At 42.4% G+C, this 121896-nt stretch overlaps 5 protein-coding genes across 6 annotated transcripts; 3 read left to right on the plus strand and 2 right to left on the minus strand.

Moving 5' to 3' along the window:
* The first annotated feature begins 10636 nt into the window (after positions 1–10636).
* Positions 10637–21614, plus strand: PDZK1IP1 (PDZK1 interacting protein 1). The gene is made up of 4 exons (XM_033152201.1): positions 10637–10813; positions 18043–18151; positions 18977–19087; positions 21124–21614. The coding sequence occupies exons 1-4, from the start codon at positions 10747–10749 to the stop codon at positions 21230–21232; spliced, it is 396 nt and encodes a 131-aa protein (XP_033008092.1). The 5' UTR covers positions 10637–10746; the 3' UTR covers positions 21233–21614.
* A 17115-nt stretch (positions 21615–38729) lies between these two features.
* LOC117048415 (cytochrome P450 4A2-like) lies at positions 38730–50724 on the plus strand. Its single transcript, XM_033152211.1, has 12 exons — positions 38730–38936; positions 39544–39688; positions 40923–40967; positions 41082–41209; positions 41691–41821; positions 41900–42054; positions 44696–44802; positions 45374–45564; positions 46244–46377; positions 47249–47313; positions 49923–50005; positions 50364–50724. The coding sequence occupies exons 1-12, from the start codon at positions 38751–38753 to the stop codon at positions 50530–50532; spliced, it is 1539 nt and encodes a 512-aa protein (XP_033008102.1). The 5' UTR covers positions 38730–38750; the 3' UTR covers positions 50533–50724.
* A 6454-nt stretch (positions 50725–57178) lies between these two features.
* On the plus strand, positions 57179–72569 carry LOC117048416 (cytochrome P450 4A4-like). Its single transcript, XM_033152212.1, has 12 exons — positions 57179–57508; positions 58670–58811; positions 60448–60492; positions 61778–61905; positions 62614–62744; positions 62896–63050; positions 63738–63844; positions 65714–65904; positions 66923–67056; positions 68575–68639; positions 70581–70663; positions 72305–72569. Exons 1-12 carry the CDS (start codon positions 57323–57325, stop codon positions 72471–72473), a joined length of 1536 nt encoding a protein of 511 aa, XP_033008103.1. The 5' UTR covers positions 57179–57322; the 3' UTR covers positions 72474–72569.
* A 2050-nt stretch (positions 72570–74619) lies between these two features.
* Positions 74620–92196, minus strand: LOC117048414 (cytochrome P450 4B1-like). Its single transcript, XM_033152210.1, is given in 16 exon segments — positions 74620–74658; positions 74661–74729; positions 74732–74796; positions 74917–74999; positions 79633–79697; positions 80313–80446; positions 81055–81245; positions 85386–85408; positions 85411–85491; positions 85920–86071; positions 88136–88266; positions 89178–89258; positions 89260–89306; positions 89864–89908; positions 90561–90702; positions 91959–92196. Coding segments are annotated over 16 exon segments (1536 nt in total). The 5' UTR covers positions 92157–92196; the 3' UTR covers positions 74620–74629.
* Positions 92197–95112: 2916 nt separating this feature from the next.
* On the minus strand, positions 95113–121497 carry LOC117048413 (cytochrome P450 4B1-like). Of its 2 annotated transcripts, XM_033152209.1 has the most exons (13): positions 121187–121497; positions 119353–119363; positions 116757–116850; positions 116028–116072; positions 107671–107798; positions 106169–106299; positions 100674–100825; positions 100252–100358; positions 99603–99793; positions 97729–97862; positions 97483–97547; positions 96044–96126; positions 95113–95352 (listed from the first exon to the last, which is right to left on the minus strand). In XM_033152209.1, the coding sequence occupies exons 1-13, from the start codon at positions 121413–121415 to the stop codon at positions 95184–95186; spliced, it is 1539 nt and encodes a 512-aa protein (XP_033008100.1). In that variant the 5' UTR covers positions 121416–121497; the 3' UTR covers positions 95113–95183. The 2 variants fall into 2 exon arrangements, with proteins under 2 accessions (XP_033008100.1, XP_033008099.1); XM_033152208.1 differs by lacking the exon at positions 119353–119363 and having other exon boundaries at positions 116757–116898; positions 121218–121497.
* Positions 121498–121896: the final 399 nt, after the last annotated feature.

Raw genomic sequence — 121896 nt, forward strand, 5'->3', positions numbered from 1 at the left:
GACCAAGTCCCCTCCCCACCCCTGGATGTGGGCAGGTGGCTTTTTATATGCTATCACACCAAAGCTTCTGATAGGTAGCCCTTTATGGCATCTGAAGGCAGCCCTGTTTAGGGAAGCTTTTAATGTTTGATGGATTACTGTATTTTAATATTTTGTTGGATGCCACCCAGAGTGGCTAGGGAAGCCCAGTCAGATGGGCGGGGTATGAATAATGAATAATGAATTATTATTATTATTATTATTATTATTATTATTATTATTATTATACAAGTTTACTCTGCATTGAAAAATTGGAAGTTGTCACAGTGCCCCATCTGACCAAACTGCGGGAGGCAGTGAAAGACAGGCGTGCCTGGCGTGCTCTGGTCCATGGGGTCACAAAGAGTCGGACACGACTGAACAACTGAACAACAATCAACAGTGCCCCACCTCTTTGCACACTCATCAACAATGTCTGAGCCCATGTTTCTGCCCATTCCCCAGCTTGAGGCTTGTTTGAGGCAGTACTGACCACGGGTTTTCTCTGCTGCTGTTTTCACAACAGTGCCAACGCAGTGTCACAGGCAGCAGATTGTCTTTGTTGCTCCCTCCCATTAGCAAATGATAAAACCAATATCAATATAAGAAGCCAACATTTCTCTCCTTTTTCTCCTCCTGTGTGCTCTCTCTTTCTTTGCAGTTCTTCCTCAATGCTTTAGCCCCTCATCTGCCACATAAGCTCAAGGTCTTCTGGAGCTTCCTCTGTTAGGAGAAGATTATAGACACCAAGATGGAGAAATTGGGCACTCAGTTGTATCCAACTGTTTGCTTTCTGCAATATTTATTACAGTTAACCCCCCCCCCAAAAAAAACATTTGAAATAATAATAATAAAAAATTGTCCTGTAGCACTTTAGAGACCAACTACGTTTGTTCTTGGTATAAGCTTTTGTGTGCATGCACACTTCTTCAGATACACTGAAGCAGAAGTCACCAGACCTTTATACAGTGGTACTTCGGGTTAAGAACTTAATTTGTTCTGGAGGTCCGTTCTTAACCTGAAACTGTTCTTAACCTGAGGTACCACTTTAGCTAATGGGGCCTCCAGCTGCCGCTGCCCCCCCCCCAATTTTCTGTTCTCATCCTGAAGCAAAGTTCTCAACCCGAGGTACTATTTCTGGATTAGTGGAGTCTGTAACCTGAAGCGTCTGTAACCCGAGGTACCACTGTATATAGTGGGAGGGTGGGTGGGGTTTTTCTCAGGAGGGTAGTAGGAGGTGGGTAACATTTGTTTACACATATTTCCTTGGGAGCTTCATAGTGTGTGTGTGTGTGTGTGTGTGTGTGTGTGTGTGTCTATCTGTCTGTCTGTCTGTCTTAAAATGGCATTCCTGTTCATTTGAACTTTGCTTTATTTTATATTGCGTTAATGCATTAAAAAAAGGCAGTAAGGCCCAATGGAGTGAATGATACGCTGATTACATGCTAAAACAAGGTGGAAAATCCCTGCAAATACATGTTTAAATAAAAATAAAGAAAGAGCTTTTACATTTCAGTGTATCCTCTGAGTGTGATCCATGGTCCCCCAGCTATCAAAAGTACTATGCAACGTCTCATGGTGACTGTCATGTGATGCTGTCAACCATGTGACAGCTGAGGCTGGAGGTCAGCACATGTGCAATGGAGAACAATGCAGGGCCAGAGAGACCCTTAGGCTCATGTCCGAAGTAGTCTCACACTGCCATTTTATAAGACCCTTTTCTCCCCTGCTTTGTCTCAAAGATGTCCCCACATGCAGGTTTTTGAAAGGCGAAAAGGCTACCGGTAATTGCAGATGGCCAGCTCTGCTGCCCAGTGGACACCAAGCAGAATGAATAATTGACTATTTCATTGTCCCTAATCTTCATGCTGCATCGAACTGGCAGTGAGATGGGAGCATATTTCTGGCTGAAAGCTGCACTCGCTGATAAGTTGCCAGGCTGATAGCACTGGAAGTCACATGAAAGTGATAATCTGTCACGGAAGCTGACCCACGGGAGAATTTTCTGCCCTCCCTCCACCATCTAGAAGTGACCTCAGATGAAATGGGCGATCTGCTTTTAATTGTAACAAGATGCTTGGTAGGTTTCCCCCGCTTCTATCTCTGTGGCATTTCTGCTCATAAAAATCGCTTGCAGATCTGCCAAAAAATGGCTAAGCCCAATTTCACAGAGAAAACTGTTTAACCACAGGTCACGTCCTGAAGTGACTATAATTTGATTCCTTTTGAGCTGCCTGAGCCTCAAAGGTTTGGAAACCAAAAAACGCACCATCTCGGTGCTCAAGATGATCCCCACCATGCTGGTTTAGTTTGAAACTGGAATGTCATAGGAAGCTGTTTCTACTGAGTCAGACCTATTGGCCCATCTACCTCAGTATTGCCTACACTGACTGGCAGTAGCTCTTCATAATTTCAGAGAAGGTTCTTTTCTAGCCCTACCTGGCGATGCTAGGGATTGAACCTGGGACCTTCTGCATGCAAGGCAGATGCCCTACAACCTTTCTCAACCATTGACACTCTCAATGTCAGGAATGTGCCCCCCCCCCCCGGAGCGCAGCAGAAGAGTCAGCCTCAGAAATTGAGCTAAGTGAGCAAGGGCCGAGACTGCTGATTAGAGCTGTCTGAGTTTACAGAGGACAGCCTGCCCCACCCTCTTCCCAGGGAGCACGCTGCTAGCTCCCAAGGAGGGGAAGAGCTGAAAGTTGGCCAGAGCATTGCCAGGCATCCAGCAGATAAGCCAGACTCTGAGGCTGTCTCTTCTGGGAGTGGGGAGGAGACAGGCCAGCTCCCTCCAGGAGACTGGAGAAGCTCAGAGAACAATGGAAGGGAAGGAGAAGAAAGGCAGGATTTCGGCGTTCTTTCTGTTGGGTGAGGGACAATGACTCAGACTGATCAACTACTGTTAATGCGAGCAGGTGGGAAGCCATGCTCTGGATATGTTTTTCTTGTAAATAAACTTACATAAAACTGATAGAGAGTCATTGCTGCTTATCAGGCTGCTTGTCTGCCAGAGATCGTTATACTCAATATCCATTGACACGCTGCCAGGTTAACAGTCTAGGGGGTGACATGATTGTATACAGTATCTGTGCACATGCTGATGTGGGCTGGCTATTAATATTTTTCTTTTACTTATTTATTATCTCACCCTTCCCACTCATGTTATCCTCACAACAACCTTGTGAAGTAGGTAAGACTGAAAGGTAATGAGTGGACCCAGTGAACACCATGGCTGGGAGCGGATTTCAACCTGGGCATCCCCAGTCTTAGCTCAACATCCTAAGGATCACCATTTCCTGCTTTTTATTTGCTCCAGTTTTGGATTTACAATTTGAATGGTACACTGAGCTGTATGAAGTTGCACACTTTAAAAAGTCAGGCACTGTAGCTCAAACAGGCCATGTGGTCACATTTTCTGCCTTCAAATTCCAGATGTATATGGTCTGATTGTGATTACCCAGGATCCAAAACAGGCCCACATTTCAAACAAAGCAGTCACTAGTGCTGGGGGAGATGCCTTACTCTCCCCTCCATGCCATTTATCTGATATATACCCCTTCCAAAGCACTGGCCTGTGCTGTTTCGTCAATGGAGCTGATACATCCTTCAGGAAAGGGGAATTTAGATGAGGAACACTCAGGAGACTGAGAGGAAATACAATAGCCATCTTCAGATATTCCAAGGGCTGCCACAAGGAAGATGCAGCAACCTTGTTTTTTTCCTGCTCTGGAGGGTAGAACTCGAACCAATGGATTCAAGTTACAAGAAAGGAGATTCTGACTAAACATCAGGAAAAACTTCCTGACATTAAGAGCTGTCCAACAGTGGAATGGTTTTCCTTGGGAGATTGTGTACTCTCCTTCATTGGCGGTTTTTAAGCAGAGGTTGAATGGCCACCTGTCATGCATGCTTTAGTTGAATTTTTTTTTGTACTGCAGGGGGTTGGACTAGATGATCCCTTCCAACTCTGCAGTTCTATTATCATGAACCTCTTGTGAAACCCATTTCTATCATTATTCTACACACCAGAACTGATCCTTGTCACCAAAAGCAGGTTCCACGGCCCAGCTGACTTGATGCACGAAAACACCCTTTGATCTTTTTATTTAGCAACAGTTTTGAATGCAAATGTGAGCTGAACTAAGTGACTTGGCTCCAATACAATTAAAGATGCACGTGATTAAACCCTCTTTGAAAATGCTTTACTCAGAAAGTAAGTCTCACTGAGTCCAATAGGCGTTGCCCCCAGTTAAGTAAGCATAATCTTCTGCATGTTTACCCGGAAGAAAGTCTGACAGAGATCAATCAGGGTTGTCACCCAAGTAAACATGTATGCAGGCACCCACAGGAAATATTGGGGGGGGGGAGTTGTTCAAGGGGAGTGCAAAATAAAATACTGAATGGGGTAGCAGGCTAATTTCTCTCAAAAAATTATAAGAATAGTGTCTGTACATATCACAGGCTCTACAAAAGCTGGAAACTTACTCTTTTTATGAAATGAAACCTGGGAATCTGGGGATCATGATATCGGGGGGGGGGGCAACTTCCCTCTTCCATTAGTCACACAACTAACTTTAGCTCGAATGGTGCCAACATGTTTAAATCCCAACATTAGTTCTGAGACTTCTTTTGTTTTAAATCCCCACCGGCAACAGGCAAATCCTTGAGCTGCTGGAACCACACCTATTACTGTAAATGCCAGGCAATTTTTAAAGGTTTAAACTAAACCTAAATATAATCATGGTCCCCCCCCCCCCAGCAGAATGTAATGAAGCTTCCAGTGAAGCTCTGTGACATATTCTTGATCCCTTGTACATTCACGTTTCCAGAGGAGTAAGATGCAGTTCCCATGCAAACCCAACAGCCTTGTTTTCATTTGAGAAATGGATGAGATGGATCCTGACACAGAGAGGAAGACATTCCTTTAAGGTGGAAGAGAATTCTCTAAAGTAGGGGTTCCCCAAATCTGGTCCAAGCATGTCAGTGAATAACACTAACAATTTGAATTTTACACAGTTCTGTGGAATTCAAACTGTAATACAATAAAACACAATATAACACAATATAAAAAATAAATAAAAGAAGCAATAGAAATACAATTACAAGTCTTGCAGTATCTAGCACAACACACTGCAATAGGAAAAAACAAAAACAAACAAACAAACCCTATTAAGTGGTCCACCAAGACCTGCAATAAGTGGTTTAGGGTGGAGAGAAAAGTTTGGGAACCCCTGCTCTAAAACTCTGAATTGTAATTCGTGAGGACCTGCTTCATTTTTCAAAAATACTTATTACTATGGAAAGAACTGTGAAATCATAAATCAGATGAAGGGGTGAGATTTAATCTTAGGAGATAGCACTTCCTGGCATTATAGCTGCTCACCACTTACTTCCTCTTCACAACTTGAAAGATTAAATAAAATAATCACATGTTTTACTGGACTAGTTTGTGTCAGTCATTGTAGCTTAAATAAAACTTCCTTTAAGTACTTTTCCTCCATCACCTGCTGGATCATGAAACCAGAAAAAAATGTTGGTACAGTTCAGATGACTCAGTTCAGGGCTCAATGGATACATTTTTTAATTTGCTTTAACATCACAGTTATTAGCGAGCAACAATGTGTATGCAATCTCAGCCATCTAGAGCCACAAACCCGTGAAACCAAGACAGTTGTGTTTAAGCAGATGAAAACTAAAGATTGTTGCTGTTTAGAGTCAAGAGTCAATTCACATGAAGATTCAGCTCATAGGTGGACTGTGTCATATCAATGCTTGGCTGTAGCAATGCACAGTGGACTCCTGACATTTCACATTTGTGACTGATCGGGTCTGATTTTGAGATGCACAAGATTATTAACAGATCAATCAGTTAGACGCAGGTGGCACTGCAGTCTAAACCACTGAGCCTTTTGAGCTTGCCAATTGGAAGGTCAGTGGTTCAAATCCCCATGACGGGGTGAGCTCCCGTTGCTCTGTCCCAGCTTCTGCCAACCTAGCAGTTTGAAAGCACACCAGTGCAAGTAGATAAACAGGTACCGCTGTGGCGGGAAAGTAAACACCGTTTCCATGTGCTCTGGCACTCATCACAGTGTTTTGTGCACCAGAAGCAGTTTAGTCATGCTGGCCACATGACCTGGAAAAGTTGTCTGTGGACAAACGCTGGCTCCCTCGGCCTAAAAGCAGAGATAAGCGCCATACCCCATAGTTGAATTTGACTGGACGTAACCATCCAGGGGTTCTTTACCTTATTAATAGATCAATCAATTAGAGAATTATGTGATATCTCTTTAGCCAAAGCTCTTGCCTTTAGGTTAGTTTAGAATTATCCAATAAAGAATCAAGTTGCACAGCCATTGCGACCTAGGTGGTTTTTCCATTAATAAACTATCACCTGTACCAAACGGAGAGGCAATTACAACTCATTTATAAGGCAAGATTGGTAAAAGGAACCCTAATACAGTGGTACCTCAACTTACGAAATATTCAACATACGAATTTTTCGACTTACGAATGGACATCCATTGGCAGTTTTAGATGGGGTTTACTCGACTTACAAATTTTAGATGCTGTTTACTCGACTTATGAATTTTTCATTTCCAATGCATTCCTATGGGAAAATCACTTTTTCCAACTTACAAATTTTTTGACCTACGAATGTGCATTCGGAACAGATTAAATTAGTAAGTCGAGGTACCACTGTACCTGATACTTAAGAGCTATACTGGTAAATCCGTTATACTCAAAGCACATATAGTAACAACCTTTTCTGAAATAGCTCCTCAAAGATAAAGAGCAGAGTAGACTAGAGTCTTAGAGATAGTAAATAAACCATTCATGCTTGACCAGAGCAAATAAGACAAATTCCCATCCCACTTACTCCAGGTAGTTCAAATTAAGCAGCTTAACTTCACTGTGAAGTGGGTTGCTACCTTACAGCACAACTCTATGCATTTCTACTCAGAAGTGCTCCATTTAATTTCTTAGGAGTAACTTCCATGCAAGTATGTGCCTGATAGCAGTGTAAAGGAAACAGCGAGGTGGCAATCCTACACACAGTTGTGTGGAAGTGAGTCACAGCTAAGTCCATTGCTGTCTCCTGTGAATCGATGTGGCCTTTGAGTCAGCACAGAAGTCCCATTTCCCAGAAAGGACCCTTCCCCATTCCAGGGCTTTGGCTGTTATCTCAAGATAATAAATAGTGGTTGTGGGCATCAAGGAACAGGAAAATAGCACTGCTTTGTGAATGTTCCTAACATAGATCTGTGCAATGTCATAGCTGAGGCATGCAATATATGACCAGTTTTCCTTGTGTTTATCTGTGACAATCTGCATTGTTTTATAATGCAATTTGCTTAATTGAAAAGAACACTTACTTCTTACAAATTTAAAAACGAAACAACCCCCCACCTCATTATTTCTAGGTAGACATTTCTATGCATGCATTCTGGTTGTTTACCAAAAACTCTCTTTTAAATTTAGCTTCTGTTTGATCATAAGAAGCAATAAAGTAGTACAAGGTGTCTTTTGAGTTTCTTTTAAAAAAATCCTAAACATACAAAGGTAGCTAGATAGAGAGTGAGAACAAGAGTAAAAAGTATGTAATTTTATTTATGTATTAAAGCCACAAATACCCCCCACTCCCATTTTCCTGAGTGAAAACACGAATGAGTCCTGCTAGTGGCACCTTGTGCTATGCCTTCCACCAGCACAGTGGCACTTGCCCCTCTCCTCCCCCCAAGTGTCCCCATGCCCCCACATTGGCTCAGGAAGTTGTGTTAGGATAACCCCCATAAGAGGGGGTGCATGGAGGGGGGAGCAGATGGGGGGATTACTTTGTCTGGCAAGCAGAATTTCCAGTCCTCAGAGGGGTTGATCAATCAGGTAGATGAATCTGAGCAAATTGTTAAAACCAGGGAACATCTAGACATCAATACTTTATCATGTGTAGCCTGTTAAAGCATCTCAAATGTAGGGACTTCTGCAGCTAGTCATTGGGTCTCCCTCCCAGTCCCTCTGATGCAGTGCCAGACTCCTCTGCACAAGGCAGTTATTATCACAGCATGTTCTGCTTTGAGATAATCTGCCAAGCTGATCAATAATAAACCAGCACCAACAAAAAGAGGCCAAATGCTGTTGCTGAGAACCAGAATGAGCAACTGCGGAATTCAGAGCTGACCTTCAATGCTCGAAGGCAGCTTCCTATATCCCCTCCCACAACTATCATTCAGGGGCTCCACAGCTGAGCACAGCTTCAAAATTCTCTCTGCTCCAAGGCCAAACAGGTTACCTTGTTGCCTGCTTATTTATTGCATTTATTTCACACTTCTTTCTCCAAGGAGCTCAAGGTGGTATACATGGTTCTCCCCACTCTTATTTAACCCCCACAACAACCCTGTGAGGTAGGTTAGACTGAGAGGAAGTGACTGGCCCAACCAACATGCCCAAGTGGGGATTTGAACCGTGGTCTCCCAGGGCCTAGTCCAGCACTCTGACCACTACACCAGACAGGCTATTAAAGCCATTGTGTTGACCAAAGAGTTGACCACTGATTTGGATGCTCTGAGTCTGGAGGGATCATCATGTGTGGCCTGAAACACAAATGACCGGAGAAGCTCTTCTTCAAGGGTGCCTCTGATTCAAACTTTGCAGGGTGAGAGATTGGACAGCTACTTAAGTCACTTGGTTTTGTTGCCCTGTTGCTCTCATGGTTAGTAAGCTTTCCCTAATGCTTAACCTGAGTATCGTTTTTTAACTTAAGTCTTGTAAGTCCATCATCTGCTCTCCCAGTCTGGAAGCAGAGAACAATGTTCACTTGTCTTCTTCCAGCAGCTTTTTAAATATTTGGAGATGGTTACCAAATCTATCTATCTTTCCTCATCTCAGTACACACAATAGCTGGTTTCCTCCTCCTTCAGCAAAGGATGATTTATCAGCACAAAGTGAAATACATGAAACAGTTTCCTAAGCAAGAGTAGGGTAATATCTTTGGTAGAGTTGATGGAAGTGGCAGAGGGCTTCCCCCAATTTTTATTTAGGCTGCAATTTATTATTTTATTTCTAAAAAGTGCCGGGGGGGGGGGGAGGGAGAGAGAAAGACAACAACTTGAGAAGAATGTGCTGGATCAGGCCAATGATGCATCTAGTGTCCAGCATCGTGTTCTCACAGTGGCGTACCAGATGTGTGTGGGGAAATCTGCAAGCAGGACTTGACTTGCGGGTTCCAGAAACAGGTGTTCAGAAACATAACTGTGCACTGCATGAAGTACTTTCTTATCTGTCCTGAATTTTAGCAATATAAGCAGCAGCAGAATAACTTTTCTATGTTTCCACTTTACTCCATCATGCATCAGGTTGCTATTTTTTTAGGCCACAGTTTGTGTGGTGGGAAAATGGTGACACACTAGTTTGCAGCTTGGACTGGTAGAATAGAGGAGAGATTCGGTTTAATCATAAGCCTGCTTGCTGAGGAACAAGTCCCACTGTATCCAGTGCAAGTGATGTGAGAGTAGCTCGAGCTAAACCAAGCATGCTATCTCTGGCAAATGGGGCCAGATTCAGACCCCGCCAAAGGAAACCCTGACCTGCTTTTTGCAGAAAGGCATGTGCAAAGTGATGTTCACCTTCTTCATTCTGTAGAGGCTGCAGAGCTACTAGAATGCCAAATGGCAAGACCATTGTACTAGTGGAGGAATTTTGCTCCTGATAATCACTGAAACCGTGTACTGTACACTTAAAATGTAGCTATATTATTTTTCTCCATTTGGATCCAAGAAAATGGATCAAAATACACTATTTCATAAGAAAGCTGATAGGCTATGGATTGTGGCTGACGTCACATGTATGCTGCTTCCCATACCAGTGGTGGCAGCACACTGGATGCAGAGTAAATGGGATGGTGTACACAGCCTCATTCAATGATAGGGTACAGAATAGCAGGGGAGACTGGAGTATGAGATGGTTACTTTAACATCCCCTCTTCTTTGAAAATGTGTCTTAGGATATGGTTTGAAGGCACACAAGGACACCACCTTACTGAGGCTTAGCAGAGTTCCAGTTATAGGTAGGTAGCCATGCTGGTCTGCCATAGTCAAAACAAAAGAAAAAATAAATAAATTCATTCCAGTAGCACCTTAGAGACCAACTAAGTTTGTTCTTGGTATGAGCTTTCATGAAGAAGTATGCATGCACATGAAAGCTCACACCAAGAACAAACTTAGTTGGTCTCTAAGGTGCTACTGGAAGGATTTTTTATTTCATTTTTTGCTTAGCAGAGTTGTGTCTGATCTGTACTTGGGCAGCACCAGAAGGGGGCCATGGGGCATGGGCCAAAGAAAGAGCCCCCTTTCTTTTTTCTGGACTCTTTCCAAACCATTAACGAGGTGCTGGAAAGTCAAGATGCAGTTCTGGGAGCTGCATAACAACCTGATGCACGATGTAGCAAAGAGGTGGCAAGTAAAAACAATCCTGTCCCTCCTTAAGTTGCTAAAATGTGCTGGAATTGCTCTATTTGCATAGCTGCTGGTGCATGGCAACCCTCCAATTAATGGGCTTGATCATCTACCAGGCTTATTACCCAGGAGGGAGGCGTGCCCAAATACACCTTGGATCTTCGGATTTCACATTTTGCCTTCCTGCATTCCTCAGAGAAGGAACCAGTCCACGGAGCCTCCGCTTACAGCAAACAAATCAAGGCGCTGATCAGCAAAGTCACTTCCCCGCACCACCGAAATGAATGCTGCTCTGGCTGTGACCTTTTGTCTCTTGGTCGCTTTGGAACCTGTGAACTGCCAAAGAGGTAACAGATTTTTCTTTTTTGGCTGATGCTGATTCGACACAATTTGTGCCAGCTGATATTATACCCCTTTTGTTTTGACATTTATTCTGCTTCTGCAGTGCTGTATATACTTGAATTTATGCCCTAAGTTTGTTTGCTTTCTATTATAACAATTATGACACCATGAAACCAACACCAGCATTGCATAATGCTAGTTGTGGTTATTTGGACAAAAATTTCCATTGCTACATTCACTGGCCTGCTTTATTTCCTCCTTCATCATAGGCTTTTAATTTTTTTAAAAAAATCTGAATGTGCATAGCTGTCTATTACGAGACCGCCTCTCCTGGTATGCCCCATAGAGGTCCTTAAGGTCCACAAAAAACAATAGTTTAAGGGTCCCGTGCCCAAAAGAAGCCAGATTATCCTCCACAAGGGCCAGGACTTTTTCAGTGTTGGCTCCGACCTGGTGGAATACTCTGTCCCACAAGACTAGGGCCCTGCGGGACCTGACCTCCTTCCGCAGAGCCTGTAAGACAGAGTTATTCCGCCTGGCCTTTAATCTAGCCTGATCCCCTATTCCTTTTCCCCTTCCCTTTTTTTCTGAAGAAACCCTTCTGGGTCCCTACATTAAAATTCCTCCCTGGTCTCCCTACTGGCCTAGGATGACTAACCTGGCCAGTTAGCCCTGCAGATTCCACTGATGTTTGTTTTTATGCTGTTTTTTTTAGCTTTTTTAAGTTGTTTTAATCATTGTCTTATATTTGTTGTTAGCCGCCCTGAGCCCGGTCTCTGGATTGGGAAGGGTGGGGTAGAAACAAAAATTTATTACTCCTCCTCTTCTTCTTCTTCTTCTTCTTCTTCTTCTTCTTCTTCTTCTTCTTCTTCTTCTTCTTCTTCTTCTTCTTCTTCTTCTTCTCCAATACTGTATTCCCCTCATTTCATCTCTTTCCATCTCTTTCATCCAGCCTTCTCCTTGACTGTAGAAAAATAGAATTTGCAGAGTTCCCTTCCCTTCCTTTAGTTTACCACTGAATTCCCACAGCCAGCCTCCACTCCACTGGAGTTTGGGGAAACTGCTGGGGTACAACAGACCATGACTTCTGGGCAGGCATGAGCTAAGATGTCTCTGTTGAGTAAACCCTGAGGAGCCGTGGTTGTCCAGCATGAACTAATGAAGTAACGCTGGAGCATTCAGAAAGCCTTATGTCCCTGGGCATGATCTGAGGAGGGCAGATGATGTGGCCACCTGCTGAACATACGCAGCAGTTGCGACCAGTGTCATGGGGGGCAGAGCTGCAAAGCCACCCTCCCAACCCTGGGCTCACAATAGTTGGGCTGGGGTGGAGCAGGGTGATGGTAAGGTCAGAGCTGCTGCAGCAGGCCTGCAGCACAGCATTGGGAGCGCCGGATTAGCTCCACTGCCATGGTTGTTTGGTCACTTGCTCCGTGCATTTGTCAAGCAAGCTGAATCTCCAGGGGTGAGGCTGCTTTGCGACACAGGTGAACAATACACCACCAATGCCTGTCCTCTTCACCCATGCCTGACCTCCCTGACACCTCTGAATGGCAGCACCCTTCATATTAAGTGCAAAATTAAGATGGGAGGAATTAAAAAAAACAACCAAAAACCTGCAGGAAGAGTATTCCCAACATCAACGCAGGCAGACTTCTGTCCACTGCTATTTTGTACTGCTGAGTGGAATGTTGTTGTTGTTGTTGTTCAGTCGTTCAGTCGTGTCCGACTCTTCGTGACCCCATGGACCAGAGCACGCCAGGCACGCCTATCATTCACTGCCTCCCGCAGTTTGGCCAAACTCATGTTAGTAGCTTCGAGAATACTGTCCAACCATCTCATCCTTTGTCGTCCCCTTCTCCTTGTGCCCTCCATCTTTCCCAACATCAGGGTCTTTTCCAGGGAGTCTTCTCTTCTCATGAGGTGGCCAAAGTACTGGAGCCTCAACTGCAGGATCTGTCCTTCTAGTGAGCACTCAGGGCCGATTTCCTTGAGAATGGATAGGTTTGATCTTCTTGCAGTCCATGGGACTCTCAAGAGTCTCCTCCAGTGGAATGTAAGGATCCCTAAAAAAAAAAAAATCTGCAGATATGTTCCACCTGACCATGAAAGCTCTCTTCTTTCCAGCTCTGATGCATGTGTGGGCTCCTTTGGGAGGAAAGGTGGGGTACAGAATTAATCAACAAATAAATGCATGAAATATCCATATGCAAATCAAGAAGGATGCCACACACTATAAAAGATGTAAGCCAGAAACATCAACAGCAATTATGTATGAAAACTTCTTGCAGACGCCATGTCCTGTCCAATGAAACAGCTAGGATGAAGCTGTGGAGTAAGACAGCTTGCACTGAACACAGCCAGGCTGCAGTCTTTGTGTCCAAGCAGCAGTTTCCGATGCAGCTTGCTGGCTGTGTGGTTGGGCTCCAAACTGGAAAGACAGGGCGTTTTCCTGCTACAAAGAATTGCAAGATTGCACAGGTTGTGGCTCATTAGTACTTCTACAATCTAATAGTCTGTCTATGTCGCCCATGCTGGCCTTGGCAGGGCTTCAAAAGTCCTCTTTGGCCGGGAGGAATTCGGCACAGATTCAGGCCGGTCATGCTAAAGCAGCACATCACATAGCTTTGTTTATTGCACTCTTTCACCTACCTTCATCATGAAGGAGGGCTTTGCATTCTTTGCCTTGTAAATGCTGTTTCATTGAGTAGGTGGGCTGACAGGGCTGAAAGTGCCAACCCTTAAAAGGTCTATTTACCTGTGTGCACTAATTAAGTAGAAGGCAGGTAGCTGCAGAGCCCATGCTGCAGGGCACATGGTAGAGCTGTCATTCTCTGGTTTGCATCTCAAGAAGTTTTACAGCTGTATTTTTGCTAGAGTTGTGCTAAATTTACAAAAGGTTATTTTTTAAAATAAATAAACGAGACAGTCTATCACAAATGGCATTTCATCAGTTTCACCCTCCCTTCCCACACCCCATTGCCTGCTCCAATGTGCTGCTGCTTTTTCATCATGGCATTTCTGTGGCTTTTTTTATTGTATGATCCATTCCTGTTAGGGATCACACTGTGACATGATGACACCATGGTGCCACATAGCCAATGAGCTTTAGCTACAGGACGGTGTCACTGAGAGCAAATGGATCCCTTTCATTGTCCTCACTCAGAAGGGGGCAGGGGATGTTTTCCTGTTGCACAGATGGCTAGGGAACACCCCCTGTCCTGCTCCACCATGGTGTCAGTTTCATTCATAGCATCACCAGGAAAGCACACAGCAAATTTTCACTTTCTAATCAGACCCAGTTGCACATAACTAGTTGGGGGAAAATGAGGGTGGGCAGGCCCATGTAAATGCCTATGCAGATGCACATCTAAATGCATTCTCCACCAGCATTCTGGTCTGTTGCACATGTCTGGGCGAGAGAAAGGAATTCTGGATTTCCTTTGCCAATGGCGATATGTTCCTCATCTTTCTAGGCAGCCACCCCTCGCAGATAGTTTGCCACCCATTCCCAAAGATACGTGGGAAATGGCCAAAAAGTGGACTTGATTCACAATAAACTTTCATAAAGCACCCCTCATTTCTGTTCTATATTCCCGCCCTGCGCCCAAGAAGTCTTTTGCTATTGTAAACCATGAGACCTAATTCTCTCCCTGTTTTCTGTTTTCCTCATGTTTGTCTGCTGCTACCTTGGCACATTGTGGGGAAAGTAAATGGTGGGTGGGGGCAGGGGCAGGTTATCCAGGACTGGCATCAGTAGTGAGTCCTGCAAGGAAACAGCTGCCCAAGGATACCAGGTGCTGACACTAACTTGATACCTTCTGCCAGTCACATAGCTGTTAAACATATATGGGCTCTGCTAGAAGCTGGCAATCCTGCCACTGCTTCCATTTACTCAAAACCCAGCTGTTGTCCTACAAGCACCTCTGACACAGTGCACTTTTTCCTTTCCTGTTGAACATTATCTGGACATCAATGGATGATCTGCTAGAATTATTGGGACACAAAACAAGAGGGTAGGATGGTGGTGAGTGACGAATGCCTCCAATGCCCTTTGATTTAATTCCAATTCTATAATTCTGCATAAGGTTTGCCAGATGCCAAGGAGAAGAGCTTTCTTTATTGCAGTGCATGTGTCAGTCAGAGGGCAGAATGATGTTCTTCTACTTTCTAAAGGAAGGCAAGATGTAAAATGGCAGGAGAGACCTTTGGACTGTCTTTCATCAGCTGCTGTAGTCCAGCATTAACCAAGGGAGAACACCAGTCCTCACGTAGCCCTGTTTGGAGCTTTGAACCTCCTCCCACGGAGAATTCCACAGATGTTTGAGGACTGCTGAGAAACTAGACTCCTGAAATCTGATTTCAAACATTGGAGGGGAGGCCTTTGCCACTTTAGAAGGTATTGACTTAATTGAGCATTCAAAGCCCAGCGGTTCCAAATTGAGGAGAGTCAAGTGAGTTCTGTAAGGAGATGTTTGCAAATTTTAGTTTCAATTGAACATTCCAGTCTGGGAACATTGGCCCCACTTTTGACAGGTCTATTGTGTACCAAGTCACCATCTTCCTCTTTGGAACGACCTAACAATTAGTGACAGATTACAGCAGGAGGAGAACACAGTCTGATTTCTATTCAGGGTGAGGCAAAGGTTGGACATTTTCTGTTCCAGGAAAGTGGTTTTGAGAGGGCAGCAAAACATGAATGGGCTGGGACAGTTAGTCATAAGAAGCTTGCGAAAGGGCCACCTGCCTTCTTAGAGAAGAAAGTGTTTGTCAACACTGGCAGGGCCGCTTTTACCGTAACACGGAATGCAAAGCACTTCCTTTTGGCAGAAAATTCTAGAGGAGGGATTACTTCCCTGCCTCTGATCTTTTTATTTTCCTTCTGTGGCTGGATGGCTGCTTACCTGGGATATTGTAGTTGTATCCTACAACACTGGCCCCATCTGCACGAACAATCATGGGGTGGAAATCAACTTTGAGCTATGATGAATGTTCCAAGTGTGCAAACATTACAGCTTGCCAGGCTGAATGATCTGCCCTCTCTTTCCCCTGTGTGCTATTCTGGGAGATTCTCCCAACACCCTTTAGCCAATTTGGGGGCACACATAGAGAAGAGGGGACAAGCCTGTTGCTCAAGCAGGGCTTCTGATGATGGGGATCATTAGGTGAATCTCACCCACAGCTTCCTCCAAAGACTGCTGGGAACTGTATTTGTTAAGGGTGCTGAGAGTTGTTAGGAGGCACCTAGTCACAGAGCTACAGTTCCCAGAATTGGCTACTAAACCACTCTGAGAACCGTAGCTCTGTGAGCGGAATAGGGACATCCTAACAACTCTTTAAGAACTTTAAGAAACTGCAGTGCTCAGGATTGGGAATTGGTATGGTGTTGTTTTAAATGCACAGATCAGATGGGGCCATGGGAGCTGCATTGCTCAAAACGCTAGATTAGATGGCCTTTAAGGTAACTTCTATGATTTATTTATGTGAAATAATTTCTATGGCCAACACTGAAGGACAGCCAGGATTTTATTTTATTTTATTTTTTAAAAAGTAGATCTTGCTACTGCACAAATTCCCCCACAAGGCACTTCACACTGAAAGTGAAGAAAAGCCAAATGAACACAAAGTGTGCTGGTGTCCTTGTTTGCACTCTGCGTTGGTGCTGCTCCACCCTCGGGCAGAAAGCATTCAACTGCCCATCAACTGTTTCTGTGCATGGAGTTGATGGGAGTGACCTTGTCCTTCATCTTAATCAACAAAATACCTTGGGTCAGCCTGACTCTTACATACTTAAATCAGGGGAATGTAAATTTGGCTTTCCCCATGAAAGTTTGACCCAAGAGAATTTATTTACCCCCCCCCATTAATGCTTTTTAATATCAGAACTATTGGGGGAAGGCAGGGAGGGGGAGGGGAGAACAAACACCTCACAGGTTGATTCAGAATTAATAACTGGGTTTCTTGATGAGCATGATATCTGGTGGGAGATGAGACATGCCTGCTTTCTGAGAGATCTCTGCCAGCTTAGAATATGGAGTCATGTTGGCACTGCATTCACCATATTCAATTGCCTGGGGACTTGTCTAGGGTGTGAAAACATAACAAGGGGAAGAAATGTGTCTATGGCAGATGAAGCATAGATTGTAGTGCAGGTGGCACTGTGGTCTAAACCACAGAGCCTAGGGCTTGCTGATCGGAAGCTCGGTGGTTCGAATCCCCGCAATGGGGTGAGCTCCAGTTGCTCGGTCCCTGCTCCTGCCCACCTAGCAGTTCAAATGCATATCAAAGTGCAAGTAGATAAATAGGTACCACTCCAGCGGGAAGCTAAACGGCGTTTCTGTACGCTGCTCTGGTTCGCCAGAAGTTGCTTAGTCTTGCTGGCCACATGACCCGGAAGCTGTACGCCGGCTCCCTTGGCCAGTAAAGTGAGATGAGTGCCGCAACCCAAGAGTTGTCTGTGACTGGACCTAATGGTCAGGGGTCCCTTTACCTTTACCGCTATTTAGATACTGCTACTTCTATTTAATTTGATTAGGCAGCAGCAATAAGTTTGTCACTAAACAGAAACGGACCCTGCCCAGACAAATTACACTTGGGAACACAAGAAGCTGCATTACAGCAAGCCAGGCTAATGGTCTGTCTAGCTCAGTATTGCCTAAACTGGAAATGGGGAGTCTTTTCAACCCAGGGGGCAAATTTCTTTCTGGCCAACCTTGCAGGGCCCACATGGTGAGTGAGGCTTTAAAAGTGGCTTGGACAAATTCATGCAGGACAAGGCTAGCAATGCCTCCTAGCCATAATGTCTATGCTCTGCCTTCCTGGTTGGAAGCTGTAGTGCTTCTGAAGACCACTTGCTGGAAGCCACGGGAGAGGAGAGTGACGTTGTGCTCAAAGATTTCACACAGGAGGCTGGAACACAGGGCTGGTGAGGGAAGATGGCTTGGGGAGAGTCCTGAAGGCCAGAGAAAGAGGTCCAGAGGGCCACCTTGGTCCCTAGGTTTCCAACCCACTACTCTACACTGGCCGGCAGGGACTCTGCACAGTTTCAGATCCTGCTAGAGGTGACAGTAATTGTACTAAGGATCTTCTGCATGCAGAACAGATGCTCCTTCAGTCAACTATGAACCTTTCCCACCAAGTTGGTGAGCATAGTGTTGCATGCCTAATACAGGACTAGCTAGACTACCAGTACTGGGAGCCACAATAAACTTGTTTTAATTCATTTTCTTGACAGTTCAGCGAAGCCTTCAGCCATGGGTGCAGGGCACCATTGCAGTTACTGTCTTCTTGGTTTTGGCAATGGTTGCCTTTGTTGTCAATCGGTTATGGTGCCAGGAAAACGAGTAAGTACCACCACCACCACCACCACCATTATTCCAGCCAAGGAGGGTTGTATGGCTTCTGTGTTGATGCAACCATTCTGTATCAGGCTGCTTTGGGACCAAACGAGATGCAATATCAGTAGATACCTGACTGGATTGCACCCTTTTAAAAATATGTAAAAGCAGGTGCATTTACCCCCCTCCCCAAATTGGGGTGGAACGGCAGTGCCGGTGGAGTAGGGTTGAAATCTTCCCTCTACTGCCCCCTCTATGTTTAAACCACACCAACATTTATATTGGCTCCTTTGGGAGGAAGGATGGGATGAAAAGTTAATAAATAAATAATAGTCAAAGGTTTCCTTCCTTAAGTACCCCTTACCAGTCTGTCTGTATGAGATCTTCCTCTGATACTTTTCTTCAGTAGCCCATGCCATCCAAGTTGAGGTGGGCAGTTACGTGGGAGAAAGACTTTCAACTGATGGCCCCTGGCCTGTGAAATGCCCTCCCCAGAGAAGGAAAAACCCTTTTCTACTTTGCAAGCCTTTTTAACATTGATAAGCCTGATGTGTTCTTATATTGATGATAGTGTGTTTTCATTGCTGTGCATTATTTTGATAGCTGCTAGACTTTTATTGTTGTTTATCATTATTTTATTATAAGGGGGATGTTTTTGGGTCCTGAAGGTACAGGTTATAAATCTGAGAGAGAGAGAGAAGGGAAGAAAGAAAGAAAGAAAGAAAGAAAGAAAGAAAGAAAGAGGCATTCAAGTGTAGGAACCGTGTGTTTGAATTGTACACAAGACCTACCCTTCTGTTCTCCTAGTGCTCCTTCTGATTATTTCCACAGTGATTCCTTTGAGGAGAAAAACAATGCATTCTCCATGAGCAGCAACAAAGAAGAGATGCCTATTTCAAATGGGTCAGAAGGGAGGTATTCAACAACTGCAGCAGACTTCAGGTTATTTTCATATTTATATATATCAAAAAAGCATATCTAACTAAAAGCGGGATTCAGATTACTCCTTCCCCACATTTACAGATTGCATGAGGAGAGGCCACAGGGTCACGAGAGCTAACTCCTCCTCCACCAATGCATGCAGCAGCCACACCCTCTCTCTCCACCTGTACATTTTGACAGCATGTGAAAGGGGGTCTATGCACATGCTCATCACCTTCCATTTGCATGCAGCCTTTCCATAGCTCATGGCAGTTCACAGCATCAGTAAGCTTGCATAATTCACTCACAGCTGCAAGATGTAACGTCTTGCTAACAGACATGTAAAACTGGCCTCTAAAAATGCTCCCCACCTTTCCCAGTCTCATCATGCTACTGAAATCTCTCCACTGATCCTAATTACGGCCCTCTTGGCTCACTTCTGAGCACCTCTTTGGTGTTAACAGCTTTCCTTTCCCTTAGCTCCTGGTCTCAATGGAGGTTTCTGTGTGAGGCCACCTTTGTTCCCTTGCACCTAGTGTGGTGCCATAGTATGCATCCCAGACACAAGGAGTCCTGGGGTCTCTGGTGTCTGGGATACTAAGGGACCGCCTTCCCCCACACAGACCCAGTAATCATTAAGCTCATCAGAGGAAACCTTGCTAATATAACACTGTGTCTTACTGAGTGCTGTGTGGCAAGTGGAAGTGGCCCTCCCCATGTTGGTGTCTGCCTCTGAACATCCTCCCCACTATTATTCACAAGACACAGGCTTCCACTGTTTAATAAAAGCTTATTTGTTGTTCAGGCTTTCTTGGAACTCTAGCACTGTCCCCTTCTGCCCTATTATCTCTGTGTTGGTTTAATATGTATTTTACTTCTGCAAACCACTGAGAGTTCTTTTAATATAAGAACATTATGTTTTAAAAAATCCCCATGTGTCACTGCTTTGTCTTTCAAAACTGTGGTCTCCTCCACCCTTCAAATCCAAAACAACTTTGTAATCCATGTTGCCTTTCTCAATAACAAATCACCACACCTTTCCTCATTCTCTTGTTTCCTTGACACGTGCCCTGCCAGTTTCAAGAACATAGAAGGAAAGCACATAGTACAGGCTTCCCCAAACTAAGGTCTGCGGGCCGTATGCGGCCCGCACGAGCCAATTATCCAGCCCCCGCCTCCTCCCACCGCCTGCTCTTACTGGCGCAGAGCGGCGTGGCTGCCCATCTCTGTGTTGGCGCGGCACTGGAAATAGCTTGGGCGCATGCGCAAGTGTCATTTCCGGTGCACTTCTGGCGTGGCTCGGCACCGGAAATAGCTTTTGTGCATGAACAAAGCATAATTTCCGGTGCACTCTTGGGGCTGTGGAGGCCTGTGTGCATGTGCACAAGCTATTTCCGGTGCCGCACCACACCGGAAAAAGCGAGTGCGCACGTGTATGGGCGCGTGCTCCCCCACCTCTGGCCCGCCGCGCAATCGGCACCAGAGGAACCGGCCCAAGGCCAGGTAAGTTTGGGGACCCCTGACATAGTATCAGCCACTGCTGACTCATTTTCTCTCTCTTTGTAACCTGACTCCATTGGTTGACTCTGGGCATCTGAAAAGAGTTTGAATAGCTAGCGGTGCAATAGGGGTGCCGTAGGCCACACTGGAAGTGGAATCCCAAAATGTATTGCTTGGCCTTTGAGCCTCTTGTCTGACAGCCCTGCATTAGCACCATTGCTTCTGAAAAAGGATGAGTGTGCATAGCCATCCTTATTGCATCTGTGCATCAGATTTCAATTTCATGAAACAGATGCTTCAAACATCATGAAAACCACTTTTACTTGGCTCTGACTTGAGATGTAACAGTTACTTCAAGGGTTCAGATCCCTGCTCTGCTAGAAAATTTAGCTGTGTGAACTTGGGTCAGCTGGGATCTTTCAGCCTGACTGACTGCACAAAATTAGGATAAAAATAAGGAAGAAGAACCACGCGTACTCTGCCATCCTCCTTGGAAGCTGGGTATGATGCAATGAAGTATATAAATAATATGTATTTTCTTTCCCTTAATATTTCAGGAGTGAAGAAGGCCCCCATGTTTATGAAAACAAAGTCGAGTTTGAGTGCAGAAACACAACTGAATGTCATAGTGAAAACAATATTCAAGTTCATACCACTTGCATGTAGCATCTTCATCACCATCATCCTCACTTCTTGGTCTTTTCTTATCCTGCCCATATTATAGACTCCATACAAGAGACCAGTTCTGCACATGAGTTATTGTGCATTGATTTAATCACTTTACTACAAGGCATTGGCTGCTGGCTGAGTGAAGCCCATGTTTCATTTCTTTTTATGTTAAAACTTTTCCACACCAGATTTCATGTTGCTGTTATGGTCCTGTGTTCAGTTTTGAGGTCATCTGTGCACCTCTCTTGGGGGGAATAAACTGGCACACCATGTCGAGTCCAACATCAGAATCTTTACCAAACCTGATTGTTAGTGTCATTCCATAATCACCAGGGACATTCAGGGGGCCTGAAACCAAGTATCTTTGCCCCTCTCCCTTTTGAGCCCCCCCAATCCACTTAGCTTAAAGGTAAAGGTAAAGGGACCCCTGACCATTAGGTCCAGTCGCGGACGACTCTGGGGTTGCGGCACTCATCTCGCTTTATTGGCTGAGGGAGCTGGCGTAGAGCTTCCGGGTCATGTGGCCAGCATGACTAAGCCGCTTCTGGTGAACCAGAGCAGCATACGGAAACGCCGTTTACCTTCCTGCTGGAGCGGTACCTATTTATCTACTTTAACTTTGACGTGCTTTCGAACTGCTAGGTTGGCAGGAGCAGGGACCAAGCAATGGGAGCTCACCCCGTCGCGGGGATTCGAACTGCCGAGCTTCTGATTGGCAAGCCCTAGGCTCTGTGGTTTAACCCACAGCGCCACCCGCGTCCCTCCACTTAGTTTACAGGGCACCTAGTTGTGCTGCACAGTGCAGTGTCAGTCACTCACCATCTTAATCTGTGAAGACCTACAGGGTCCTCAGCCCAGAAGATCCTGCCTGGAAACACTCACCGCAAAGTAAGGGGCTATGAAAACCAGTCTGAATTTGCATCTAACATATGCAAACTCCATAGAGATTTTTGCTCCAAGTCTTCTAAGTACCCAGCAATGCCCCTAATGGCCATTATTATTTCTTCTTAGCAACTATTGCTGGATTGCCATAGACAGCAAACACAGGCCTCCTTGAAAGTCCTCTGTAGCCCACTGCTATGTCCCACCTGGAAATTTCTTGGTGAGAAACTACTCTTTCTTCACAATAAAGCATCTACATGGGAACAGTAAATAGGTATTATCAACTCAAGCGTGTAATCCTCCACCAGATTGCTTCTTTTGATTCTTGCTCTGCTATGGAATTGCCACAAGGACACACCATGAATAAAGCCTTAGATGCAAGCCTTAGATGTGAATCACCTGCTTTTCTTTCCATGTACTGTATGTATCAAATGAGCTGGAGGATTTGTTACCTGTAAGTGAGTGTTGGCTGATACTTATTGAATGATTTTTTTAAAGTCAACAGTTTTATTGTGGGAACAAAATCCCAGGTATAATTTTCCAATGTAAAATAGATTACTGTGTGAATTTTTAATTGTTTAAATAATCAATAAAGATATTTTTAAATTACAGTATGGGTGTTCAGCTAGTCATACCAGCTAGCCTGCAAAATTTTGTGTTTCAAAAGTTTGCAGAATTTCTTTCACCATTTCTTCCCCAGTGATTCAAACCCAAACCTAATAACTATTCCTTCCTCAAAATGACCACAGTGCTGGCAACCCTACCAGATCATTGCTCTTTGGGTTGTCACCAGGTTATCCCATAGTATGGGTGATTCTCTCTGCCTTAAGATCCGAGACACTGTTGGTGCTGGCCACTGCTTCTATCCTTGTGTGAAGCTGGAAGAGAGGGCATAGATGGAGATGATGGACAAGGCTGCTGCCCATTCATACTGGGGGATAGAAGTGTCCTTAAAGCCTCTTTCATTCAAATTTTGTGCAGCTCAAAATGCAGTCAATGCATGCTAGAATATGGGAAAGAACTATTTCTAAATCAAAATCACATTGCATTTGAATTAATGATGTGGAATCTATTTAAAATGTGTTGGGGGGGCGACTTAAAATAGCTCAGGAACTACAGTCCTGCTCTATCCACTCCTACACCATAGCCTTTTGAAGACACAGTATGTCGCATTTTATGGGAATGCCTGAGTAAGATACATCCTCCACTCATAGCCTGCAATTCAGCAAATTCTTCTTAAAAGTGTGTGCTTAGCTGCACTCTATCAGAATAGCACTTCTGACTTCCCGGCCTCCCTTTTGTTACAAAAGTAACACAGGATGATAGGTGAGAGTCAGAGTCAATTACTGCAAACAATTGATTTCTGCTTTGGCAATTGACACTTTTATGTAAGAAAAAATGTTTCCAATTGTCCTGGGTTCAAAGTTACACTTGGAAATGTTTCAGTGGTGCAATGGTGCATGCCAAAGCCTCAAAAACACAACAAGGGGTAGATGGAGGAAAACTAGTTGCTCTAGACACACAGTAGCCTACTCAGTTGTTGATTTTGATGGGATGGTAAACGAAGTCACATTCTCTTACATTCTATGTATTCTTGGTGGTGAACAGGGGTGGAGGGATCACCCTATTTTCATTCAATGTCAGTTTTACACATACCAAATCATGGGTCCATTTGATTCAATTTTTGTGGACTTTTAAAACAAACGCATTTAAATTGCATCTGATAAATCTGATTAAAAAATATACTTTTGTATTCTTTACAGTGCATTCCCCCCCATGTGCATTTTGTGCACACTTTAAACACGAAACACATGCTTTTGGGCATATTTTTAGAGGGATCCAAAACTGCATCACACAATACAATGAAGTGCACAAGCAAACTGATAGCTGCATCCCAGTCTACATAATAAGTTTGCAACCAGGACATCTGTTTGGCTTGCTGCAAAAAGTGGGCAAAACAAATTTCTCCATCCCTAGCAGCATGACTGACCTTTTCTCAGTCTCTGGAGTTTCTAACAGGCACTTTCTACTAGGCTGTTTATTAACCAGTTCTATGTGAGAAGCATTATTGAACGTATTATGCTCAAGGGCATACTAGACATGACGCAGTCCTGAGACTAGAATTCCCAATCTTTTTTCTTGTCCAAAAATCAGCTCTAGGGGCCCAAGATTTGCAAAGGAGATTGGGAACCCAGGGGCATAGCTAGCTGCTCCACCACCTGGAGTGGCGGGGACAGGGTGAGCCGCCCACGGGGGCACAGTGGAAATCTGTGTGTGGTGTGTGTGTGCCATGGCGATCCACCCAGGGAGGCAGTGCGGCAAGCTGCGCCTGGAGTCCGCCTGGCAGACGCAAGCCCCACGCTGCCTTTTTGAGCAGCACAGGGCCCCGAGCCACCGCATCACTCCCAAGAGACGCTCCCCGTGGTGTGCCATTTTGTCACCCCCTCAGGGATGACACCTGGGGCGGACCGCACCCCCTGCACCCCCTTCCTACACCCCATGGGATAACCTTTAGCTCCTATGGAAATTAGTCCCCAAATCTGCAAAGGGGAAAACATAAAGGCACATCCTGTGTCTCTGTGTGATCTATACTGTATATCTGTTTCTTCATTGTGAAATTGGAAAAGAAAAAAAAGGTTATCCCCCCAACATGCTCTTCACTTAATTCAAAACAGTGAATTATGTGCTATTTCATAAGCAACTTCAAAAAATCCACAAACTTTTTGCACATCCCTGCCAGTCAATATTGATGGCCTTATTCTCCATGAGTCTGTTCCTCTGGCATTCCACAGGTATGTTAAGATTTTTCAGCATTTTTCTGATGCTACTTTTAGTTTATTGATTTGATTTTTATTGTTCTAAACTGCTTTAATTGCCTTGGTGCTGTTTTGCCAAAAGGGGCATATAAGTCTGTTAAACAAGCAAAATAATACTCTTCTCCAGCCCATGAAGTAGTTGGTTCTACTCTAGAGAAAGGAGCTGGGTAGACGAGGAGGATGCAAGTACCAAGGTGAGGTGGGATTTGCATCACTAATCACCAACTTCCATATATTTAGTCAGTTATATACAGAGAAAGAATTGTCATGTGAAGCTATGAAAAGAGCACATCTCTAAAGTTTTCTTTGTTTTTTGTAATCCTACGAGACAGAGTGGGAGGAAGTCCAAAGTTCATGGATGAAAAAATATAAATATAAAGAATATTGGGCAGCCCCAGTGACAACACCCAGAATCTTAAAAAGAGTGGGAGTGCTGCCCTCTAGAGGCTAGAATGGTGACTGAAATATCAAGGGTCTTGATGGATAACATAGCTTATAAAAGTCACAGGACTGAACTAAAAACGTAAAGGGACCCCTGACCGTTAGGTCCAGTTGCAGACGACTTTGGGGTTGTGGCGCTCAACTCGCTTTACTGGCAGAGGGAGCCGACGTTTGTCCGCAGACTATTTTTCCGGGTCATGTGGCCAGCATGACTAAGCCGCATCTGGCGAAACCAGAGCAGCATACGGAAACGCCGTTTACCTTCCCGCTGGAGTGGTACCTGTTTATCTACTTGCACTTTGATGTGGTTTTGAACTGCTAAGTTGACAGGAGCAGGGACCGAGCAATGGGAGCTCACCCCGTCGCGGGGAATCGAACCGCTGACCTTCTGATCGGCAAGCCCTAGGCTCTGTGGTTTAGACCCACAGCACGGTAACCTGAAATGACGATCATATGCATAGGTCAATGAGAAGGCAAACTGTGGGCTGGGAATCCAAGTAAGTGTGAAGCGGGAGTTCATTGTCTGAAAACCACATCCATGAATTTTAACTAACCAGCCAAGGTATTTGGCTTCTCTCTATCACTGCTCTCTCCCCACAACATGTCTTTTGAGTGGGGGTGACTCCATGCCATTCCCTCATGTGACTCCATTCCCAAGCATTTCAGAAATTGGAACCCAATGCTGCAATACAGGTTAAGAATGACCAGAGTGGATCACACAACATAGATATAATTACTTGGGGAGTTGGGGGAACTTGGCACATAACTGATTTTAGGCTCCTGAAGTCATTTGATGGCATTGGTTATGAACTACATATTGCTTTTCTTTTTCTTACTTTTAGATAAAGAAGCCATTTAAATAAAGAGGTCACACACAGACCTGCCTGTATGTTATATCGCAACTACAAATGCCACTTGAGGACTGTAGTTGGAAGCAGTGAAAGACAGCAGAACTACATGGCATGGCTTTACCACACGCCTCTCATCCCAAGGCTGTGTACCAGTTACTGAGAAGAGAAAAGGAAGGCATGTGAAGTTGCAGCCTTGGAGCCAATCCAGTGTTCCTGATGCTGTGCTCATGGAAAGCCCACGCTCCTCCAGTTTCTTAACTCCCTTGCCCTTCCCCTCTTGGTAACAGGCAGTGGTCCTTGGAGGGCAGGAGTGCCAGGCAGACCTATCCATGCAGCCCTGCCTGCTGCTACTGGTTGGAAGTAGGGATGAGGGAGTAATTTGCATTCTCAAGTGAACCCTCCTTATCCACACTGCAGGAAACAATGCATGGACCAAAATGCAACAATCCTTTGAAATGCATACTTCTCCAAATTTTTCAAAGCAGTTCTCCAACCAGATAGCATGCCTACAACAATGCTAGCTTTTTTTTTTTTTTTTTACTTTGCTTAATAGGAGAGAAATTGGTTTTCAGGGATAATTGGTGGTACAATATTGGGGCATTTTCTTTTTCTTTTCTCGAAGATGTCTTCTGCCATGGCTTGGATTTTACATGCTGCTATACTTTAAAGTATTCGAATCCCCACGACGGGGTGAGCTCCCGTTGCTCGGTCCCTGCTCCTGCCCACCTAGCAGTTCGAAAGCACATCAAAGTGCAAGTAGATAAATAGGTACCGCTCCGGTGGGAAGGTAAACGGCATTTCCGTGCGCTGCTCTGGTTCGCCAGAAGCAGCTTTGTCATGCTGGCCACATGACCCGGAAGCTGTCTGCAGACAAACGCCGGCTCCCTTGGCCTATAGAGCGAGATGAGCGCCGCAACCCCAGAGTCGGACACACTGGACCTAATGGTCAGGGGTCCCTTTACCTTTACCTTTATACTTTAAAGCAGCTGCTGTTTAGAATGTCCCTCTTTTGTCCTCCACTGCAGTATTTGTAGACACAACAACATGTGGATTCTGAACACACGGGGGACATATTCAAGAGGTGGGGGGGGGGGAAGCCCTAATATTGTACCACAGATTTCCCATGGAACCCACAAACCCAACCAATCATTCATTCACTAGTTTTGAAAGTCGTGAGCTTTCCCACATTTTAAAAACAGTTAACTTAATATTTTAATGGAAAACATTCAGGTGGCAACTGCTTTATCGCCAGAATGTCATGTTTGCCTACCTAGTCCCAGCATTGTGTTACCTTGCAAGCATGGAAGATCCAATTGTCTCTGGCAAGGGTACATGAAATAGGAAAATCAGTTTGAACGTTTGCGTCTTCATAAACAAAAAGTGCACAGTTTTGCAGCTGTGTGTGGTCGCCACTTTGTCAGAAAGCCTCTGCTGCTGGAGACACATGAATCGCTCCCCCCGCCCCCCAATGCCATGGAAATGGGCAAGCCAGTTGGTGGCCCAGGTGGTCTCTGGGCATGAACTTGGCCAGCAGCAGTGTGTGTTTACAGACACAGAGTGGGCATGAAAGTTTTCCTAGTTTCTGCTTGTGCCAAGGAAAGACAGAAATAAAATGCTATCCTTTGTAGTTTGTACACCCAAAAGCAGTCAAACAAACATCCCCTGAGCCTCTCCTTATCACTTTATTACACCTGCTAGAATGAATAGATTAAAAGGCAGTGGAGGGAGTGGAGGCATAAGAATCCTGCAGAAAGACTGGCTTTTGGGATTGTTAATTATTCTCTGGGGTCTCTAATCTTTAACTAGCAAACAGCATCACTAACTATCTTAAACCTTCTCCTGGAAGAGACTGATAATAAACCATCTGCATGAAGGCACCCAATTATCTAGCCCTCTGCAGCCGCCTCTGACATGGCTGCAGCAAGAGATAATAAATGCACAGTATGTAATAATGACACGTCGCTGACGATTATCTCACTGATACACGACCTTTTAGCTCTATTGTTTGCACTTCTAAAAAAAACGAGAGAGAGAGAGAGAGAAAGAGAAAATTTGGAGCTAAGCACTCACATGCGCACATCCATCTTCCTCAATCCTGTGATGTAACCTTGTCATGAATGCAACTGGAGCCTAGCGGGCTTGTTTAGCTGGATTTATGGCCCATCCCCTCAGACCTCTGTGAAAAATGGCTGCTTGAGTTGCAGCCATCGTTACCATGGTGACGCAGGGAGAAGGCGAAGAAGGTACAGAAATAGCACCAACCATGCTAAAAGGAGCCGTTCTATCTCCCATTCTGACCACCTCAATCTCTCACCCATTCCTTCCCCACAATAACCACAAACTTTTCACTCATTCTGTGAGAGGGAAGGAGGGAAGCCTTTCATGCCGCTTCTGGGACCAGAGGCTGACAATTGCCTCGCTATCATAAACGTTAGACTTTCAGCAAGGTAAAGTTTGCTTGTGAGAATTTTTTCAGGACCTGGATTCAAAAGAACCTTTCCAGAAAGCCATATTGCAGCCTTCAGAGAATGTTCCCCCCTTTGAGGTAAAAATTATCTTTACTAATATTGGTCAGCAATTCATGCCTCACATGAAATCTGAGGAAAACCCGAAAAAGATAGTCTTCAAAGTTACTGGTTTTGTTGATGGGATTTGAAAGGAAGAACAGTACATTGATAATAATAATAATAATAATAATAATAATAATAATAATAATAATAATAATAATGTATTTATTATTTATACCCCGCCCATTTGGATGAGTTTCCCCAGCCACTCTGGGCAGCTCCCAATCGAGTGTTAAAAACAATACAGCATTAAATATTAAAAACTTCCCTAAACAGATGTCTTTTAAAAATAGGATAGTTGCTTATTTCCTTGACATACTGAGGAACATTCTCGTGCAGTACAATCCTATGCATCTTTATTTAGAAGTAAGTCCTATTGAGCTCAACAGGACTTATTCCTAATAAGCATTTTTAGGATTGCAGCCTCAGCTGAACAGTGTATTCTAGTGCGTTGAATCCAGAGATCCAGTGAGCAGGGAGAAAGAGAGATTTTGGCCAACCCCGTTTCCCCGACAGTCACTCGGTGGCTGCCCTAGGAAGCTGAAAGGGCAGCAAGTTATAATTTAATCTGTTGGGAGAGGTGCTTGTGGAATTTCCTGCCTCGGGTGCCGAAGCAAATAAGCCAACCTTGCACTGTTATTCGTGGGGTGGGCTGCGATTCTCTGCTCTGCCTCAGGGAGCAAAATATCTTGGGACAGCTCTGTTTGATTGACTAGAAATGAAAATGTAATAAACCCAGTTCCTCATTTGCATAGGTTTGCTTGGATTTGTCACTTATTAAGAGATCCAAACGACTGTCAGATTATAATATTAATGCTACAAAGAAGCAGCTGAGTTTCCTCTGACTGCATTTTGAATGTACATCACAGGATTGTGCATTTTTATTTTAAGATGGCTGTATGTATCGTATGCCTTCTGATCAGATTTTTAAGGGTGCTGAGAGTTGCTGGGAGACCCCTATTCCCCTCACAGAACTGCAGTTCCCAGAGTTGACTGGGATGAATGATTGGCTGTTAAACCACTCTGAGAGTTGTAGTTCTGTGTGTGTGTGGTGCAGAAGGGGTCTCCTAACAACTCTCACCACCCATAACAACTACAGGCCCCAGGATATTTTTGAGCTTGCCAAGCCATGGAAGTGTAGAACATTTAGACCTCATTTTATGCATGCATGCATGCAGGTATGTATTTATTTAGAGCATTTGTGCCTTGTTCTTCAGCCAAAATGGCTCCCAAAGCGGCTTACATACAATAAAAAACGTAGTAATTTGGTTAGTGGAATATATGCTAACTAGTAGTATATGTGTAGTATAGTATATACTAACAAATAGCATATATGTTAGTAAATAAATACAGAACAGATACAGGCAAGTTAGAAAAGAAAGCTAAACCTCAGCACTGGAGAGAGAGCCACACAGCCTGACAATGAAGGCTGAGAAATGAAAATGGTTAGCCTCATGGTTAAGGATCATTGCAGGAAGGAAGCAGCAGGGCTGTCTTAAGTAAATCCGGCGCCCTGGAGCAAAGATCCCTCCGGCGCCCCTCGCGCTCCGCTGGGCAGGGCCAGGCGCAGCGGGCAGCCAGAGGGCGCGGTGCAGCGGGCGGGGACACCGTACTCACGCTCCGCCGGGCAGGCCCGGTGCAGCAGGCAGCTGGAGGGCATGGAGGGGTGGGTGGGGATGCTGCCAGTTGTGCTCCACCTCTGCCTCCGTCTCCACTTGCTCAGCCGAAGCGGCGGCATGGCACTGCCGTCCAGGGAGCCCTGGCTGCAGCGCCGACGGGAGACTCGCCAACGGCCTCCCCACGTCTGCAGCCCGAGAAGAGGTGGGCGAGAGCAGCGCTGCCAGCGGGGCTGGAGGGCACAGGCACCCTCCTCAGGCCGTGGCGCCTTGCACCAGTAGCCTCAATGGCTAAGATGTCCCTGGGAAGCAGACATATTTAGGTGTTTACTTAAAATATTTCACAGTCCAAATTTAAAAGATTATACAGGCAACTGCATTCCTGATGGGATTTTGAGGTTAGATAGGAGCAGCAGTCCTAACTATTCGGGCGAGGAGTGGAGTCTCCTTCCTTGGAGGTTTTAAAGCAGAGGTTGGATGGCCATCTGTCATGGATGATCTAGTTGAGATTCCTACATTGCAGGGGGTTGGAATGGATGACTCTTGGTATCCCTTCCAACTCTACAATACCATGATTAGACTGGCTATTAAAAAGTCACATTATTTAGCACTATCTGTATCTGAAAACAGGTCTGAGTTTTCTGAGATTAACATATCAAAGCATATTATATAAAACTTAACTTTTAACAAAATTGTACTGCCAGCTGGTGTGTGTGTGTGTGTGTGTTGATAATGAGTGTAAATAAAAGCCATGCAATTTACAATCATCTTTGTTTATGGGGTTTAACTGGATTTTATATAACACTTATTATAAAATCTAGCCCAGAATTCTTTAAGGGGGAGAGAAAGGTGATGTGTGTGCTCATTGTATGGATCAGTCCAAATAATTTGCACAAAGAGCAGGAGAGATATCTTCGTGTATATACACAGAGAGTGGATGTAACAGAACCAGATGTCTCTTTATAAAAGAACTATATGTCAGACCTCTTGGGCTACATTTCTGCTTCAAAGCAGCTCAGCACGAATATATCTTCAATAGCCTGCAGTAACGGAAATCACTTGCCCATGCCATGGCCTCTGACTACGAAGCTCTTTCAAACACCTATCAGCCCCATTCCCCCTTGCTGCAGGAGTTGGGTACCATGAAAACGAACCAGGAAGGGAGGAGGAAGAAAAGGAGCGGCAAAGCCTGCAATTGGTCATTCTGTCACCAGGGAAACTACCCTGTTATTTGCTGAGTTCAGTGTGTTGGAGAGTTAACACACTCATGTGGCCATTCTAAAAACAGGGAAGTTGGTAGGAAAGGGTGTGTGTGTGTGTGGAGGGGGGAATAAGTATGCAGTGCTGATATGAAAACTCTTCTCAGTCTGAATAAGCTAAGAGCATCTAGACTAGATACCAAGAGGCAATGAGAGGTGATAATCAATTCTTAACTGGCAAGATGAGTGACGTGTCAAGCCACCGCACAGGAAAGCTGAAGTGATAACCTTGATTCCGACCTCAAGCTCTGTCTCCTGACTAAGCCTGAGCTGCAACCAAGGTCTTGGTTTACAGCTCCTGGTTAATCTGGGAGAGCTAAATCACAAGCCCACATTCAGATGAGAAGCCATGGATTGACTCAGCTGTGCAGCAGAACAACTGGGAAGGAGCAAAACGGCCATGAGCCCCCACACCCCGGGAACCCGACATATTTTAGCAAGGCGTGGACCAGGCAGCTATCTGATTGCTTCTTTAGTTTGTATCTAGCTCAGGAGCAGGGAACTTCTGGTCCTCCAGGCGGGGCCCAAACATAATTTTGTGTGAATACCCCTGTTTGAGAGCTACTACTGTACCAGTCTGAACAGACAATACTGTAAGAACCTGGTTATTGGGCAGCTTGCTATGTTCCACCATCTCTTCCTCTCCCACCCATCTACATGGTGATCATAATTAGGAATGGCCTAACATGCCATGTTTTTGTCGTGTGACTCAACTTGCTAAGATAAGGCTTTGCATGGGGCTAAAACACACAGAGGAGATGTCCATCTTTCTAGACTGTCTTTGTTCTTTGATCTGTACTTTTGACCCTCTTTCCTTTGAAGTAGAATGGTACTCCCAGCTTGCATCTCTCTTCACTGCCAAACCCCTCCTCACTTCTTCAGATCTCGAGATGAGAGGTTGCATTGGGGACAAAAGAGCAAGAATGGCTTCCTTGGATTCTGGCTTAACAGGTTAGTTTAGAAGCAGACAACTCTTTCATATCCAAGTTATGCATTAAACATCTTTGTTACCTTCCCTACTTTTCCAGATTCACAAGCTGATGGTCTCCTGTTTCAATGGCAGTGCAGTTTTCTTATAATATTCTAACTCCGACATTGTATTGGGAATGACAATGGGATGTTGTTACAGGAAAAGCATCTTACTCTGCCAAAGGTTCTGGGGTTAAAGAATAAATGAAAGCTAGAATGCAAACCCCAGATATATTTTAGAATAGGGCACAGAGCATTTCATCGCCTGGCTTTACTAATAAACCTGGTATATTTTCTAAATCCCTTTGCTGCCACCTTGTGATTTGATTGAACATAACCACAATTCTACCAGCTGCTGGAAAATTAGCTATGAAACCGAAAATTTGGGATCTCTACTGCCCCTCCTTCCTTCTCCCTCTCTTTTTGACAGGAGGGAATAAAGAAAGCTGCTTTATACTGAGTCAGATCATTGGTCCAGCTAGTTGAGTATGGCACACAGACTAGAATCTATTTTTCAGGGTTTCGGACAGGCGACATTCCCATATTTATGTGGAGATGTTGGGGATTGAATTGGGAATCCCCTGATGCTCTGCCCCTGAGCTACATCCCTTCCCTTCATTGACCTGGAGCACATTCACACATAACTTTGGAAATTCATTGTTCTGAGCACTCTCTGAATTATTGAATTGCTTTAAGCTATTACAGAGCGTGAAAATGCAACCTTTACATGCTTTCAGACTGAACTGAATAAAAGTAAAATTTATTGTGGGAGAGAAACAAAGCAAAGAAGTTGTCCCATGTGAGCTGACCCTTAAGTTTTCAGAAGCAGGCATAAATTCCATAGTGACCTAGGATCCTATGAACAAACATGGGGGTTTCAAATGTGTGTGGCTGCCAACCTCTTTGCCCAACCCACTTCTTTGACACCTGATCAACCCCTCCTCTCGTTCCACATGACTACCATTTATTTACTCATTGTTATATTTACACCCCACCCTTCCTCTAAGGAGCTCAAGGTGGCATACATGTTTCTCCTGCTCTCTGTTTTATCTTCTCAGCAACCCTGTGAGGTAGGTTAGGCTGAGAGATGGGAAGTGGCCCAAGGTCACCCAGTGAATTTCATGGCTGAGTGGGGACTTAAACCCTGGGCTCCCACATCCTAGTCCAGCACTCCAACCATTACACTCCACTGGCTGAAGTGCATATGCTGGATGTACAGAAAGCTTCTTCCTCCCCTGGTTTAATCATTCATTAAATGACCTTTGCCCATATTGCCTTCTAAGGAGCTATATTCTTCTGTGGCCTTCGATGAACAGACTTTTTAATAATGTGCCAAACAGGTGTGCCAACTATTTCAATAAACTGGATGAGTAATGCATCCAGGACAGATCCTGAAGTTGAGGCTCCAGTACTTTGGCCACCTCATGAGAAGAGAAGACTCCCTGGAAAAGACCCTGATGTTGGGAAAGATGGAGGGCACAAGGAGAAGGGGACGACAGAGGATGAGATGGTTGGACAGTGTTCTCGAAGCGACTGGCATGAGTTTGGCCAAACTGCAGGAGGCAGTGAAAGACAGGAGTGCCTGGCGTGCTCTGGTCCATGGGGTCACGAAGAGTCGGATACGACTAAATGACTAAACAAACAACAACAACAATGCATACAGGGGTGGAGGCTTGCTTGGAACAAAGCCACACTGACAAAATGAGGACATCAACTTTCACCTAGAAGAACATGAAAGATACATTGATGTATGACTATAGCAGCTTCGTCACAATATCAGGGACAGCCTAAGACATGGACTAACCATGCACTGGCCATATTGGCTTAGTTGGCTTAAACTGGGAATTAGACAAATTCATGGAGGATAAATCTATCATGGTTAGGTGTCATGATGGGGTTTCCAACTTCAGGTATGTCACTAAATATGAATTGCTAGGGAGCAACAGAAGAAGTAGGCTGGTGCTGTCTGTCATCTCCTGCTGGTGGGCTTCCCAGCGGCATCTGGTTGACCACTGTGGAGAAATAGGATACTAGACGAAATGAACCGTTGGTCTAATCCCACAGTGCTTTTCTTATATTTTTATGTACTCGTTCTTACAGCCGCATCGTAATGACTGTTTTTGCACTGGTAGATTAAAATGCGTTTCAAATCTAATTAAGTGCACCAGTTCCAGAATCAATACTGTACCCTCAACAATATGCAAACTAATTGTGGGTCAAGAAAGACACTGAAAAAACTGGCATGGGAAGGAATGTATATAAATTCCTGCTCTGTTTTTGCAGGACTGTGCTGATTTCAAACAACATCTGATCTTCAGAATCTGCACTACAAACAATAAGCCCTCATAGTACCATCAGCTCTGTAGCATGAAGGAACCACAGCTGATGCAATGCTACATTCTGTCAAGTTACAAATAAAGTAGGGCTGTGTACTAGATTGGGTAGGGTAAGGTAGATTGGGTAAGGACGCAGGTCGCGCTGTGTTCTAAACCATTGAGCCTCTTGGGCTTGCCGATTGGAAGGCTGAGAGTTTGAATCCATGCGATGGGGTAAGCTCCCATTTCTCTATCCCAGATTCTGCCAACCTAGCAGTCTGAAAGCATACCAGTGCAAGAAGATAAATAGGTACCAATGTGGTGGGACGGCATTTCTGTGCACTCGTCATGGTCCTCCATTGTGCCAGTAGTGGTTTAGTCATGCTGGCCACATGACCTGGAAAGCTGTCTGTGGACAAGCACCGCCTTCCTTGGCCTGAAAAGTGAGACGAGAGCGGCACTCCATAGTCACCTTTGAATGGAGTTTACCATCCAGAGTTCCTTTACCTTTTACTCAACTGGGACAAAGCTGTAATCCAAACTCAGTTGGGGGATGCAGGCTTGACCCAAGTTGGGAAGGTGCTGGTGAAGGAGCAGGATCAAATCCTCCTCATACCAGCTGGCGATTGGACGATTTGATCCTGCAGGCTGCAGCTCCTTGGCTAGGGTCTTCTCCACTCACCAGTCTTCCTTCTGTGAGAAAGAGAGAAAAAGGCACGAAGAAGCTTCTCCCCATCCACACCCCAGGTAGCAGCTCTCTTTTGCACCAGGACAAAGGGGGAATCATGGCAGCACTTTCCTCACCACAGAAGCTCTTTTTGATTAGGTTGTTGCTCACCTCAGAGTCACTGCTGTCTTCCTAACAGAGCCAGGGGTAGGAGTGGCCTGATCATGCAGGGTGCTGCTACTCCACATGGAAGGTGCTTGTGAAGGAGCAACCTACAGGATTAATCTCTCCTGCTCTTAGACAGGGAGGACAAAGGACACAGAGCATCTCCTCCTTCCCCTGCCACGTCCTGACCACATGTTTAATTAGGGTTTTTAAGAACCCAACTTAAACAATTAGCCTTGTTCCCAAATTGATTCAGGACTGTTCCATGTGTCAGCTGGGGGACAGCGACACCCAGGAATGAGCATGTTTTGCACTCCAAGGAATGACCATGCTTTTACCTTCCCTTTGCAATGCATGCAAATGCACAAAGAAACTCTGTATGTGACTCAGGGTGATTCAGCTTAACAGATTAATTCAAGCCGTACTATACACGTGCCGTACTTGTGGATCTAGGAAAACAAGCAAGCCAAAGGTCAAATGCCGCAATTTCCCTTTAAAATCCTGACTCAGGTGGAATACTTACTGGAAAACTTTATTGCAGTTGTTTATGAGCTGCTTTCCCACAGTTATAATTTAAATCCTATGCAATGGAATGAAAGTTACACAAGGTAATTGTAATAATATTATTATTATTCAAGCCAGCACAAGATGCAGGGTTGATCATTGGGTTGATCTCTCTCTCACACACTTGCACACATATTAATTTCATACATACCTCTTCAAATGCTCTTGAGCCTTTCCCCTCAGTTGGCATGCAGATGTGAAAGACATAATGATCCTGTTCAGTTTTTTAAATTCAGTTTCTTTTTTAACTGAAAATGGCCGTAAAGAATGTTGGCCCCATAACCCAGTTGCAGCCCTCCTGTATCTTTTGTGTCACCCACGAAGCACATTTTAGTCTTCCAGCCATCAGTTTTTCATTTCTTAACATTGTCTTCCTTTGTAGAAATATATTTAATTACCACTGCTAACAGACAAATCTACTTTACCCAATTTCTCCTTCTCGCCTTTGAGCATAGCTGCCAGGGCTGGTTCCTTCACCACCACCAACTTCCCCTTTTTATGGTCTCCTGTGCAATTGACAAGGTTGGGAGAAATGCCTGTCGATTTCACTGACAATATTTTATTATGTTTTTATATATGTTGGAAGCCACCCAGGCAACCCAGACATATGGGTGGGATATAAATAATAACATTATTATTCTTATTTTTATTCTTCTTCTTATTATTATTGAATAGGGCATCCCTGTTTTCATCAGAGAAATGTTGGAGGGTATGGGTTCTGGCAAGCAGAATTGAAAGCAAAACACATTCCCCCCCCCAATCAAAATATCTCTCAAAGCAGCACTCTTTACTGTCCTCAAAACACTCACACCCTTCTATCTGAAGTTAGAGAGACTCCTGGAGATATCTGAGACAATTTCTTCTGACTAATCAGCTTTCTGTACCACTCAAAAGATCCCAATCCAAAAGTATACTGCTATGGCCAAGTGGTCCATCCTATCTATCTCCAGACATAAAAAACCAAACATTTCCAAAATCTTGGAAATCAACACCTGTTTAGGACTGCAGTCTATCAATGCTATGGTCCTATATACTCTTATCTGTGTGTAATTCCAGTTGAACTCAGTGGGACTTTCTTTTGAGTAGACATTAGTATGGGGCTGCACTGTAAAACTATCACCCTTAACACACTTATTGTGCAGCCCATATCATGTCTATTCAGCTTTGTTGAATTCAAAGCGGTTTACTTCCAAAGAAGTGGATTTCAGCCTTACTAAGGAATATATCTAATGGAAAACAGTGGGAGTTGCTTCCTTTAAATGAACAGATAGGGGATTATGCTGCAAGGCTGAAATCCTATGCACAATTACCTGGAAGTAAGTCCTATTGAAGTTACTCAGTTAGACATCTCAAGCCACAGATGGAGATGCTAAAATATTCCAGTTCAATTGATTTGCAGATTGCACCCTTTCAGTATTTCTCTAGGGTTAAATAACCACCTACTTATTTCATGCAAGTTGGATGTTGGAAAAGTAGCTTTCAAGATTCAGGACATGGGTTTATATTACAGTGCCAGTGAAACACATTCATAGAAATGAAGCAAACACATCAAAGGATTGGGAGACCTAATGTAAAAATCCTCCTCTGTCACTGCCTTATTGTGTGGTGTTGGACTCATTATTCTAGTACCCTTTCAGTCCAAACTACCTAAGAGGCTTGAGGTTGCCCACCAGTGATTTAGATGTCAGACAACAGGAGGTAGGGGACGATCCTTGAGCTGACACCAACCCTCAAGGAAGGATCAGAAATACTGTGAAATGGTTTATCCTCTGCCCGTTCCCAGCATGAGAAAGATAACCTTGATTATCAAGTATTAAACACAGCTGAAAGGTCCAGCAAAACCAAGAAGGAAGTACTCTCCATGTTCAGATATCTTGGTGTGGATTGTCCAACAAGGTGACCAAAGTTTATGTGAGTCTCCAAACCAAATCTGAATCCAGATTGAAATGGATCTATATACTCAGCTTTCACCTGAGATTAAAATCTGTGACCTGTAAGAAGCCAAGGGAAGCTCAGTATTCCAACTGGGTGAAGGAGCTCCTTGTGAATCCTAGAATGATTCATAACCATGGAATGTATACATAATTTTCTGTAATTGATATCAGACATACAGTGAAGATTCACCCTTACTCTATTTAATAAACTCTCTTAATTGAAGCAGGACAAAGGCTAGATGAGATGATAAACTGAAAATTTTCCCTCAGGGCATCTTCAAGTCAAGTATTATGAATGGGTTATTAGTATGGGAGGAACAGCAAACAACGTTGCAACAGGAGGCTTATGCAATAGCAAGTGTGAGCTTGTCATCTCCCTGACTATTGGCTACAGCAACTATTCTTGGAAGAATAAGAGGAGAAGGTGACACAAGAATGTGCTCTTTTCAGCTCTAGAGACACTACCATCATGGTATTCATAACAGAGAAAACAGCAAGTCTCACTTTCCAGATCGTGCAACTATGTGCTGGCTTCTGTCTGATTTATGTGCTGATTAAATCCACCCAGTTGTATTTCAAGAGACAAGGATTGCTCAAAACTTTGGAGAGTTTCCCAGGTCCTCCTAGCCACTGGCTCTATGGTAATGTTCACCAGGTAAGCAAAAAGATAAAGTCTACAGGTATGTGTGTGGATAATGGAGCTTGGAAGAGATGCTAGATTAGGGTGAATTTTGGGTATAATGGGGGCATGGTTTGACTTGTGTTTTAAAGACTTTTAAATTGTTGTCTTTTTAAATATATTTTTTTATTAAATATTTCTTGGTTTACAAAAGTATGTGCAATGTCTCTTTTTCAAGTTGCATTTTCTACAGGTCTGTTTCATTTGTTGAGACATTAGTGTTACATTAGGAAGAAAAGGGGGGAAGAGGTGGAGGGGGCCATGGTGGGTGGGGATGGGGTCAGGTGGTGATGTTTCTATTTTAAATTGGTCTCTTATGGAAATGTTGTTTATGAGTGGTTGTGGCTTCCCTGAATCTTTCAAACGGACAAGTTTGAAGCATTTATGAAAACAACACCTGTATATGGAGAGACTGTGCAAGGAAATGGGCAGACCTCTTTGAAATGTGCTTGGTACCCCATTCATTTCCTATGGAAGAGAATGAGGTACATGAAAGGTCTCAAATCATTTCCCCATCTTAGGTCATGCATCACACTCGAAAGAGACGGGAGTGCAACTAAAAATGGAAATCCTATCATTGCAGATCACCAGTCATGCAGAGGAAATGAACATAATGCAGAACTGGGCTGAAAAATTCCCTTACGCTTTCCCCAGGTGGTTTGGGGGTTTTATTCCTGCTGTAGTTATCACTCACCCTGATTACGCCAAAACTTTATTTAGCAGAAACGGTAAGTGTGTTTCATTGAGGATAATTCATTTTTTTATATGTAGGGTGGCCATTTGTGCATCAACAAAAATGAGGAGATGCATAAAACTTGCACGTGCAACTTTAGAAATGATTACTATAATTTAAATAGAAATACATTTTACCATTGTGGGGGTGGGGGTGGGGGTGGACTGTGACCAGGTGAATTATGTGTCTGCTATCTGGGTGCCAAGTAACTACTAACTTCCTGCTCTTCCTTCTCAAGATTCTTTGTCCTTAAACCACATTTGGACCAGAGAGGTGCTTAAACAGAGCTTGCTTCCAAATAGACAACTATCCTCTGTAAAGGTCCACATGGCCACGTTATTAATAAGTTTTTAATGTTGGTTGTTTTTTATTATTATGCTTTTAGTATTTTGTTGGAAGCTGCCCAGAGTGGCTGGGGCAACCCAGTCAGTTGGGTGGGGTAGAAATAATAAAATTATGATGTTGTTGTTGATGATGATGCCCCTATAGATATAGAATGCTATTTTCTAGAGAACATGCTGCAGACTCTGCTTCATGTCTATAATACTAATACTAATAATTAATTTATACAGCAACCCCCCAATGTGCATTCAATATGTGTGCAACCATGGACATGCACACTGTGCTGAACCCAGAAGTAACCTGAGAATGTCACAAAAAGGTCACAAAAATGGGTGGTGTGGATCGGGGTGTTTGATGTTTCAAATGTACACGATTTCACTTAATCGCACAATGCCTTGGAATGTAACCTCCATGTAAATGTGGTGTTTGTGGGTGTTTTGCCTGTACCCTACCTTTCCCCCTGATCAGAAAGTTCAAGGGGACTTACTGATAAAAACAAAAACCTTTATGAATCTTAATCACAGATAAAAGATTTCCAAAACCTTTATGTGGTTAAATTAATGGATGTGGGGCTGCCATGATAAGGAAATGTCTCACAAGGGAAAGAATGAAAGGTCTATAGCTTTTGTGGTACCACAGAGGAGGAATACCACAGACCTTAGACCTGGCTTGCCATAGTTCATACATACATCTAAATAATACTGATTGCCATGCATAACATGTGTAAATTTTTGTGGCTGAAATTTACTGTGTCTCTTATTTTCCCATTAAAAAACAAAACAAAAAAACTTAACAGATTTCCAACACAAGTGCTGAAAATGTTAACTCTTGCTGTAAATTTAAATTTGTAACACTGATTGGTATGTTTGACTTTTCTAATTTTCTAGATCCTAAAGCTAAAGAGATGTATGAGCGCTTGGTTCCTTGGATTGGTATGTGTACGAGTTACTTGTCTATGCGTCATTGTCATTTACAGAATACAAGGGAATTGCAATCTTAACTGCTGCGACCTGTCACCCAAGCCTTAACTTGATTTGTACTCATAGGGAGAGGACTGCTTATCTTAAATGGACCCAAGTGGCACCAGCACAGGCGATTGCTAACACCAGCTTTCCACTATGACATTTTGAAACCCTATGTGGCACAAATTGCAGATTCAGTCAAAGTTATGCTGGTAATTAACCTATTCTCACATTGCAAAAGAAATGATATTATAAATCTCGATTCTGTATCAGTTATTACTGGGAAGAATTACCCCAGTCCAGTTTGTGTGTGCATTCAGCCAAATGGTAGCATGTCATTCAAAATACTCAGCTCTGTCAATGAACTAATGGAGACTATGCCTTATCAGTTCCCTCAGTTCTGTGCCCAGGCACCTTAGACATGACCCACATTCCCCCACATGATTGCCAGCAGAGAAGTCTGTCTTTCTTTGAATTTCCAATGACTCATCTGTACTATGTGTATTGCATGATTGCCCCCTGCCCTACATTTCATATACAGTACAGTAGCAGTTTGTGCACAAGTAGCCCCATGGTCATCCTGAAACATAGTAGTGCAAAAGAACCCAGAAATCTGTTGCACACATATATAATGAGAATTCAACATATTGCATTTTTAAAGCATTAAGCTTCCTCATCTGTTTCTCACATCAGGATAAATGGGAGAAGCTGATTGCAGAGGACCCCACAAAGTCTCTGGAGATGTTTGACCATGTCAGTTTAATGACTCTTGACAGCATCATGAAATGTGCATTCAGTTACAAGAGTAGCTGCCAGACGGAAAGGTAGTACTGTCAAATTAATACTATTGAAGGTTCTTGGTATCTGTATGTCTGAAATATTCCATTTTTCTTTTCCTCCAGAGAGCTGGATTATTATGTCAGTGCTGTGCATGATATGACCCTCCTAGTGTTTCAGAGAGTCACCTCAGCATTGCTTCAGAATCAGCTCATCTATTCATGCACCCCATCAGGATGGCGCTTTAAGGAAGCCTGCAGCTTGGCACATCATCATACAGGTATCTTACAAACATTGGCAGATTCTTCTCTTCTTCCTATATGAGCTTTATCGAAATGGATTACTATAAGCAAGTCCTTTGGTTCAACAGGACATCTAACTAATAACGAGTGGCATAGGACCCAACTGCTAGGGGCTTCCAATGAAATCTCTGAGGGGGCTCCCCCGCCACATAGATAGGCATCACCATTCAAGTGGTGTGCATGAGCCGCATCATATGACTGATTATGTGCAGTGGGGCTTACCTGTCCCCCCCCATATTATATTCAAGTTGGCACCTGTGGTGGTCCCACCTGTGAAAAGCTAATAGTTCTGGCCTGTATCCATTGCTTGATGTTGAAAATCAGTAGTGTTGGGATTCAAGCAAACCTGCCTGAGAGCATCTAAGCTGGAAGTTCTGGAATCTCTTGCTCAAATACTCTTTTGTACGGGGTCACTGGGTGCAGGAAAAGGGTCTCTGCTGGTGTTCAAGAGCACCTCTTCGTTGTTGCTTTACAAGTTCTCCTCCAAAATTATGCAGAAAGACAACTCAACCTTTGTAAGCAGTATAAATTATGCAATTTAAGGACATTGCCATATTTTACTTCTTTTGCATAATTTACACTGCAATGCGGTACATGTCTACTCAGAAATAAAACCCATGGCATTCAATGGGATGCTCTCAGGTAAATGAATATAAGACTGCAGTCTTATTTTCCTTCTGGTACTCATGGGAACAAGCCTTGCTACTCCTCGATACACACCATGAGCATCAAGCATCCTCTGTCCATCCCTAATAAGGCTTCAGTGTCCAGGGAGATTATCTGCAATCAGATGGCACCTGCTAAATTATGGTTGGACCTAATGCAACATTTTAAGGTGCAATCCATACCCTCATGCTAGGAGAGCTGGATGGGACAGAGGTCTCCCTCCACCCTTGGAGCATAGCTGTCAACTTTCCCCCTTTTTTAAAAGGGAAATTCCCTTATTCCGAATAGGATTCCTCGCAAGAATCCCACATGCCTTGGAGGTGTGTAAGTATCACTCCACGGGTGTGAGGCTCCCTGTTCTGTCCACTGAAGGTCCTTCTGCCAGTGGTAGCCTGTGGAGGGGTTGAGCTGGCATAGAATTCACAGGATCCCGGACTTCCGCTTTGGGTGGGAGGAAGATGGCCGAAAATTCCAACTCTCCCGAGTCTCACGGGGTAATTAGGGGCTGAGATGGGAGTAAATCAGCCTCCCGAAATCTTCCCAGGATCGGTGGGAAGAGCTGCCTCGTCCGCGATGCCCATTAACCCTGTCCCGACCTCTGAGGAGGGAGGGAAAGGGGGGTTTGGACGCATAGCCCCCGAGAGAACTTCGGCTCTCCCTGACGCCACTCTTCCTGCCCTGGGTTCCAGGACTTAAGTGAATAATTCGGTAATGTTTTGGACTTGCTTCAGACAAGAAGGAGAAGCGATATTTTGCTTAAAAATCCAGCCACCGAGAAGATAAGAAGAAAAGAGGACTGTAACATTCTATCGGTATGTGGGAATTGAATGAAGGGGGGGGGGAGCCTTGCTTCATGCTATGGAGTTTGGATATTTCTATGGGCAAAACCCCCCTTGAAGAAACGCTCTTAGTATTTACAAGTGAGATTGGAGATAAACTGTGTGGAAAGGAATTTACGACATAATTACACCCCTGGCTGTTTGGTTGCCTCTTTACCTCTGTTAGAGACTTAGCCGACTTCTTGGAGTGTCTGGAGTGATTTATGACGCAGATTAATTAGAGGTCGACTGCAGCAGATCGGGCTGTGAAAGTCATAGAGAGTGGAAATGCCATAAACTTTTTTAAAATGTACGGACTTATATATGGAAAGGCTCCCACTCTTGGAAAGACTTTGAAGCAGCCAGAATGATTTAAGCAAGCGCAAAATATGGAATTCATCGAAGTTAAGTTAAGATGGCGACCGTTGAGATGGGACTTTTGGATAAGAATGAGAGGCGCCGCGCCAGGGGGGTGGAAAAGAGTATGGACATAAAATCCACACAGTCAGGATGGATTTTGGTTGTTTTATCTCACTTGTGAAAGCACTCAGTGGCATGAAAAAAAAAATGAAAAGAAGGACAACATCAGAAAAGAGATGGAAGACACCGGACTACGGAAGGCAATGAAATTAAGAGGATGATCGAGATCCTGATTGTCTGAAGCAAGGGAAGTCTTAAAAGAAAAATCTAATAATTCGGCAATTTATTTGGACTTATTTGGACTAATTGGGTTATATGGATTAATTGATATTTATAAATATATGATGTGATTTTTATGATTGGAAAAGTTAATAAAAATGATATGGAAAAAAAAAAAGAATTCACAGGATCCCATGCCAGTCCCACTTGATAGCCTCAGGCCTAGTCACTATGTCAACTGCATACCCAAATCAGGCTTCTGCCTTGTGTTTGAAGGACGGGGCTGGGGATACCATGGTGGCTACATGACTCTCTCATGCCCTTCCATTGCCTGATTGCGCTGCCAGTTGTATATTAGCTGCATTTTAAAGTAACCTTCATTTTGTATATTTTAAAATATTTGCCACCTGCCCTGAACTCAAGGGATAATATGGGGTTAAAGTAATAATGAGAAAGAAATGTGATATGTTGATGTAACTTTATTTTGTAATGGTAGAAAAAGTAATTGCAGAGAGGAAGAAATCGCTTAAGAATGAAAGGGAACTTGAAAAGATCCAGAAGAAGCGACACTTGGATTTTTTGGACATTCTTCTTTGTGCCAAGGTAAGAATTTATATGAAGCAGTTTAGCATCCTCTTTTACAACAGGCTCACAAAGCAAACAGCTGGCCAAATATTTAATTAAATATAGTTCACCTTGATCTTCTCTTTAACAATTGCACAGAAAGGACATTTTTACCAGGTCCATTACTGTAGTACTAATGATGGGAAAGGGTGACAGCTCTGGCCCTACTTTTCAGGGGACTACAGAAGTGTCAGCTTCCCCTTTGTCATCTTTTTGTATCATTTTATGGGCTTTTCGAGTCCACAAGAGTTACAGATTGGGGGGAAATGGACAGTGAGGTTGAACTGCAAAATTGTTAATCATGCCAAAACCAGATGGCTGTGGTTACTTCCTGCTCAAGACACGGAGGAATAATCCACTATGCGGGCCACTGAAGCAGAAGCCAATCTGTAGAACAAATATAAAAATTCCATTGCTGTGACACTTTTTGGTCTGGTCTGGTGTTTTCATTTACATTTCGTCTTCATGTCTATTGATATAAAACACAACCACACTATTTTTCTTTCAATTCTCAAGTTAGCTGCTGATTACCTATCCCCTACTTTGTCAGGATGAAAACGGAGTTGGGTTGTCTGATGAAGACCTGCGCGCTGAAGTGGACACTTTCATGTTTGCAGGCCATGATACTACGGCCAGCGGAATCTCCTGGATCCTACATTCTATGGCTCAGCACCCAGAGCACCAGCAGAAATGCAGAGAAGAAATCAAAGACATTCTTGGGGATCGAGAGGACATCCATTGGTGAGATCAATATTGTTTGCCTTTGATGCCCCACCCCTGAGGGACTTAAACTGAGGGCCAAACTTGATGACCTTGAGAAGAATGTTATGGAAAGTCTTCCTACTCTTTTTGAAAACAACAGCAGCAGCAGCAGCAACAACAACAACTGAAAAGCAGCTGAGGGAGGCTGTTTCAGAGAGTTGGGTGGGAGGCATTTCTTAATCCATGGGTGGGGAATTTCTCATCCATGGGCTTTCCAATTTGGCCTTTGAAGCCATTCTGCCTAGGCCAGATCAACCTGTTACTCACCTGACATCATCCCCCAAATCCCCAAGAACCCAACTAAGATTTGTGATATGATCTCTCTCCAGTGACCACTTGAGTTAGTGGTTTTTATTCCCATCGTACAAGGTGGTAGACATAGGTGCCAACTCCTTGGGGCCCTGGGTGCCTGAGCAACCAGAATATCCCCCCTGATGGTGCCAGGCACCCACAAATTTCAGTGCTAGGGCCATGCATTCATGGCCCTTGGCACCTATGGTCATGGGGCCAAGCTGCCACTCCTGGTGGTAGAAGGGAAAAGAAAACCCATGCCTGGATATTTGATAAGGTTAACAGAATGCTTTCCAGATGTTGCACTGCTATCAACACTCAGTGTTTTGCCAGCAGAAAGTTGAATTGCTTTTTTTGCAACTTTCAGGGATGATCTTGGCAAGATGACCTATATCACAATGTGCATAAAGGAGAGTCTCCGACTAAATTCTCCAGTTCCGGTAGTGTCCCGACAGCTGAGCAAACCCATTACTTTTTTTGATGGACGCACTTTACCTGAAGGTTTGCATATTTTCTTTAAGAGCTAAATTCTGTTTTTCATTCCCTTCTGCTCACTGTAGAAACCCTAACCCTGAAATTAGATTGCAGCTCAGAACTTCAGTATAAATCCAGGGTGACTAGACTGTGAGCCTTCAGATGTTGCTAGACTGCCAACTTCCACGAGCTGCATTGATTATGGCCAGGCATGATAGGGGTTGAAAACCAACCAGAACTGGAGGACCGCAAGAAGCACCAAAAGAGGAAGTACAAATAAATATAGATCATTTCTCCAGTCACCACTTGGTTGGTAACAGCAATTTACAACATGTCTAAGTCCCTATCAGGGACTGGACAGAGGCGGTTCAGGTAGGTAGCTGTGTTGATCTGACGCAGATGTAATAAATTAAAACATTGTCCAGTAACACCTGACAGTCCCTTGCAGGGGGATATGTGCACATACCAACGCAAGGGCAGAAGAAAGGTGGCAGAAGCAGGGAGCTTCCTTCCTCTGGAAGTGGCTGGGGTGCCTGCAGCTACACCAACATCCTCCTTGTGAAGAACCATATACAGTATGTGAAGCACAATAAAATGAGGTTTACCTGTATTTGTTAGTTTGGACTTTGATTGCAGGTTTTCTAATTAACTGCTAATCCATGTAGTTTGCATGAGAAATCCATTGTTGAAACCACTGTATGCACATAAAATCATCAACAACAGAAACATAAGCAAGAATCTGAAGAGCTATTTTAATCAAGCCCCTTGATGATATGAGGTCCAAAACTCCTTGGGTTCATTGAATTAGTTGTTAGTCTGTGATCTTTTGGTGAGTTCCAGTTCACTCACAATTCTAAAATGTTGTAATCATTGTATTCTCCTGTTCTTTCTTTTACAGGATTTAGAGTTTCAGTTGCCATCCATTGTATTCATAAAAACCCCAGTGTATGGCAAGACCCTGAGGTAAATAATTCCTTTTAAATAAGGGAAAAGAATAACCACAAAACCTGCAAGTGTCCTGGAAAAAAGGGACATCTCGTTTTTCCCTGCAAGAGCATGGCGGCCATTTTGGGTGGTATGATCTTGCACCATTTCACACTGAGATCTGGCTCCAAAAAAGCACTTTTGTGGGGCTTTTGGGGGAGCTGTGAGAACACAGATCCCCCAAAAAGCACATCTTTTGGGGCTCCATGGTCTTGTGAGGGTCACATGACATGCATTGGAGCATGTCCTGGTTTGGGGACTCAACATCTGGGAGGGTATATAACTGTACATTTATGTTCAAGCATCCAACTATGTTCTGAAGTTCTACAAGGCTCTAGGATGTACATGGGCCTCTGTGTGATGGGGCAAATGTGCATTCACATAAATCTTCTTGTATAGTTTAATTGTGGTTGGTTTGATTTTAGTGTTTATATAACTGGCTTTTAGTCTCTGTGAACCATATGGAAGCCTATATTGCCATTAAATGGTGGGCATGTATTTGGTATCTATTTGCATCTCAAACTGCACTCCCCACAGATTTGCTCTTGATTCCTTTTAGGGTTCAGTTAATCACTAAAACAATAAGTATGCTACTGTGATTAATGAAACAGATTTATGTGGCAAAACATTTTGGCTTCCACCTTAGCAGTTGACAAGGGCGGAAGCTGAAGCATTTTGCCACATAAATAAACCTGTTGTGTTAACCAAAGTAAGATATATCTAGATGTGGATATAGATCATCATGATGATGGGGAAGCTCTGCATGCTCACTAGCTTTTCAGATCAATAGATCTTACTCTTATTTTAGGAAGCTCCAACAGCTGCCTACAAGAGTGCAACGGAAACCTAGAGGATGCAAATTTAATAATAATAATAATGATAATAATAATAATAATAATAATATTTTATTTATACCCCGCCCAACCGGGCTCAGGGCGGCTAACACCAATAAAATCACAACAAAAACATAAAACAATTCATTAAAATACAGATTAAAATACAATTTAAAATTAAATCTAAACTGCAGCCTCATTTTTAAGTAGCCCACCAATCACACCAAAAGAACGAAACATCAGGGTTAAACTGAAACCAACCCAAAGGCTAGGTGGAACAGCTCCGTCTTGCAGGCCCTGCGGAAAGATGCCAAATCCCGCAGGGGCCTGGTCTCTTGTGCCAGACTGTTCCACCAAGTCGGGGCCAGTACTGAGAAGGCCTTGGCCCTAGTTGAAGCCAACCTAGCATCCTTGTGGCTCGGGACCTCCAACAAATTATTATTTGAGGACCTTAAGGTCCTACCCGGGACATACCAGGAGAGGCGGTTCCTTAGGTATGAGGGTCCTAAGCCGCATAGGGCTTTAAAGGTCAAAACCAGCACCTTAAACCTGACCCTGTACTCCACCGGGAGCCAGTGCAGCTGGTAAAGCACTGGATAAATGTGGTCCCGTGGCAAAGACCCCGTGAGGAGCCTGGCTGCGGCATTCTGCACCTGCTGGAGTTTCTGGGTCAGCTTCAGGGGCAGCCCCGCGTAGAGCAAGTTACAATAATCAAGTCTGGAGGTGACCGTCGCATGGATCACTGTGGCCAGATCAGGGTGAGAGAGGCAGGGGGCCAACTGCCTAACACGGCGGAGATGGCAAAATGCCACCTTTGCTGTGGCTGTAACCTGCACCTCCATAGAAAGTGACACCCAAACTCCTGACAGAAGGCGCTGGCACTAATTGCACCCCCGCAAGAGATGGGAGTTGGCCCCCCGACCCAATGTCATCTCGACCCAGCCAGAGGACCTCTGTCTTCGAAGGATTTAACTTCAACCGGCTCCCACGCATCCATATAGCCACAGCCTCCAAGCACCTGGTCAGTGTGTCCGGGACCGAGTCAGGGCGGCCTTCCATCAATAGATAAATCTAGGTGTCATCAGCATATTGATGACAACCCAGCCCGAATCTGGGCGAGAGGGCCCATAAAGATATTAAAAAGCATCGGGGAAAGAATTGCGCCCTGCGGAACTCCACACACCAAGGAGTGTCGCAGCGACAACTCCCTCCCGAGCGCCACTCTCTGTCCCAGGCCTGAGATAAATATACACTTCCCCATCACACTTGAAACAACAGTGTTTCTTTTTTATACATCCCTGAACAATATGCGTTATTTAAAAGGTAAAGGGACTCCTGACCGTTAGGTCCAGTCGCAGATGACTCTGGGGTTGCGGTGCTCATCTTGCTTTACTGGCTGAGGGAGCCGGCGTACAGCTTCCAGGTCAGGTGGCCAGCATGACTAAGCTGCTTCTGGCAAACCAGAGCAGCGCACAGAAACGCTGTTTACCTTCCTGCCAGAGCGGTACCTATTTATCCACTTGCGATTTGTGCTTTCGAACTGCTAGGTTGGCAGGAGCAGAGACCAAGCAACGGGAGCTCACCCCGTCGTGGGGATTCAAACTGCCGACCTTCTGATTGGCAAGCCCTAGGCTCTGTGGTTTAACCCACAGCACCACCTGCTCTCCTATAAACCCTTCTCTGGTTTCAGAAGTAATGCTGCAGTTTACCAAGCAAGAACCATTAATAAAGTACCCAAAACCTTGCTTACTTTAGGTATTTGATCCTACGAGATTCTCAGCGGACAACCCATCTCAAAGACATCCTCATTCATTCATCCCTTTTGCAGCTGGATCAAGGTGAGTCTGAAACACACCCTTTTTAATAGCATTGACTTTTTTAAAAAAAGGAGAAGAAAAGTTTGTGTTTTGTCCACAGGCAAGGTCTACTGAGCATGGCTTTAAGAATTATAGGAAGAAAATGTGTGCAACAAATATAGAGAAAGTTTTGTCTTTCAGAAGGCTGTGCAATTTATGCAGCTCTTTTCTCAGGTTAAGTGTGGGATTCCCAAATTAGGCAGAAAGTAGGTATCACCCATACTCAGTGTGCAAAAGATCACGGACTACTACTTTGACCTCATTTAATATAGACAGAGATGCATTTGAATTTGATCACTTGATGATATTCATAGCCACTTTCCTTTCCCACTCTGATTAGGAACTGTATCGGGCAACAGTTTGCTATGAATGAGATGAAAGTAGCTCTTGCTCTGACACTGCTTCGCTTTGAAATCCTGCCAGACCCATCAAAGCTGCCCATTCCTATCCCTCAGATTGTCCTGAAGTCTGAGAATGGGATACATCTCTTCTTGAAGAAACTTGACTGATATATCAGAGAATTCTATCAGAAGGTGCTTCTTCCTAAGTTGGTTCCAAGATGGCGGCTGTATGCAAAAAACTTGCCTTCGCCCAGACTCAGAAGATTTTTTTGCCACTTATTTGCCAGAGGATTTTTCTAGCAAGGGTGCTTTTGAGAAATATATTTTGTATACTTTTATGTTGGATTTTAAAGCTGATTGTAGGTCTTGTAAAACACCTAGATAATTTTTTTTGAGGTGTCTCCTAACTAAAAATAAAAATGCTCAATGCACGTAAACGATAGTCATGTGATGCTTCTGCTACTGACAGGATATACCTTTTAATGAGAAAGGTATAGTTCTAAACATCCTTTGAAATAAAAAGGGAAAAAGAAGTGATCCACTAATATAGCTACTGGAAGCTCAGAGCTGCCTACCAAATAGTAAAGTCAAATACCAGATTGCAGTTCAAAATATGTAACATATTGTTGCACAAAACCCAATCTCTGAGCAGTGTGAGATTCCAGGTGCTTACCCAGGGTCCATGTTTCCTTTTGGAAATGAGGCACAGGGAATAATGTGGTTACTTTTTGATATATGGTTTATTTACCTGAGCCGATGATGGAGGTATTCGCAGCATAAACACCCAAAGAAGGCTGTGTTTTTCCCACAGGTGCAACTTGATTCAACAGAAATCAACCACAAGGCTCTGGCTCACATCCCAGCCAACTCAACTGGCATTGTGTTCCAACTAACTCAGAACTGGTGGAGGGACCCCACCCAATTGCTGTTCCCTCTCCTTGACTTTCTTCCGTTACCTTTCCTTTGTTTTCTTAATGGCTCATCTCTCAGGTGATTAGCTTATCAGGAAACTGACCTGGCTTATATTTTAACATTTGCTGAATCCATGCGTTCAGTGTTTGGCCCCCAGTTTAACACTCCAAGCTTTGATAAAATTCTAACACTTTCTGGGTCCAGGAATTATAGGTGTCTGGCACCCACAAACTCATAATAATATAGTAACACACACACACACACACACACACACACACACACACACACAGCATGAATACATCATGGATGTAAACATTTATAAATCAACCTTCATTTGATATTGACATTTGTAGCAGAAAATTTGTGAGGAAACTGTTGCTGCAGGTTCCCCATTGGTATTCTAAAGAAAATACTTTGAAGTAAATCCAGCTACCTTTAGCTCTCATAAGCCACTGTTTTATAAAAGGACATTGCCCACCCCGTAACACGACTTAATAACTAACTACAAGCAAATGTGAGTGTTTACATTTATGTCTAAAAATTATAGCTATCCTGTTGTCAGGGCCCCCCAAAGTTCCAAGATTACTGGGTTCCTTAGTCAACCTTCAATTATTCAATGCCAAAGAGTTATAAACAGGTTGCTTACACTTCTGTCCACATACTGTACTTTATGGGAAAAGGGAATACAGTTTTACTGTTGCAAGGTGTAGAAGAAGCTACCTAACAAGGTTCCAAAAAATCTTCAGAGCGGAAAGTATGCTGAAGTATGGCCAAGTCTATACAAGACAGGGAAATATATCAATTTACATGTTTACATAAATGCTTTCAGAAGGAACCCCACTGAGTTCAATGGGACCTAAATAAGTGTACGTAGGATTGAAAACATAGTAGTTTTTCAGACACCTCTAAATGTCCAATCTGACAGCGTAGCAAATAATTCAATCTATGGATGCTGCTACTTTTGCAAGTCCCACCTGCCATATATTTGAAGGGACCTGCCAGTCCTTAGGAGGTAGTCACACTTCTGTTTACTACACAGTAGAATTGAGAGCAGAGTCTTCTCCTTTATTTATTTGACTTCTGTTCTGTCTTTCTAAAAAAAAAAAAAATCTGTTAACATGATTTACAAGCGTTTTAACCCACAAAATAACACGACTCAAGGTAGATCAGTTATGAAAACAGCGCTTTTCCAAACCCATGTGAAAATGCCTACTTTCCAAGTGGTATAGTTTGCTTTTTAAGAAATGTATTGCAAGGATACCAGATTTTTTTTTCAATGAATCCGGGGACACTTTTCAACTTCAATGGATTTTGTATGGGGACTGATTTGTAAATCTGGGGACTGTCCCTGGGAAACGGGGACGTCTGGTAACCTTAATGTATTGGGTATGGCTGAATTGTGATTTGCTTTTCAGTTGCTTGTAGCATGCAGTGCATTCACCAAATCCTGAGAGGGCTAAGGTTGTCTAGTTTCACATTTTTAGTTGATGGAGTCGGGGAGGATTTTGCAGCACTGTGGCCTAGGACCAATCCCTAGAGCAATGTGACTACTGTAGTTAGATCTTGCTGGGAGAATGTGGTTGAAACTAAGACAGTGAGGATAAGTGTGTAAGTGTGTGTGTGAGGGGGGGGGGGAATACGGAGGAGCCTTGAAACTAGAGGCAGTTGTGAAACATGTTTTGAATACAACAAACAAACCTCTCAATGGGTTAATCTTATCTGGGAAAATTATAGGGATGTCTCAAATATCCTGCTTCTGGGCAAGGTAAAAAAACACACACAGAGCTCTGGTATATCAGATTTCTCTTGGAGAAAGCTGGCTTAATTTTCTTTTTTTATTGCACTTTTATTGATATATAGCAGAAAACCAGATATAGATTTTAAAAATGTATAAGATGACTAGCAAAGTGTTCAAACAATTCAGAGAAAAAAATCATTTGTGCTTAGTTAGGCATAAGGCAAGGAGACAAAGGAACAGTAAAAGAATTTTTCAACCAAAGGGGCAATATGGCAATTTCCCCAGACATGAGATGAACAGTTGATAAAAAAACCCCTCAAATAATCAAAAACAGCACCAGATGATATCATATTTGGATGGGATTTGCCACCTGTGTGACTGTGGTGTTAAATAAGCTGTAAAAAAAACCCCCACCAGACAGCTACAAAGTCTGCTTCCCCACTGAGAGCCTGGAGTTGGTAGGTTTATTTTTCTGATGTGGTTATGAATAAGGCTTTTAAAAAACCAGTTCATAGCAGAATAAGAACCCTTGCAGCCTTGAGTCATGACTAAATATTGGTCAAAATTAGCAAATGTCTTGCTATGTAAATTGAATTTATCTCCAGAAAGCATGGAAAGTAATCACAGCCTGGGACCCATATACTGTAGATTTTTTGTTTGGTAATGGTGCGGAGTTCAAAAACCATTGAATCCCAAAGTTTGTTTACATACACCCCATTCCACCACAGGTAGTAAGAGCCTTACATGTTGCAATCCCGCCAACCAAAGGGGGGACATCCTTTTGGCATGCGGGGTTAAAAACCATTTATGTATTGTTTTAATGAATTTTCCCTAAGCAGGGCTGAAACAGAAATAAACAGTTTAGAGCAGGGGTCAGCAAACTTTTTCAGCAGGGGGCTGGTCCACAGTCCCTCAGATCTTGTGGGGGGCCGGACTATATTTTGGAAAAAAATATGAACGAATTCCTATGCCCCACAAATAACCCAGAGATGCATTTTAAATAAAAGCACACATTCTACTCATATAAAAACAAGCTGATTCCCAGACCGTCCGCGGGCCATATTTAGAAGGCAATTGGGCTGCATCTGGCCCCCAGGCCTTAGTTTGGGGACCCCCTTTTTAGAAGATTAGATTCTAGACCACTGAAGGATTGATCCCCAAGGCTCGATTAGCCTCCCATGCTATCTGAAGGAGAAAAAACCTGCAAATCTAGAAATAGAGCATAAAATGCCCCTCCTGAGAAGCCTTGGGCACCAGAGGTTCAAACCCATAGATTCTGAAATATGGCTTGGTCACCCTAAAATTGTTTCAAGATGTCTGTCCAGAGACCCTCTCTTGATGGAAATCATTACTTATATATTGCTGCTCTAAAACAGAGGGGGTTCCCTTTTAATTTGCTGGTTCTAATAAATGGCAAATACCAGTCAGTTTTGATGAGCAACAAGTGGAGAGCATATTCAGAGATCTGAATATCCCAATTCCAGAAGCAACACTCAGAGATGGTGCTGTCCCCACTTCCTGTTGTTTGGCAAACCCAAAGAAGCAAAGGCAAGATAAATGCTTCCACACTTCAGGTCTCTAATAAAAGCTCACAAGACCAAGCAAGATAAATAAATTAAATACATCAGTAGTCATAATTTTCCACAAGACTTTAGGCTATCTTAATACACCCCTGGGGGTAGGGAGGAGGTGGAGTATGGGAACAAACCCCACCTTTGCTCCCAATTTTGTTTCTGGTGCACCAGGGAGACAGCTCTGAGGTGTCTTGGGGCTATGCATTTCAGACTTTTTGTTTTGTTAAAGTTGTTACATCCTTTTAGTTTTGTAGTATCCTCTTCAAAGCAGTATAACATAATGCATCTCCCCAGATTCAGCAATGAAGTATGCAAAAAGCCAAAGGACTCATGTCTGAAATGCCAGTTTTGTTCTTCTGAATCAAGGCAATATTGAAACGTTCCCTTTTCAGTAAAGCTTCAATTCTTGCTCTCTTAACTGGTGATCCTAAACTTCTGGCATTAAGTGACACATTTTTTTTTACACTCATCGGCATTATGTTATATTGCTTTGAAAAGTTGTACACTCATTCAATTAATGCTCTTTTTAAACATCCTTCTAGCATGCCTCACTAGGGACATGGGTGGCACTGTGGTCTAAACCACTGAGCCTCATGGGCTTGCCGATCAGAAGGTTGGTGGTTCGAATCCCCGCGACGGGGTGAGCTCCCGTTGCTCGGTCCCAGCTACTGCCAACCTAGCAGTTTGAAAGCACGCCAAAAAGTGCAAGTAGATAAATAGGTACTGCTCCGGCGGGAAGGTAAATGGTGTTTCTGTGTGCTGCTCTGGTTACGATGTTCTGTTGTGCCAAAAGCGGCTTAGTCATGCTGGCCACATGACATGGAAAAACTGTCTGTGGACAAATGCTGGTTCCCTTGGCCTGTAATGCGAGATGAGCGCCACAACCCCAGAGTCGTCTGCAACTGGACTTAACTCTCAGGGGTCCTTTACCTTTACCTTTTTACCAGTGTGCCTTGGATTCTGATGATAAAAGATGCATTGCATGAATTAATGTAGGGTATGATCTTCCCATTCCTCCTATCCATATCCTCTCTCCCCCTTTTGTATCAGTATGTTTGATGATGTTTGTATTTTGTCTTTATTTTAAAAAATTAATAAAGTTTTTTTTTTAAAAAAAGAAAAAAGATCTTTGTTGCTACCCTCTAAGTGCTGCAGAAGGGAAAAGGGTGTTCAAGAAGCTGCCTTTCAGAAATAATTACAACTGGTCAACTATGACTGAAGGTAACAGCTTGACACTGTGATCCATTCATTGAACATAAACTTACTCAAGTTGTTGATTTCTCAGAGGTCATCAGATCTTTGGTACTGAAAAACATGTGTAAGTAATTTAGTCATATGTTGATGACATTTGATCTACTTGGATACTGCTCTTTTTCAGAATGATATGGGTATTGCTGAATATTGCTTTATTCATAAAGACTCTTTATTTCCCTATATGAACCCAATTTGAAAAGTTTGTTTAGCTGCTGCTATCACTTTTAAATGCTACTTTAATATATAAATGTTATTAACAACGAGCTGTTATATGCTCCTGGTTTTTTGAAGTATTTACACGAAAGGAAGGTTAAAAATCTGTTCAACAAATACATCTTGAATTAAGACTGCAGTTTCAAAATAACTGTCCATATTGATAATATATGAGTACAAATAGCAGTTTAGAGCCAGGGTGGTATTCACATTTCCCTAAACAAAATGCAAACCAGCAAACAGGCACTTCATCAAATTTTACGATGCAGTTCTTCAATTTAAAAAGATGTGCAGAAAATGCATATGGGTGCACAAAAGTGTATTAGCAACATGGTAAAACTACCTGCAAAAATGTGTATATTACACAAAATTGCATACATAAAAAAATATGTGGACTAAAATGCTGATGAATTTTTGTGAAGCCTTTTAAAAAATAATAATAATCACAAACTGATGCAGAAATGTGGTGAAGTGGAAGTGATATTGGGAAAAAGAGAAAGTGACCGTCAACTTGGAAGTGAGGCCCATTGAACTCAATGGGGACTACATTTTTGAATGGACATGTCTAGGATTGTACTGCAGGATTTAAAACCTTTGCACACTGACCTGCCCATTTCTCCCACTGAAATCAGTGGGGACTTACTTTTCAATAAACATGCACAGCACTGGTATCAGTTGCACCAAATAGAGGGGGCGGAGGGGTCACCAGCCCTTTCAATATTCCTTAGCAGGGGGCTTAGCCCCCTCATATTGAGGTGGCAGAGGAGTCTGAACCACCGAGCCAAGTGCGATGGAGCATCAAAGGCAGGCTTCTCCTGAGCACGAGATAGGACAAGCATGTGATCTGCATCATGTGTGTGCACATTGCACATGTAACCTCATGCACGCACCATGACATTGCCCCCCCCATCTTCAGCTCGAAGCAGTCAGGTATCACCTTACCAACATAGGCCACAGTATGTAAATATTTGAAGTGCAGTACCAATGCTATTCCAACTCAGGATGTTTTCTGGATTAACTAGGTGAAATGTTGTGGAATCACCTTTGTCCCTCCAAACTATGGAAGATATTTTGCTGCCTTGCGCAATTCTCTCTCAAACACTGGAGGGAAGCACTGGAGCGTTCTGGCCCACAGTTGTTACCCAAGAAGTGTCTCTGTGTGCATGTTAAACAGGAGGTTTCTGGTTACTTAAAGACAGTCTCTATTCATAGACATAACAAGGCAACACAAAGGCTGCTTGAAAAGGGCAGAGCCTGCTTAAGCATTATGCTTTCTCTGCTGGGAAAAGTGGAGAACCACTTTCTACAGGTCTTGCATCTTTTTATAGGGCTCATTATTATTTTTGGGCTCCTGCAAATCATTATGTTGTACCGGAGGAAGAAAGAACTTCTCAAAAACTTCAAGAGTTTCCTAGGACCTTCCAGTCACTGGCTTTATGGCCACAACAGGGAGGTAAGGAAGATGGGTTGGAAAAGGGAGGGGGGATGTTTATTTGCAGTTGAAGGGGCAGATGCAAACGCAGATGGGCTTTCTTTTTACTTGGCAGGCAGATATAGCTTTTCTCGGCCTTGAAATGGATGGGAAGCTTCACTTGGCAGAAAGAACCCCTCTCCTCCAGCACAAGTGCAAAATCACAATCTCCCTTTGCATCCAATCACACTACTGGGGAGAGTTCGAGGAGAATACCGTACTTTTCCGTGTATAAGATGGGTGTCTTATACACGGGGGCGTGTTATATACAGGAAAATACGGTATTGGGTTAAAAAGCATAATGAGAATTGTGATTGCAAATGTAAGAAGAGAGAGAGTGTGAGTGTGAGTGTGTGCATGTGCATAAGTAGAGTGAATAACAGGTGACTCTTCTTATTGTTCCTCTTCTGCTTTTTCACCCAATCTGAACAAAATCACCTTGAAACATTTCCAGAATATTCTCCTCGAATTCTCACCAGTGGTGTGATTACAAGCTAGTTCTGGCTGTCATCAGATTTACTGAAAATCTAATTCACATTTCTACATGCTTCAGTGTCTGATGTGTGTTTTCTTTTGCTTGTATTGGTGCGTAGCTATCTTTTGTTTCTGCATCTTTGTCTTAAAAAACAACAACCCTTCCTCACACGTAAGTTGTGCAATATGGTAGATGAACACCTTATAAAGGTGGCAGGAGGGGAAGAGGGAAGACCAAACCAGCACCACCCAGAAGAGGTGACCATCACAATGTCATGTTGATAAGATCTTCAGAGTAATTTCTGGAAATTTTTTGACTACTAATCTTATGTGCCATGCAAGTATCTTCTTGTAGCACTCTCTTCAGAAAAAGGTGAAAGAAAGAACTGAATGAATGATTCTCTGGGATGGGTTCTCTGCCATAATGCACATGCAGCTGCCGGTTGACCTTGGGCTAGTCACACTTCTCTGAAGTCTCTCAGCCCCACTCACCTCACAGAGTGTTTGTTGTGGGGGAGGAAGGGGAAGGAGAACGTTAGCCGCTTTGAGACTCCTTCGGGTAGTGATAAAGCGGGAAAGCAAATCCAAACTCGTCAACTCTTCATAACATCTACACACTCAGGATATGATTTAACAAACATTTAATATGATTACTTTCTGTCATTGCAGATCATTCGAGGACAGGAACTGAGGAAAACCTTGGAATGGTCAGAAAAATATCCTTATGCCTACCCTAGATGGTTTGGTGGCTTTGTGGCTGTTTTAGTAGTTAACCATCCAGATTATGCAAAAACTGTGTTTGGTCATGGAGGTAAGCTTACACACAGCTGCAAATTTCCCCTTACAGATGCCCCCAAAGCACAAATTCCACCCACTGCCTTATGCCCCATTCTCCCCATGGGGCCCTCAAGGGAAGCTTCCCGCTTTTCTTGAGGAGGAGCATTTTTTCAGCAGTAAAGAGGCAGGACATATAGCAGAGGCTCAGCTACCATATGCAAATAGCAGCTACACTCTTAACGTTTCACAGTGAACTGGGCACAATATACTTATTTCTCAATTGTACACTGATGCCTATTTCACACGAAGCTGCTTGTTTATAAAGGCTGGCTCTTAGACTTTAAGGCAGTGTGTCAGGTGGCAGAGGAAGTAACTCCCACGGCAGGTTGCCAGGAACAGATAAGACAAGGAAAAGTTCTTAAAATCTGCTTTTTTTATTCAATATTTACAGAGAGAGACTTGGAACTTGCAGCCTCTTGGAATAATGGCATTGTCCCGAGTGACTCTCCCCCCTTTTTTCTCCCACTTCCTCATTTGTCATCATCTCCCCTATGGGTGGTGCTGAGGGTCCTTTGCTTCTGAGCCCTGTGCTCTCCTACTTTCAATGCTTGTCAGGTTCTGGGAGGGAGGGGTCTGGAATGCTTTCTAAAGACACTGTGTCTGTCAGCTGTCACCCCTCTGGTGCTTCTTCTTCCTCCTCTCCCATTATTTCTCAGCTTTCCCCCTCATCTGCCTCTGAGCTGTGACCTCCCTCAAACCCCTGTTGTAATTATGAACTGTCCTCTTCTTCTCTGGAAGGGTCAAGCTCCACCATTCCGCCTCTGCCAAGTCCCTGACACAGTGGATGGGGAGGGGGGGGGGGCAATTTCAACATGGAGGCCATATTTCCTTGTGGACAAACTTCTGAACACCATGTGCCAGGAATGGAGATTGGGCCATGTGCAAAAGTAGATGGAGCAGCAAATGTAAAATTCCTCTTTTGTACAATAGGCTACATTCCACACACCCCCTTCCTATTCTCCATCCAGACAAGCAAGAGGCAAAAATACTGGTGAAAGGGGTTGAGGCCTGGGGAGACTGAGATGCCACAAGGGCCCAGCCTGATGTTTCCACCCCTGCTTTAAGGTTTCAGTGCACTTGTGTTTCCTTTGTGGCCACATTCAGTTTTTAGTCCTATACGTCATGTCCCGAAATGGCTGGGCTGGATTTGCTCCACAACACCTTTCCCTTAATGCTTATTGTTTTTGCAACTCTGGATTTTGCCGGTCATCATGACTCTGCACGCTAGAGAAAGGCCAAAATCCAAGCTAACTAGTAACAAGCTATTACTAGTGCTTGTGTCGGTGACGTAATGCCAGCATAGAGATAAGAGAGCAGTCAATTGTGGCATTAAAGAGAGTGCCTTTCAAGCTGGATTTGGCAAGGAGCACAATCTTAAAAGAAATAAACACCACCCTTGTCAGTTTTGTACAGGTTCATCAGTGCCTCTTTGAAAACCAAATGCCATCTCAAAACAGATTGCTCTGCTTAAAATTTAAAAATAGACACAGTTTGGAATATTCGCTGCAGTTTACCTTTGATTCCATCCTGTTTTTGTTTTGCTCTGAGCAATGAGCGTGTATAGGATTGCAACCTCAAAACAATATTTTGTGTTGTTATTTTTTTTCCAGATCCCAAGGCTATGACAACCTATAAGTTCTTCCTCCCTTGGATTGGTAGGTAAAATGATAATTCATTCACTTTAAACAACAACAACAACAACAACATGTGAGAGCTTGGGTATCTGCATTGCAATCTTGTTTCCTGAACCTCAGTTCAACCTGTCACCTGAAGTTGTTTCACATCAGTATAAGCAAAGGCAAAGAGCACTGCCATTTATCCCAGGTTTTCCTTTTAAGCGTGACTCACACAGGATATGTAGTTAAATGAAGCAATGATGTTTTGCTCTTCTTTTTGTATAAAGAACAATCCTGCGCCTAAATATTTCAATCTCAAGCTTGCTTTATTGATTCAAAGTCAAGACCCACTACCCACAGTGCTTGTTCATATTATGCAGTTCCAAGCAGAATTTCATTCAGAACCTTTTACCTTGATATTTTTTTTTAGCTGAATGGTAAGGTAGAGATTTTAAACAAATAGAACAAATCAGATGTGCAACTTTGAGGACCTTAGTTTTAAAACAACAACAAACAAAGAGAGTTTTCCTGTCCAAAATGAGCATTTTAAAATGTTGTTGCTTTCTATGGAAGCATTTATCCCATGGTTAATTCTCTTCTGTTAAATCAATGAGACTTAGAAGTGCTTGACAGGATTCTGTCACTGGGCTTTCAGTCCTCATTAAGATTGCATTCCTAGCTAGTCTTATCTGGGAGTAAGTCCCACTGAATTCATTTGGACTTATTTTTGAGTAGACATGGTTCATTCTTAGTCCTGTCAGAGAGGTATGAAAATGTACAGAATGAGATTCAGGAATAAGAATAGTGCTGATTTCTCCTTCTGCTTCTAGAGTAATCCTTTCTGGAAAACCTTGTTGGACTCCAACTCCAATCAGCCCCAGCCAGCATGTCCAACAGTCAGCGATGGCTGGCATTAGAGCAATATTTGGATGCCCACAGGTTCCCTACCCCTGTTTAAATCTTGCATTCAGGTCTTCGTCTACATATTGATATTTCCAGCACTTTGTCATTGCAAAGTCCTTCCCCAGTGTCCTCCTCCCCATTCCAATCCTCTCTGAATATGTATATAGATAGCTCAGTTGGTTAGAACATGGTGCTGATAATGCCAAGGTCACACGTTTGACCCCCATTTGGGACAGCTGCATGTTCCTGAAATGCAGGAAGTTGGACTAGATGATCCACAGGGTCCCCTTCCAGCTGTACAATTCTATGTCTATAAACAGATGATTTTATTAAGAAAAGTCGCATCCCAGAAATCCTGAGCTCTCTTTGGATCAACAGCCCTGCAATTTTCTGAATGACATCTTGTTCTTTATGTCCACAGGAAAAGGACTTCTGATCCTGGATGGACCAAAGTGGTTTCAGCACCGCCGACTGTTAACTCCAGCGTTCCACTATGATATTTTAAAACCTTACATAGCACTGATTGCAGATTCAACCAAAGTGATGCTAGTAAGTAGTATGGCTGATGCTGCTAAGGTGCTGAGATCCTGGTTTATTTATACATACCCCGCCCATCTGGCTGGGCTTCCCCAGCCATTCTGGGTGGCTTCCAACAAAATATTAAAATACAGTAATCCATCAAACATTAAAAGCTTCCCTAAACAGGGTTGCCTTCAGATGTCTAATGTTGCCTTCAGATGGTAAAATGTTGATGATACTAATGGGATAGTTACCTCTCTCACAGTAGGGATTGGTCATAGTTCAGTGTAAGATGGAATAAGGGGGAGGTAAATGTTATGGTCTAATACTGGAATGCCCTGAACTTGAATGGCAAAATAATAACTGGCAATTTCTATATGCACTGAATGTGCTCATCCAATCCACTCTTATCCCTTCACACACAGAGAGGGCAAGTTCACATTATCCACCGATGGTTAGAAAAGATAAAGGTTATGGATACATCATAAATTAGGCCCAGTCTGCGCTATACATTTAAAGCAGAAACAAAGTACTTTTAAACAGTCATGGTTTCCCTCACATAAACTTGGGAAGTGGCATTTGTTAAGGCTGCATAAATGTATAGTGCAGATGGAGTCTGTGCCATAGAACTATTCATATGATAAGAAAACTCTGATATTTGACCTGGGACAGCCATTCAATAAAATGCTGTTCAGGATCTGGGAAGTTAACTCTCCTTATCTTTGCTTTTTGTTCTAGGATAAATGGGAGAAGATGATTGACAAGGATGCCACAAAATCACTGGAGATGTTTGAACATGTCAGTCTGATGACTTTGGAAAGCATCATGAAATGTGCCTTCAGTTACCAGAGCAGAGGGCAAGCTCACAGGTTGATATCTTATTTTATTTTTTATTTCCCTCCCCCATAAAGCTGGCCTATAGTTTTTTTATGATGCCCATTTTCATTTAAATTGAAGGTGTTTTCACAAAACTGCACAACTGTCTGCAACAGCAACAACAATGTCTGCTTTTTCTTTCAGAGAGTTGGATTCTTACATAAAAGCAGTTTATGACCTGACCTATTTGGTGTCACAGAGAGTCCGTACCTTGTTGTATCGGATTGATGTCATCTATCGATGCACAGCAGCTGGGCGCAGTTTCCTGGAAGCCTGTAGAATAGCACACCAACATACAGGTAACACCCCACCATCAGTTTCCTCCTTCATTTAGAGGAGAACTAGCTAATGACAATTTGAGAGATATTCTCTCCTCTAGCCCAGGGTTCCCCCAACTAAGGCCTGGGGGCCGGATTCGGCCCAATCGCCTTCTAAATGTGGCCGGTGGATGGTCCGGGAATCAGCATGTTTTTACATGAGTAGAATGTGTGCTTTTATTTAAAATGCATCTCTGGGTTATTTGTAGGGCATAGGAATTTGTTCATATTTTTTTTCAAAATATAGTCCGGCCCCCCACAAGGTCTGAGGGACAGTGGACAGGCCCCCTGCTGAAAAAGTTTGCTGACCCCTGATCTAGCCCTTTGAGAAGAAATTCCAAAAGAGTCACCATGGCTATCTGGAGACAAAACACTCATTCGGTTGCAGAGTCAGATGAAATTGACAGCAACAAGACAAAGGAATAGTATCAGAAGGTTCTGGGGTTGGTAGTGAGTTCCTGGTGGGGGCAAGGAGCCTTGGGACATGCCAACTATTGATAGAGGCCCTGAGTCACTCTATATTTGTCCAGTGACTTCTGACATGTATGGAGTCTATCACACCCACCCACCCAGTGTTTACTTCATCTGATTGTTGGGAACTTGGGACAGTATTGCTTTTGCAGAAGTGTAAAGTCTCAGAGACTTAATTCCTTAACATTTGTCACACAGACAAAGTCATAGAAGAAAGAAAGAAATCTTATAGGAAGGAGGGAGAACTTGAAAAAATCAAACAAAAACGGTACTTGGATTTTCTGGATATTCTTCTTTGTGCCAAGGTAAGAAACTTCAAAATGGCAATGCAATGGACAGTTTTTGCTATGTGACATCAGTAGACACGATGAATAACACTGACACTAACTATCCCGCAATAGAACATGAACCATGACATCCAACCAAATGACAATAGTATATTTAGAGATAATATTATAACAATTAGCTGCTAACCAGCTCTAGAAGTAACTACACTGACTTCCTTGTCTTCTACACTGGCTTTCTGGTCCTCCCTGTTTCTTTATAATACTTGATGATGTATTAGTCTGAAGTAGGGATGCATCTGGAACCGCACCAATCATGTAGGAATCTTCCAGACTGGCTGTTTACTGCAGCATTCGGTTTCCAGGTGTTGTTACCCTACAGCTCCTATCCCTCCAAGTCTGCTTAGCCATTGTTTGGGGATGATGGGAGTTGCAGACCAGCAACATCTCTGGGGATCCAAGGATGAAGAAAATTGATTTATTGAGCATTCATGCTGATATGTTCACAGACAAAATATAAGTAAAATAAAAGCTCTGTTCTCCAGTGTTATTTGTTTAATGGGCATTCATCCTGATAGGTTCATGTGGAGGCTATACATCATTGCCTCTTAGTCAGGCTTTTGCAGTTTGGAACATTGAACCATTGAATTGCAGAGTTGGAAGAGACCCTGATGATCATCTAGTCCAACCCCCTGCAATGAAGGAATATGCAGCTGTCCCATATGAGTGACAGGATAGTTGCACCAGAAAGTGCAGAATAACTAGATTTTATATGAATAAAATTTTCCAACTGGAAGCACTCATAGAAAGAGTGTGGGATATCTCAACTCTAGCAGCAAAAAGCATATGTAGGTGAAGAGTGATGAAGCCTTCCACCATCTGTGAATATTATACCCCTGATGAAGAAATAATCAAGTAAATGAGTAACAGGGTGTGGGAATACACTTCATGGGTGCACTTGCACCTACGGTCGTTTATGTTTATTTATTATCATTTATGCACTATTTGATGTATATCTCCACGACAAAGTGAAAGTGAAAGGAGGATCCAGTAGGCGACTTGCCGCTGAGATCCCTCCGCCGGGACTTTTTGGCTACAAGTTTAAACTGTTTAATGGTCAGTTAATCTGCTTCCCGCCCTTTTCAAGGGCAGCAACAGTATTCTGATTGGTAAAAGTGTTGATCATGACGTTGTTTGTTCTTGTCAATAAGAGGCTACGGCTCCCCGTGTTGGGTGTGTAAGATAGGAGAGATACGAGAGATAACAAGTGTAGAACAGGAGAGAGCTAGCTAGTGTGGAAGATGGTGGAACGGACAAGCCCAGAGAGAAGGTTGTGTGACAAGGTATAGAGAGAAGAAACAGCCCGCGCGGGTCAGCCAAAGCCGTCTTAAAAGAGACCATAGTTGTCTGTCTTTATTTCATTTTAGTTTAATTTTTGCCGTTTACCAGTTTATCATTTGGCCGCCGTTTTGGCCACCTTTACTTTGGTTCCTTGCTTTTGGGAACAACTTAGGAGGTTGCAAGCGCCTGCAGATCCATCTACGAGGCATTCATTCATCCGAACGACTCACTCATCCTTCAGATTCAGCCTGGCGGACAACCTTCTTCACGGTGCGGTGTGAGCTGGTCTCCGGAATTACCGGCCGTCCCGTCCGCAGGCTTGGCTGGTGCTCCGTGCAAGGGCGCACGTGAAGCGCTGGCCACAGATCCCCCAGCAACTGGTATCCCGCGTGCAGTTGACCTTGTCCTGTGCGCGGGAGGCTCCAGCCAAAGAATCCCCGCAACAGGGTTCTTTTTTTAATGTTTCTTAAGTCCTTTAACCATGTAATTTTTTAAAATCTCAAACCACTTCTAACTCATCAGATAGCTAATCTCCTTTTTTTTCTTCAGGATGAAAATGGTGTTGGGCTATCTGATGAAGATCTGAGGGCTGAAGTGGACACTTTCATGTTTGAAGGCCATGATACCACAGCCAGTGGGATCTCTTGGCTATTATATGCAATGGCCCAGAACCCAGAACACCAGCAAAGGTGCAGGGAGGAGATAAAGGGCACTCTTGGAGATCGAGACACAATTCAATGGTGAGATCTCTAACTCTGCTTTTTCTATGCTTGTATGGCCTGTTTGGAGGGGAAGGATAATTGCTTTCTCATTCTAGAATTAAAAGATCAGTTTAATAGGCCAATCACAGAGACTCCTTTATCATTTCCCCTTTGTTCTTCTCTCCGACCAACACTGGGATCCCCAAGTTCTAAGTATGTTTACTTTCAAAAGATACAGGTGGGAGTTAGCAATTATTGAGTTTTTCCATTATTTCACCAGCCTGGTGTTATTATTATTTTTGTCTATTTATGTACTTGCGTATTTATTAATTTTATATCCCGCCCTTCCTCCCATTATTACATGGTGAGTCTGCTAGGATCTTGATTGTCTTCATCTTCTATGTCCTTCTGTTTATGTGCTTCCAGCTTTGATATGTAATGAAAAGCTTCCTTGTTTGGGAAAAATACTTGACTCATATAATTAGAATTCTGATAAAATCATAACATCTACTGAAATGAACGGGACAAGTAAGTCATAACTAATTTAGCTCATTGATTTCAAAGGGACTAAAGCATCATTCTCTAACCAGGTGCCCTTCAGATATTCTGGACTACAACCATGCTAACTGGGGCTGGAGTTGTAGCTCAAGACATCTAGAAGTCACCATGTTGGTGAACGCTAGACTCAAGTATGACTAACTGACTTTGGATCCAACTCACCATTTCCATGTCTAGAGACCTGTTTAGACAATCAGTATCATCTGCAGTGGCAAGGGAAAGTCAAGCCCATGTATCCTCACTATCCCTTTCATGCGTTCAGTACACCTAGGTACCAAATATCTGAATAGGGCTTAGGTCTTCTAGCCATCAATTCTATTAGAGCGGTGATGTCACTGGAGATTTGTGATAGAGAGAGAATGAGAACCAAGGTGTACAACACTGTGATATATTTCAGACCTTTGCTACCTTGTTTGACCTGTTGCACAGCTGCTGAAAGATCCTATCATCTTAGTTGGAAAAGTTGTTGCTCAAATGTGGTTTCATCTGAATTTTTCAGGGACGACCTGGGGAAGATTCCTTACACCACCATGTGTATTAAGGAGAGCCTCCGTCTTTACCCTCCAGTGCCTGCCATCTCCCGGCAGCTTAGTAAACCCATAACTTTTTGCGATGGACGCAGCTTACCTGAAGGTTAGTTCAGATTGGCCCTTTTCTGTTGGCCATAGTCCACCTTAGATTGAATAAAATATTTGACACAAGGTCCAGCCCTAGGCTCTTTCAGCTTTCTCCTGTTGAAATCAAGGAGACTTTAAAATGTTGCATTGTGTTCTTTGTAAACTGACTCAAAGTCAGAATTTGATGGTAAACTTCAGGTGTCAAAACCACATTCTAGATTACAGCAATGCTATGAAATTTTCATTTACAATGGAAGTTTTTATTTGCAAACCAAACAGAAAGGTTTGGAATATATGTGTTTGACCATTGTTTGCCCTTTCAGAACTTACTGCAACATCTCTTTCTAAATCAGTGTGGTGAACCTCTGGCTGGCAGACTTAATTAGGGTTGTCAAATCCCAATTTGTCAGCGAGTCCACCTTTGCCAGCTTGCAGCCATGGCTTGAATTCAAACCACACCTGCAAACCTGCTGCTGATCAGCTGATCAGCAGTTACTGCAAGCCCATTTGAACTTTGACAGATGGGTGCCGGCTGGATCCAGTCCCCCCTAACCACGTTATAAACAAACCCACTCTACTAGCTTCCTCCTGGCACCTGTATATCATCACAGAGAATATACTCAGTGCAGTTTTGAAATTAGTGGTTAAGATCTCTCAGTTTTGAAATTAGTCATTAAAATCTCTCAGTTTTGAAATGTTCAGTCTACTATCTTGATTCAAAATTGCATCAAATTACATCTAAGTAAAAACCAAAACCTGCTCCTTTCCTTGGCACCCAAAATTTGGTTACTGTATCTTAAGAGGCTCCATATGCAAAGTGAACGAACAACTTCCCAAAATATATAGAAGATAAGGATGATAACTTTCAGAACTCATGCCTGAGCTTGTTTTCTCCCTCTTCCCTCTCCACTCCCCTTTCCTCTCATTTCATGAATTTATGAGGGCAGGCCTATGGATTTTTGTAAACTCTGGGAGCCTTTTCAATTAATAAACAGGGTAAAAATGCTTTAAATAACCAACACAGAAATGAATGCAACATTGACCCCATTTACTAATGGAAAGCAGCTTCAGAAAGTGGTCCTGTGAAGTGAAGCAAAGGCTACAATGGGAGGGTGTGCTTAACACTTTTCTTGCCGCCATCTCTTGACTCTGAATTGCCCTCCCAAAATTTCTCCTCCGGTTTGAAATATCAGGCTTGTTTGAGTAGAGTGCAATTTGGAGCAAAGAAGTGGGAAGACAGGAACATGTTAAGTATATGTGTCACAGCTTTATTGGTTATTGGTTTGTTGTGTAATATCTAATTATGTATAATGTTTATGTGGGCCCTCTCAGAGGTGTGACTAATATGTTGCATCAATTTAAGTAGGACATACATGCAAGTCCATTTAATTGGATCAGAACCATAAAGTCCTTCTGCCCCCTAACATTGCTTCTTTGTCTTCCTTCTCTGAGTTGAAATGTTAGCTGAGATAGGTCTTTGGTAATGGCAGTGCTTGGATATTGAAATTAATCATGTTAACACTTTATGTTACAGGTTCCCTGGTGGCAATTAGTATTTATTGTATCCACCGAAACCCTAGTGTATGGCAAGACCCAGAGGTAATAATTTGTAGTTACAGATAAAGGCATGTGACAACATTTGCAACTAGTTTCAGAGTTAGAATACATAGCTGGTGGATTTTAGCCAAACTGCATTTTTAAAATTAAAGGCGAAGTGATCTCATGGGGCAGCAATTAGATAATCTCAGCTACTGAGGATGTTGTCCTTCGAGTCAAACTAAGGGCTCATGCAGACTTTCCTTTGTGCCACACTTTCCAGGCACAGGTCAGTGCTATAAAGCTCCATGTCTGTGTATGTGTTTTTTGTCCCGGTGCTTTCCCAGGGAAAACCCATGTTTTACTGCTGAATTGGAGCAAATGGCAATCTGTGGGGAACCCGACTACCATTTCCTCCAATTAAAGTGGTACAGTGTGGGTTTTCCCGGGGAAAGTGCCAGGACAAAACACACACACACACAAACGCCCCAACATCCACCTACTTGGATACGGAGCTTGAATGCCCAGACCTGCGCCTAGAAACATGGCACAAAAGGATGTCTGGATGAGTACCAGTTGCTGGACAGCAACAGTGAGAGAGGGCTGTTGCCTTCAAAACCTGCCTGTAGGCTTCTCAAAGGCATCCTGCTGGCTACTCTGCAAAGCAGGATGCTGGATCTTTGGTCTGATCCAGCAGGCCTTTTATGTTTTGAAAGCAGAACTCTAGCATGAGTAAGGGAACAATTTGTAATCATGTTCCCCCCATGCCATTTTCTGCTAAAAAGAATCACTCCCAAATGCTTTTTGACTGTTGGTGTGAAATGGTGTGCAAAATATGTGTACATAATGATGATGCAGATAAATTCTCAAGAGGACTCTTTTGTGTTAATGGTGTACAAATGTGGAGAACTAAACTTAAAATTGGGAAACTGAGGGAAATGGTAATGGATGGATTTGTTCATGCCTTCTCTTACCCACATAAAACGTGGGGAGGATGGATGAGCAAGCAGGCAAGATGCAGCTACTGCTGCCCTGTTGCTTACCACCAGAGGCAGATTTAGGGCTGTGCATACACTGGGCACCGAGCCGAGGGGGGCGCCGTCTCAAAGCCTGGTATGTGAGGTGCTGGGCTTTGGGAAAGAAGCGCAAGACTCTTAATGGGTCCTAGAGCCCCCGAACCTCCTTCTCAGAGTCAGACGCCTCCTTACCTGCCTTTGGGAAGGCAGCACGAAGGCAGGGCACTGTTAGCTTCTTTCTGGAGCTGACAGAGGCTGGGAATGAGGACAGACAAAGACTGGCAGTTTGGGCTCAGATGCCAAGGAAGCAAAGCCCGGGATGAAAGTGTAAGTGAGAGGTGGGGAAAAGAATGAAAGCAAAAGGGCTTTTTCCCTTGACGGAGCTCCGGAGTGATTTGTGTGTTTGTGCAATAAACCTGAGATAATTACTGCTGGGTGTCTCACTTCTGTGGGAGAGCCAAGACACTACAGGCACCAAATGTTGGCCTTGCACAGGGACCACAGTAGCCAGGTCTGCCACAATTGCCAAAATGTTGCTGTTGTTACTGTTGCCAAAATGTGGGGTGCCCAGATGGGCATGCCACTGCTACCATCACCATGCTCTTCCTCTGCCACCACTGCACAACTCTACTTCCTGCTCACCTGGCAAGCCAATTGGGAGAACTGGAGGTGGGTCAAAATGACAAGATGCAAGTTGTCACAGGATGGTGCCATTCTACCTTCTTTCCACTTCCACTCTTCCTGTCCAGGGCCCTCAGCAGTAGTGACAGCAGTGGGTGGCCTGGAAATTGGGCCATTGGCCCAGAGACCTGAAGATTGGATATTGGTGCATCCAAACCTACAGTCGAAATTCTGGCAACCTTATAGGAACTATCAAAGCATTTTAAACATATATGTCTTAAGACTGGGCCCAAGATTCCAGACTGTGAAGCAAGACTATTAATTGCTAGAGATGCTAATAAAAGACATCTGCTTTCTTTTCCTCTAGGTGTTTGACCCCACTAGGTTCTCATCCGAGAAGTCATCTCAGAGGCATTCTCATGCTTTTGTGCCTTTTTCAGCTGGGCCAAGGTGAGGATATAGACAGTTCAGTGTCACAGTCTGATTTACTCTCGGCTTAACTAGGCAGCAAGCAGACACTTTCAGTGTTTCAAACAGTTTATTATGTATGGTAATTGCTCTCCAAGCCGTTCACAGCAACTGACTCTCATTAACACATTGAGGCACCTGAACTATGTCCTCACTTCCAACAGGATATCCTCTAGGAGCCCCCTCCCTTCCTTCTCTTTGATTGACGCCTCTCTTTAAGCCTTGTGAACCTACGAGCGTGAGCAGATTCATAGTGATATACTGCCCCTTCCTCTGACATATTTCCCCCTTTCTCAGTTGCTACCTGATACTCCTTATCAGTGTCTGGGCATTCTGCCAGCCCTGGCTCACTGTCCTGAGAAACTGTCTCTTCTTCTCTGACATGAGAATCCAAGGAGGATTGAGGGGGGCTGGATTCAAACTGCTGTGGAGGAATCATAGGTTCCTCGCTGCCTCTCTGAAGATCCCTGTCTCTGTAGATCTCTAGTTCAGTGTCCCCTTCTTCCTCCCCATCATTGCTCTGGGGTGCCGTGTCTCTGACATTCAGGCCAGATGAGCGAGAGGTGGCTGATGAGCAATAGGGAGAAGAGGAAGAAGCTTGTCTATGGAGTCTGGAGGAGAATCTGTTGCTGGGCTAGAAGTTCCATTGCCCCTGACCATTGGTCATACTGCTTGAAGGAAGCTGGGGTCTAACAACATCTGCAGGGCCACAGGTTCCCTACCAATGACCTAGAACATTTTTGTAGGTGGCTACAGAAAGATGGCGGGTGGCGCTGTGGTCTAAACCACAGAGCCTAGGGCTTGCTGATCAGAAGGTCGGCAATTTGAATCCCCGTGACGGGGTGAGCTCCTGTTGCATGGTCCCTGCTCCTGCCAACCTAGCAGTTCGAAAGCACAACAAAGTGCAAGTAGATAAATAGGTACCGCTCCGCCGGGAAGGTAAACAGCATTTCCGTGCGCTGCTCTGGTTCGCCAGAAGCGGCTTAGTCATGCTGGCCACATGACCTGGAAGCTGTACGCCAGCTCCCTCTGCCAATAAAACGAGATGAGTGCCACAACCCCAGAGGCGTACCTTTACTTTTACAGAAATATTACATTAATTGACACGTATGAGTGATGTATTGCTACAGGAAGTAAAAAAAAAAAGCAGGGGCTTGGAAAGGGGCACATATTTCTTTCCCACCCCTTCTGCTGGCTAGAGGCAATGTCCTCAAGAGGCTTGTCTTGCTTTTTGGGAGAAACCAAAGCTGTGATAATGGGGTGCCTATTGGGTTGTGGGTTGTTAGTGCTGTGAACCTTCCACTATTGTAAAAACAAAACAAAACACCTCACATTGCAGAAGTGCCATAAGTATTCTGTGACCTTCATTCCAAGGAAACCAGTCCTGGAGCACATTCAGGAACCCCTGAAACCTTTCACCACACTCAGGGATTGGGGGATGCATTCCAGCATGGATCAAGGTCCAAGGCTCTAAAAGGTTTTGGGTTTCCTTGTTAATGGTTGAAAGTTGGAATGAAAGTATTTAGACAGGCAGAGTCAGCGTTTGCAGGTAAAGCTCCTGCATTATGATTAACTGTGCTTCTTAATAGATTTTCCTGACTTTTCTCTCTTCCCTTCCCTCAGGAATTGCATTGGACAGCAGTTTGCCATGAACGAGATGAAAGTGGCCCTTGCCCAAATCCTACTCCGGTTTGAAATCTTGCCAGATCCAGCAAAGCCTCCTGTTCCGATCCCCCAGGTTGTCTTAAAATCTGAAAATGGGATACACCTGTTACTAAAGAAACTCAGCTGATAGCATATACAATTATAGGGTTGGAGAGGACCCATGGGTCATCAAATCAAACCCTCTGCAATGCAGGAATTAATAAAATGGCATATTTAAAGGCAAGCTGTGAATCATTTGAGAGGAGGCGGGGTCTGGTGGAGCATATTAGGAGAGTTAATGAAGTAAACGCTCGATTATGAAGAAGGAGCCCTGGGGTCAGCCATGCCTCCATCCCCTGTCTCCAAAAACCCATCACCAAGACTACCTCCCAGTTCAAGAGGGCACCACTGCTACTGTGCCATGTCCAGGGGAATCAGACAGGTTCCCTGTCCCTCCAGAATGTCTTCAGAACAAGCTTTGACCCACCTAGACAGGAGTGGGTGGCATGGCAGTGCTGGGCTCCATTGGGAAGAAGGGCAGAATATAAATTCAAAAAAATAAATGGAATAAATACCGGTAAGTGCAGTGGAGCTGGCCTGCTGGCTGAAACTCACAGATCATATCAAGTTTGGATCTTAGTCAACAAAGTAATTGGCGATGCTTGAATACAGGAACACAGCGAGATATTGTAGCTAAACATGCTGAGTAATGTTTAATGATTATCCTAATTCCCTTCCATTACTTCAGAGCCATTTAAAACATAACAGAAGGACACATGGCACATGCCTCATCAATTTGTGCCAAGAAGCGGTCAGCATAGCAGGGCAGTGCCACATAAACACCCTCACAACGTACGTTTTGCTGCTACTTATGGGGCAGTGTTATGGCAAGTTTGTGAGTGTGCATCGCAGTGGGAGCAAAAGATTAGCTCTGCCAGTGTGGCTGCACAGTGCCAACCATGGTGCCTTCCTGCCCTGCCCAGGCACCATCCCAGTAAAGCATGCTATTTTTCTGGAAAAAGAGGTGCCAGAACTCACCATGAACACCTCCCTTGTTCGCTTATAATGGCAATGGCGCCCGCATGAGAAGTGCTGGAACTGAGTTCTGGTGAGTTCCAGCTGAAAAAAGCCCTGCCACTAAGTGGCAGCAACACCAGTGCTGAGATTGGCAGCTCCATGGTCTTGCTCTATTCCGTCAGCTGCTCCTGCATATTTTGTAAAATACGGAGGGATTTATGTAAAATGAACCATGAAAAAGAGAAGAAGGGAAGTCATTGATATCTTAAGGATGTAAAATTATTATCTTAAATTGCAAAACAGAAAACTTAATAGAAATTATATACAGAATGGTAAAAAGAAAAAGAAAGAAAACAAGGAATGAAAAGTAAAAAACCCACATGGAAGCTATGCCATTCCCTGCCATTCTCGCCTCCAGCTAAATTCTTTTCATTCAGGTAATACCTCTGCATGCATACTTTATTCATCATTGCCAAAAACAGCAGGCAACTGGCTTTACCCCTGCAAACATGCCCGGACAAATACGTCTCAAGTTGTTCAATCAACAAAGAAGCATAACACTCTATGGACATAAAGTTTTCCAGTTTCATAGGGATTGCCCTACACTTTATTCACAACTGAATGGTGGCTGGTAACACAACATTCAGGCAATTTTCATTTTCTTATCGAGAAATGCAATTTTACAAAGAGAGACCCAACATCTCACCAGGAAAGCCAGAGAATCCCTTACCATGTGGACATGGCCATATAGTCAGTGGTCCTGGGAAACTCCTAAAACCCTTGTTGGAAATAGCTGGATGGCTTTCAGAACAACACAGGTGAAGATCAACGCCACAGTCCAATAGAAAAACTGAAGAGGACTCCCTGGTAGCCAGGAGCATAAGGCATTGATTACAATTTCCATCGCCAGCTGCTTGCTGCTACTTTGGTCAAATTCCCCAATAGGGATAGGGGACATATTTGATTCACTTTCCATTAAATAAACTGGATGGCCCTTGTGGTCTCTTCCAGCTCATCAGTCCAACCCCCTGCCAAGCAGGAAACATCTGTTAGGATAAAAGGAAGCATGTTGGGTTGAGAATGTAAAAGAGATTACTGAACATTTTTATTGCAGTAATAACAGTCTGAAAATTCTGAAAGAATCCATATTTGGAAGTGGTGCTGTATTTTGAACCAGCTTCTGTAGAAGTGTACTGCATAATATTAATATTCATGGTGCCCTACACTATTTATTGGCATCAGTCGAGAGTCCTGAAGCAAGCATTACTACTGTGGTAACAGCAAGCATCAGTGGAGAGCGTTCAGCTTCAGATATATCCATTCATGGATCGGGTGACAATTTGCGGCATGGGAATCGGGAGGATGGCAGGATCAGGCAAAAGCTCAAGCGCAGGAGTGTCAGGGCAAGAGCAACCTTCATCTCATTCATGGCAAACTGTTGTCCAATGCAGTTCCTGAGTAGAATAAAGGGCAACATTACATTACAAACAGAAGAGCATTCTGGTGATGGTCAATCAGGGCATTTTCCTATTATGGAGGAAACAGTGCAAAGTATAGAGTGAGGAAATATTTACCTTGGCCCTGCAGCAAAAGGCAAGAAAGCATATGGGTGGCGATGCTTTGAATTCTCTGTGGAGAATCTTAGAGGATTAAATTCCTATAGCAGAAAATAAGTCATGGAACTTTGTATTAGAATGGCAACAGATATAGTGGCTGAAAGAGCTAAAGGAAAAAGGAGCATTCACAAAAAAGAATACTGTTCTATACCCACTTACCGGGTCATAATGAGCTCCATGGGACTTAATTCTGTATAGGATTATAGGACTGCACTCTTAGCAATATGTTTTCCCCAGTGTAATCTGAAGGAAAAATATCTACCATGTCTAGATACAGAATTGAGCAATGTGTTGTTTGTTTAAAAATTAGAATTTTCTTTATTGTCAATTTCATGCCTTACAAAGTTACAGTTACAGGTGGGTAGCCGTGTTGGTCTGCCATAGTCAAAACAAAATAAAATAAAAAATTCTTTCCAGTAGCACCTTAGTTGGTCTCTAAGGTGCTACTGGAAAGAATTTTTTATTTTATTTTGTTATGCCTTACAAAGGCTGGTTTGAATTTATTTTTGAGGGTGATGAATGTTTTATTAAGAAGCAGGGCAAGGTAATTATTTCTACAAAAATGGTGGATGGCTTGTACTATTTACAGCATTCTCCACCCAGTGATGGGGTCACTAAGAGATCTAAAGCTGGTTATATAACCAACCAGAAATGCTTTAAAGAATGGCAGAAAATAATTTCGAAATTCATCTGGCAAGGAAAAAGCCAAGAATCGCATTTAGACTATTACAGATAAAAACACAGAGGAGGATGTTCAGTACCTGATCTTAAAAATATACTATGAAGCGGCGTGCATTGACTGGCTGGGTGAATGGTTCAGGTTTAAAGAATATTGATTTACTTGACCTAGAAGGGGTGGAAAACAGATTCGGGTGGCACGCCTACCTTGGTATAATAAGGTTGAGGTCCACAAAAGCTTCTTGAACCATACAATTAGAAAACCATTATACCAAGTGTGAGTCGATATAAGGACTGGTTCGAAGGGGAAAACGCCTGTTGGGTGTCACCACAGGAAGCCTTTACAATACAAAAAACCTAACATGGAAAGTAAACTGGCTAACATACAGAGACCTACTGGAGATGGAAAGAAATATACCAACAATAAAGCATATGAAGAAAATTAAAGAAAAAGTAACAAGTTGGCTTGATATCATCAATTGAATAGTGTTTTTGTGAAAGATAAGCAAACGAAAGGTTTTAAACCAGATAGGTCATGGCTTAGAAAAAGAGGTCATTCAAAATAACACCAAAATACTTTCTAAGGCCTACGATTATCTGTTAGAATGGAATTTGAAAGACGAGGAGGTCAAGTGCGTAATGACAAGGTGGCTATGACATGGCCATATATTGAACTTTCTAAATGGACCAAACTTTGGAATGTCAATTGGAAATTTACAGCATGCCATCATTGAAAGAGAATTTCTATAAAATGATGTACCGCTGGCACCTCACACCGATAAAATTAAAGACAACTATACAAAACAGGTAGCAAATACTGTTGGAAATGTGAGGTGAAGGACGGGGAGTTCTATCATTTATGGTGGACATGTGACTTTAATAAAACGGTTTTGGGAATATATCTATAATGAACTTTAAAAAAATACTAAAATATACCTTAAAAAACTACCAGAAGCATTTCCTTCTAGGTATGGTAGGTCCTGAGATCCAGAGTATCGATCAAAGTTTTTTTTATACGCTACAACTGCGGCGAGACTTTGCTGGCCCAGGTTTGGAAGCACAATACGATACCACCGGTTGCGCAGTGGCAACAAAAAGTCACTGAATACATGGAAGTTGCTAAAACTAACCATGAGAGTCAAACAACAGGGGGAGGAAACGTTTAAGAATGAATGGGAAAATATGTTGATTATTTAGACAAGGTTTGCAAGTTGTGATATTGACATTTAACTCAAGGCGTATAAAGAAACAGAAAGAAGAAGATATAAAATTAAATAAGTTAATGAAATGACAAAAAAGGGGTCAAACGGAAGATGGGATTTCATAAATTGTGAAGTGTGATTGGGAAAGGGGAAGGTGTAGAAGGGAAATGTAAGTATGAGGAATGAAATAAAAATGTGTAAATAATGATGTGATATAAAGAAGGCATAATATGAAAGAAGGGAAGTCTAAGGACTTAAGATCTTAAAAGATTATTTGTGACATGACTTTTATTTTTTAAGTTTCCTTTTCAATGTACAGGTCTCTGTAACAAATTTCTTTTCTGGTTTGTATGCATATAAAATTAATAAAAAATATTTGCAAAAAAAAAGAGATCTAAAGCTGGAAAAAATAATGTGTTGATAACTGAACTATGTCAGCAAAACTCTAATTGCCCGCATAAAAACTGCATCCATGCTCTACACAGAAAAATGGGGCATGCAAGTTTCAAATATCTGGTGAACATGCAAAAAATATGTAGTTTTAAAAGTTAACCAGTGCCGCACATACCTTGATTGTGCTATTTGCAATCAAGCAAATCAAAGTTGCCAGCCAATACCAGGTAGAAGTGATAGAATTTCTACACATGTTCTGCAACTTGTTCATTCTGATTTAATGGTCCTTTTCTAGAGAGTGCAGGGAGGATCTATATATGGTCTAATATTGTGGATGATAAAACAAGATATTCATGACTATATCTGTTAAGAAACAAATCAGAATGTGCTGATGTTTTTAAGTCCTGGAAGGTATGGGCAGAAAACGTTTTCAAAGGCCAGTTATTCAAAGCGACCGAGGAGGTGAATATTTAAGTATCATTTCCAGGGCATGGCTTAAACGCCATGAATAACACATCGTCTCACATGCCCAAATAGTCCTGGCAAAATGGAATTGCCAGAGAGACGCGTGGGTATCATATAAATTGTAAAGGACGCTGTTAATTGATGCTGGATTGCAAAAGGATGCAAAGCTTTGGGGAGAAGCTCTCCTGGCTGCAATTTTTTTTTTGGTGAATCGTACTTTCACTACTGCCATGGGTGATATTCCATACAGAATGCTTTTTGGGAAGGAACCAGATTATGCAGGTTTACAAGTGTGTGGGAGTTGGGCTTTTGTTCATATCCCCAAGTCTCTAAGATGTAAAGGTGAGCCTAAAACTAGAAGCTACATCGGCTATCAGGGTTATTCCAGCAGACATTATCGTTTTGCTTTGGGCCATGGCGAGTACTTATTTCACAAAATGCTGAATTTGCTGAACAGGATAGGTGGGAACAGGTTCATGCCAATCCTAGTATTTTAGTTCCTCTATCAGTACAACCACAGGAGCCCTCTCAGGCAGGCAGCTGCTGAGGAAAGGCTAGAAAGTGGGGGAAATTTGCTCTCAGACACTGACACTTTGCAAAGTGCCACAAGCAGTGAATCAACAAAATGATGAGCTGGAGGAGCAACAAGAGGAGGAAAGTCAGTGGTTATTCCTAGGAGGTCCACAAGGACTACCAAAGGCATTCCCCCTGATAATTGACTTTAGGTGCAACAAAGTGTGTCATGTTAATTGTACAGAGCCACAGGATTTTGCTCAAGTTCTGAAACTACCTTCTAAGGAACAACCCAGTGGTTTGATGCATGAAGGAAGAGTTGGAATCATTCAAAGAAAATAAGGTATACACACTAGCCAAATTGCCACCAGCTGAAAAGTTAATTTTCTAGCAGGTGGGTCTTTAAAGGAAGACTCAGGTATCAGGTGATACACGTTTTAAAGCTGGACTGGTAGCAAAAGGTTTTGCACAAAAGCCAGGAATTCACTATGATGAGCTTTTTGCACCCACTGCCAAGACAGAATCAGTGAGGCTTGTTTTGTCTGTTGCAGCTGACAAGAATGAAAGTGAGTCATTATGAAATTACTTCTGCATATCTAAATGCTCCTCTGGACCAGGTGATATACATGTGAAAACCTCCAGGGTTTGAGGAAGGATTTAGTATGGAAATTAGACAAAGGTGTCTATGGTCTTAAGCAAAGTGGCTAAATGCTGGAACGATTGTATAAACACACAACCGTAAATCTTGGATTTAAAAGAAGTGTTGCTGATCCTTGCTTGTATAGAAAAGGACCAGGTGATGATTACATATTGGTTTTGATCTTTTTAGATGATTTGATGGGTGGCAGGGCAGGGTAGTTCTACAGGCAAAATTCAAAGATAGCAAATCAGTTGGGGAAACATTTCAAAGTGTATCAATAAGTTTGTTTTTGATGTTCATGTTACTGCTATCTAGGTCTTTGGGGGAGTGTCATGTGACAAAGACGCATGAGAGCAGGAACAGCTGTTGATGGCTAACTGCTGTAACTGTCATTCTAGGATATAACTGCCATTCTAGTCGTAACTGTCTTTCAGTGCTATGTGAGTTACATACCTTGACTGTGGTAACTAGTTCTCTCAGAGTGTGTTGCCAGTATAGAGAAGAGCTTGTATTCTATATGTGATCTATTTCTATGGAGAAGTTTATTTTAAACTTAATAAAGTTTTTATTTGTTTCAATGAAAACTCTGCTTAAATGATTCCCGCTGCACGTCAAGTCACACAGTGGTTAGTGTGACAAACAATTGGCCTCTTTTCTTAAAGAAATTTTATGTGTCTATGGCAATTATTCTGATGTTCTCCCACCATCTTTTTCTCAAAACACGTTCAGTTGTCTCAATCTCACCAGAAAGGTCTTGCTTAGCCCTTTATCCTTTATTATTACCTCCGGATTGTCCCAAACCTCAGGATTTCTGTGAAGACCATAAATATCCAATACAGTTAGAAAGCCTATGAAAAATGAGACACATCATCTATTTCTTTCATCAGCAGTGGTATTATGTAATGAGAATTAATTGCTGTCCAGTGGCATTTACCGAAACATCATTCACAATAACTAACTGCAAAGACAGGCAGATTTTCAGAGTTGTAGCACTGGTAACCAGGGTGATCCTGCACAGAGTACAGGAAGGCAGCTGGAAAGCATACGACTATGCTTTCCTGGTCATATACTATTTGTTTGTTTGCCCAAGAAATTCATTTAGGTGTAGGTGGGGCCTCAAGAGGTGGTCCATCTAAGCCTAGCAGCTCCAGAAAGCGTCCATCTGAACACAGGGGCTGTGTACCTCTGTGCAGGCATGCACACCTGTGTGAGTCCTCCACATATTCCCTGTGTGCATAAATGTGAGTGTGTGCAAGCAAGAGTGTTGGGTGGCCGCATCACAGGCGGCAGGCAACCCCCGCAGGGTAGGCCAAGGGTGAATGTGGACCACTAAAAGGTTAGCCACCCTTGATGGAAGTTAAGAGACAGTGGACTTGAAAATGAGAACAGTGTAAAAATGAAAATTGAAGAGGAAGGGATGAGTTCAAAGGAAGTTCTGCAGAAGAAAGAGAGGGGAAGCCTACCTTTTGGTAAGGTTTGTCCATCAGCAAAGGTCACAGGAGAATTCAGTTCTCGTGCTATAAAAGGTACTGGAGGATAAAGCCGAAGGCTCTCCTTAATGCACATGGTGCTGTACGTCATCTTTCCCAAGTCGTTCCTTAAAGACACCAGACCAAAATTGCCATATTTAGGTATCATAACTGTTTATTAAAAAGGTAAAGGTTAAAGGATCCCGACAGTTAAGTCCAGTCGCAATGACTCTGGGGTTGAGGCACTCATCTCACTTTACTGACTGAGGGAGCCAGCGTTTGTCCGCAGACAGTTTTTCTGGGTCTTGTGGCCAGCATGACTAAGCCACTTCTGGCAAAACCAGAGCAGCGCACGGAAACACAGTTTACCTTCCCGCTGCAGCTGGTACCTATTTATCTGCTTGCACTTTGACGTGTTTTTGAACTACTAGGTTGGCAGGAGCTGGGACCAAACAACAGGAGTTCCCAGCATTGCGGGGATTCGAGCAGCCGACCTTCAAATTGGCAAGCCCAAGGCTTGTTTTATTAAGATGTAGCAAATAGGGTTCGAGAGCATAGGATTAGGCCATCTTCCCTGGAACCTAAGCAACCTGAGACTTGTGGCCAGAGTACTCTGACCCTAAAACGCTCTGCAGTGTTGCTGTCCCTTCATCTTCTCTTAATCTTTGAGAAACCCATAAAGCAGGAATAAACTTTTAAGGTTGAACAATAATTTAGAACAATAATTTAGTCTGACCATTGAATTTCCTCCTGTTGCCCAAGAAGCTCCATGATCTCCTCTCTGCATCTCTGCTGATGCTCAGGGTTCTGGGCCATACAATAAAGAGCCAAGAGATTCCACCTAGCTGTGGTATCATGACCTTCGAACATGAATGTGTCCACTTCTGCACGTATGTCTTCATCTGATAATGGATTTCCATTTTCATCCTAACCACACAGAGAACATAGCGCATTATACAATTGGTGCAATCCAATATTTATTGTCCTCCAAGATGCTCCTCCCTCTCCCAGCTCCCATCAAACCTTTCAAAGAAGGGGGAGGTGCTTCAGAAAGCGGTTTTCCAAACTGCTCTCTGAAGCACCACTCCCACAAATAAATAGCTCACCTGGGCCACCTGCCACCCAAGATGCTTGCTCACTCATGTGCCTACCTGCCATTCTGCCATCATGCTGGAGTTTAGTAAAACCAAAGAACCTCTGTGATGCAATCTTCAAGCAGAAACCAAAAACAAGAAATGCGGCTGGATGTATTTATTACGTTAGCATGGGTAAGTAGAGTGTTTCTGGATGTGGAGGTCTTTAAATTTAATGGACAATTGGCAGTCCGCCCCACCGGAAGCATATGGATTGTAACTCACTCCTTCATTATTCGTCCTACCATCAAAAAGGCTGAGAAATAATTTACCTTATGGCCTTTTTTTGAGACTTAAGAGAAATTTGTCATGTCATGAGGATTTTTTGTATTAATGCTAATCAACTGGCCGACTCATTATGTATCAGGGGTTACCCTCAGAAGGGTGATTAATATGGCTAAGACTACATCGTTGGGTAGAGATTGCTCTACTCTACTTACCCATGCTAACATAATAAATACATCGAACCGCATTACAGGTTCTTTGGAATATTCCCCATATGCGGATAAGGTCATTAAATTGATAAAGAGACATTGGTATATTCTGTGGAATATTCCTGGTTGTTTGGAATTTCCTCTCATAGGTCTTAGACGCACTAACAGTTTTAAGGATCTATTGGTGCACACTGACATTCACAATACTAAGACTGGTTTATATAAACTAAGACTGGTTTACAAAAGCAGGGTGTAGCAATGGGTTCAAAATGTGCCCCTAATGTGGCCAACATCTTATGAGAGAATTCATCCATCAACCTTTTATTGGCATCAAACCAACAAACATACATACAAAACAGAAACGGATAATACTTTCAGAGTGGCACAGACTATGTTAGAAGAGAAAAGAGACAAGACTCTGCTGACCACGATTGGTAAATGCCTGTATTGAGTACATGAGAGAATTTGACATAACATATATCAAAACAATAATCCCTTTAGTGAGTATATATTATTTTACAGTTGATACATTGATGACCTGATATTCACATTTTCTTCAGATATCTTTTGTAGATTTGATGTTTGGATCAACCACGCTAATCCCCATTTAACATTTGAAGGTAAATCAAGCCACACCTTTCCTTGATGTGGAAATTTTCATAGAAGAATTAAAATTAAAGTACGACCTTACGGAAAAAGTACTGACAGAAATTCATTGTTGCACTACAAATCTAATCATCCAAAACACTTACGTAATAATTTACCGGCAGGTCAATTTCTAAGGTTGAAATGCAATTCGTCCAAGCCTCAGGATTTCATAATTCATTCTAAAAGACTTACAACATCCCTGGTGCAATGAGGGTATCCTCCCTCAGTTATTGACTCGGCACTTCATAAAACCCAATTAAGAGACAGATCATCACTCCTGTCTGGTCCTCAATAATTTGAAAGAATTTAAATCCTTCTCGTATTGTTGTTTCCCTTGAATATAATCACTTCACTTTCGACATCAAAAGTTTGTTAAACGCCATGGCCATCTTGAGGATATTCCTGGATGTGAAATCGCACCTTTGTTTGCAAAGCGACGAACAAAATCATTAAAGACTCTCTAGTACATACTGACTTGAAAACCTACGGTAACCTCAACAAGTTTTTTCAGGTGCTCCACGTGGTTTTTTACAAATGTGGACATTGTGTTGTTGTTCAGTCGTTCAGTCGTGTCCAACTCTTCATGACCCCATGGACCAGAGCACGCCAGGCACGCCTATCCTTCACTGCCTCTCGTAGTTTGGCCAAACTCATGTTAGTAGCTTCGAGAACACTGTCGAACCATCTCATCCTCTGTCGTCCCCTTCTCCTTCTGCCTCCATCTTTCCCAACATCAGGGTCTTTTCTAGGGAGTCTTCTCTTCTCATGAGGTGGCCAAAGTACTGGAGCCTCAACTTCAGGATCTGTCCTTCTAGTGAGCACTCAGGGCTGATTTCTTTGAGAATGGATAGGTTTGATCTTCTTGCAGTCCATGGGACTCTCAAGAGTCTCCTCCAGCACCATAATTCAAAAGCATCAATTCTTCAGCGATCAGCCTTTTTGTAGTGTGTGCAAATTTGCATTACAGGTAAAAAAAATTCACTAATGTTGAAGGCTATAAGTTCACTATACATTCCTTTGCCACGTGTGCCACATCACGGGTGGTATATGTCATTAGATGCCCATGTGGTTTCTTGTATGTAGGCTACACACTCAGACCCATAAAGGTCAGGGTCTCAGAACATAGGTCCAGAATCAGGAATTGTGTAACCGATGCACCTTTAGTTACACATTTTAATGAAGCATCGCACACTGATCATGATTTAACATTTTTCGTAATTTGGACTTATTCAGGCCCCATGGAATCAGCTAAGAAGAGAATGATGCAAAAAGAAGCCAGGTTCATTTTTTTATTGAACACATTACATCCTCAAAACAAAATCAAAATTCTTTCCAGTAGCACCTTAGAGACCAACTGAGTTTGTTCTTGGTATGAGCTTTCGTGTGCATGCACACTTCTTCAGATACACTGAAACAGAAGTCACCAGATCCTTAAATATAGTGAGGGAGTGGGGAGGGGTATTGCTCAGAAGGGTGGTGGGAATGGGTGATCAGCTGATAGGTGGACATTACATCCTGTTGGGCTGAATACTGATGTAGATTGTAACTGTTTCTTATGAATTTTATAGTGGTATAAGTATGTCTGAAAAATATTTGTGATTCTGTTTGTATTTATAATTTGTGGCCCTATTTCTGAGTACCATTGGTATAATTTTGCCTGTGGATTCCTTTAAGAACACACCGACAGCAGTTGATAATTAAGAACACCTGTAACTCTCTCAGTGGTATTACCTGTATGTATACATATATATCCTTAGTTCACAAGAACTCTCACTAAAATCTTCGGAGTACCTGTTAGGTCTCTGCTTGTACATTATCTTCAACTGGTATGTATATAATTATATATAATTATATCCTTATGTAAGTTGGATATATACGTTAGATAATTGATATTATGTTTCTTTCAGTATTCAGTATTTCATTCTGCTGATGAAGCCAAATGGTGAAACAGGGATAATAATCCGGATATCCTTATCCTTCTGTTTGCTCTGATTCTCGTGGGAACATCACGTCTATATTTGACCTTGGACTGTTACGATACTACATACATCATCGCCAGATTATACTTTATCATCTTTGGAACTATCATTTTATTTGAGTGGATGGCACCGGACTTGTTGTATGCTCACTTGCATCTCCATACATGAACTTTCACGTATATGGAGTTTTAGTGTGGACATATTGCATGTGAATTGATTTATTTTGGTTTATATTATATCATATATCAGATTTGGTCTATCTGCATGTTTTTTGATTAGCATTTTAAAATATGTGACATTGGAATTGTTATTTATCATTTATCAGCTGGTTACATTGTTTGTATGATGTATCCTGAGAACTACCAGCAGTGGTTACTTATTCTTATGAACACAGCTCCGTAGGAAATTGCTTTCAATGTATATTGAGGTATGCTATTATGTTACATTATTATTGTTATGTGTATTGTATCATTTATAGTGTATATATTGATTTCATGGATGACTGTGATACATTTCCATGCAGGTTTTTGTTTATTTATTTGTCTATTTATTTTGCAGTTATTTGCTGAAGAAGACATACACGAAACAGTGTTAATACCGGATCACTGTCCATTGTCTTACTATAGAAAAATATATACTACTTGTATTGGCCGCCGTGGTGCTTGTTTTTGGATCATGCTGGAGTTGACAGGGCCATCTGTCAGCAGCCACACAAACTGCAGTGTGATGACAGCCTCACCATTTTATGTATATATTACAGACCAAGGGAGTTTTGCTTGGGCTGAACTAATCTGAACTGATTGGTGATGGCTGGAAAAGCCCTTATCAATATAGTATGGCAGGTATAGGATGCATTATTTTTACAATGTTCACCTTTGCACAAAGAAGAATATCCAAAAGTCCAAATGCCTCTTCTTCAGAATCTTTTCAAGCTCTTTCTCATCCTTGAAGGAATCCTTCCTCTGTCTTATTACCTTCTCTGCATTGAAGACATATAGTATGAAATGAATAAAGCTATGTGTAAGAGGCAGGCAAATATATTTAGAATGTGTTATGCTTGGGGTAACGAATACTTTTATTAGCTCAGCTCTGAAAAGGAAGCTTAGAATGCTCAGTACCTTAAAGAGCTAAACAGTTTTCAATCCAAATTTCAGTCCACAGTTGAGAGTATTAAGGCTTCCAAATGCTGCTTTCTGGGAACCACAGGAGGGGAGAGTTTCTCTTATGTTCAGGTTCTGCTTCCTGGTTTCCCACCGGCATCTAGTTGACCACTGGGAGAAAGGATGCTGCACTAGGATGGGCTATTGGCCTGATCCAGCAGGCTATTCCTATGTTCTTAGAGGACAGTTGATTTTTTTTTATTAGGAAAGAAGGGGAGGAGGGGGAGGAGGAAGTAAAAATACATACCTGTGTGATGGTGAGCTATTTTGCAAGCTTTGTAAAACTGACGCCCTTTGGAGCTCAACCGGTAAATGAGATCATTGTGATGCAATGGTGTTTTCAGTCTCTGATAAACCAGGAACCCGAGATCAAAAACAGTTCGAATATAGGAATTTTCTCTGTGGACAGTGAGAAATGGAAACCAATATAAACAAACAAACAAAAAAGACAAAAAGAGATTAGATTACATGTTCTTTAAAAGTCACATTTCTAGATCCATTTTAATATGAGATTTGGGGTAGGGGGTGCGTGGCCGTTTTGTAGTGGTTCTCGTCCGACTCGGATGGTGGTTTTTTTGGGCGATGCTTGGGGAGTTCTCTTCAGCCCCATTGAACCCTCAATGTGGGTTTCCTCAGGGTTGAATATTATCTCCCATGCTATTTCACATCTACATGAAATTGTGGAGTAGCATCATCCAGAGTTTAGGAGCATGTTGTCAGCAATATTTGGAGGACCCACTGCTTTTTGTCTCCTTCACATTTGCAGGCATGGCAGTAGATATGCTGAAACATGTCTTACCTTGGTAGTGGACTGTGTAAGAGCCAACAGGCTGAAGCTCAATCTAGATAAGGCTGGGGTACTGTTGGTGGGTGGTTCCCTAGACTGGATGGATTGTGATGGAGCAGGAACACAGCTTGGGGGCACTTCTGGCAGCTTTGGTGGCTTTGGTGGCATGTAGTGCCCTCCCTCAGCTTTGGCTGGCGGCCCAGCTGCACCCCGACCTGGACCTAGCCTTACTTCCATTGACTATACTCTGGTTACCTCTATGTTATATTATTGCAAAACCTTATATATAGGACTACCTCTGAAGACAGTTTCAGAAACTTCAGCTGGTGCAATGTTTGACAACCTTGAAGCTCACCAGGGTAAGATGTTTTGAGCATATTGCACAAAATCTGGCCTGACTGCACTTGCTGCCGATTACTTTCTGATTACCTGGTGCCTTCCATGGTGAGCTAAGCCTGGCAGGACAGCTTACTCTATGGTCTTAACCCCTTTGTGCATTAATTAGACTTAAGCATGCTGGTTATATGAGGCTGGTTATCTCACAATAAGAACAAACAAATTGGTCCAGGAGTTAGAGGAAGGAACCCCGGGCCATCCATTGAAGCTTACAATTGGAAGATTCCAACACAGACAAAAGAAAATATTTCTTCATGCCTTTAAACTATAGGAATTTACTCCCGAAGAGGTAGTGATGTCCATCATCCTGAATGGCTTCCTTAGCCATATGCAGATCGCATATGAACTGTCACAGTTCTCTTTCTCAAGCTCTGGGAGGAAGACCCCTTCATTGCCTACAGACAGCCACCCAATCTCAAACAGCTCCTCACCCACAATAATACAACAACAACAGGACTCAACATGGACACTGGTACCAGAGCCTGCAATAAACCCATGCCAACTTTGCTGCCACATAAACCCAGACAAAACCATTACTGGTCCCAACAACATCAAACATACCATCTCAGGACTATTTAATTGCTCATCTTCCAACATTGTGTATGCAATCAAATGCCAACAGTGCCCTTCAGCTCTCTATATTGGACAAACAGGCCAAACCCTACGCCAAAGGATAAATGGACATAAATCTGATATCAGGAATCTCAAGACAGAGAAACCAGTAGGAGAAAACTTCAATCTCCCAGGACATTCTATAAAAGATCTCAAGTAGCTGTCTTAATACAAAGAAATTTCAGAAATAGACTGGAAAGAGAAGTGGCTGAATTGCAACTAATCACCAAACAAACCATGGAGAAACCTGGTTTGAACAAAGACATTGGATTCTTATCTCATTATACATAACAAAGCCATCTTTAGCCATCTCACCCCTTGCCTTTCCCTGCAAGACTAATTGCAGCCCTTAAGAGTCGTCAACAGGTTTTCCACACCTATCAGCTTATCACCCATTCCCACCACCCTCTGAGTAATACCCCTCCCCACTCCCTCACTATATTTAAGGATCTGGTGACTTCTGTTTCAGTGTATCTGAAGAAGTGTGCATGCACACGAAAGCTCATTACCAAGAACAAACTCAGTTGGTCTCTAAGGTGCTACTGGAAAGAATTTTCTATTTTGTTTCGACTATGGCAGACCAACACGGCTACCCACCTGTAACAGAAAAGAAGGTCTGTATCTGTCTGTGACTCCCACCTTCTCTGAAATAGGCATTTTATACTGACCTGTCTGTTTCAGCATTTTTCTGGTAGCTGAAGGCACATTTCATAATAGTATCAAGAGTCATCAAACTGACATGTTCGTACATCTCCACTGATGCTGTGGGGTTGTTGAGTACCAGCTTTCCCCATACATCCTAATATTTTAGGAAAGGGAAAGAAATGACAGTAGAGAAGTCTCCCGATTGATTAGATGATTCATTATCTGATACGGTCTTGCATTTGTAGAACTCAGCAGGGAATAGGGATTCAAGTAGGACTGGTTGGTTCCGCCTGTCATTATCTCTGGCTCTACTTACTGACGGCCTCTCTGCCATCTATCCTCCTAGTCCCAATGGGCATCAGTCGCCACTGTCTGTTAAGCAGCTTCCTCTACTGGCTGGTAAGTGTATCTGAAGGACTCACATAAAGCCTTTTGATTCAAGGGAGATGTGGAGAAGAATGAAGAAGCATCAGACAGACACAGAGAGGGAGAGAGTGTTATCATAACTAGGACATTGGAGAGACATGTATTTGCTCCTGCAAAGTCATTGCCTGCAACACAAAGGATTGCTCAGCTAGCCTCACACTTTCAAAGGTACTCCAGACTCAAATATTCAAAGAACTTTGTGATGTGGAAGAGGAAGTAAACACAGTTTTTCACATACAGTTCTAGCTAATACAACATTGCACAACACTTCAAAGTGATGCATTTAAATATTCCACAAAAAACTAATGGTAGTCACCATCTGTTTATCTTGAGAATGTGAATGAACTAAGTAAGAGAATATTAAGGTTCACAAGTTTATGAGGTGCAATGCTGGTGCCAACTCATTGCCTGCAACCAAAAGGGCTGCTCAACTAGCTTCACACTTTGCTGGGGGCTTCTGACACAAACCTTTTCCCCCAAAAAAACCTTTGTGGTATATAAGAGGAGGTTTTCAGGCCAAAGAAAAGAGAAATCAAAGGCCTTCTGAGTCTGCTCAAAGCAGGACTGAGATCATGAAGGTGGATGAGCAACTTCTGATACTGGAGCTGACCTCCTGAAAGTAGCAATGGGGTTTCTTACCAGCATCTCCTTGACTGATTCTGCCATAAGAGTCACATAAGGCTTCAGAATATTGTAATGGAATCCGGGAGTCAGCAGTTTTCCGGTGCTGTTGCCACTTTGGCCCATTCAGGACGAGAAGTCCCCTTCCTGCCAGGGAAAGGGAGAATAATGAGGAACAGAAGCCAAATATAATGTTGTCTTTCTTAGGCACATACACCAGGGTCAGGGTCACATGGTAAATTATCCGCCACAGATGACTAGGTTTACAGTAGAAGGATCCCCCCCAGTACTATATTTGACCCATTGAAGTAGGCACTTAATTGCTGGAACAATTCAAGTTAAGAATCTATTTACCTAGTAAAGGATTTCTAAACATGGAATGCAGTGTGTATACTTCCTTACAACACAAAATGTCCACCTTCATAGACTCTATAGGACAGACTTTTGAGATTGTAGGTAAACATACTATAGAGTCTGATTCTTCAGCAACATGTGCAGAAATCAGTTGGCCAAAGGAATACAGCTGGCACTGAAGCCTCCTGGGAGGCACCAGTGGGGAAGGCACCAGCTTAACTAATATCAGCAGCTTCCTGTAGACCCAAAGGAAGTTTGAACTTGGAAACTGATAATATATGTATATGTTTGATGCAAGAATAGCACAGAAAATATGGGGGTGCATAAAATTAGTGAGAGAAAATACATACCAATCCACGGAATTATGAAGTTGTATGTTACAAGAGCTTTAGGATCTGAATAGTTTGATAAATGAGAGAAAATGAGCTCAGTATTTGTGAGAACAAATTTAAATGTTTAATTTGCTAAATTGTACTCTGTTGCCTGAATCTAGGAGATTCCTATGGTTACCCAGAGATCCCTCACTTGCCTCTCCTTGTTTTTCAGCAGCCATATCCAATGCACACTCCCACATCTTTGCACATGCAAATTAAGACAAACAACCTTTGCATGCCCAGCTTACTCCAAAGCGTGACCATTTCCTTGTCCAGCCTTGGGGACTCCAGCCATTGTGCTTCCCCCAATTTCCAAAAGGAAATATCCAATTCTCTAATGTACCTGTTGAACTTTGTAGTCTGCAGTGTGCCTTCTCTACCAATCTGATCTGAGCATTAAAGACTTGGGTAGAACTAGAGCTGGGAGTTGGAGCTCTTTGCCTGGCAGTGAGGGCCAGGCCACTGACTGGGACCGATGGGAGTTGAAGTTCAAAACATCTTGAAGGCACCAGGTTGGGGTAGGTTACTTTAGGATGCCCTTGAAATATGAAGACTTACATTTATTTCTTGCCTTACAAAGAGCAATGCAACTTACTGCATGAATAATTTTGACAGCCTCTAGCATACTCATGTAACTGCATGATCAGAGGGACATAAGATACAAATTTCTTACCACCTCTGCTGTACACTGCCTTTGCATATTCAGGGTGGTTGAGGGACAGGAAAGCCAAGAAATTTCCATACCAACGTGGATAACAGTGCGGGTATTTTTCTGTCCATGCTGCCGCATTCAGGAATTCTTCCTCAGGTTTCATCTGTTTTGGTAACCAGGTTACATCTTGGTTATTGTGATTAAATGTTTAGTTCAGGATGAAAACAGATAATCAGGTAATGAACCAGTGTATAACTTTCAGCTGGGAAACATATGTAACAAAGGAACAATTCACCCACTTGGCTCAATCCTAAAACCACAGTCTTTTAAAACGGTTTCTTTCTATTCTGCATTGGCCTCCCCTTATCAATTTCATTTCCGTCTCTCAGGTGTAGAAGAACATACACTGGTTGAGCACAAATAAGCCATTGAAGTAAATGTAAAGAAAAAAACAGCCACCAAAGAGTACATTTAGAAAAGCATTTTTTCCTTGTTGGAATAAATTAAAATATTATACGTAAAATTATAATATAGTATTTATGCTTGAATCTGTGAATCATTCTTCAACTTTAGGTAGAATTGGATAAGAGAAACAGGTCCATCACAAATGCAAACTGTTACATGCCAAATATGGGAGTCGGGGAGTAGAGGTTGAATATGGAACTAGAGATCAGCATATTGGGGAGGCCACAATACGTGGCATTACCCTGTTTAAAATTTCAACACTTCAACAGGAAAATGAAATGGATATAGATGTGAGCCAGTCCCTGTAATCAGTAAAATTGTGGCCTTCCCCCCTTCCAAATTGTTGTCTTGTAAGATATGTTCCTTTACACCATAGCTATTGCCTTCACACAGTAGGGAGGGCTCTATGACTAGGCCCACAATGGACATGTACCCTTCTCCTAGTGGGCGGCAGTTGTGGCCCCTTTTGGGCGGCCTTCCATTCAGAAGGTGCCAGGAGTCACATCCCAGTGACTAGCTATTGTAGATTCCTTGGCCAAATCTAAAGTTCCAACTGTCCAATCATATGCAGCCAATGAGTGGAGCCCAGTCTGCCAAACCAGCACAGCCATCCCCAAACCAGCTGCCTTGCTGGTGCAAACAGATTGATCAACAACATTAATGAAGCAGCACATTTGATAGAAAATATCCTTTCTGAATGTGACATCAAGCTGAGAAAACACTGCGCTGGATTCCTCTGATCGCACAATATGAATTGGAACCAATGTTCAAGAAAGTAGTTAATGTGTGTCACACCATAAAGTTTAAATTCACTGATTTCATCTATCTTTCTGTGTTCCTGATGTAGTCTTTGCATGCCAACAACAACAAAAACCTGATTTATCTTTGTTTATGGTTAGTCCTGCTATGCTTCCATACAAAACACCTCTCCAGGAAAGTCAGAGAATCCCTTACCATGTGGACATGGCCATACAACCAGTGGCTGGGAGGTCCTGGGAAATTCCTAAAACCCTTGATCAGTTTCTGCCTTGTCTGAAATAGCTGGGTGGCTTTCAGAGCCACACAGGTGAAGATCAATGCCACAGTCCAATAGAAAAACGGAGAGGGACTCCCCGGTAGCCAGGACCACAAGGGATTGATTAGATTCTCCATCGCCAGCTGCCAGTTGCTTTGTTTCGCTCACTATCGAGATTAAGTCCTGAAAGGTTTCTGGTTCGGTTGGCAGAACAACTTTGTGGCCTCTGGCGCTGTAGTTATATGGGAACTGCTTGAACCTCCACCCAAACGCTCTGATTGGTTTCCTCCTATGGGCACAGTATCCTCACTCCCCCCCCCTTCAGAGCTGGATCCAGATCACTATTATTGGGAAATGTTGTTTTGTTAGCCGCATGCTGGTTGCTTAAGTATTTTATCAGGGGAACTATCTCGTACATCCAGAATTACCAGATATTCAAAGAAGATATCACAGTACTGTACCCTCAAGGAGGACTGGTACAGAGAAAGACATTTGAGACGGATTCTAAACTTCTCATAGGGAAGAAGATATTCTTTGGCTTTTATGTTTACCTTTTATTTTGTTCAATATTTCTACTGAGCAACGGCAAATGCTTCCAGTTTGAATAAATGTTGTCAGCCAACCTCTGCTTGAGTTGGGCTTCCCTCATCACCTGCATGGACTGCATCCTATACTTCTGGAAAAGGGTCTTTCTAGCCAGAGGCATCCCATGAGCCAGTCTTCCCTCAGGAACTGAAGTCTTTATACCAGTAGCTGCAAATTCCCCAATAGTGAGAGGGTGCATATTTGGTTCAATTTCCATTTTTTTTAAAAATTGAAACAATATACAATCTCTGAAATGATTCAAGAAACAAAGTGCATTATTCGAAATTTGCCCTTCTCCGAATTTTGTGGTGTAGTTCTCCAACATACACTGAGTTAAATTGTGCATAAAAATGCATGTATTTGTGATAATTAAATCAAACAACACATTCTATTAAAGACATTGCTTTGCAAAAATATGCATATTACACAAAATTACATACATTTGTACACTAAGAAAAATTGGCACTAATATTATGGATTTTCATGAGGACACAGTACCAAATTTCAGCCTTCTTCCACCTTTGATCCCCAGATGATGTTGGATCGCAAATCCCATAATCTTCCACCATCTTTGTCAATGGTCAGGGATGATGGGAGTTGTAGTCCAACAACATCTGGGGGCCCAATGTGAAAAAGAGCACTGCTTTAGGTTTGGTTGGAGGAAGTTAGCAGCTTGGAGCACTTCAAGGCCCTGCTATTGGATTAAACCAAGGGCTCCCAACTGAAGTTAGGTTAGCTCAAGAAAGGGAAAAATACATGGGTTATATCTAAAAAGTGTCTCCGTTTCTATAAAATTATTGTTTTATTCATATGGCAGTGTGTGTAAATTTAGATTGCTTGGTTAACCTTTTAAAAATGGTTAATAAATTTCCATAAGTTGTAGAAGAAGTCAAAATGATAATTTTTCTTATTTGCAAGTTCTAGATTTATTATTATTATTCATTCTTCTCTTATCACAGTAATTTATATTCCAAAGTTCAGGAAATCAATATTTCAAAGAAGGCTTACAATTAAATTACACATTTAATAGCTACAACAAATATTTATTACATATTTAAAAGGTCTTCAGGACCCTTCCCACAGAACAGCTGATGTGAAACCAGCAACAAGGAGGAGGCATGAGAAAGTCCAAAAGATCAGGATTTCTCCCTGTACAGTCCTTGAAACACAATAGTTATAACCTATTTATTATTAAACTGACTGATGCATACTTTGTTTTATTAAAAGAACAAACCCAAAGTCAATGATGTAAAACATACAAAAAAAATAAAATCCAGGCATATTAAGCTTTGATTTCAGAGTCTATCTTGTAAATAACGAAGCTCTGCAGTAGACAGGTTCAATAGGCACAGGAGATAGTTTGCCTTAAAATCACAGCAAGGTAGCCAAGAATTCATGACAACTAAATATCCTCTATCTATCCCACACCCATCTGCCAGGGGCAAAAGCTTATCTGAAATCATTAACAGGGTCTTGGCTGAGTAATGATTTACTACCATCTTCTGGTACTCGGGTGGTGCTGTGGGTTAAACCACAGAGCCTAGGGCTTGCCAATCAGAAGGTCAGTGGTTCGAATCCCTTCAACAGGGTGAGCTCCTGTTGCTCAGTCCATGCTCTGTCCGACTTAGCAGTTCGACTTCACGTCAAAATGCAAGTAGATAAATAGGTACCGCTCCGTCGGGAAGGTAAACTGTGTTTCTGTGCACTGCTCTGGTTTGCCAGAAGCGGCTTAGTAATGCTGGCCTCATGAACTGGAAGCTGTACGCCGGCTCCCTCGGCCAATAAAGCGAGATAAGCGCCGCAACCCCAGAGTCGTCCGTGACTGGACCTAATGGTCAGCGGTCCCTTTACATTTACCTTTACCATCTTCTGGTAGCTATTTGCTCAACTAGTCTAATAGGACTGAAAAGAAGAAAGCTGCTGGTGAGCTAAGATAACTCCTAGTCTATCACTGCTTGAGGAGGTCACAGAAAAAGGGAAATTAACAGTTGCCATTATTTGCCACAGTGTGAATATTTCCAAGAAGGTAACTTATTTTAAATGTTACAGTAGGGGATTCATTCATGACCACATAATGTGTATTCATGATTAACAGTAGGAATATGGCCGCTGTCCTAAGACCAGCCCCCCCCCCCCATGAAGGTGACAGCCCATGCCCCATAAATAATGTTCTTAATTAGAACATTAAAGTGTAATGGACAAATGTAGGAACCCAAATAAGTGATACTCAAAGGAAATACCTTGAAAGCAGTGGACTTGTTAATCCAGTGCATTTATTTCGATGATTCTATTCTGAATATGACGTGGTAGGATAAAAGGAAGCATGTTGGGTTGAGAATGTAAAAGTGATGACTGAACATTTTTATTGGAGTAACAACAGTCTGAAAAAACTGAAAGAATGTATATTTGGAAATGGTGCTGTATTTTGAACTAGCTTCTGTATTCCCTTCAGAAGAAAAGCAGAAGTGCACTGCATAATATTAATATTCATGGTGCCTACCAATATTTATTGAAGAATAAGATAAACCCAGGAATTGAGAGTCCTGAAGCAAGCATTACTACTGTGGTAACAGCAAGCATCAGTGGAGAGCCTTCAGCTTCAGATATATCCCATTCATGGATCGGGTGACAATTTGTGGCATGGGAATCGGGAGGATGGCAGGATCAGGCAAAAGCTCAAAGCGCAGGAGTGTCAGGGCAAGAGCAACCTTCATCTCATTCATGGCAAACTGTTGTCCAATGCAGTTCCTGAGTAGAATAAAGGGCAACATTACATTACAAACAGAAGATCATTCTGGTAATGGTCAAATCAGGCCCCTTTCTGTTGTTGCTCCTTCACTTTTAGATTTTCCTTCTCGGAAATGAATGTCTGTCACCATCTTTGTTCTCCTTTCTATGCCACACCCTTTTAGGCATTTGAGTATATATTGTTTCATGGTGGCAATTTGTTCTGCTTTGCTGTAATATTCATTCTCAATTATTTTTATTGCATTTTCTAGCATTTCATTGTTTTAATTCCAAAGCTGTTTTCAGAGGTTCAGCTAGGAAGCAGCTGAGACACAAAAGTTATAAATTGAACAATAGTTAAATGCACTTACGCCAGGCATAGGCAAACTTGGCCCTCCAGATGTTTTGGGACTACAACTCCCATGATCCCTAGCTGACATGACCAGTGGTCAGGGATCATGGGAGTTGAAGTCCCAAAACATCTGGAGGGCCAAGTTGCCTATGCCTGATTTAAGTAGAGGAAATATTAATCCTAAAAAGTGAATCCAGGTATTGATTTACAAAGATCTGAAAATATTGGGTATCCAGTAGGGTTCGGACTCATCCACAATTTTATAAGCTTTGAACACAGTTGTGTCTTTCATGGAAGATTAATGTCAAAGTCTCCTGTTATGGAGGAAACACTGCAAAGTACAGGTGAGAAAATATTTACCTTGGCCCTGCTGCAAAAGGCAAGAAAGCATATGGGTGGCGATGCTTTGAATTTTCTGTGGAGAATCTTAGAGGATTAAATTTCTACAACAGAAAATAAGTCATGGAATTTTGGATTAGAATGGCAACAGATGTAGTGGCTGAAAGAGCTAAAGGAAAAAGGGGCATTCACAAAAAAGAATACTGTTCTATACCCACTTACCTGGTCATAATGCCCATTGAGCTCCATTGGGGCTTAGTTCTGTATAGGATTATAGGATTGCACGCTTAGCAATATGTTTTCCGCAATGTAATCTGAAGGAAAATTCCTTCACATCTATAAATGCCTGGGCCATGTTCAGAAAGTGGTATTGGGGAATGAGTGCTCAGACCCCTGGGCTCTCACTTATGGGTTGCCTCAGGGTTCCGTCCTCTCCCTCATGCTATTTAACATCTATATGAAGCTGCTGGTAGAGATCATCAGGGGGTTTCGGCTGGGTGTTCATCAGTATGCGGATGATACCCAGCTCTACCTCTCTTTCAAATCAGAACCAGTGAAGGCGGTGAAGGTCCTGTGTGAGTGCCCGGAGGCAGTTGGAGGATGAATGGTGGCTAACAGATTGAGATTGAATCCTGACAAGACAGAAGTACTGTTTTTTGGGGGGGCAGGGTGTGGGTGGGTGTGGAGGACTCCCTGGTCCTGAATGGGGTGACTGTGCCCCCGAAGGACCAGGTGCTCATCCTGGGAGTCATTTTGGACTCACAGCTGTCCATGGAGGTGCAGGTCAATTCTGTGTCCATCTGGTATGCAAGCTAAGACCCTACTGCCTGCGGACTGTCTGCCAGAGTGGTGCATGGTCTAGTTATCTCCTGCTTGGACTACTGCAATGCACTCTACGTCGGGCTACCTTTGAAGGTGACCCAGAAACTACAACTAATCCAGAATATGGCAGCTAGACTGGTGACTGGGAGTGGCCGCTGAGACCATATAACACTGGTCCTGAAAGACCTACATTGGCTCTCAGTACGTTTCCAAGCACAATTCAAAGTGATTGTGCTGACCTTTAAAGCTCTAAACAGCCTCGGCCTCATATACCTGAAGGAGTGTCTCCATCCCCATCGTTCTGTATGGACACTGTGGTCCCGCTCCGAGGGCTTTTGGTGGTTCCCTCACTGCAAGATGTGAGGTTACAGGGAACCAGACAGAGGGCCTTCTTGGTGAGGGCGCCCACCCTGTGGAACGCCCTCCCTTCAGATGTCAAGGAGATAAAGAATTACATAACTTTTAGAAGACATCTGAAGAAATCCATGTAGTGGGTTTTTAATGCTTGATGTTTTTATTATGTTTTTATATATGCTGGAAGCCGCCCAGAGTGGCTAGGGAAACTCAGCCAGATAGGCGGGGTGTAAATATTATTATTATTATTATTATTATTATTATTATTATTATTATCATCATACCTCAGGATTGTCCCAAACCTCAGGATTTCTGTGAAGACCATAAATATCCAATGCAGTTAGAAAGCCTGCGGAGAAAAGAGAACATAATGTGGTCCATAAGAGGTTAGCCACCCTTGATGGACGTTTAAGAGAAAGTGGAATTAAATAGTGAAGACAGGGTAAGAATGAAGGTGCCAGAAGAAGGGACAAATTCAAAGGAAGCCTGCAGAAGGGAGAGAGAGGAAGCCTACTTTTTGGTAAGGTTACCTTTTGGTAAGGTTCGTCCATCAGCAAAGGTCACAGGAGAATTCAGTTCTCGTGCTATAATAGGTACTGGGGGATAAATCCGAAGGCTCTCCTTAATGCACATGGTGCTGTACGTCATCTTTCCCAAGTCGTCCCTTAAAGACACCGCACAAAATTACTGGAGTTAAGTCGCATAAAGTTTTATTAAGATGCAAAAATGTACATTCTAGTTTGAAGTGTACAAGAAGATGCATATATTAGTGAATAGTGCCATGGTCAGATAACTTCCTGATGCAACTGGACTTCTCTGCAACCCCTTCCCTTCGCAGGGAGGTGGGAGTGATTCGGATAGCCCCCCCCCACTTAATGGATCCAAATGGTTTCCAGAGAGTGGTAGGGGATGTTTTATCCCATGTTTATGACCTTTCAGCTGATTCCCTGGTGGCCCGCTGGAATGTGGAGTTAACCAGGGCTATCGACTGTCAGGCTCCAAAGCGCCCTCTCCAATTTCATGGAACCTGGACAGTCCCATGGTTTTCCCCAGAGTTGAGGGTGATGAAACAATCGCTGAGATGGCTAGAGCACCGGTGGCGGAAAATTCACTCTAAATCTGACCGGACACGGGTTAAAGCTCAACGTCGAGCCTACCAAGTGACGATAGTGATGGCGAAGATGACCTTCTTCACCGCCTCTATTTTATCTGCAGAAAACAGCAACAAGAGACTTTCAGGTGGTTCACAATTTAGCGGAACCACCTGTGTCATCGGGGCTTGGTAAGGACCCCAAGATCTCCTGCAATGATTTTGCAAAGTTTTTTTTTGCAGACAAAGTTGCTCAGATTCAGAAAGAGGTAGACTCCACCGTGGGAGCAGGGCTGGGGCTGGAGAGTGCTGGATGTCAAGGAAAGAAACAACGATTTGACATTTAGAAGAAATCTGAAGGAAGCCCTGTTTAGGGAAGTTTTTAATGTTTGATGTTTTATACTGTTTTCAAGCTGTTGGGAGCCACTCAGAGTGGCTGGGGAAACCCAGCTGGATGGGCGGGAATAAATAATAATTTATTATTATATTATTATTATGAATATATTCTGTGCTTTTAGGGCTGTTCTTAACAGGGTTATGCACTTATTTTTAGCTGTATCTTTTTAAATTTATGTCGTTAGCCACCATGTGTCCTGTGCTAAGAGAAAGAAACAAGTTAAATAAATAAATAAATAAATAAATGAGGTATGGCATACAACCCTACATTTTATTATGGGAAATCAAACCAGATGTTCTAAATAATGACGGGAGCATACATGGATAGAGGAGGCGTCCCTCTTTAGAAGTTATCCCTCAGGACATTAGGGACCAGGAATATGGGTGAGACATAGGGTCCATCTATTGTAACTGTGTTACCTCTTCATCTGTCTGGTCCAATTCCAGTTTAAGAACATTAGAACGTAGGAGAAGGACCTTGTAGTTGAAGCACCCTGGTGAGACTATATTTGTTTAAATTCTAAGAATTGCTATTCAGTTTGCATCTCTACAGAGAAATCTTCACATGCCAAACTTATATAAATCAGTGTCCCGCAGTGTTACTTCCTTTTTGTGACATATTTCATTCCTTTATTATTTTTAGGCAATGCATACCTGACCACACTAGCTACAGTATATGAGTGTAACAGCAATAGCAGTAATTTAAATGTAGAAATAGAAATCAGCGCTTCTCTTTCTACACTTTAGGAGTGGCCCATCTTTCCTGGAACTTAAGCAAGCTGAAGCCTGTGGTAAGACTGCTTTGATCACAAACTACTCTGTGATACTGTTCTCTCCCATCTTCTCTTAATTCTTGAAAAGCTTCATAACATGACCCATAAAATTCACATTTAAAGATAAACAAGAATTTAGTCTAACCATTGTATCTCTTCCTGTTGCCCAAGAAGCTCCATGATCTCCTCTCTGCATCTCTGCTGATGCTCGGGGTTCTGGGCCATACAATAAAAGAGCCAAGAGATTCCACTAGCTGTGGTATCGTGACCTGCAGACATGAATGTGTCCACTTCTGCACGTATGTCTTCATTTGATAATGAATTTCCATTTTCATCCTAACCACACAGAGAACATAGTGTTTTATACAATTGGTGAGATCTAATATTTAAAATCCTCCAAGACTATCCTCCTTCTCACAGCTCACCCTAAAGCCTTTCAAAAAAAAAAGAGAGAGAGAGAGAGAGAGAGAGATGCTTCAGAAAGCAGTTTGCCAAACTGCTCTCTGAAGCACCACCCCCTCAATTAAACAGCTCACCTGGGCCACCTGCCACCCATGATGCTTGCTCAGTCACGTGCCTACCCACCATTCTGTCATCATGCTGGAGTTGACAGGGCCACCTGTCAGCAGCCACACAAACTGCAGTGTGATGACAGCCTCACCATTTTATGTATATATGACAGACCATTGGGGATTTGCTTGGGCTGAACTAATCTGAACTGATTAGTGATGGCTGGAAAAGCCCTTATCAATATAGTATGGCAGGTATAGGTGCATTATTTTTACAATGTTCACCTTTGCACAAAGAAGAATATCCAAAAAGTCCAAATGCCTCTTCTTCAGAATCTTTTCAAGCTCTTTCTCATTCTGGAGGGAATCCTTCCTCTCTCTTATTACATTCTCTGCATTGAAGACATACAATATGAAATGAATAAAGATGATGGTTATGATAACCTGCCACTCTGGGCAGCTTACAGCATATATAAAAAACCGTAAAAGAGGTAAGCAAATATATATAGATTGTGTTACGCTTATGGTTCTGAAGCCTTTTATTGGCTGAGCTTTGAAGAGCTAAACACTTTTCAGTCCAAATTTCAGTCCACTGGGGCTTCTGTGCCAGTTGCTTGAGAACTACAGGAGAGGAGAGTTCTCTTGTGTTCAGGTTCTGCTTCCTGGTTTCCCACAGAAGTTGTTGCCAGAAAGAAAAGATAACATACCTGTGTGACGGTGGGCTATTTTGCAAGCTTTGTAAAAATGACGCCCTTTGGAGCTCAACCGGTAAATGAGATCACTGTGATGCCAAGGTGTTTTAATTCTCTGATCAATGAGGAAGTTGAGATCAAATACAGCCTGAAGGTAGGAATTTTCTCTGTGAACAGTGAGAAAGTGGAAACAAATATATTCACAGAATGAGGACAAAAAGGTGTAGGTTACATATTTATTAAAAATCCCATTTCTAGCCCCTTTCAGTCTGAGATCTGAAGTGGGTGGCACAGTTCTGGTCTTACTTTTATGGCTGTTTCCAGGGGGTGATGCTTGGGGAGTTCTTTTCATCCCCATGGAGCCCTCATTATGGGGTTTCTAAGGATTCAATTTTATACCCCATGCTGTTTAACATCTACATGAAACCTTGAGTAGTTTTATCCAGAGCTTTAGAGTACGTTGTGAGCAACACACTGCTCACCTTCTCCTTTACATTCACAGCTGTGCCAGTAGATGTGTTGGAACATTGTATTAGCTTGGTAGTGGAGTGGATTAGAGCCAAAAAAGCTGAAGATCAATAAAGATAAGGCTGAGGTACTGTTTCCTAGGCTGGAAGGAGTGGAGGTTGCCTGTTTTTGATGGATGTACACTTCCTGTGATGGAGTGGGTACGTAGTTTGGGGTTACTTCTGGATCCTTTACTGTCACTTGAGGGTTAGGTGGCTCTGGTGGCATGTAGTTGCCTTCCATCAATGTTGACTAGGGGCCCATCTGCACCCCTATCTGGACAGGGATAGCGTAACATCTGTTGTCTATACTCTGGTAAGCTCTATGTTACACACACACACACACACACACACACACACAGTTTATTTTACAAGCAACATTAACTATACCACATACACAACAATACAGTGCCATATTTTTCCATCTATAAGATGTATAGGACACCCCCTATTTTGTGGGACTATGATTTAAGAAAATGGGGGGAGATACTATCCATGTATAAGACGAGCCCAGATTTAATATTATTTTAGAGTAAAAAAATCATAGTCTTATACATGGAAAAGTACAGTATATATAAGAAAAAAAAGAAGATTAAGAAAAATTAAAATTGACTTCCGATTAAACTCCTTGGCCAATAAAGCAAGATGAGCGCCGCAACCCCAGAGTCGTCCATTATTGGACCTAATGGTCAGGGGTCCCTTTACCTTTACCTTTACCTTTTACTGTTACTTGTGTTTGTAATAATCATATTATTATTTTGCTTTCCTAGTTCTAAGAAATTTATTATTTATTACCTTTATTTTGCAAGAATCATTCAAGGTCTGCCAGGAGATTTTTGTTGTTGCAATAGTTTTTTAAGTACTATTTGAATATTTTCCATTCTTTATGTACCTACCCTCTAACGCTCCCCGTCATCATAGCCAACTGTAAATATTCTATAATTTTGACCTGTCATTTGGTTATGGTAGGGATCTTTTTGCTTTTCCAATTCCTTGCTACCAGCATCCTGGCTGCTGTTGTTGCCTACATGAAGAGTGGTCTATTTTAAAAAAAAATAAAAATAAAATAAAATTCTGATGACATTATACCTAATAGGAAGGCCTCAGGTTTTTTTTTTCTAAATGAGAACCTAAATAACTTTTTAAATTCATTATAAATGTTGTCCCAAAATTCTCTAATTACTGTGCATTCCCACCACATATGCATATAAGAACCTGTGCCCTCTTTGCATCTCCAGCAGGTTTCTGATCTATTTTTATACATTTTAGCCAATTTGGCCAGAGTGAGGTGCCATCTGTACTGCATTTTCACGATGTTATCTCAGAGATCGTAGCATGCCGTAAACTTAATATCCCCCTTCCATAATTTCTCCCACTGATCCATGCAAATGTTGTAACCAAGGTCTTGAGCCCACCATACCATTATCCCTTTCACTTCTTCCTCTTTCACCTCCCATTCGAGGAGGAGATTGTACATCCTTGAGATATATTTTCCTTTGGATTGGATTAATTATTTTTCAATTTTAGATGTTTCATTTGCTAGTCCTTTCTTTCTGTCCATACTTAATCTCTCATTTATTTGAAAATATTGCAACCAATTCGTCAAGTATATCCTAATTTCTTCTAATTTAGTTTCTTGTTATTTTCTTCTAACAATAATCTATATGTGGCCCAGTCTCATTTCATGTTTTTTTTTTTTTTTTAAACACAGCCAGGGTTCTGTCGGGGAGGTCCACAAGGGGACGTTTTGGTTCTAATAGTTCGGTATATTTAATCCATATCTTGTAAAGTGATCTTCTTATCATATGGTTCAACAACCCCTTGTGTACCTTCACCTTCTCATATATCAGATACATGTGCTAGCTGTAGCAATTGTCAAAGCCTTCTAGGTCCAGCACATCTGTATATTTTAGTGTAATCCAATCTTTAATCCAAACCAACCCAGCAGCACTGTGATAGAGTTCAAAATCAGGTAGTGTTCGTAGTTAACTCTCAAGTTAACCAAAGCAGTAATCTCAGAGCCACGCAATGTTTTAAAAGTTCTTGCATAGCCACTGAGTTCTTCATACTGCGTCAGACTCCAAAAGACAGCCCAGCGCTATTCAATCTGCGCTTTAAAAGTTCTTTTTCCTCTCGTTAGCAGAGTAGAATTGCAACGTGAAAGCGAAAGCAAACATTAGTGTTTGTGTTTATCTCTTCTCAATAAATCAAAGCGACTCCGGCTAGTAAACAAGATTTATTGAATTAAGGGCTCGCGACCAGGAGAAAACACCCCCATCTCCCCGGGATTCAAAAGACAGACTGACTTAACTGCGTACTAGCCTGATACAAATATCACATTACACAGTAATGTCCAGTACAAAAATCCCAGATGTATGCAATCATCTGTGACGCAGGACACACTGCTGAGCTTTTATTTTACCCTGAAAGCTCGCACTCTCACAGGTAGGGTGAGTCGTCTCCTCTCTCTCTGGTCTATGAGTAATTGATGTTTAATTCTTGGCTTTTTTCTATTCCAAATGATCTAGCAATATCTTTCCTCCAATTTTGAAAGCATTCAATTCTCCCCAGATTTGGGATGGTCTGAAATAGGAAAATCATTTTTGGTAAGATATTAATTTTAACCACTGATATTCTGCTCCAGAAAGTATTCTGCTGGAATACTTTCTTTTGGATTTTCTGTTGTTACTATCAAGTCGTCCTTGTAGGCTCTCACCTTATATGATTTTTCTGCTATCATACTCCTTTTATTTTTTCCTCTTTTCTCAAGGTTTACATTAGGGTTTCCAACACCAGTATAAATAGAAGGGTGACAAAGGGCATCCTTGCCTTGCGCCTTTCATAATCTCAATGTTTTCTGTGACACTGCCATTTATTACCAACCTTGCTTTTTAATGGTGATAGATCACATCTATCCCCCTTTCAAGTCTTTCTCCGAATTCCATTAATTTAATTTGTGTTTTCATAAAATACCAGGAAATATTGTCGAATGCTTTCTCTGTATCTATCAGCATCAAAGCTGCCTGTTTATCATTTTTAAATTCCAGATACTCCAGTATATAAACAATATTCCTGGTGTTATTTTGGATTTGCCTTCCCAGTAAGAATCCTATTTGGTTTGGGTGTATTATTTCTTTTAAAACATATTTTAACCTGTCTGCTAGTATGCCAGCAAAAGTTTATAATCACAATTCAACAGGGATATTGGTCTATAGTTAGAAGTTAATTCAAGATCACTTCCCTGTTTAGGTAAAAGTGTAACGTAGGCTTCAGTCCATGATTCTGGTATTTTCCCTCTATTAAGAATCTCCTTCATTACTTCTTTCAAAGGGGTTACCAGTGTCTCTTCTAATATTTTATAGAACTCTGCAGGAATTCTGTCTGGCCCCGGAGTTTACCCTGTTTTGGCATTTTTTATTGCATTTTTTATTTCTATCATTGAGACAGGAATATTTAACATCTTTACTTTCTCTTGTGTACTACTAGGAATTTTATGTTGACTTAAATATTGATCAATTTCTTCTGGATTTTCTATTTCCTTTTTATATAGTTCTTTGTAATATTTCACAAAACTTTGTGTAATCATTTTTGGGTCATTATAACTTTCTCTCCTATTTTCAGTCTATTAATTAGTTTCTCGTTCCACCTTTTTTTGAGTTGCCAAGCTGGAAACGTATCCAGTTTGTTAGCAAATTAAAAAAAAATATGTTTCAAGGTTTTCAAATTCCATTCAATTTTCAGTGCATCAGATCATCAAATATGTCCAACAATGGATTTTTCTGTTTAATGTAATAGAGTGAATGTCCCCTATTTTCTCATCATTTAACAGAGATTCATGAAGTCTCCATCTTCTTATTGCTTTTGTCCCAGCTCTTTTTAAATTTAAAAACACTGGGTTATGATCTGAGATAGTGTTTGGTAAAATCTCTGTAAAATCTATTCTCCCTAATAATTTCCTTGGAAATCCATATAGCATCCATTCTGCTGGCAGATTTATTTGGATCTGAAAAATAAGTAAAATCTTTTTCTGTCAAATGTCTAAACCTCCATGAATCTTTTAATTCCAAATTTTCTATCAAATCAAACAAACTACGCGGGAGCTTTCCTTCTTTTCCTCCCTTTCCTCCTAAGGATCTGTCCAACTCTGGGTTGGTTAAAGGTAAAGGTAAAGGGACCCTGACCATTAGGTCCAGTCGTGTCCGACTCTGGGGTTGCAGCGCTCATCTCGCGTTAATGGCCGAGAGAGCCAGCATACAGCTTCCGGGTCATGTGGCCAGCATTGGTTACCCTGTTTAAATCTCCCAACAGTATTATTTTTTCCTCCATGTATTCCAGCATTCTGTCTTCTAATTCCTTGTAGAATTCAGCCTTCTTTTCATTTGGTGCATATACTCCTGCTATTATCATTGCTTCCCCTTGATTTGTTATTTTGATTATTATTATTCTCCCGTTGGGATCCTTATATAATAATTTTGGTTCTAGGCTTGATTTATTCATAGGGCTGCCTCTGAAGACAGTTTCAGAAACTTCAGCTGGCATAGAATTTGGCAAGGTGGTTTGAGCATATTACACAAATCCTGGCCTGACTGTGCTGGCTGCCAATAGGTTTCTGATTACCTAGCCCTTCCCATGGTGAGCTAAGCCTGACAGGACAGCTTCCTTTATGATCTTAACCCCTTCATGCATTAATTCAGCTCAAGCACACTGGTTATATGTAGCTGGTTATCCCACAATAAGGACAAACAAATTGGTCCAGAGGCTAGAGGCAGGAGATTCAGCATAGACAAAAGAAAATATTTCTTTACACTTAAACTATAGAATTTGCTCCCCAAAGATGGCGTGATGGCCATCATCTTGAATGGCTTTCTTTACCATATGCACATCTCAGAAGTGACTGGAATCTTGGGCTTGCTTCTCATGTCACTGGTAGCCCACGGCACAAAAAAGAAGGGCTGTATCTACCTGTGGTTCCCACCTTGTCTGAAATAGGCATCTTATACTGACCTGTCCGTTTCAGCATTTTTCTGGTAGCTGAAGGCACATTTCATAATGATACTGAGAGTCATCACTTTGATATGTTCAAACATCTCCACTGATGCTGTGGTGTGGTTGAGTACCAGCTTTTCCCACACATCCTAATATATTAGGAAAGGTTCAGAAATGAGAATAGGGAAGTCTCCAGAATGTTTTGACGATTCATTAATAGACACTGCAATGTAATTTGCTGTGGTTGATATATGAAAACAATAAAACTTCTAGTTTTCAGTGCATTGGATCATCAATTATGTCCAACAATGGATTTTTCTGTTTAATGTAATAGAATGAATATTTACTGTGTCCCCCCCTTCCCCAATCCCATACAGCCTACAGCAGTAATGTCTCACACTGAACGTAATGCACCTCCATGCTGCCCACTAATGTTCCCCTGAAATGACCCCTACATTTGGGAAATGGTTTTGCAAAGGTGATGTGTGGCTGTCCTCTGAGAGAGACTTAGCTGTGTGCTTCAGAAGTTGCTGACTGAACATGGACTCTCAAGGAACGAAGACAGTTCAGGAGGTTCTCGGGAAATAATTAACTGATCATTAATTCACATGGCTATAAAGGAAAAGTGATAGCACATTGCAGCCATCCCTGTCCCAAATTTTGGCTGAAAAGCTAATACAACACTGCACATCCTGTCAAAGTGATGCATTTAAATATTCAGCAAAGAAAGCTGGTGGTAGTCAGCATCTGTCTGTCCTGAAAATGTGAATGAACTAAGACAATATTAAGGTTCACAAGTTTATGCATGAATTTTAAAATTCAATGCTGGTGTAAACTCATTGTCTGCAACCCAAAGGGCTGCTCAACTAGCTTCCCACTTTGACGGGGGCTACTGACTCAAACTTTTCAAAGATTTTGGGATAAGGCAGAGGAAGTCTGGTCAAAGAAAAAGAAAATTTTAAAGGCCCTATGAGTCTACTCAAAGTGGGACTATAACCACAGCAGTAGATGAGCAATTTCTTAGAATGGAGATTGTGAGGTTTGGAGCTTTCAAAGTTAAAGAAGCTCAACAGTTCACTCCTCCCACAGGGATGAGGATGTGTCACAACATCCGGGTTATCTGCTGTATGCGATGTCTTTGTGATTTATGTGACGCACCATTTATTTTCTGTTCAGTCTTACTTTCGGTTCTGAATCGGAGAGACCGGAGCGATGATGTCCTCCCATTCTCCGGGAAAGTGGCTATGATTTATATGCTTGTAATAAAGCGTACTTGCTTTGAAACAACCCAGACATGGTGGGAGTTTAATTGCTGGCACGAAAGGTACAGACACCGTTGCGCAAGAAGAAGTAAGAAGTAAGAAGTTTAAACAAACTCTGCTAAAGCACTGGAGAAGCAGGAGAACGCAGAAGGAAGCGTGCTGGACACCACTCCAAGTGCTAAACTGGTTTTGAGGCTTTTCCAGTTAAAACTAAAAGCCCCACAGAGATGACCTGAAAGTAGCAATGGCATTTCTTACCAGCATCTCCTTGACTGATTCTGCCATAAGAGTCACATAAGGCTTCAGAATATTGTAATGGAATCCGGGAGTCAGCAGTTTCCGGTGCTGTTGCCACTTTGGCCCATTCAGGACGAGAAGTCCCCTTCCTGCCAGGGAAAGGAAGGAAAATGAGGAAAAGAGGCCAAAGATAACATTGCCTTTCTTAGGCGCATGCAGTAAGGTCACATGTTAAATTATCCACCACAGAGGAAGGAATCTACAGTAGAAGGTTCCCCCCACTCCTATATTTGTCCCATGTAAGTAGGCACTTAATTGTTTCCTGGGTGGAACAATTCAAGTTAGGAAGCTCCCTTCCATAAGAATCTGTGCACCTGCTACTGGATTTATGAAACATGGTTTGCCGGGGGGGGGCAGCTTTTTTTCAGCCAGAACTTGCCAGAACTCAGTTTCTGCACCTCTCAGAAGGCTGCCATTGTCATTATAAGAGAACAAGCAAGGGGGTCATGGTGAGTTCCAGCACCTCTTTTTCTAGAAATATAGCACTGGCAGTGCAAATATTTGTCTGCCTAGGTGCATAATGGCCACTGCAGGTGAAGGGAGGGCCACAAGAATGACACAGGAGACTGGTAAATCATAATTTTTCTCTATTCCTTATTAAATAAATTATCTTTCTGGTTTCTGATATTTCCAGTCATTTGGTGCAATCCATCAACTTGATCAACCATTCTTCTCTAGTAGGGATTTTGTCTTCCTTCCACATCCAGGCTAGAAGCATCTGCACAGCTGTTGTCAAGTACACAAAGAGTCTTTTCTGCTCCTTTGGTATTTCTGCACCTATAATTCCTAATAGAAAAGCTTCTGGGTTTTTTTTAAAACAAAAGTTATTTTAAACTTTTTTTCATCTCATTATATATCATTTCCCAGAATGCTTTTTATTACCTTACACTTCCACTACATATGATAAATTAATGACTTCCTTTTCTTTGCATTTCTAACATGTATTTGACCCAGGTTTTGCTAACTTACTAGGGATCAGATACCATTGATACATCATTTTCATATAATATTCTTTCAACGTACAACATGTCGTAAATTTTAAATCCTCCCTCCATAACTTTTCTCATGATGAAACTGTATATTATATCCAAAATGTCTAGCCCACTACATCATTACTGAATTAACTTCTTCATCTTTTGTATGCCACTTTAATAATTTTTTATACATTTTTGAAAGCAATTCTACATTATTTCCCACTAATTCTTTTTCAAACCTTGAAAATTCATTACTAAATCCATTTCTTTTGTCCATCTTAAATATATCATTTAATTGGTAATACTGCAACCATTCAGTTAATAAATGTCGTATGTCTTCAAAATGTTTCAATTTTAACTGATGTTCTACTTCCGTTAACAGCTCTTTATATGCTGCCCATTCACTTTTTGGATTTAACTTTTTCAAAGATACTGCTTCTAGTGGGGAAAGCCACCATACTACATAATTTGTAATTTCTCCTATACTACATAAATTGATTTTCTTACCAAATGGTTTAAGAAACTTTTATGGACTTTTACTTTTTCATACCATAAATATGCAAGCCAACCAAATCTATTGTCATGACCTTCCAAGTCTAGAGTATCCATATTTTTTAATGTTATCCAATCCTGAAGCCAGCAGAGACAGGATACATTCATTTTTATTATTGATATCCTTCCCCATAATGATAAGTTCATCCTCCCCCACTCCTCCAAATTTATCTTTATTTCTCTCCAAGTATTTATATAGTTATCCTTAAAAATATTCTTTGCTGTCAACCATACTCCCAAGTATTTCACCTTTTTTTTCTATTGACAATTCTGTCATTTGTTGTAGGTCATTTTTATGTTCTGTCATATTTTTCACCAACACTTTCATTTTACTTTTATCTAACTTGAAACCTGCTACCTGTCCAAACTGAAAGATCTTGTCCAAAGAACCTGGTGGTCGTGAGTATTTGACTGACTTTTTTACCTTTGGAACGATCCGGGGGGAAGAGGAAAGGCAGCCTGCCTCCCTCCCTTCGGGAGAAGGAAAGAAAATAACCAGTTTAAGTGACTGCTGCTACAACAATGGATATAATGTGTCTGGAATTTGAAAACTGAGACTGCTGAGATTTCCCTTTGGGGATTAAGTGGGCAGAAAATATCTCCGTTTAAAGTTTTGGTCTTTACGCTCTGGCTTCAGAAAAATGGCGATGGGAAATTTGGACTGACTGACGTGGGAAATAATTGAAACAAAGGAAGGAAAAGACAGGAACTGAAATTTGACACTCACCCCCTCCCCCAACATGCTGGACTTTGTGTTTGAACTTGTTTTGAACTCTGGACTAACGGACGAAGAAATGCTTACTGTCTTGAGACTGGAACTGCTCAATCGGAAATTGAAAGTCTTGAGTGGAATAATAAATAAAAAAAATCTACTTTCCACAGAGGAGGCTTTTCAAAAGTTTTACACAATGGAAGGAAACCTTGGCAAAGAGTTGGAAGGGATACTTGAAGGATGGTTTGAAATGGCTGGGCGACTCCGGGAAAAAGAACCGTTCTTTGGGGGGTGGCAGTCCCGGAACGGCAAGATTTGCAATATCCAGACCCCGAGGTGGGAGCTCGGGGGCAAGGGACGTGGAATTAAGATATCTACAAGAAGAAGAAGTATGGTACAAAGAAGCGGAGGAGCCCAGAAAAGAGGGGATGTGTATCCTGAAGCTTGATGCAAGGTTTGTTGTGAATGCTGCCTGGATCTGTGGACATTTGGGAAAAGAAGACAATTGGAAGATTGGTTCCGGCGAAAGACAGAGAAAGACAATGGACAGAGGGGGTGTGGGGTGAAGTATTAAATGTAAAATTTAAATGGCTTGTTATGGTATCTGAATTCGGAGGGTGAAGGTTGTTAATTGTAAGTCTATCTTGATTAAGTAAGGAGATATTGAGATTTTATGTTAATAGCAGCATGATAAAGGACAGAAGAAATAAGTTTAGATTTTATAAGAATACTTTGTTAAGATTTACCGTATTTTTCGCTCCATTGGACGCACCGGACCATAGGGCGCACCTCATTTTTAGAGGAGGAAACAAGAAAAAAAATATTTTTCTGGTTTTCCTCCTCTAAAAGCCCTGGGTGTTTTTTTTTTGTTTGTTTGTTTTTTTTAAGGATCAGCTAAAAGTTTTGCAGCTGTTTTTGCAAAGGCAAAAGGCCTTTTTTTAGGATCAGCTAAAGGTTTTGCAGCTTTTTTGCAAAGGGAAAAGCCCTGGGGTTTTTTGTTTTTTGAGGATCAGCTAAAGGTTTTGCAGCTTTTTTGCAAAGGGAAAAGCCCTGGTTTTTTGTTTTTTTTAGGATCAGCTAAAGGTTTTGCAGCTTTTTTTGCAGAGGGGGAAAAGCAAAGCTCCTTTTACAAAGGGGGAAAAGCAAAGAGGAAAAGCCCCATTTTTATGGGGTTTAACTCACATTTCTGAAAAAATCTTAAGGAAAGGGAGCCATTTCTACTGTTTGCAGACAGATAATCTAATCAGCCAGTCACATGTCCTGGGGAAACAAACAACCTCCCTCTGCAGCACATTCAACAAAGGAGGGAGTGGCTGAAAGGGAGCAGGGACTCTTATCTCTCTCCCGATCTCTTGCTGATCAGCTGCTGAGCGGGGTCCTTTCAACACTCCCCTTTCTCTTTGTAAAATGAAAAGCACAATCTGCTTTTGGCCCCTGGGCAATTCAGCTCCAGGGACCACCATTCGCTCCATAAGACGCACAGGTATTTCCCCTTACTTTTCAGGAGGAAAAAAGTGCGTCTTATGGAGCAAAAAATACGGTATGTTAGAACATGAAGATTAAGATAATGGTGTTATCTTTATTTGAAGTTAATTTCTTTGTTTTGTTTTTTAGAGAAAAGTTGTTATGGAAGTAAAATATAGTTTTAAAACCGAAGGTGAAAAGGCAGGGGAAGTCAAACGTCAAGATTCAAAAATAGAATTTTTTTTTCTTAGGTATATAAACAAGAAGAAGAATCCTGGCAATATATGTATTTGTATTTGTTGTGTATTTGTAGGTGTGGGTTTGGGTTTGTGTTGTGTTATGAAAATGTTAATAAATTCTTTATTAAAAAAAAAGAAAGATCTTGTCCAAGATCCTTGGTACACTAACCAATGGGTCTTCCACTGTAATCACAAGGTCATCTGCAAATGCTTTCAGTTTATATGCTTTGCACCCAACTGTTATACCTTTTATTCCAGCATATTCCTCACCGAAGTCTCTAAAACTAAAATAAACAATAATAGCGACAGGGGACACCCCTGTCTTGTACCATTTGATATTTTACACTTTTCAGTTATTACATTATTTACAATCGGCATTGCCTGCTGCTGTCAGGGAGGATTCGGAGGAGCAATGGACAGAAGAGGCAGAACAGGGGGCGGAGAGCAGTCAGGGAGAGCAGGGGCTCAAGGATGCTGAAGAGCCCTGCAACCACCCAGAGGCTAGGGAATGAAGCTCAGACTCAGGAAGGGAGGGAGCTTTCAAATCAGCACAGACAACGAGGGAAATGAAACGTAAGGATCAAAGACGTCTCATGTGATTCCCACGCCTATTTTGTTGGTGCGGAAATCATAGGAGGCCACAACCCGAATCTGACTCAATGGGTTTGGACGTGTAATTCTGAACTGTAGCTGTTCTTGTATATATGTAATAAAGACTGTAAATATCACACTGATTGTGCCGGAGTGTTACTGTGAAGAGGAAACACCATCTTTACAGCTGATCTGAATAAATTGCATCAATTCCTCTAAGGAATGACTCTCTGAAATTAATAATTTCTTCATAAAAGTCCATGAAATGTTATCAAAGCCTTCTCTGCATCTATAAACATTAATGCCGCTTGCTTTTCATTCCTGACCTCCAGATACTCTATTATATCAGTTATATTCCTTATATTATCTTACATCTGGTGGCTAGGAAGAAAACTGGCTTGGTCTTTGTGAATTAACTCCTTTAACACCATATTCATACAAATTGCCAACACACTGGCACATAATTTATATTAATTATTTAATAGGGAGATCGGCCTATAGTTTTTAACTGAAAGTAAATCTGTGTCTTGTTTTGGAATTAATGTAATACAGGCTTCTTTCCAAAAGTCTGGCACTTTTCTCGTATTCAATATCTTATTCATTATATCTTTAAGAGGTTGTGCCAGAAAATCTTATAGTTTCTTGTAATACTTTGCTGATAGTCCATCTGGCCCTGGCAACTTTCCTATTTTAGTTTGGCTAATTACCTGTTGTATCTCCATCATTGTTATAGGTGCATTTAAATAATTAATTTTCTCTTTCAGAAATTTTGGTAAATTATTCTGCTCTAAATATTTTTCAATTCTTTCCTTATTGTCTTTACCTGCTCAATATACCTCTGTATAATATCATACAAATTGTTTCTTATATCTTTCAGATTATCTATTATCTTCCCCTCTATATTGATTGCATTCATCCCCTGTTTCTTCTTCAACTGCCATGCCAATAATTTCCCTGGTTTGTTGGCAAATTCAAAAAATTTCTGCCCTATTTTATCTTCGATTCAATTTCTTGATTTACTAATGTTGAATTTTTTTTCTCCTTTCTGCAAGGTGGTGTAAGGGAGTCTTGAAAACAAACGAGTGTGATTAATTAGAAAGAAGATTTATTGGAGAACCCCCCCCCCAGTAAAGTTCACAGAGCAGCGAACGCTGCTGTCCGCCAATCAGTAAAGACATTCCTACTAAGGAGACTTCTTCTGGTGAAAGCAGCCAAGCTTCCTGCCCAGTATTCTGTCCTGAAGGCCGCCTATTCGATGAGAGCAAGGGCTAAGGGGGTCAGACCCCTCTCCTTCCTCATTTCCAGACATGGAGCTTCCATGTTCATTCCTGCTCTCTGAGCTAAGATTGCTTCTCGTCTCTGTAATTTGAACTTCTTTTTTTTTTTTTAACAAAATTTTATTAGCATTTTCATAATATAACACAAACCCAACCCCACACCTACAAATACAAAAACAAATACAAATACACATAAAGTCAGGATTCTTCTTCTTGTTTATATACCTTACACACAAAAAAATTCTAGTTCTGAATCTTGACGTTTGACTTCCCCCGCCTTTTCACCTTCGGTTTTAATTCAATATACTATTTCCTTAACAACTTTTCTCTATAAAAAAATTTAACTTTACTTAAAAAAAAAAACATACTTATCTCCGTCTTTGCATTATAACCTAAATCATAACCAAATATTCTTATAGCTAAACTTATTTCTTCTGTCCTTTATCATGCTGCTTTTAACTTAAAATTCAATATCTCCTTGCTTATTTAAAATAATCTTGTAATTAACAGACTTCACACTCCGATTTCGGATACCATGGCAGACCATTTAGATTATACATTTAATACTTCAACCCACTCCCCCTCTATCCATTGTCTTTTTCTGTCTTTCTCCACAGCCAAATCTCCCATTGTCTTCCTCTGAGTGTCCACAGATCCAGGCAGCGTCCACATCAAACCCAGCATCGAGCCTCAGGGCGTTCCTCATCTCCATTCTGGGCTCCTCCGATTCTTTTGCTCCTTCTTCTTGTAAAAATCTTAATTCCATGTCCCTTGCCCCCGAGCTGCCACCTCGGGGTCTGGATATTGTAAATTTTCCCGTTTCAGGTTCCTTTTCCCGGGTTCGCCCAGCCATTTCCGACCATCCTCCAAGCGCCCCTCCCAGCTCTTTGCCAAGGCTTGAGTCCATTGTGTAGAACTTTTGAAAAGCCTCCTCTGTGGAAAGTACATCCTTTTTATGAATAATTCCACTCAAGACCTGTAGTTTCCGATTAAGCAATTCCATCTGCAAGATAGTGAGCATTTCCTCATCCCTTAAATCAGAGTTCGATGCCAGTGCGATCGCAAAGTCCAGCATTTTGAGAGAGAGGGTGAGTATCAGATTTCAGTTCCTGTCTCTTTCTTCCTTTGTCTCAATTTTTCCCACGACAAACCAAGTCGCCGCCATTTCTCCGAAGCCGGAGTATAAAGACCAAAACTTCAAACGGAGATATTTTTCCCCCAGTTAACCCCCGAAGGGAGATCTCAACAGACTCAGTTTTCAAATTCCAAGTACTTTCTATGATTGTTGTAGTAGCAGTCACTTAAAGGGTTAATCTCTTTCACCACTCGAAGGGAGGGAGGCAGGCTGCCTTTCTTCTTTCCCCCAGAGCGTTCCAGGAATACAAAGAGTCAATCAATTACTCACAGCCTCTGGGTTCTTATCAGCTCCTTAATGACAGGTAGAACTTAGACGCTCATCACAGGCTTTGCCGCCGCATTTCCATCCCGGTTGGGGCATGTCCCCTATAGCCCGGCTCCGTAGTCCCTTCACCCCCACTCCCCCTTTACAGGGGGCACGGGGGAAGGGTTCGGAGCCACAACGGGCACAGCCGGGGAGCCCAGGGCGCGGGACGCTCTTCCCGCACCCGAACCGGAGCCCCGCTATGCGGCTGCAGGGCTCCTGACCCCCGGGATGAACTGGGTGCTTCGCAGCCGAAGCAACCCACGACCACCCATAATGGCGTCAGCCGCCGGAAGCCCTGTAATTTGAACTTCACTGGTTAGCTGACAAACTGCTGGCTGTGGGTCATCAAGGCAGTTTCCAGTCAACATTCCTGAGGGTCGGGGAGAGGCCTCCTGACTGTACTCATCTAGTCTTGCCTTTAACCCCCTCTCTTCCTGTCTGCCATCTCCATCTGCCTGTACTTCTTCCCTGGGAGCCGGTGTATTCATGACAGGTGGTTTGATTATCCAAAACTGTTTCATTTATTCTCCACCTAAATGCAGAGTTCCCTTCTCCTCTCAATTCCAATGATACTGGATTATGAATCAAAAGTGTCATTGCTTGTATATCTGTTATTTTAGTTCTTAATGATAGTTCACTTGATATCCACATCGAGTCATTTCTCCTGGCAGATTGATTTAGCTCCCCAAAAACAAAAAAAACAAACTAACGTGAATTCTCTGTCCAGTGGCTTTTTAAATCTCCAAATTTCAGTCAATTTAAAATTTTCCACCATTTTGAAGAAGGTTACGGGTAGTCTCCCTTCTTTATATTCAGTTTTCCTTATTGTTCTATCCATCTCTAAGGAGACTACCTCATTTGTATCTCCCATTAAGATTATTTTCTGGTACACCTGTAAATCAAGTAGCCAAATGAATACAGCTGGCACCTAAACCTGTGGAAGGCTTAAGGTTAACAAATACCAGCAGCTTCTTGTAGACCCAAAGGAAGTTTGAACATACCGGTAATTGCCTGATGCAAGAATATTACAGTAAATACAGGGATACATAAAATTACAATACATACCAATCCATGGAATTAGGAAGTTGTACGCTACAAGAGCTTTAGGATCTGAATAGTGAGATAAATGAGAGAAAAGTATTTGTGAGAACAAATTTAAATGTTTCATTTGCTAAATTGTACTCAGTTGCCTGAATCTAGGGATTCCTACGGGCACCCAGAGCTCTCTCACTTGCCTTTCCTTGCTTTTCAGCAGCCAGATCCGTTGCACATTCCCACATCTTTGCACGTGCGAATTAAGACAAACAACCTTTGCAGGCCCAGCTTACTCAAAAGGTGTGACCATTTCCTTGCCTAGTTTTGGGGACTCCAGCCATTTGTTGGGCAAATAATTGTGCTTCCCCAATTTGCAAAAGGTAGTATCCCAGTCTCTAATGTATCTGTTGAACTTTGTAGCATGTAATGTTCCTTATTTAACAATCTGATTTGACCATTAAAGACTTGGGGAGAACTAAAGCTGAGAGTTGGAGCTCTTTGCCTGGCAGTGAGGGCCCGGGGGCCAGGCCACTGACTGGGACTGATGGCAGTTGTAGCTCAAAACATCTTGAGGGCACCTGGTTGAGGAACGTTGCTTTAGGATGTCATTGAAACATGAATTACTTACGTTTATATCTTGATAAAAGCAAAGAACTGTTCAACTTACTGCACAGAGATAAGTGGATGGATAATTTTGACAGCCTCTAGCATATTCGTGTAACTGCATGGTTAGAGGGACATAATATACAAATTTCTTACCGCCTCTGCTGTACACTTCCTTTGCATATTCGGGGTGGTTGATGGCCAGGAAAGCCAAGAAATTTCCAAACCAACGTGGATAACAGTGTGGGTACTTTTTTGCCCATGCAGCTACGTTCAGGAATTCTTCCTCAGGTTTCATCTGCATCATTTTATTTTCAAGATCCGTAATCAGTTTACAACTTGGTCATTGCGATTAATAGATGTGATTTCAGATGTGAAAACAGATAATCAGATACTGCAAAAGTTAATAACCTTAAGCTGGTACGCATATGTAACAGTTGATTTATTGACCCACTTGGCTCAATGCTAAAACCACAGTCTGCTTTTTTCTGTTCTGTATTGGCCTCCCTTTACCAATTCCAACTGAACTTCTCAGGGAAAAGGGGAAAAAGCCAGCGATTTTTACAGTTCAAAAAGTCCCCCTCCATATTAGAAGAAATTAAAACATTAGATATGTGTGCAAATCGAGAATCTTTCCCCATTTTTTCATAGGATTAGATAAGAGAAACATATTGATCACAAATGCAAACAGGTGCAGGCCAAATAAGGGAGCCAGGAAGTAGAGGTTGAATTTGGGACTACAGATTATCAACTTGGGGATGCCACAATACATTACCCTGTTCAAATTGTCAGCCCTAGAGAAGGAGACTGAAATAGATATACAGTGGTACCTCGGTTTACGAACTTAATCCTTTCCGGAAGTCCATTCTTAAACCAAAGCGGTCTTAAACCAAAGCATGCTTTCCCATAGAGAGTAATGGAAAATGGATTAATCTGTTCCAGACAATGCAAAACAACCCCTAAAACAGCAATTTAACATGAATTTTACTAACAAGACCATTGATCCACAATATGAAGGCAATAATCAATGTTGTTGTTGTTGTTCAGTCGTTCAGTCGTGTCCGACTCTTCGTGACCCCATGGACCAGAGCACGCCAGGCACGCCTATCCTTTACTGCCTCTCGTAGTTTGGCCAAACTCATGTTAGTAGCTTCGAGAACACTGTCCAACCATCTCGTCCTCTATCGTCCCCTTCTCCTTGTGCCCTCCATCTTTCCCAACATCAGGGTCTTTTCTAGGGAGTCTTCTCTTCTCATGAGGTGGCCAAAGTACTGGAGCTTCAACTTCAGGATCTGTCCTTCTAGTGAGCACTCAGGGCTGATTTCTTTGAGAATGGATAGGTTTGATCTTCTCGCAGTCCATGGGACTCTCAAGAGTCTCCTCCAGCACCATAATTCAAAAGCATCAATTCTTCAGCGATCAGCCTTCTTGATGGTCCAGCTCTCACTTCCGTACATTACTACTGGGAAAACCATAGCTTTAACTATACGGACCTTTGTCTGCAAGGTGATGTCTTTGCTTTTTAAGATGCTGTCTAGGTTTGTCATTGCTTTTCTCCCAAGAAGCAGGCGTCTTCTAATTTCATGACTGCTGTCACCATCTGCAGTGATCATGGAACCCAAGATTAATCTGTACTGTACTATAAAATAAATAAGACTGTTGTAGATGATAAAAATAAAAATTATTATTTTTTCTTATGTGCACTGATGATAGTCATTGTTTGGATAGGGGTTTTTTATCCATTTTTGCAGTTACACAATCAACCAGTAGCTGAACTGGGTTCAACACAGTCACAAAAACAAGTCACAAAAACGAAGTCACAAGCCACAGTCACAAATCAGTCCCATAAAACGAAGGACAAGTCACAGCCAAAAAAATGAAAAAGCCACACAAACAAAAACGCCAAAAAAGAAGCAAAAATAAAACATGCAAATATCACCTCTGTGTTGTGTGGGTGCTCAGGACTCAACAGCCGACAGACTCAACAGGAAGCCTCTGATTAGCAGTGGGGGACTCAATTTACAAATGGAACACATTCAACAGGAAGCAGAACATGTTCTGCTTCCAAGGAAAAGTTCACAAACCAAAACACCTACTTCTGAGTTTGCAGCGTTCTTAATCCAAGTTGTTCATAAACTAAGCTGTTCTTAAACCAAGGTACCACTGTACACGCAATAGCTGAGCCAAAGTCCAGCTACATGTGTAATCAATAAAGTTGTGGCCCCCCCCCCAGCTCATTGTATTGCCAAGTTGGTTCCTTTACACCATAGCTTTTGGATTCACAAAGGGGTGGAAGGCGCTACGACTTCCTTTTTTTAAAATAAGAATTTATTAAATTTTAACCATAAAGAACATACAAAATACCACAGACACTACAAAAAACTACAAAAAAACCAGAAAAAAACTTACAAACAAACACTTATTTAACTATCCTTATCCTCTTTATACGCATTATTTTGGGACCTCCTCACATCCTCCCTTCTACGTTCATTTCAAATCTTCTGTAGTAACTTTATGACATTGTAAAATCTTCTTTCTCACAACTAATCTTAATCTTTACAAATCATAATCATCTTATACCTATAATCTTGTTCCTAATAAAATAAACATTACGCAACTCTAACTTCTTATATCATATCTTAACTTAACTTCACATTACTGTAGCCTTAAATATCCTCTGATTCCAATTTCAAATGTTTATCTATTCACATCATTTCAAATAATTTTTAAATTTCTTCCAGTTCTCTTACACCGTTTCCCCCCCTCTGGTTTTGGAGTTTCATGGTCAACTATTTTTATTTCCCCTTTAAATAATCTTTCTTCACCCCATACCTTTCCTGACCATTCTAACCCTTCCCTTTTTTCTTCCCATCCCCCACAGATCTCCCCCCAAAAGTCCTCTCTTTCCAGCTCCTGCGTCTTCTTTTGTTATTTTCATCATGCCCAATTCTGGACTTAACATTCTTATTTGTAAGTTCTTCTTTTCCAGGTTGTATCTCTTTTCTTCTTTGTGGGCTACTGCTCTGTAATAACCATAAAGTTTTTTCTCTTTGTGCTCTATTACTTGTTGCATTTTTCCTTGTTGTTGTCCTTGAGCTCTTGGTCTCTCACTCCAAGAGCTCTCTAATCTTTCCACTTTCTGGGCTCCAAGCCTCTCACACTTAAAGACCCCTTCTTGTTTTGCAGATTGTTCATCCTTGTAGTCCACCTCTTTTTCAATAATTTTACACAATTTTACAACCTTTTCATCCAATAAATTCATAGTCTTTTGCATATTTTTTGCAAGAACAGTTCCAATCTGGGCAAACTTTTCTGTAACCCTCTGCCCGAGAGCTTCATACTTCTGCTGAAGGGCTTCACATTCTGCTAACACCATCTGCTGGAAAGCTGTCATAGTTATGTCTCTCATCCTCTCAGCTTCAAGGACAGGAAAACAGGAAATGGTGGGGTCTTCAGTAACTTTCCTAATACGCATTACAGTCCAGCCAAATGGCCGCCATCCGCTATCTGACCCGAACTCCTTAACCCAGAGGGTGAGCGGTATCTTCTCCTTTTAAATTTGTAATCCACAAGAAGAAATAAATCATATTACTCAGTCTTTCCCCCAAACAGGGTTTTCTACAGTCTACAAAATCAGCGATCCACTTAGAAGCAAGTCTATCACGGCTGCAGCTCTTAGATGTTACTTTGTTACTTGTCGCTGTCAGAGAGAGACGGACTTCCTCTTTTAATCTCTCTCCATAAGACAGATTTCCATTAATTTTAAAAGCCAATTATGCTCAGTACTTACAGAGTCCTTCTTTTAAATCCAAATCGAGGAAAAGCAAAGCGCTCATAAACCGCCAAAAGCCGCTGCTTCGTGTAGTCGGGAGAGTGGTAGATCCTCAGTACTGCACCGGAGCCCCGCTCACTTGAACAGACCTTACTAGGTCTACTCAAGAGCAAGGAGGCACTTCTTGTACCCGCTGGATCCCAGGTCTTCAGGATGCTCCTCCTGAAGTTTTAACGGAGCCTGCAGCGCGGTTGCGGTGACTCCTAGCCTGAAAACACCGGAGCCCCCTCGGAGCTGAGAGAGCTCCCGACTGAAGTGCTCGGAAGGCGCTACGACTTCCACAGTGGTTGTGTACCCTGTTCATAGTGGGCAGCGATTGTGGCCCCTCATGGGTGACCCTCCATGCACAAGGTGAGAGGAGTCACATCCCAGCCACATTGCAGGGTGCGCTAGCCCACCAAAACTAAAGTTCAAAGTGCCCAGTCATGGGCAGCCAATAAACTGGAGCCTGGTCTCTCAAACCAGCACCCTGGTACCCAAGCCAGATGCCTTGCAGGTGCAAACAAACTGCACGACAACAATAATGAAACAGCACATTTCATAGAAAATATCCTTTCAGAATGTGATATGAAGCAGAGAAAGCACTGTGGTGGGAGTCCTCTGATCACATAGTATGAATTGGAACCAGTGCTCCAGAAAGTAGTTATTCTGTGTCCTACTCTTTAGGCAGAAATGAATGGTGACTGGTAACACAGAATCCAGTCAATTTCCAGTTCCTTGTAGAGAAATGCAATTTTACAAAGAGAGACCCAACACCTCACTAGGAAAGTCAGAGAATCCCTTACCATGTGGACATGGCCGTATAGCCAGTGGCTGGGAGGTCCTGGGAAATTCCTAAAACCTTTGATCAGGTTCTGCCTTGTCTGAAATAGCTGGATGCCTTTCAGAGCCACGCAGGTGAAGATCAACATCACAGTCCAACAGAAAAACTGAGAGAAATTCCCCGGCAGCCAGGACCACAAGGGATCGACTAGATTCTCCATTGCCAGCTGACTGCTGCTTTGTTCTGCTCACTGTCTAGAATAAGTCCTGAAGACTTTCTGATTCAGCTGGTACTGCTGGCTCCAAATGCCAGAACCACTTTGTGGCAGCTGGTGTTGTAGTTATATGGGAAGAGCTGGAACCTTTGCTCACACATTCTAATATATCTTCCCCCTGGGGATGTTGAAGTAAGCATTGCTACTGTGGTAATAGCAAACATCAGTGGAGAGCCTTCAGCTGGATTGGGTGACAATCTGTAGCATGGGAATCGGGAGGTTGGGAGGCAAAAGCTCAAAGCACAGGAGTGTCAATGCTAGAGCAACCTTTATCTCATTCATGGCAAACTGTTGTGCAATGCAGTTCCTGAGTAGAATAAAGAATACATTACAAACAGGATTGCATTCTGGCAGGGGCATACCCAGGATCAAAACTGGGGGGGGGGGGCAAGCCATGGTCGTTCAGGTTCATAGAATCATAGAGTTG

The sequence above is a fragment of the Lacerta agilis genome, chromosome 6 (genome assembly GCF_009819535.1).
Source record: "Lacerta agilis isolate rLacAgi1 chromosome 6, rLacAgi1.pri, whole genome shotgun sequence".
NCBI lineage: Eukaryota > Metazoa > Chordata > Lepidosauria > Squamata > Lacertidae > Lacerta > Lacerta agilis.

Bases quoted from the DNA above. Each gene is read 5' to 3' on its own strand.
- PDZK1IP1 (XM_033152201.1), top strand. From the start codon at position 10,747: ATGAATGCTGCTCTGGCTGTGACCTTTTGTCTCTTGGTCGCTTTGGAA. The intron at 10,814-18,042 runs GTAACAGATTTT...TTTTCTTGACAG, and splicing joins ACCTGTGAACTGCCAAAGAG to TTCAGCGAAGCCTTCAGCCA. The intron at 18,152-18,976 runs GTAAGTACCACC...TTATTTCCACAG, and splicing joins TTATGGTGCCAGGAAAACGA to TGATTCCTTTGAGGAGAAAA.
- LOC117048416 (XM_033152212.1), top strand. From the start codon at position 57,323: ATGCTTTCTCTGCTGGGAAAAGTGGAGAACCACTTTCTACAGGTCTTG. The intron at 58,812-60,447 runs GTAAGCTTACAC...TTTTTTTTCCAG, and splicing joins AACTGTGTTTGGTCATGGAG to ATCCCAAGGCTATGACAACC. The intron at 65,905-66,922 runs GTGAGATCTCTA...TGAATTTTTCAG, and splicing joins GATCGAGACACAATTCAATG to GGACGACCTGGGGAAGATTC.
- LOC117048413 (XM_033152208.1), bottom strand. From the start codon at position 121,415: ATGGAGAATCTAGTCGATCCCTTGTGGTCCTGGCTGCCGGGGAATTTC. The intron at 116,073-116,756 runs GTAAGAAATTTG...CTCACTATTCAG, and splicing joins GGAAGTGTACAGCAGAGGCG to ATCCTAAAGCTCTTGTAGCG. The intron at 96,127-97,482 runs GTATGATGATAA...TTTCTGTTGTAG, and splicing joins AGGTTTGGGACAATCCTGAG to AAATTTAATCCTCTAAGATT.
- LOC117048415 (XM_033152211.1), top strand. From the start codon at position 38,751: ATGGTATTCATAACAGAGAAAACAGCAAGTCTCACTTTCCAGATCGTG. The intron at 47,314-49,922 runs GTAAATAATTCC...TGCTTACTTTAG, and splicing joins GTGTATGGCAAGACCCTGAG to GTATTTGATCCTACGAGATT. The intron at 50,006-50,363 runs GTGAGTCTGAAA...CACTCTGATTAG, and splicing joins CCTTTTGCAGCTGGATCAAG to GAACTGTATCGGGCAACAGT.